Consider the following 144,179-nt stretch of genomic DNA (forward strand, 5'->3'; position numbering starts at 1 on the left):
TCAGGTATTGATTCAAACCAAAACCCGGTGTGCTTCTTGCGCACCGCCTGGTGAAGCACGATTCTAAAACGCTACTCTTCTTCCAGAAATAATAATCATATTTGCCCACAGTGGACATTTGGCTGTGATTCTAGATCTCCTTTTAGCCAGTCATGAGATCTGTGGTGTTTTAACCCCAGTAGTTATCAAATATCAAAGTAAAAAGGGAAGGCATCCTGTTGCCTTCTTGAATTTGGCTGGAAAGGATTGTGAAGAAAAGGAGGTACCTTTTGAGTTATTTTTTAAAAAATTAGCCAAAGGTTGTTTTTAGGAAGGACTCTCAAGCTTCAACAAAATTGAAAAGAGTTCCCCTTAGATATAAGTGTTGTTGTTTGAGGATATTTTACAAAAGATTTAATGTAGATTTGGCACATAAATGCCAACTTTGGGGTATTGCTTCTGGAGCTTTAAAAGGACCATTCTGCAACTTTGCTGGGAAATTTAGAGAAATGGGGCAGATATAATTTTCCTAATTACTAATTCAGACATTAAGATGTTGAAATTGCCATTTGTCAATTTGGCTCAGGTTCACACTTCTTGTAAAGCCAAAACCAACTAAAGCATATAGCTATATTAATATATAAACAGTATTTATTTATAAATAAAATTTATACAGCTGCCCATCTCACCTGAGGTGACTTTGGATGGCACAAAACATTCGTTCTTATTACCTTCAGGTCTCAAGATTTCCATTTGTGCTAGAATAAAACATTAGGTTCATCATTGATATATCAAACTCCATTTACATACCATTTTGTTTTCTAAAAATTCTCAGAATCTGACAGGAAACAGAAGCATTTTCGTAAATAAAGGTGAAGCTAGAGGGGTTTATGCCTTATTTTGCAATATATCTATTTCCCTCCTTGAAAAATTAAATCTGTGAAAGAGGGTTCCTGACAATCTGGTGGGTATCAAGGGATATGCTGCAAAATAAAGCAAAAATCTCCTGTAGCACTGCCATTTTCAAAAATGCAGTCACATGCAACAATTTGAACACTTGGCAACCAGCTGACATTTATGACTGTTTACAGCCCCGCAGAGTCATGGGATTACATTCTTTTATATATATATATATATTGCTATCTTCCTCCAAAAGAACCTATTGGATAAGATGGATTCAAACCTACAATCATATGACCATAATAACAGTAGTAGAATCTACTTGAGTTCATGATTCAATTTAAAACCATGACGACTTATAATCAGAATCCTGAGTTTGATCGTGTTTGTTTAGGGCAGTGTTTCCCAACCTTGGCAACTTGAAGATATCTGGACTTCAACTCCCAGAATTCCCCAGCCAGCATTCGCTGGCTGGGGAATTCTGGGAGTTGAAGTCCAGATATCTTCATGGTGCCAAGGTTGGGAAACACTGGTTTAGGGACTACTGTATTCCTTCCCATTTCCCCTACAATAATCCTGTGAGTTAAACTGGGATGAGAGTGACGGTCCAAAATTACCCAGCTGATTTTTCAGTTTTAAAGTGAGGGGAGAACTAGGTTAACACCTTAACCACTACAGTATCTCGGTTTGCTTCAGATGGCCATCATTAGTCTTAACTGTCATAACTGGACATTGGGGAAAACAGCTGGCAAAGCTACAATGAAGAAGCTATCCCAACCTTTCCGGCTTGGCAGACCGGCGGCAGGTGTGTGGGTGCACGCGAGGGGATAGTCCCATGTGAGTGGCAGGTGCATGCGCACATCCAAGTGGAACTGCACATGTGCATACACTCACCTATAGCTTGTGCGGCCTGGTAGCGGGGTTGGGGACCTCGAATTAAAGAAAATAACCTGTCCTAGAATATTTTGATAATTGTATGCTGGACTTAATCTGCTGCATGTTAGGAACAGATCAACATTATGTATCTTCAACCTTTGCACTGATCTAACACCCGGTCTAAAAATTGCATTTCATATTAATGTCTAAAGCTGCATACAACTCTAAAACCCAAACAAGACTCCTTGAACATTTTACACTCAGATAGGAACATGCATTTTAGTTTTCACTATATAAGCAGAACAAGAAATAGGCAATCTTTCTGTAGCATAAGTTTTAAAGCATTTCTTAATACATCAAATTCCAACCATTTTTAAATGCATTCTCATCCCAAACCTTATTTACATTAGTTTTGCAGACATCTAGGCATAATTAGAAAGATAACAGTTCTTCCAAAGATACTTATACATCCTAAACTGAGATTTAGCATTCAAACATTAAGCTGAAAAAAACTAAGCTACAGGTATTCCTCAACATAGAGCCATTCGTTTAATGACTGTTTGAAGTTATGAAGGCACTGAAAAAAGTGACTTACAACTGTTGCAGCACCCCCAAGATCATATCAAAATTTGGTTGCTTGGCAACAGGCATATAATTACAATTTCCCCAAGTCTGATAAGCAAAGTCAGAAGCCAGATTTGCTTTACAATTACATGATTCACTTAATGAACATGGCAAAAAGATAATAAAATCAGCATGACTCACTTTATAACCACATTGCTTAGTAACAGAAGTTCTGGCCCCAATTATGATCATAATTAAGGAGTACCTGTAAAATTGCTTAGAAGGAAACACCTGCATGGCAAATAATACAATGCATTTATTTTCAATCATACTTTACAGCAATACATTCTTTAAAGGTAAAGTATTAAACTACTCACTTCTTTAATAAAGACAGGTAGAATTCTTTGAAAGAGCTCTTCAAAAATCCTAAACTTCTATTATGAACAGCATTAGGTAAAGCAAGTTGAAGTGTGGTTATGGCATGGTACTGAGTTACACATATACTACTAGACAAATACTTTTAAAACAAGAACTTATTTATTCACAATTTAGATAAATTTTAGAAGACACAAAAGAAATACAAATGACAATAAACTGGAAAAAATATGTGATGTGAGTGTGCAGCCAGTATTCCAATCACAGCATATGTGAAATTGCAATCAATCCCAAATTATAAACTTCTAACACTATTCCCTTTGAAAACAAACAGGGAAAAGAAAAATCACTTCCTTCTTATGAACACATGAACAAAGTATCATTCAGTTTCTCCATCAAGCAATAATTCTATGATGTATTTCTGAAAGAGCAACTCGTTTCATTTTGTCCGAGCTTTGTTTAGAAGACAGTCAATATCAGTGCTCTTTGCTGTAACTCTGAAATTGTGCCATTCAGATTAAAAATGTCAGAGCAATGTTACACTTGCAGCTTGTAAATATCCTTGAAGAAACTGCAAAGCTTCGGCATTCAGGCTGGTGCTTAACATTGAGGGAACCTTAAAAGACATAAGCAATATATATTTAAAATACATTTAAATTACAAGTTGAAAACAAAAGTCTATTACTGTATTCCAAATAAGCATCCTAGGTTCCATCAATCCCTAAGTATTTATTTGTCTCTGCCCTTTGAATTATATGACCATAATATAATTCCAGTTATATTTTGCAAGTGTCAGGGCAGTAATAAGTTGTCCAAGCAACTGGTTCTTTTGGATCCAGATACAATGAGCACTAGTGACTAAAGAGTTTTCAATATTTTTATATTATATATTTATGTATTAATAACTCAAGCAAACAGATTTAAAAGTGTAACATAACAAGGATATATACCAAGCTAATACTGCTATCATTATTGCTAGGCTGCAATAATGATAGCAGAAATACAGTACCCAATGCTAGGTTCTGTGCAGAGGTTCCCAATTTAAAGTCCTGGGATATTATTAAAACCTGGCACCATCTCTTTCATAGGGGAACTGAAAGTCTGATCTTCAAAAATGAGAAAAGTTTTCCAACTGTGTGAAAATTCTCCTCGCCCCCATTGACATTCCCTCTTGTTTTTAGCACTGATGAAAAACAAGCAGGTTACTTGGAGATGAGCTCTAAAGTTTTAAATAGCTAATCATTGATTTATAGCAGATCATTCAGTGACTGTTTGAAATTACAACAGCACTGAAAAAAATGACTTCTCATTTTTAAGAGTCAAGGTGCCACAATGCAGTACTGCAGGCTACTTCTGCTCCTTCTCTGCTGCCTAAAGTTTGGCAGTTCGAATCTCACCAGGCTCAAAGTTAAGTCAGCCTTCCATCCTTCTGAGGTGGGTAAAATGAGGACCCAATATGCTGTAAAGCACTGTGAAGCGCTATATAAGTCTAGGTGCTATTGCTATTTTTCACATTTACAGCATCCCTGTAGTTGTGATCATAATTCGGCAATTGGTAACTAACTCATATTTATGACGGTTGCAGTGTTGTGTATGGGGGCGTGGGTGTCATGTAATCGCTTTTTGTGACCTCCTGACGAACAAAATAAGGGGGCAGCCAGATTCAATAACCATATCACTATTTATTTATTTATTTATTATTTTATTTTATTTATTTATTAGATTTGTATGCCGCCCCTCTCCGCAGACTCGGGGTGGCTAACAACAATAATAAAAACAGCATATAACAAATCTAATATTTAAAATAACTAAAAACCCCTTATTAAAAACCAAACAAGCACACACACAAACATACCATGTATAAATTGTATAGGCCTAGGGGGAAAGGATATCTCAGTTCCCCCATGCCTGATGACAGAGGTGGGTTTTAAGGAGCTTACGAAAGGCGAGGAGGGTGGGGGCAATTCTGATCTCTGGGAGGAGCTGGTTCCAGAGGGCCAGGGCCACCACAGAGAACGCTTTTCCCCTGGGTCCCGCCAATCGATATTGTTTTGTTGACGGGACCCGGAGAAGGCCAACTCTGTGGGACCTAACTGGTCGCTGGGATTCGTGTGGCAGAAGGCGGTCCCGGAGATATTCACTAACTTAACAACTGCAGTGATTCACTTAACAACTGTGGCAAGAAAGGTCATAAAATTGGGCAAAACCCGCTTAATAAATGTCTCACTTAGCAACAGAAATGTTGGGCTCAATTGCAGTCGTAAGGTGAGAGGTTTTCTAAATAGGAAGACATCAAAATATGTCACTAAACTCCTCGAAATACCCTGGAGTTCCGCACTGCCATAAATTATTGTATCAAACAATTGTATTTCATTTAAAGTTGCCTCCAGCAAAATGGGCAGCATGTAAGTGTTATAATAAAGAATATTTATAGTAAGGCTGTCCATATGGATGCTTTAGTTCAATGAGCATCCATTCAAAATTGCTTTGCAAAATAACCTGACATTGTACTTCAAGAGGAGTCATTGTGTTATTGCTTGTCCTATTTAGCAACACCTCCTCAAGGTCTTTGGCATTTGTGGCAGCCAGATTTTTTTTTTCCTTAAGGGGTATAGCTCTTCAGAAGCCTTCCAACTTCTAATTGAAGTTTGAAACTCTCAGATGTTTTAAAATTGGATAATGCAAGAATGAAGCTCTATTAAGGAAATTATCCTTGCAACACAATGGTATCCTAAGGTTTAACACTTTTGCAAATTCTGAGGAAGTATGTCAGGATGGCTCTCACATATGCATGTGAAGTGAGGAACAGTTTTATAATTTTGGCCACAAGGAGAGATTACAAAATATAAAATGCAGGTAGTTCTACATCAGTGATGGAGAGCCTTTTTTCCCTCAGGTGCCAAAAGCCGGTGCGCGCACATCATTTCACCTGCGCAAGGGCCCACATCCATAATTCAGTGCCTGGGGAGGGTGAAAATTGCCTCCCCTGCCCCCCTAGCCCTGAGTCTTTGGAGAGGGGCGGCATACAAATCTAATAAATAATAATAATAAATAATAATCTGGAGGCCAGAAACAGCCCATTTTCCAACTTCTGGTGGGCCTGTTGGCCCGCTATTTACCCTCCCCAGGCTCCAGAGGCTTCTCTGGAGCTTGGAAGGGCAAACACGCCCTCCCCCATCCCCCTGGAGGCCTTCTAGAAAATGCCCTCCCAGAACCTCCATGCGAGCTGAAAATCAGCTGACCAGTGTACACCCGCATGCTGGAGCTGAGCTAGGGTAACGGTTCACGTGCTGACACATATGCCACCTGTTGCACCCGTGCCATAGGTTCGCCATCACTGTTCTACATCAACAACCATTCCATGAGCTCTCTCTATATTCCCACATTAAAGTAACTTACTCTGCCTGGACATGCAGTAGATAATTTATGAAGAGACTGTGCAAGATGGATTTTGGGATTATTCACAATTTGGCCAACTGGATCATGCTCTTTTTTCCCAGCAAAGGCAAGTTGAGAAAATGCAGTCTGGTATCCTGGATTATCTTCTATATCAATGAAGTGTTCCTCATCAGGAAGGGTGTCATCTTCAGGCAATTCAAAAAGGCCAATAAGGGCCTGAAGGAGGGGTGTCCTGAAAAACCAGAAGATGCCTTTCATCAAATTGCTTGTTAGAAGAGATTCATTTATCATGGCTAGAGAAGGGATTGACAGTGATACAACTATGACAGTTAAAAATTTCGAAAAATATTTTTAAAAACTCTACCCAACAGCCTATCTTTCTAAAGACGCTCAAATAATTTTTCTAACTTGGTTTTATACACATTCACATCCATCCATCTCAAATTAATCATGTAACTCAAGTCTCTTTTTAAATTTCATTAAAATATACATTCTATTTTTTCTTCTTCCATTCAATTGTGTCCCACAACTGATGCTGCCTGGAAAGGTTCCTAGAATTTTCTTGGCAAGGTTTGTCAGAAGTGGTTTTCCACTTGCTTGCTCTTCCTAGGGATTTGTGTCTAAGGCAAAACTAGAACTAGAAAAGAACTCAGTCTCTTGATTACTAGCCAGGATGCCTTAACCACCACTCTGCATTTCTATTTTAGTAATGTTAAATATCATTGAAACTATTGGTGAAAATGGACCATTCGGTAAGGTGACAGCCCCTCAGTTCAGCTTTGCTTACACTATTTACTTTTACTGTTTTCTTACTGATTTCATTACTGCAGACTATAATTGTGTAGTTTCCCTTTATTAACACTACGTTGAATCCAGAGAATTTTTGATTTGACTAGGTTTAAAGGCTTTGGGAAATATAGTTAGTGATGTTGCCATGCAGGAAAAGGAATCGCTGCATAATCCTTAGCAGCAGAGTCTAAATTAAACACAGTATTATTTTGGAATGCAGAATTAATGACCAAGCTTAATTATCAAGGCAGTGACTGTACCTACCACAACTTTGTGTACTCTGTGTCCATCATTGGAGGACATTCTGTGAGTATTTTTGTGATGCCAATTGCGCAGATTTTCTTTTCTACTTGCCCAGATACTTTCTGTATTTCTGGTATTATGATTTTTTCCAAAACCATTCCAAACATCCTATTAAGTGCAAAAGAAATAAATGTATTTTTATTTTAGTAAGTACATGGAGTAAATCAAAACCCAATTATATTACATTTTAAATAAATTCATCAGCTGTCACCCATTTCATTTACTCTTCAATAAGTGAGGTATGTTACTTCCAACATAATTTTAAGAGGGCTCATCATTCCTTTACAATAAGTAGGTCTCCCAAAATGTTCAACTATTTAAATTCATAGAACAGATTATTTTTTATCTTTTGCTTCTTTGCTAAAATAAAAAATTAGGTTCATTCAATATACTCAGGAGTATCTATACTTTCCCAATGTTCCAATGTTTTTTCTTTTATTCTGTATGACAATGTGTTTCCATCACTCTTATTTTTGTTTGTGATCATTTTTTCTTTGTTATTAATTAAAAAGCAATACAGTAAATAAATAAATCTTCCACACACATTTACTTATTAAGGGAAAAAACCTGACAGTAGTAACAAACAGGAATCTTCTCCGCATCTTCTCTGAAATTCTATTATCAAATTACTGATACTGTATTAACACTTATATTTAGCCTTAAGAATAAACAGTTAGAAATCCTCAGTATAAAATATATTGTATTTTTAAAAACATACTAACTTTGGTTGTATGCTGTCAAATATTTCCTGAAGTGCTATTGCTCCATATTTTATGCAGTACAAGTTGATAAAGACTAAGAAACCTATTAAAAAAAAAAAGTTGTAAAAGACAGGACTAACAAAATAAGCATTTGGTACAATCTCTTTTATAAGAAGTTCTCTTGGACAAATTAAGATTACAACAAAGTGTTATGAGAGGATAAGGGAGAAAATCCTGGTTTTATATAATTATATCCCAACATCTCATGGAAGCATATTTATGTCATGGTGTGTGTTTCATCATTTCGCTCCCAATGTTCCTAGCTTTTAGGATTCTCCTTAAAAAAAACCAGACTCCACCACAATTCTCCGAATCCTTTTTTACTTGCCACAAGTTTTAAGCTTTATATGGGATAATATGCTACTCTGGAATCCCAATACAGTACTACGACCAATGCTACTTTCATAATTTTGTCTGAAATGGTACAGGGCAGTGATGGCGAACCTATGGCATGGGTGCCACAGGTGGCACACAGAACCATGTCTGCTGGCACGTGAGCCGTTGCCCTAGCTCAGCTCCAACGTACATGCTGACCAGCTGATTTTTGGCTCACAGAGGCTCTGAAAAGGCGTTTTTGACTTCCAGAGAGCCTCTGGGGGGATGGGGGAGGGTGTCATTACCCTCCCCCTGCTCCAGGGAAACCTTTGGAGCCTGGGGAGGGCGAAACACGAGCCTACTGGGCCTACCAGAAGTTGGGAAACAGGCCATTTCCGGCCTCCAGAGGGGCCGGGGAAGCTGTTTTTGCCCTCCCCAGGCTTTGAATTGTGATTATGGGCACTCGCGCATGCGCAATAGTGTATGCCCACGCTCTTTCGGCACCCGAGGAAAGAAAGGTTCGCCATCACTGGTATAGGGCTTCCTGCCTGAGCAGTGGGTTGGACTAGAACACCTCCAAGGTCTCTTCCAACACTGTTATTTCAGAAATCAAACTGAAAGTGAAGGTTAAAAAACATGTTAATTGTTATCAAGCCATCCTCAATATGATTTACCAAACCATAAATGCCACTTATATAAAACTTACTTTTAATAAATTTTGTTGTTTTGGAATTTTGAAGTCTTTGGAAAAGCAGAATGTAAATTTGCTTCCTGTACTGATCAATGGATTCACTAAAAAATAAAAAAGAACACAGGAATCTGATTACTCTATGTGGTTTAAATAACGCCAAAATAATCATTCACACCCATTACAAAAATCAGGATGTGGATGTCCATACTTACGGGGGCATATGCTCTATAATGCTATTCAGAAGGTAGAACCCCTGATGATCATTAAGTTTAGAAGCAATAAGCTTCTGGAATACTCCTAGTAGTCCAGGCTATAAATTAAAATAGAAAGCAAAACAATCTCAGTTACTGGTAATTGAAAGCACAATGAAGGAGCCTCTTAATTACAAAACTGTATCTAATTCAAATTTTGCAACAGAGATAGCTCAAATACAATAATCAAAGATACCTAAAATCTATTTACGTAACTCTGGCATGATAAAGCTAAAAATTGGAGTATGCTGTGTGTTCTACAGCATTTATTTAATCAAATTTGTACGATGTCATGATAACATTCATGATGATTAAAAATATACAAAAATTATTTAGATATTCATGAACTGGGAGAGACCATGTTAACAAGGTTAGCCAATGAATAGGCATAGCAACTAAGTCAGCCAATGAGAGCTAAAACCGTCTGAGTCTGTGCAGAGAATTGAAACTGAAGATTAAGGCTGGGTGTGGCTCCAGTCCACTCTGTACTCTCCTCTCTGTATTCTTCCACCCTGGACTCTCTGCCCACTCTATACTCTTCTGTGCTTGTCCGCTTTGCTGAAACGAAACTAACTCTCCTGCTTGTGTTTACTTGAAGAAATAATCTGCTAATGATTCATCTGAAATAATCTGCTGAAAATTCATCTGTTATTGTTTATAATGAAGTTTTTGAATCCAGCTGAATCGGTCATCTACGTGTGCTTCTGAAAATAGATTTTTCTGCAACAAACTTAAAAAAACCCCCAATAAAATATACCATGAAAAATTAGTTTTGAGTTGACCCAAACAGAATTCAAGGCATCAGATCTCAAACCTCTCCAGAAAAGATCTGTCTTTAGCACATGATGACCCGCCTAAAGGCAGGCAGGATTTATAACCATTATTCCAGGCTCAATTACAGTTGTATTGTCAGACAGTAGCTCTTCTAACTAGCCCTGTTCCCAAATACATACAAATCTAAAAATGTCATTCTCATTTGAGTTTATACGTACAATTTTGTCACCTGCAACACTTGCTATCGTATTGGCTCCTCTCTCCAAATAGGCCTGAAGAAGTCTCACCAGAGGAGGGATGTTTCCTGACCTTTCCCACAAGACTGGCTGAAGCAGATGCGGAAATAAGGCCATATAGGATGATGGAATATCATTTTTATGAATCTCCAGCAATAGAGACATCACTTGAAATACATACGGAATAAATTCTGAAAAAGGAGGAAATAGTTAATAGCCTGGACTAGTAATGCCATAAAGTACAGTACAGAAATGCCATTAAGTACAGTACAGAAATGCTTCAGGAATTTTGTAGCATGACAGTATAGTGGTACCTCTGCTTACAAACTTCATTCATTCCATGACCACGCTACCTCTACCTACGAACGCCTCTATTTACAAACTTTTCTAGATAAGAACTGGGTGTACAAGATTTTTTTACCTCTTCTCAAGAACCGTTTTCCACTTACAAGCCTCAGCCTCTGAAACTGTAACCGGAAAAGGCAGGGAGAAAACTCCTTGGGGCCTCTCTAGGAATCTCCTGGGAGGTAACAGGGCCGGAAAAGGTGGGGAGAAGCCTCCATGGGGCTTCTCTAGAATCTCCTGGGAGGAAACAGGGCCTCCACCCTCCCTGTGGTTTTCCCAATCGCACACATTATTTGCTTTTACATTGATTCCGATGGGAAAAATTGCAAAATTACAAACTTTTCTACTTAAGAAGCTGGTCATGGAACGAATGAAGTTTGTAAGCAGAGGTACCACTATACTATCATGCTACAAAATTCCTGTAGCATTTCTAAGAAACTGCCTTGTATAGTGACACTGTAGGTCCATCCAGTTCATCTTCTATGGATGCCATAATGTTAGCAAATTTCAAGTCCTAATGGCTTGAGCCAGTATGGTTCATGATATAGGATATAGGTGTTTAACAGCATCTACAGGATTAGAGATTGCTAAGCCCAGGTTACATCAGGGGCACAAAATTTATGCTTTCTCAGATCACTAATCTGTTGTTGTTGATATCCAATTAAGATTAATCTTAATTAAAAGACTTTATGATATACCCGGGTTGGGGGTCCGGGGGCTGCTAGGAAGCCCCCCATGCCGGCGGCGACGTTTTAAAACAGCCGCGCGGCTTCCCAACTGAGTCCTGAAGCCAAACGCGGAAGTTAGCCTTGGCTTCGGGACTCAGTTGGGAAGCTGCGCGGCTGTTTTAAAACGTTGCCGCTGGCATGGGGGGCTTCCTAGCAGCCCCCCAAACCCGGGTTGGGGGTCCGGGGGCTGCTAGGAAGCCCCCCATGCTGGCGGCGACGTTTTAAAACAGCCGCGCGGCTTCCCAACTGAGTCCTGAAGCCAAACGCGGAAGTTAGCCTTGGCTTCGGGACTCAGTTGGGAAGCTGCGCGGCTGTTTTAAAACGTTGCCGCCGGCATGGGGGGCTTCCTAGCAGCCCCCCAAACCCGGGTTGGGGGTCCGGGGGCTGCTAGGAAGCCCCCCATGCCGGCGGTGACGTTTTAAAACAGCCGCGCGGCTTCCCAACTGAGTCCCGAAGCCAAACGTCAAAGGCGAACTTCCGGAAGTTCGCTTCAGGACTCAGCTGGGAAGCGGCGTGAGCGAACGGCGTGGGCGGGCGAAGGGCAGGCGCGCGGGCAGGCAGGCGGCGGACAAGCGGCGGGCGGACAAGCGGCGGGCGCAGCAGCAGCGAGGAGTTTGCGTGGGCGGCGGGGAAACCCCAATCTTCGGCTCTTCGCTGCTGCGGCGGAAGTAAAAACACCATCTGCGCATGCGCAGATGGTGTTTTTACTTCCGCAGCGCTACTTTGCGAAAAACCGATCATTGCGAGGGGTCCTGGAACGGAACCCTCGCAATAATCGGGGGACCACTGTATTATAGTGGGAGGGAACAGCTACAGAAAGGAAATCCAGTTCTCAATGTAGAAGATTGGACTTTCCTTTCTACAAAACTCATATGTGTCCCCGAGTTTGGTTCTTCTGGAACGCTGACACACATACAAAATCCAAATGTTATGCTGAACACCCACAGTACATTCCTGAGTTGAAATACATGCCAAGCCTGAATAAAACATGGGCTTTAAATCATAGTAAATACAGCTATGTTTTAATCAACTCTTGCAAACAGTATAAAGACAAAAAGATTTGGCTATAGATAAGATTAAAAATGGACCATTTAAAATGAGCAATCCATCGGTTCACTTAACAGCTTATTTGTACCTTGAACATCATTCTGTAGAATCTCCGTGAATACCATGAACAGAGCATCTTCAAAACTTCCAACAGCTGCGGGGTTTGCTCTGCAAGTTATTCGTATTGACAAGCAGATTGATTCAAACATATAATGGTTAAAGTGAGGCTTGCTTGGATTCTAAAACCAAGATGTGAACAGAACAAAATACATCAAATAAAAATGGGAAAACGTCTACCACTGTGTATAATGCCCTCATGACTTCACAGACTATGAGAACTTTACTCAACTTATAACAGTTATCACTGATATACCCATTATAAATATATTAATCGCTTCAGGTGGCAATACTTAGTTCGCATCTCACTAGAATTCCCGTGATTCATCAGAGAAAAGTATCAATATAATAATAATAATAATTTATAATAATTTATTAGATTTGTATGCCGCCCCTCTCCGAGGACTTGGAGTGGCTCACAACAGGACAATACACAATATATAAATCTAATAGTTAAAAAACAATTTAAAAAACCCTTATAAAAATAATCAAACAAACCATACATAAATTATAATAGCTAAGGGGTATATTAATTTCCCCATGCCTGGTGACATAGATGAATTTTCAGGAGTTTACGAAAGGCAAGGGGGTGGGCAATCCTAATCTCCCCGGGAGGGGGGAGTTGGTTCCAGAAGGCTGGGGCCGCCACAGAGAAGGCTCTTTTCCTGGGCCCCGCCAGACAACATTGTTTAGTCGACGGGATCTGGAGAAGGCCAACTCTGTGGGACCTAATCGGTTGCTGGGATTTGTGTGGCAGAAGGCGGTCCTGGAGGTATTCTGATCCAATGCCATGTAGGGCTTTATAGGTCATAACCAACACTTTGAATTGTGACCGGAAACTGATCGGCAGCCAATGCAAGCCGCAGAGTGTTGACGAGACATGGTCTTTGATCACTGAGATATTTTATATCAGGGGTCTTCAACCAGTGGGCCGTGACCCATGGCCTATTTGGAACTAGGTCATGTGAGTGGTGGACCAATCTGTGCATGCAGCTTGATTTCCATGAGCAGCAGCTGGGCGCACATGCACATAACTGTATGTGCGCAGCTAAACTCATGCAAGTCAAGCTACGCACACTACAGACCAGACCAGCACTTGCGGGGCCCAGTTCCCCTCTCTTATAGAATCTTCTACGCACTACAACTGTTTTTTCAGAAAATCATATGGAATAAAGAGCAAAGAGCTTTAGAAGCAACGATTTCTGGCCATTGCTATAGCTTATATTTAACAAAAATAAATTTATGTAATCAAAACCATATTATATTTTAAAACTTTTACTTGGAACTGAAATAAAATGGGACAAAGCTGCAAGATCTGATCTGAATCCTGCAGCTTTTAATTTGGAACCAGAGTTTTTATCTTCTGAGTTTTCGGCTAGTATTGGAGCTCATTCTCAGGCAACTCCACTGTATGAAGATAGGTTCTCCCTCTGTGTGAAGTTCCCTCAGAATGGGCTCCAGTAGAAGTCCAAAAGATTGGAAGACTAAGTTTCTGGTCCCAGTGACTGATCCAGATTGGATTCTTCAACATTATCCTGGGACACGTATATTCTCCTTCAATTGTGAGAGAAAGTTTCATAAAATGACCAAAATCACAATATACAGGAGTTCTGCTCATCCAGTAGGATTTTTGAACAGATCTCCTCCCTAACATTTCTGAAATTTGTTTGCCCATTTATAAAACAGAAAAGTTGGATGCGCAAGATTTCTATCTTCACAGCTACTCTCTTTCGCAGCACAAGAACGGAAACTGTTACAAATCTGTCAAATAATGCCTTTTAAGAGAAGGCATTTAAGGCTACCTATACCTGAGCAAACCTTTGGGGGTTTTGGCTAAGAGGTGTATATTTTTACGGGAGCAATTGTTAGAATGGGCAATATACCTAATGTTAAGATAAATTAAATAATTAGAACAATTGTATATATTAAAAGTTCCATCATATTAAGAAATATTGTAGATCTAATAAAGGGGAATTCACCTTTCCTTTTACTCCTTGCCTGCTCCTCCCTGTTTTGCTACTTTGCATCCAGCCTCTGGGACATGTACTATATAACCAATGCCCTATAGCAATCCTAAATACTTAAATTACTTTAGCAGATTTTTAGATTCTAGCAAATCTGACTATTTTCCTTTCTTCCATAGGAAGACAATCTAAAATGTAGCTGCTATTTTAACTGGTCATCAAGAGTATGAAAACATGTGGCAATCAATGCTATCATTTTTATAAAAGAGAAAATGCAAGATATGGTACAACTAGAAATAATTTTTTTCCTTACCTTACTAACAGCAAGCAATTTCTCTGTAAGTTGAGTGATTAGTGAAGGGATATATGGAATTATGGCTTCCTGAAGAAGAGAAAAACTCCGCATGATAGCTGAAAATTCAGAAATTTATATTAAAATGAAGGCAGGAAAAAACTGTAAAAAATTTTAACCTAATTTTATAAACTGCATAAAAGTGCTACATCACAACTGTATCAAGATAAACTAAACATCATATTTGATAAGTTTCAAATAAGCATGTAATTCAGGTTTTAGAATTTTTAAGCTAAGAAAAATTATTCAGCCAGGAAGTTGCAGTTTTTGTGCTCATTTCCACTCTGGGGAAATGATAAACATAACAATCTTATATTATCAAGATATTCACTACATTTTAGAGGACATTACTTAGAGGGATGATTATCTCTGTTGGGTGCAGCATGCCACTAAATATCAACAGCAGGAAAACAACAAAAGGAGAGGGCTATTTTCTCCATCTCCTGCTTGCAAATATCGGACCACTATTTATTATCGAAGGAAACAAAAATCTAGATAAAAATGGGTCTTGGCCTGATTCAGCAGTATATTTGTAAGTTTTTGAATTTTACACTTATTCTACCATTTTACAGGATCCTACCTTTCATAATGTACTCATTTTCAGATGACCCTGGAAGTGTCAGAGCTTTGAAAAGATTTGTTAGCAGCATTTCAACAAATGGAGCCATCTCTGAAGCTGAAATTCTGTAGAAGATGATAATATTTTAATATCCTCAATAATCTTTTGATTACTTATCAATACCCTGAGGCAATGTACCCTCTAATTATTTTTCGGTGTGGGCGGAAAGTTATAGTGTCTGAGCGATAGTCCCTTTGGGACTGGGCGGCATAGAAGAATAAATAAATAAATAAATAAGAAAAAAATCCCTTCTTTTTTATTAAAAGAAATTAATAATTAAAAAAACCCAAAATCCATTACTATTAAAACTAAATCAACCAGCAAAACCAAAAACATAACTATTAATAAAACCAGGTGAGGGTTGAGTTTTTTCTCTGTTATTATTTAAGTGCTTTTACCATATGCTTTAAATCAAGAGTCACTTCTCTCTCTGTTTCTCTCTCTTTCCTTTCATTCTCTGCCTCAATCATTTTCTCATTTCTCTTTTCTCCCCTTTTTTCTATCATTTCTCTCTATCTCTTCCTTCCACTCTTCTCTCTCTCTCTCTTTCTCTCTCTCTCTCTCTTGCTTTCTTCCTCTCTCTCACTCTCTACCTTCCTCTCTCATCTCTCTTGCTTTCTCTCTCTTTCTCTCTCCCCCTTTCTCTCTTTTCCTCACTTTCTCTCTCTTGTTTTCTTTCTCTCTCTCTCACTCTTTCTCTCGTTTTCTTTCTCACACTCTTTCTCTCTCTTCTCTCTCTCTTGCTATCTCTTTCTCTCCCCCCTTTCTCTCTCTCTTTCTCATTTTCTCTCTATCTTGCCGTCTGTTGCTCTCACTCACTCTCGTTCTCTCTCCGTTCTTCTCAGCGGAGGCTGGTGAAGGTGATATTCAATGTTGGGGGCGCGTGGGCGGTTGCGCGTGCTCCCTATCCCCCTGCTAGCCTGCTCGGAATATTCAAAATAAGAAAAGCCTTCGCTGGCGAAGGTTTTTCTTATTTTGAATATTCCGAGCGGGCTAGCAGGGGGATAGGGAGCGTGCGCAACCGTCCGTACGCCCCCGACATTGAATATCACCTTCGCCGGCCTCCGCTGAGAGAACGCCTGCCCCGCCTCTCCTGCAACCCCCTTGCTGAGAGCCTGGGACGAAAGTGCTCTCAGCAAAGGTGAGACGGGCAGGGCGTGCGTTCCGGGTGCAGGAGGAGCTGCGCCGAAAGACAGGAAGCAGCGGAGGAGCAGAGGGGGCAGATCGGGCGGGCGGGGAGCAGCGCCGAAAGGCCGAGGGGGCCGGAGGCACCATGGGGAGGCAGGGGAGGCAGGGGCGGCCGCGGCTCCCTTCCCTTCTGCTGCCGTTGCCTCCCCGCCCCCACCCCACGGGCTGACAGGGGGATGGGGAGCGGCGCCCGTGAAAAAGGGTGTGCGCGGGGGTATTTTGGGGTGGGCGCGTGCACACGCGCGCAGCTTTCAGGGAACAGTGCCCTGAGGAGACAAATATTCTGACTTTCTCTTAAACAGAAAGCAGGAAGCATTAGAGAATTGACAAAAAATGCAAGAAACTCGTGCTATGTTTATATTCCTCTAAAACTGAAGTTCAATGAATTTTTAGAAATGTAAATGAATTTTTAGAAATGTAAAAATTAGCATTACATATAAATGTGGATAATTTTAGAAAATAGTATTCCAAAGACTGAGAATGTTAAAAATCAAGGGTTTTTTCCCAACCTGAGCAATAAGAAAGCAAGAAATACATGTATATGTAGTACTTTTATAACCAGTCTAAAACTTACAATGTAGTATTGTTAACTCCTTTCATTGTAAATAATCTTTCAAGAGCATGGGCTGCGTATGTATGAACTACAATACTTTCTGCTTGAAGGTAATTGATTAGAAGAGGAATAGACACCAAGAGCTGTTCTTTAGGTACCTGCAAAATAAAATACATACAGATAAAATATTTCAGAAACAGTACTAACTCATCTGATAGAAGTACAGGTGAAAGATTTCACTGTTCGCCACTAAAATTTGTCTTATTTTAAAAATGTGCAGAGTACCGTATTTTTTGGAATATAAAATACATTGAAGTAGAAGACGCACCTTACTTTTGGGGAAGGAAAATAGGGAAAAATAATTTACCTACCAGGTATTCATCTCTAGCTAGTGTCCTTAGTCTGTTCATCTTCAGCACATTATTTTATCCCCTGGTTAAGGCTGAAAAAGCCTTTTTCAGAGGGAGTAGGAATAAAAATAAGCCTGCAAAGACTTAGGGCAGGAAAAACTGCTTCAGAGGGAGTAGGAATAAAAATAAATGCTGCAAGCCAGGAAGAGCATTAGCACTGTGTTAGGGCTGAAAAAGCCTTTTTCAAAGGGAGTAGGAATGAAAAGAAGCCTGCAGAGACTTAGGGCTGGGAAAACAGCTTCTTTGGAGGGAGTAGGAAGCCAGGAAGATCATTAGCACCTAGTTAAGGCTGAAAAAAAAGCTTTGAAATAGCTACATTCAGAGTATAAGACACACCCAAATTTTCAGCCTCTTTTAGAGAGGAAAAGGCTGCATCTTATACTCCAAAAATATGGTACATAAGTTTTAGCCACAACTGTATGAAGCTTTTCAAATTTATATAAAGAATTAAGAGTCATGAAGCAAGTAAAAGTATATTTAGATGGTCTTCCTTTAATAAGTAGACCATCTAAATATACTATTTAAAAACCTATTTGGAAAAAAATACAATCAGCAAGATTCTTAAGACATTCCGCATTTCAGATTCTATGTTTTTCCAAAGTTCAACTCAACATTCAGAAGTAAGATTAGCAATGTCAATATTGTCAAGATGGAAATATTTCATGTTCCATGTTTACACAGTGGTTCTTTTTTGTTTTGACTACTGCCTTCATCTTCCTGGGTTTAGTCTTTATAATACATAAGAAAACAGGGGCTCTGAGACCTACTATACTGAACGTAAGGATCTTTAAGAATTAAGGGAGCAGCCTTCTATTTAAATGAAGATCAAGCACTTCCTGCATATTGCCTTCCATGAGTTCCCAGGTTATATCATAAGAATGATGGATTTTAAGACAGAAAAAAGCAATAGAATCAGTGAGAGATGGCAACATATAAACCTAATAAATATTTTAAAAAACTTACTTGGTTTCTGAAAATCATGATGTATTTGATGCCATCAGCTTTAAGCACTGGAAATTCATTTACTGTAAAATTAAATAGGTTCTATAAATAAATAAATATATGCATGCACAAACACACACACACACACACACAATGTACACACAGAGAGAGAGAGAGAGAGAGAGAGAAATACTCCCCAATTTGCAGAAGCAGCAATATTTCCACTAATATTAATAATGAGTTATTAGGTAAATTAAGCAAATAGCAATGTTATAATATTCTCATCTAGTTATACTATGTATGTCTAGTTTAATGAAAAAAAGGACTAAGGGAGACATGATAGCAGTGTTCCAATATCTCAGGGGTTGCCACAAAGAAGAGGGAGTCAGGCTATTCACCAAAGCACCTGACGGTAGGACAAGAAGCAATGAGTGGAAATTAAACAAGGAGAGAAGCAACTAAGGAGAAATTTCCTGACAGACTTACCATTAGGAGACTTTAAATCTGGTAAAATATGATTCATAAAAAATTCTGTCAAATTCACTAGTTCGTTGGCTTGGGTTATTCCATGCTGTAGAGGAAAACAGAAAATCACTTTTTAAGTCTATATTAATTTATACTTTAATTTAAATATGAATTGCTGAAATATGATGTGAATGGTTCCTAGCAGTTTCTGTAGGTTATCTGTCTTATTCTGGTTCAAAGTTTAAACAGTAGAATAGAAATAACCCTCTAGTCTGAACGAAATATTATTATACTTGTGTCAGCATAAAGTACATTAAGCGTGGTACTTTAGCAATACCATATCCTGAGTTTCATAAACAATCCAGCAAATAGTAGGCCCACTTAATCCAATTTATTCACAAGAATGAATGAACATTGGGATTTTGAAAGATATGCATGACCATGACAAATTTTATTGTACAAATCTTCTGTATCTTTCCAATGAATGAACTGATCAACCCAACTCTACTGCTGAAAAGAAATGAAATCAACTGAAAACTAGGAATATATCTGTCTTCATTTCACCAAAGTTTTATTCATTCCGGCTCTACAAGATAATGCAGAGGACCTATCATAACTATATGTTTCACCTTACACATTTCCAGCACAGCTCATTTTGCTGAATCCAAGACACTGTTATTCAGATCCCAACACTGGTGAACAAGTATCTTCTTTGCTGAGCACTGGGGAACAGCTCCTTCAGGCATGGGCGGATCTGAGCAATGTTCATATAGGCAATCTGAGCAATGTTCATATAGGCAATCTCTAAGGGTAAGTATTCTATGCGTGCTTTTTAGACTTAAAAGACTGCAACTTAATTATATCAAGGGGCTAACGCCTTTAAGAGGTTTGCTAAAGTTTAAAATAGGGCAATATGACGGAAATCAAAGTATGAACTGATATTATTACTTCTTTCCCATAAGGATCTAAACATTTTTAAGTAAATCTGTCTGAAGTAGTGTTTCCTGCCTAAGCAGGGGGTTGGACTAGAAGACCTCCAAGGTCCCTTTCAACTCTTTTGTTCTTTGTTGTTGTTATTATTACTATTTCCTTTAATTTTTAATAAAAACCAAGTACCTTTTGTGTCTGAGCTTTTGATGCCAAAGATGTTACAAGGTAAATAGCAGCATCCTTATGCTTCCAATTGATAGATGGATTTTTTGCATATTCTTGTAGCATAGAATTTACATAACCGGAAAAGATCCCCGTTACAGGTCCTTCAAAAAACTTGCATAATCCTCTTACTAGATCACAGGCCGCTCTGCGTCTGGTGTCAATATCTATACCAGAAAAAGATAAAAATCAAATGTATGGCAGGTTATACTTAAATAGCATCATTGTCTTTTGATTTGGATACATGCTTTGAATATTACTGAGCAAGATTTATCATACTGTGCAGATTAAATAAATACAGGTACAGGCTGACAACAACAACAAAAGGAACATATATACACTGTATATTTATCCACTACTACTGTTTATCCACTATCAAAACAATTACCTGATCCTTCCAAATCCCTTCTAATATATTCTTCAGAATTATCTTCAAAAGCTTCTTCATCAGCAGCTAGATAACATAACATTGTAAAGATTAAACACTTGGTTAAAACTAATTTGTTTTTAATAGTGCATATTCCTGATAATTTATTCAATCAACCATATGCATGATTTGTGAAGTAATTTTGTATAATCACTAGATGTAAAAATAAACCAGACTTACCGGTACTCACCATTCAAATGAAAGTATAAAAAAGCTAAGAAACAAAAAGTCCAGAACAAATCCTCTCCAGCAGTCAAGTTAGATAAGCAGGGATTAACAATGACAAATGATCAAGCAGAAAACAACACCATAATCACAGAACTATTAAGAAGATAACCACATCTATCCCACTAATGGGAGGACAAGCTACTGTATATAAACAGGAAGCAAACCCTAAACTCACTGCCACTCATAATGTTATCTAGTTGAGCAATAAACAAACAAACAAATATGCTCAGGAAGCATCAAGGACACCACAATTTATTTAATAATGTTTTTCCTTTTTTGAGCTAAACTTCTGGAAGTCATTTGGTTGTACATAAATTTAATTTGGTTGTATAAAAATATTAAAAAATAAATAAATGTACCTCTAAATTCCATATTGGGAACAATAACTTTTTCGCAAATACTTGTCAATGTGTTCTGATCTTCAAACAGGTGCTTGTAATGAGGTCTCTCACAAACGGAAGCTAGGAACTGGATTGCGTTACTTACCAGCTACAAGAGAAAGACATGAACAAACATTATTTGAAAAAGTACAATATTTATTTCAAACACAGTGAAAGAAAGCCAGGCACTTACACTTACCAGATCGTACTTAACTTCTTGACCAGTTGTGACCAATAAATTCCAAATTGCAGTAACAAAACGGGGCAAGTAAGGCTGAAATTCTTCATCATATTTTTGTGCATACAGAGCAGCATTATCACAAATTTGGGATTTCAAAAGTTCTAGAAGTCCAGCCTCTTCTTCATCCTAGCATTGCCATCAACAAAAATAATCATCAATCACGTCCCTCTTAACTTATTTTATTCACATTTCAATGTGCCTTACCACTTAAAGGATCCACATAAATTTTGCTACCAATTAACATATAGTCATAATACTATTTTTACTATTGAGTATAAATATCATTTCAGAGAAACGTAAGACAATGTTTATCACGTTACTTACATCTGTTTGTAGGAGTTTATTATCCAATGTTAAAAGGTTATGGAAGTTCATCATCCATGTTTCCATGTTATCTTCAAAAAATTCAGGAAGGTCCTACAGAGTTCAGATACAATTTGTTATTTTTAATCATTTTTATGATAAATAATTTATGGCAGGACCTGCTCAAAGAAAAACTTTCAAAAGAGCTATAAAAATCAAACTTATGAAATCCAAAGCATATATTTTAATACTTAGTATTTTTATCTTTTCATTTCTTGATTAGTATAACTGACCAACTTTTTTGAATCAATGAACATATGAAAACGTATCATTAGAACTTTAGGAAAATGTCTGTGACGATGGGGAGGATGCTTTTACAAGCATTGTAGAAATAAATTCAAAATTGCAGGAACAAAATGGGGCAAGTAAGGCTGTGATTTACCAGAAAGTGAAAGAAAGGAGCTGCATTCTGGTATCCTATCTAATCATTCAGGACACTTATTAACTTAACAGATATAAACACAGTGGTACCTTGGTATTTATCGTTAATAGTTCTGAGAGGCAAGTATGAAAAGAACACTAAAAATGACAAGTATGAAACAAACCATGTGACTTAACACAAAATCCTTGTTTCAGCCGGAAAGGAAAGAAAGTCACGGGGCAGCTGACAATGACAACTTAGAGGTTGTGCATCAAGTAACTAACAAACAAACAACAAGCTTTGGGACAAAGTTTTGGGTCAAAATGCGTAGTTTTGCATAGGAATTCACAAGTTTTAAAGCAGTTGAGTACCAAGGTATAACTGTACAACACTAACTATTGTTTTTTTTATACTATAGGTTTTTTTAATATGATTTGGTGAAATTCAAGGTTTCTCAGAAATACAAATGGAATGGTTGTGCATTCTTTTCTTCCATTATTATCAGTTCCAGTACAGTATGAATCAGAAATGTACTTTAACAAATCATTTTTGTTCAAAAGTCACCCCTCCTCCCCAATTTAAGGGCAATGAGCATGAAATTATGCAAACTCAGAAAGTAGTGGCCTTTGTCTTGACTTCATTATAGATGAATATATGAATAGTTCATCTACTATTTCTAAATTTGATACCCTGACTGTTAACATCCATTATAATTCTTCTCTTTGCTCCTCTGACACAAATTCTGATCAGGCTTGTTCTTACTAAAATGAAACAGTCTGCAAACTAAATGTAAAAAGGCAATCTTATTATATTAAAATGTGATATGAACACTATTTTTCATCTGAATAAGAAAGACTTTGTTCATGTAATTTATATAGCCAGCATTCATATTTATTCAGGTTGTTTTAAAACATTTCATTATCTCAAAAACCAGTGAAGACTTTTTAAAATTAGCATCACCCAAATATTTCATCAACTGTAGCTGCTTGAATTCTATGCCAAGTTGTATGGACCACTATTATTAACGAGAAAATATAAAGGTGGCTTACTTGAAAATTTAAACTGTAGAACAACTTAGCAATAAGAATCAGAGAGGAGAACAGAACTTTCAAAGCACTGGCATCGTTTGCATGAGTACTGCAAAGTTCAATGGTGGCCTAGAAAAGGAAATATAAATAATAACTTTAAACAACATTTTTGCTTCCTTTCTATTAAAATGCAAAATAAGATATTTAAAAAATAAGCAAAGCAATTACAGGCACTGCCGTCAAAAGTCTGAATATTAACAGGGCTACTTTTAAAAAAAGTAATGATTTCATAGTACTTTTTCTTATCTTAATTTTCCTAGGAATTTAACCTTCAAAGTAGTAATGCGGAAATGACAACCTCATGGTACTCAATGACTGTTTAAAGTGTGTTCAGAAGATGAAAGTGTTTTTGCGGAGATTCACATGTCAAAACAAAACTGTACCTTAAAGAGATTGGTCAGGGGTAGCGCAAATGCATCAAGGACAAGTTTAATTTCTGTCCACAGTTCGTTTGATTTAAACTCATGACGGTACCTAACGAAGAAAGGAAAATTCAAGTAATTTTCAAAAGAAGTTGGTAGACAATCAAAACCTAATTACTGCACAAGAGAGCAATTTTATTTGCAAACATAAATAGGAGAGCCAGAGCCCTGTCCCATACCTTTTGAATAGAGAGTGTGCGGTACGAAGAACTCCATTAATAACATGGAAGTCACCACTCTGAAAGCGATTTACCATTTCTGTTAGCAGGTCAGGCCATTTCTGAGGAAAGTCTTCTCTACCGATTATGCTAATAGCATCACTTAACTACAAAAAGAGAATAAATAAAGATATCTGAAAAGGGGTAAATAGCTGCTTTAATTAAATGGAGTGCAGAATCTTTTTAGAATAAGGAACATGTGTCTGACTACCTCACTTTTTCTTCAAAAATATTAAAACTGTTATTCTAATATAATCAGCATCTTTTTTTCTCAATGGCTTGCTAGATCTAAGCCATAGAATATGACACTTATTGATGTAGGCTTTGTATTAGTCATTATCAACTATCCATAGAATGCTTCAAAACAGGTTAGATGAGCCAATGTTATCACAATTTTTAAACACAGCAGATTAACACTACTAATTTTTACATTTGACTTAAATACATTTAATTCATATACAACTGCTCTTAAATATTCTTGGTCTTTACATATTTGAGCTAGATGTCCTTTGATACCTCTAGTATTCCTTAAAATCTTTATGTAACAGTCAATCTCCCTGCAAAACAATACATAGAACTGCACTTTTAGTTGCCTTACCTGTTTCTGAATTTGTTCTGGGCTGCTGAGCATTAGGTGTACGATGTTGGCTTTAATTGCTATCCGATCAGTTTCACATATTTTGTCTGGTTCATCTTCAATCTACAAACAAAGTATTGATTAATTTAAGGCCATGCCTTTTCTAGACACTGCTTGTTTGATTCATAAGGAGGATAAATAGGAAACAAATTAATACCCCAATTAATTAATCATGTCAGGATATATATAATTTTGAATTAATGTTAGTTGTTGCAAGTTATAAAATTAGAGTTAAATCCTAATTATATAATACAGTGATCCCTCGATTAGCACGGTCTCGATTAGTGCGAAACGCTGCAACGCGGTTTTTCAAAAAATATTAATTAAAAAATACTCCACGGTTTTTTTGCTATACCACGGTTTTTCCCACCCGATGACGTCATACGTCATCACCAAGAGTCACTTCTCTGTCTCTTTCTTTCCTGTCACTATGCTTCAATCATTTTCTCATTTCTCTTTTTTCTCCCCTTTTTTCTATCATTTCTCTCTCTCTTTCTTCCTCTCTCACACTCTCTTCCTCCCTTCTCTCTCCCCCCCTCCACTTGCCCACGAGAAGAAAAAAAGCAACCTCTGCCGGGCAGCTCCCCTTGTGCCCCCGCTTTGTGCCTGCCTCTTTTGGGGATTTTTTTTTCTTTTCTTTTTTGCGCTGGCGGCGGGAGCTGTTGGGGAGGGCTCTGCCGGGAAGGCCTCTCAGCTGCAGAGCCGAATGGGGGCGGAGGCAACAGCGGAGCCCAGCGCTGGGGTCATGCGAGGCTGTTCATCCAGGGGGGCGTGGACTGGCAAGTCGCCCTCCTTTCTCTCTCTTTCTCAAGATCGCTTGCCGCTTGCCTATTGCAGCGAAGGAGGCGAAGCAAGGCTCCAAGCTGCAAAGCGGCAAGCGATCTTGGGGTTTCCCCTTTGCCTGGGCGGCGGGAAAACCAAGGGAAGGTTCCTTCAGCCGCCCAACACCTGATCCGCTCCGCAGCGCGGCAGCAGCGAGGAGCCGAAGATGGGGTTTCCCCTTTGCCTTTACCCCATCTTCGGCTCCTCGCTGCTTCCGCGCTGCGGAGCAGATCAGCTGTTGGGCGGCTGAAGGAACCTTCCCTTGGTCTTCCCCGCCGCCCACACGCAAACTCCACCATCTGCGCATGTGCGGCCATGAAAAAAATGGCGCACATGCGCAGATGGTGGTTTTTACTTCCGCATCCAGTATAACGCGGAAATCGGTTAGCGCGGGAGGTCTTGGAACGTAACCCCCGCGCTAACCGAGAGATCACTGTACCCTCCAAATCAAAGTTGCAAATCTGTGGTCCACATTCCTTATCTACTGGCAGCTTCTCTACTTTTTTGAAAACTTAAAATTATAAGAGTGAAAGTATTAGTCCTTTCTAATAGTTTTGCTCTAATTAGTTTTCTCCTTTCTAAAGTGGGAAAAGAGCTAGACCAGGGATGTCAAACTCATGTTGTTGTGGCGGTGTCACATGACATATTGAGAGTTTTTCACCCTCTCCTAAATTGGGTGTGGACATGGCCAGTGTGTGATGCATCCAGCCCATGGGCCGGGAGTTTTAAAGCCCTAGGCTAGACAATTTTTTTTTGCCACTTATGGTTGTGCTTCCTGCTAAGTGAAGGGTTCTGCATTAGCCATGGGACCTGAGAACTGAAGCAAATTTTGAATGCATGATCATATAATCAATGTGCATAAGAGAGATATTTATGTATTGTTCTCAGATGCAGGTATAAAACTGATTCTACTATCAACAGTGTGCAAAACAAAACCTACTGGATTTCCTATAAGTCCTTTACAGAATCCTAACAATCAATATGGGATATAATAAACATGTATGTTTAACATATTAATATGTAATATATAATAACATTTTATTAGTTAAAAAATACGTACAATTCTCCAGTTTCTTTTAATATAATTCTTGAATGTGACAGAAGCACAAACTTTTATAACATTATCTTGTGATTTTTCCAATAATGTTAAGAGCAGCAGTGGATAATTCTGACTCCCTTCAACAGATTCAAGGAATTTTTCCGCTGTTAAGAAAAATATAAATATAGTGTAATTCTGGGTAAGGATAACAAATTGAAATCAGTACTGTATTTCATATTGACTGTACAGTTATCATCTTGCTAGTATTAAATGTTTCCAAATGTACAGTAGGTGTGAAGCACAGATCAAGATAGTGTTCTTAGATATTATTCTCCAAACATTATATTTTGAAAAGACATATCTTATGCCCTACTTTCTTATAGTGCTCAAAATCACTGAATACGAATAAAATAAGATTAACTACCATCAATTCAATTCAATTCAATTTATTGGATTTATATGCCGCCCCTCTCCGAAAACTCGGGGCGGCGAACAACAGTCATGAACAATATACATGAACAATATACAGTAAAAAATCCAATACTAAAAACTAACTTAAAACCCCTAAATGTATAAAACCAACATACGTACAAACATACCATACATACAGTTATATCGGCCTAGGGGGGGGGGGAAGAAGTCTTAATTCCCCCATGCCTGGCGGCAGAGGTGGGTTTTGAGTAGCTTACGAAAGGCAAGGAGGGTAGGGGCAGTTCTAATCTCTGGGGGGAGTTGGTTCCAGAGGGCCGGGGCCGCCACAGAGAAGGCTCTTCTCCTGGCATTGTTTCGTTGACGGGACCCGGAGAAGACCCACTCTGTGGGACAGTTAAAAATCACTGTTTTTTAATTGTATGCCAAAGTTCACAGAAGTGTCGTCATATGTAAATAAGCTATATGCCTTTGAAGAAATTATATCTATATAATAGTTTAAAATATCTGAATAAAATTATGAGTAAGAAACAAAAGTAATACAGATTGTGAGTTTTATTATAGGGAATGTACTGAAGCAGAGAACAGCGCCTTTCTGAACTCAATAAACTCAATTTTACAAGAAGGAATGTGAGAATTCTACTACTCAGCTAATATTGTGCTCTAAACCAGCGTTTCCCAACCGGTGTGCCGCGGCACACTAGTGTGCCGCGAGACACGGGCAGGTGTGCCGCAAAGCTTCTAGGGAAGCTCCAGCTGGGCGGGGCGCTGCCGGCGCAAACCTGCTGGGCCCCAAAGAAGGAAGGCAGGAAAAAGGAGAGCTTAATTCTTCCGTTCCGCGTAAGGAGCTGGGCGTTGGAGTTTGGGGTGGGGAGCAATGAAAGTGCGGAGGCCGGCTCCGCGGCTGCCCCCACCCCCCAGTGCCTCCGCTCCCCTCGCGCCCCTGGCTTCTCACTGCTGACGCCCGCCCGATCTGCCCCTTTCTCCAGCTCCTCCCGCAGTGGTGGCTGCAACGGCGGCGAGCGCTCGGAGAAAACCTTCTCACAGCGGAGGTCGGAGAAGGTTCTTTGGAACATCGGGGGTGCGTGCGTGCGCACGCCCTATCCCCCAGCCAGCCTACCCGGAAAAAGCTTTGCCGGCCTCCGCAGAGAAGAAAGGAAGAGAGAGAACAAGAGAGATAAAGAAAGGAAGAGAGAGAAAGAGATAGCAAGAGAGACAGAATGAGAGAGAGAGAGAGGAGAAAGAAAGAGACAGCAAGAGGGGGGAAGGAGGGAGAGAGAAAGAGCAAAAGACAGGAAGGAAGGAAGAGAGAAAGAAAGAGATAGCAAGAGAGACAGAATGAGAGAGAGATAGAAAGAGAAAGAAAGAGAGACAGCAAGAGGGGGAAAGGAGGGAGAGAGAAAGAGAGCAAAGAGAGAGGAAGGAAGGGAGAAAGAATGAGAGAGAGAAAGAGACAGCAAGAGAGACAGAATGAGAGAGAGAAGAGAAAGAAAGAAAGAGACAGCAAGAGGGGGGAAGGAGGGAGAGAGAAAGAGAGCAAAGAGAGAGGAAGGAAGGGAGAAAGAATGAGATAGCAAGAGAGACAGAATGAGAGAGAGAGAAAGAAAGAAAGAAAGAGACAGCAAGAGGGGGGAAGGAGGGAGAAAGAGCAAAAGACAGGAAGGAAGGAAGAGAGAAAGAAAGAGATAGCAAGAGAGACAGAATGAGAGAGAGAGAGAGAAAGAGAAAGAAAGAGAGACAGCAAGAGGGGGGAAAGGAGGGAGAGAGAAAGAGAGCAAAGAGAGAGGAAGGAAGGGAGAAAGAATGAGAGAGAGAAAGAGACAGCAAGAGAGACAGAATGAGAGAGAGAGAAAGAGAAAGAAAGAGAGACAGCAAGAGGGGGGAAGGAGGGAGAGAGAAAGACCAAAAGAGAGAGGAAGGAAGAGAGAAAGAAAGGGATGGAGAGAGAAAGAGGAAGGGAGGGAAAGAGGGAGGGAGAGAGAAATAGAGCGAAAGGGAGGAAGAGAGATTTTTTTGTCCAAACATTTTTGCGGGCCCCCCCCGCTCAATGTTCCACAGGATTTTGAAAATGTGAATAATGCGCCGCGGCTCAATAAAGGTTGGGAAACACTGCTCTAAACTATCCCAGGCTGCCATTTAATGTCTCAAGTTTTTTATTTACATTCTTAATGTTTAAATGGTTTACCAGGGCGCCTTATGGCAGGATCAGGATCTAGTGTCTTCTTTAAGTATTCTGTTAAAGTCTGCAAATTGGCATCACTCAGCTCCATAACCAAACCTAAAAGTTAACAAAATAGTTTTCAGTAATTGTTAATGCTGTATACTGTATTAAGAAAAATAAAGACCAACCTTATTCTCAACAAAACAAACACTACAACATGTATTATATAAAATATATCATTTTGGCAACAGAGCAAACATTGATTGAAATTCATATCAGTCTTCTTTTTGCTCTCAATTAGTATAATCCCATTGTTAAACTGAAAAATATCCTGTCAGTAAAAACACACATACACACAATTCATTGTATGGTTTCCTAGCCAATAGTAAACACAACCTATAATTATAAATAAAAAAACATATACAAAAATAGTACAATAGATTTCTTCACATATAAATTATAATTTTCATGATCTGATATCATGTGGATTAAGATTTCAATAATATCCAATATTATAGACGAGAGTTCAGGTTCCTGATGCTGTAGTTACCCCATCGTCTATTCATTGTGCCTCATATGTGCTTGGAAAATGCCCCTAATTCTCTGGAAGAAAAATGAAAAGTGCATATTGTGGTGAAATTAAAGGTGCATAAGCAAAAGCCTTGCTTAACCGAATTCAATCTTGTCTATATGGGGTTGGAAAGTATCTCAAAACAATACCAGATATAATAAATTCTGCATTCTTCCTACATCCTTTTCAATGTTTCTTCCAAGACAATAACACAATTTAGTAAGTCTAGTAGATAATGATGCACTTTGTTTTGAAACTGATGTAAAATACAGTAGCGAAAAACTCTTAACATGCTTTCAAGATTCTATCATTATATCCTATAATAAAGGTATACCTGAAATTCCTGCTGTTCCTATTTCCTGACTTTGCTTATGTTGAAGGACTGAGATGCATCATGACCTTTAAACACACACATTGGTTGTTTTTTCAGTTCAAGCGGTTTCAATTTTTCCATGATTTTAATGGTACACAAAACTACACTGAATCACACTTAAGCTGTATTTTAAAAAAACATGTTCTAGTTCCTATCTGTTTATTTTTTATTGCGTTAGGTTATCTATTTCTGACTATAATGAAAGGTTGGAAGGAAGCATTTGGGCTATCCTTCCCAGACCTCCAGACAAAAATAACAACAACAAGAAGAAGTTGGAAGGTACCTTAAAGCAGGGGTCCCCAACCACCGGGCCGCGGACCAGTACCGGGCCGCGGAGCATGTTGCACCGGTCCGTGGAGTCAGCAGCTGCCGGCCGTCATGCCGCCACCCCCTCCCTCCAGCGCTTCGCCTCCCGCCGGGCAAGAGGCCTTGGGAGGCAGGTTCTGCCGGCCACAGGACGATGGATGGGACAGAGGGGCGGGAAGGACCGAGAGGCTCAAGCCTCTTTTGGCTTCTGCCGCGGGCCGCTTTTGCATTTTTGGCTGGGGGGAGGCAGGAGGGCCAGCCTGACCCCCTCTCTCCAGCGCTTAGCTCCCGCTGGGCAAGAGGGCTTGGGAGGCAGGTTCTGCCGGCCACAGGACGATGGCGGGAAAGAGGGGCGGGGAGGACCAGCACCCCCATGCTTAATCCCGCCCCCAACCACGCCCCTTTCCACACCCACTGGGCCATAGAAAAATTGTCTTGCTGAAACTGGTCCCTGGTGGAAAAAACGTTGGGGACCACTGCCTTAAAGGTCTTCTACTCCAACCCCCTGCTTAGGCAGAAAATCAATGTCTCTCTAGAATCTGCTTGAACATGGAAGAAAAATCTATAATCTTTCCTGTTATTGTATTTTTTGGAGTATAATATGCACCTTCCCACTCCAAAAAAAGAGGGTGGAAATATCAATTGCATCTTACACACCGAATACAGCCATTTCGCTGTCCTGAAGCCCTGCCCATGCATCCAATTTTTGCAAAAACGGGGGCATTTTTGCCATCCCCCAGCAACCAGGAGCTCTCCTGGTTGCTGGGGGATGGCAAAAATGCCCCCGTTTTTGCAAAAATTGGAATTTTTTTTGCCCTGGGGTTTTTTTTTGTTTTTTTTGTTTTGCAAAAATGGGGTAGGCAAAAGTCTGGGAAGCCTGCAGAGAGCTCCTGGGGTTAGGGGGAAGACAAAACGCCCCCGTTCTTGTGGAAAAAAATGGGCAAAAATGGTCCTCCAGCATCCAGGAATTTTCTGCAGGCTTCCCAGCCCTTTTTTGCGAAAAAATGAGAGAGAAACAGTCTGTTTTTCGCCTTCTAATTACCCCATCTAGCATGACTGGAGGAAGAATTCTGGAAGTTGAAGTCCACTAGTCTTAAAGCTGTCAAGTTTAAAGACCCCGTGGTTAGGGATTAGGGGTGCAAGGGTCTTCAAACTTGCAAGTTTAAGACTTGTGGACTTCAACTCCCATTCTTGAGCTAGCATGACTGGAGGAGGAATTCTGGGAGTTGATGTCCACAAGTCCTAAAGCTGTCAAGTTTGATGTTTGTAAAAAGTGTACCTGGTTGTAAAAAGTATTCTGCTACACTGGTATTTTATTAAATAATATATTACTACACCATTTGGTTCAGAATATCTTTTTCCTTTTTTTTTCACCTCTGAAATCTAGGTGTGTCTTATACTCCGGTGCATCTTATACTCTGAAAAATATGGTAATTGCTCTGTGAAGAAGCTGATATCTGCATATTGTAATTTAGATCTATTATTTAGGTCTACAACAATACAAAACAGGACATGATTTTCAATGTGGCATCTTTTACACTGCTCAAAAAAAAAGGGAACACTTAAACAACAGAATATAACTCCAAATAAATCAAACCTCTGTGAAATCAAACTGTCTACTTAGGAAGCAACACTGATTGACAATCAATTTCTTATGCTGTTGTGCACATTCAACTTTGTACAGAACAAAGTATTCAATAAGAATATTTCATTCATTCAGATCTAGGATGTGTTGAGTGTTCCCTTTTTTGAGAAGTATACATATATGAAGAGCGCTATGGCATCTTTACAGGTGTCTTTTTTCAAAGCTAAAGATACTTAGTTCCTTCTGAACATTTTCAACCCTCTAAAGATTTATGTTGATCTTCTTGTAACCTATTTTCAGTTTCTTTTTTGACAGAACTGTTTATAGGACTTTAAGTGAGGTTTGAGGAATCAGGAATAAAGTAGTTACTTCTCATGATTTAAAAAATATATGTTGATGCAGTACAAAATTATCCTTGCCTTTCTTTGCAGCTTTTATTCTACTGGCTCATATTCAATTTGTAACCAACTATTACTGTACCTGTTGTATTTATTGTAAAATTAAGCTATTTCTCAAACCTACTAATATTATTTTGTATTTTTATTTCTTCTTGTTTAACTACACAAATTTGGGCATCTGTAAATTGGTTAAATATTTCTTCCATCTCTGCATTTAACTTTTTAAAATGGTCAGAAGATTATAGGATCCAGGAGAGATTCTTGTGCCATTCCACTTAATACATCTTCCCGATTTGATCATAGACCATCAATAAGAATTCTTGGCCTAGTTCAAGTGATCTATTTACTTAAATGTCATGTCACCCAATTTATACTTCTCATTGCTAATTAAACTTGTCATGGAATACACATTTATTCCTTGTATTCCATGATTCCAGGAAATGCTGTTGACGTATCTTAACTTCACTGAATGCTTTTGATACACAGAGATCCAGCATAGAATGTCTGTTGAGGCAGAGATCATGATTTTTAGAAATGCTTTTCAAGTACACCATGGTTTCTCAGCTCTTCCATGGAACGAATGTTGAAGATCCACGCCCCCGTTTCCCACAACTCTTCCTTTATATTGCCTGGAAGTGACATCACACCTCAAAGAGCTAAGGCTATGAATTAATACCTTTTACTCTGGAGCTCCTCTCGCCTTCTAGTCATTCTTCTATAGCATGGGTTGGTCCAACCATTTTCCCCTAATGTCTTCCCCACTGTCTGGCAGAGACCAATCTCCCATTGTCACATCAGCCCCCCTCTTTAAATGAATTGGTGCTCTTTGGGGAAGTGGGTTGAACTATAGAGAAATTACAGTTAGCTTTCAAAAACAGTTAATAGGCCTATCACTAATAATGGGTTAAAATAGGGAGATATTTTATGCATAAGCTTTAAATTGATTTATATATTCCTCCTTCATAAAAAGAACAAGAATGGTGTGCCTAATAATGAGAAAAGGTCTGATTAATAGTAACAGCATGGCATATGCCATATAAAGATTGTTTTTAAAAATTAATGTTAAAATAATACATTAAAATGCAGTGATTAGAGAATAGAGATATTAAATAGCTATCAACCAAGCATTCAAGGTATTGCCAAGTTATACCTGAGGAAGTCATATACTTTTTTTTTAAAAAAACTTGGGGGAAAGATCAAAAGCAACATGAGAAAATATTATTTTACTGAAAGAGTAGTAGATCCTTGGAACAAACTTCCAGCAGACGTGGTTGGTAAATCCACAGTAACTGAATTTAAACATGCCTGGGATAAACATATATCCATCCTAAAATAAAATACAGAAAATAGTATAAGGGCAGATTAGATGGACCATGAGGTCTTTTTCTGCCATCAATCTTCTATGTTTCTAAACGTTGGCAAAGGAGCTTTAATCCTCCATATTAGCACCAAACAAAATAGCTTCTGCCCAGTGCAGGGTATTTCTTTTCTTCAATGACTACCAACAGGATTTTGCTGGGGGGTTTTACCCGAGAAGGAACCAACAGAGCATCTTTCCTTTTTGGGAGGTGGGGGAAAAAGGATAAGGCTGGCATCCTTCTACGTTGGTGCCTCAGGAAATGAAAAAACACACACACCAGATTTCGCCTATAACGGGACGAGGAATATCTCCGCCCTTGAAAGTGGGGTGAGGAAAGGCTCGACGATAAAAGGGGGGGGGGGCAATGGAGAGAGACAGACAGTGATCGTGGTGCTCGGTTCACGCTATCTCGTTTTCCCGAGCGAGTGACAGGCGAGGCTAGCCAATCAACAGGCTGTTTCTGCCGCGGGCGAGGCTGAGGAGCCAACCACGGCATGCGCAGGCCAAAGGAGGCAGGCCCAAGAGAGACGCCGCAGGTTCAGAGGCACCTCCCTCTGCTGGGCCGTGGGCCCGCAAATCGCCACCTTCTCCCTAATACTCCTAGGTTTGCCTCGGCCGCCCCTCCTCTCTCGCGCGGCTTTCTCTTCCGGAGCCTGAGAGGCCCAGTCGCACGCCAACGGACGGCGGATCGCGCTCAACGGCTTGAGCCTTACCTGACGGGTCGCCTGACAGCGCGATCGAGCAAGCAATTCCTCCTAGGGCTCAGCTTCACATTCAAACCTCGATGAGGCGGCGCGGCGACGACGTGATGACGGCATCAACGCGAGAGGCGGAGCCTGTTTCCCCCCCGCCCTCCCATCGCTGCCAATCCACAAGCAACGCTTCCAAACCGGCAGCCAATCACGAGCGGGATACATCCAGATGACCAAGAGCCCTTCAGTGCAGGAACGTCCCAGGTGGTTTTTGCGGAGTGACGAAAACTGGGAAGAATCTTCCGTGGTCCCCGAAGGGACGGAGAAAACGCGCGTTTCCTCTCCCGCCCGACGAGCCTTCAGGGTCCTCTGAAGGGATGGGTGTGGGCTACACGCCGGTCTTTAAATAAGCAACCGCAGTTTAGCTTGACTTTTTAGGAACTCAGTCCCGTAACAAGGTTATGGCTTGTTAAGACCACGGGGAACGATGGATAAACAGGGCACGCTAACACAGCCTGGTGTAGAAAAAGTCTTGGTTCTCCTCACACCCCAGAGAAATACAGATAGTCCTCGACTTACAATAATTAAGCTAGTGACTGAGGACCATTTTTTTATACTTATGAACATTGCAGCATTCCCCATTGGCAGATCACTGGGGAACAGCCATTTCGTTGTCTTAAATCTGTGACTTGTTTTCAACTAACTTTTGGCCTCGGGACCCAAAAATAACCACAGGTTTTGTCTATCACGTCAACTTTTTCAGCTACCCTCAAAAGTCGTACAAAGGTACAAATTTAAGGGGCATATATAAGTGCATTAGTGCAGTGTTTCCCAACCTTGGCAATATGAAGATATTTGGACTTCAACTCCCAGAATTCCCCAGCTAGCGAATGCTGCCTGGGGAATTCTGGGAGTTGAAGTCCAGATAACTTTTAAGTTGCCAAGGTTGGGAAACACTGCATTAGTGTGCCTTCCATCCCGTCCTATTGTCTCTCCTATATCTTCTCTTCTATTCCCATATCTTTTCTTCTATTCTCTCATTGATATATTTTATTCCTATATTTTCTCTTCTATTCTTTCTTCAAATCTTGGTGGAATTCTCACTTGACGGTCCAACAATAGTCAGTCATCATATGTAAATCCCATGTACTTTGATACTGTACCTCCATGACCTTCAAATCTTGGTGGAATTCTCACTTGACGCTCCAACAATAGTCAGCCATCATATGTAAATCCCATGTACTTTGATACTGTACCTCCATGACCTTCAAATCTTGGTGGAATTCTCACTTGACGCTCCAACAATAGTCAGCCATCATATGTAAATCCCATGTACTTTGATACTGTACCTCCATGACCTTCAAATCTTGGTGGAATTGCTCACCCTGCTCATCACTGACTGCACCAAGATTTTCCGGGAAGTTGGCAAGGTGGCTATGTAAAAAATGCAATTTGATGCTCATGTTGCCTAATTAACTATGGTATATATATAAGGTGTAGAGAAAAATCTTGACGTGGTAGAAGAAAACTATCTACAGTTTTGAAACCAGTATGCCTAATTAACTATAAAAAGCTAAAAAATCAAACTCAACAGAAATTGTGTTACAAATGACAAATGGGATTATGGGATCTTATTTTGTGACTTCCTGATGAACAAAGTCAATAGGTAAGCCAGGTTCACTTAACAATTATGAGACTGATTTAACTGCAATGATTCACTTAACAGCATCAAGAAAAATTGTAAAATAAGGCAACATGCCTCATAAAAAAGGTCTCATTTAGCAACATAAATGTTGGGCTCAGTTGTGATTGTAAGTGAAGGACTTACCACATTATTTTCCTTCACACTAGAGTGATTAATGGAAAATGGAAAAAAAAATCTTACAAAGTGTCTTAATAAAGGGACCCTTAGGGGAAGAATGTAATTGAAGAAAGCTCATTTAACATTACACCATTTTGGAAAAAGAGATACAAAGAGAGGTTCACTTTTTTAGTTCCTAAGCCTAAAGAATCACTGATTCATAACATCAGTCTTATCAGAATTCAGATTTGATGGCTTTCATCCAACCCAGAACTGCCTGCAAGCAATTGTAAAATAGTCTGGTAGCTGTATTTTGTATTGGTTGCAGCTTTTAGGTCTTTTCCAAAGGATGCCCATAATTCATGTTGCTATATAGTCCAAGGGGTTATCAAGTCACCCATATTGAACTAAAAAAAAATTGCTTTAGAATTGTAAATGGGGTCACCAGCCAAAGCTTACTTAGCTCTAAGTACTTACTTGCTATTTAAGCAGGATATCTCTAAGCCATGAGCCATCTCCTTTGGGAGGTCAGTGCCCTAGAAATCTAACCAAATGAAAAAGATCCAGATTAATATGCTTCCCCTAGGACTCTGTAACGGATTCCCTATCACTTTCTCAATATCTTTCCTTAAAAAGAAAAGGTTGGATACTGGGTGAAAATTATCAAACATATCTGGTACTTGTCTATAGAGAATCTCAATCATCCAGGTCATGGTTGTCCCAAAGATGCTTTTCCAAAAGGCAACTGGATTTTCTTGGTATTTTCCTTGTAATCTGTCCTGGATCCTTATAATCCTAGAAACTGCTTGATGCTGGTGCTTCTGTTTTCATATTTCCATGAATCTGTCAACTCTGGGTTATTAATTAAATAAAGCAATTAATGCTTTAGTAAAGTAAAATGACTTCCTGTCTCCAGTCCCTCAAAACTAATTGCTGACTTAGAAGAATTACAAAATCACTATTGATTGGTGTGACCAAACAATGATTGGTCCCATTCAAGACAACGATGAAACCGCATACAAACGGGAAGTTGAACAACTAGCCTTGTGGTATGACAGGAACAATCTGGAACTGAACATACTCCAAACTATTAGAAATGTTGGTAGACTTTAGGAGAAACCCTCCCATTCTACCACCTTTTACAATACTAGACAACACAGTATCAGCAGTGGAGACCTTCAAATTTCTATGTTCTATCATATCTCAGAACTTTAAATGGTCATCTAACATCAAAAACATCATCAAAAAAGCACAACAAAGAATGTTTTTTCTGCACCAACTCAGGAAGCTCAAACTGCCCAAGGAACTGCTCATATACTGAGTCTGACATCAGCACCTCTATAACCGGTTTGGTTCTGCAACTCAAAAAGTCAGATACAGACAAGAGGGTAATTAGAGCTGCAGAAAAAATTATTGCCAGCCTTCCCTTCCATTGAGGATCTGTATACTGCACGAGTCAAAGAGGGTGGTGAAAATATTTAATGATCCCTCATATCCTGGGCATAAATTGTTTCAACTTCTACCCTCAAAAGGATGCTACAGAGCACTGCACACCAGAACAACTAGACACAAGAACAGTTTTCCCCCCCAACCTCATCTCACTGCTAAACAAATAATTCCCTCACCACTGTCAAACTATTCACTAAGGTTGCATTACTATTACTATTGGTCTTCTCATTGTTCCTATCACCTATCTCCCCCCACTTATGGGTATATGACTGTAACAGTGTAACTTGTTGCTTGTATCCTTACAACTTATATTAATAGTTTCCTGATTGCTTATGTGTACCCTATGACAATCATTAATTGTTGTACTTCATGATTCTTGACAAATGTATATTTTCTTTTATATACACTGAAAGCATATGTACCAATGACAAATTCCTTGTGTGTTCAATCACACTTGGCCAATAAATAATTCTCTTCTATTCCATTCAATTCTATGAGTTGTACTAAGCCAAGTATGTATCTCATAGGTATGATAAAGGAGTAGATTCCAAACTTCAGATTTTTATCTGCATTATCAGCAATTTTGGAGGTTCCATAGATTATAAGAGTGATCTTCTAGTATACTGTGCTGCATAAAAACTGGGGAATGTTTTGAATTTTCAATAATTCTGCATGAACATAACCTAAAGTGTGATGTTTTTCATACAAGTCCTAAAACTAGATAGACTCAAATGAATCCAAAACATTTATTTATTGAGGAAAATGATCTAAAATTACATATTTGTGTGTGGCAAATGTGAACCTTTGCTTTCAGTAACTAGTGTGCCCCTCACATTCCGGCCAGTGTAGGTATCCCTTGCATACTGTTGGGTGCAAAGTGTGACATTATGACCTGATCAGAGTTCCTTCTTCATTGTTTCTTGCCCATATACAGGAATCTCAACAGACCGATTTGCATTGCCTTAGGAACAGCCAGGGATTCTGGGGGAAGCCAGGTCTGCAATTACTTTCTGCTGTGCAATATTTCTAAGCCAGCCAGTCTCTTCATATTTCTCCCTCCAACTCTAGGTGGAGATTCCGCTACACTTACTGACAGTAATTGGGACTAAAAACTATTGCTAAATGATGCAGTCATAAAAGGCAATGTGACATGACTGAGTAAATTTACAATGGCAGTAATCCAGGATGGTTGCAATGTCAGGGGATCACCATTTGCAGCTTCCTGCCAGCTTTCCCTTTTTCTTTGATTGTGAGAAATCATCAGTGAAGGTCAAAAATGGCAATCTCGTGACCGTCAGATATTGCAACACTGTAATTGTAAACCGGTTACCAAACATCCAAATTGCCATGGGGACACCATGACAACAGCAACTATGAGAACCAATCATAAGTCCCTCTCATTCAGCGGTATTATAACTTTGCACAGTAATAGATCAAGTGATCTCAAAATGAGAACTAACTGTAACTGCAACTAAAACTTTCCAATAATTTTTGATTAGTCTTGTGCATCAGTTTAGAGGAGTTTTAGTCCATTTCTCCTTACAGAATAGTTTCAAGTCAGAAATATTGTGTGGAGGACAGGTCATATTTTAGGTCATAGACCTTTTCCTCTTATTGACTGGTCAGAAACTATGCCTGTTCAAGGAGGTTCTGATTACTGAGTAGTACGGTAATTACTGTTCTATAGCCTTTATCATTACTCCCTAATAAGGTGACAAAAATTAGTAGAAATACGTTTTTAATCACAAGGTCAAAAAAAGTCTGTTTGATGTTAAACTTTATTTACCACCTGATTAAAGCATGGAATACAACATTCTTCATAATATTTTATATAAAAACTTTACATAACTTTGTATTACAGTATATAATTATGCTATTCTCTCAAAAAGTATACATCCATCGGGCAAGGAATGCTTTTCATTAACTTAATGATATTAAATGTACTTCATAATAGAAGGTCTCTTAAGAAAAAAAATAGCTTATAACTAATTTTAAGCATTATATAGATAAAACATACATTTTGCACAAAGTATATTTTATTTAAAGTTGCAAAGAGATATTCTGGACAAAAATATCAAGACATTTAAAGAACTGCACCTCTCACAAATAAAAAATTTCTGTTGCTTTGCTTCAAGCCAAGAATCACATCACACCATCTGATTGAACCGTAACGTATTTATTAATAGGGACAAATTTCACTGGCAATTTATACCGGCTTATGTTAACCTCAGTGGGAGTATAACAGTGGTGAATTATTCTTTAAAAATGCAATGCACCAAGCATTTAAGAAATTTTTTTGAATATTGTTTGTTTTTAAAAGGCCTTTATGTGCAAATTGGCAAATTTTAAATGTGGGTTTTCAACCTCATTCTCAATTAGGGGAATGGGAAATTTTGTACTAGGATTGGTATTTTAGTATATGTAATAGTAACACTTTTTAAACTCTTAAACGATATAAACATAAAACAATGTTTTATGGTTTGCTCCACCTGATAACCTAGAGAGCAATAACTTTAGAAGTCACTTAGATGCTGATGCTGGGCTTCTTTCTAGCCCATTTACTATAAAATATTTCCTCCAAATATTTCAAGTATTAGATTACATACAACCATTACACTTTTTTGCACAGTATATTCAATGCTTTCAGTGTGACTTCACCAGAACTATTTCAGAATATAAGAGTACATATAAGATCAAGTGTTGAATGACCAAAGTGAGGCAGGGTCCTACATTCTTACCTCTTTTTTTTACTACTATTTCTGTATTCCTGTTCTTCTTTGGCTGAAAAGATTAGATTAATATTTTATCTGCTATCAGCTGGGGCCATAATTAATAGTAATCAAAATTATTATTTTAAATTAGTGTTGCAAACCTGGTAGAATCAGTGCTGCAAATTTGATTCAGAAGGAATCTATTTCATGTTTATCACAATTGCTGCTACTGAAGGTATAAAATCAAAGTAAAGTTAATGCTGACAAAAGAAGGGGAGATTCATATCAGAGAGGGAAGAGGCTACTATCATCTGACATGCAAGTTTAAGCTTTACTACAATTGATTGCTAAGAGATCAACAACTGTCTGTACACTGGAATTGTGTGTCACACAGTTCATCTTGCACTGGATTCATGATACAGAATTCTGTTAGGCGGCCAGCTCAAACAAAATTTTATGAGTGTTTAAAGAAATGATACAAGAAACATTGGTTTACCCTGCAGAACCTGTTCAATTATCTGATCTCAAATCAATTGCCATAGAAAAATGTAGAGAATATTCCTAACATTATTACGATTGTCCATGGAAGTTGGTATTGCCAAGTCCAAGCAGTATTGATGCCCACAGTCATTATATAAACACATTCAAATACAGTAATACATGTACCATTATTACCATTCTTCACAATCTTCAGGAATATCACAAAGAAAGGCTATTATGGAACATCTCCAAACACATACAAACACGCACACAGATACTCACGTGCTACCCTTCATGATAATTACATGGTTATTAGATTGCCACCTATGTTTTTAATTAAAGTCTTAGCCATTTGAAAATGTAGCTGTTGGCTGCTAAATAAAGTTTTCCTAAGAAAATGAATAATTTAATACTACCGACTAGGCTTTAAGTTTTATGATCAGACTATTCTGTGTATAAGTAAAGATCACACAAAAGAAACTTCTTCGCAGTGCCTTTACATTGCAAAATTTTGGAAGATAACTATTTTAAACTCTATGCATATTGCACTTTTTATTCAGGTTCTAAACATTACTTGCAGTGTTGCCATGCTTCTTTAAAGAAGTCAAAGAGGTGCACATCTGAACAGAAAACATCTAACTGAGGGAGAGAGAGGGGGGGGAGAGAGATGAAGACCACCCTGTATTTGCAGAGCATAATGACACCAGAATTATAGAAATGAGGAAAAGAAGTCCAATTAAAGAATAATTCTGGTCAATACAAGGATTAAAATAACAAGATATAAAAATAAATAACTTTTTTCCCCGCACACAGTGAAAGCCCTCTTTTCACTGCAAACATAAATAACTAAATAAGTACGCTAATGTTTGATCACAATCCTAATGAACTGTTTATATGTTTTTCAACATATTTCACAGAAAACAATAATTTTCACTTGCTATGTACAAAAGTCTTTGGTAGAGAAATTAAAACATCAGAAACTTTTTATGTCCATGAATTCCCCCCTTCCCAAAAAGGAAAACTTGTACCGCTTTATTACTGAAACTCTTTGAGATAACCCATTAGTGTTTAAAAGAAAATCCTGCCATAGCTCTTCCCTAATTGTAACGTTGATAACAATGTTAGTAGCCAGACTCAATTTACAGAGCTAGAAGTTTCACTTTCTTCATTACACTTGTCACCTTGGATCGAACCTTTTCAGGACTTCTCCTTAGGGCTGCAGTCACCGACCTACCAATGTCTCCCTGCTACCCACTTCACTAACACCTTACAGTTCACACTTGTCAATAAGAAGAAAAAGTATATGTAATACTTTTGCATTTTTAATACGTTTATACAGAAATTACCACCTCCCTGCCCTCTTGTAGAAACCATTACATTATTACAACTATACAGAATTTGCCTGCCATATCTTATAAAACTATTTGTTATTGGGCCAAGAATAGTAAGATTTATACTTATAATAATTATAATACTAAAATCCCTCCTTGGACCCAAATTCAGAAGAGCCAATAGTAAAGAAAGGTGACTTTGCTTCCTATGGGCCCCAGAAAGCCGGCTTCCTTTACAAGTACATGTGCACTTATATCAATAAATCAAGTGGGTTCCAATAGGAACCAGACTCCTCTGTCTTATACAACTTATAATAATAAAGCATTAACCAAGCCATTAAAACAACCATAACTCACAGTTTGGCAGCAAAAATAGAAATATCTGAAAACACATTGAAGATTTCTACCCAAATGTTAATCTATACATTACTCCAAAAGGGAAATAAGAGTATAAATTTTGATTTATTCAATGTGCACTTCAAAATTAATCAAAGAATTTGAGTTTTTCAATTGCTTAATATTTAATAATTATTAGAGATTAAGAATCAGAAGCATTTTTCAAAGCGTTCAAACTTCTTAAACATTCAAGTCATGAGAGATAAAATAATTGAATTAAAAGGCAATGTGAATTGGTTTTCTCCTACAGTTTCTGGGGAGAGTGTTTCCTTCATAAAACATTTTGCAGATTGCTTTATTGACAGTAACCCAGTAACAAGGGAATTTTCATATGATGAAAAATTATCAGCCCTAAAGAAGATACAGTGCTGCTCTGAAAATGATTTACCATTTACATTCTGCAAGGTATGGCAGAATTAGCAGTAAGGGAGATGGAGATAAAAGACTGCTTTGGATTTTAACTGGGTGACTACATATATTACTGCCTAGTCACCATCTTACTACAGATATACACAATAGACAGCACCAAATCATTCAAATCTGTATTGAAAGAAGAGACAGCACCAAGTCATTTTCAACTGTATGCATTCTTGGTGGAGAAACCCTCCAGCCAATTTTCAAATAAATTTTCATCTTCTCAAATATTTATTAATACATTTGCTAGCATCACAAACTTATATAAAGGATCTTCATTCATTGTTTCCAACAGCTTATGAATAAACAGTTGGAAGGTATTAAGCGGGAACTACTGCAAAATCAATTTCAGCAGACAATCTGAATGCTAAGAATGACTTGACATTTACTGCAATAAATTGTCAAATGTGAACTGCTATTCCTATAGGACAGCCAGAATTATAGTAGTAATGAAAGAGCCTTCAGAAATACCAGATTGACCAATATAACCCTGCTGTTCACATTATCATAGTTTCTTTTTCTTTGGAGACCTATCAGTTTTTCTTTGCTTTGTTTATGCTTTGATTCAGTGAACTAAGCATTATTCAAGCTTTGGTAAACAGCAGTCACAGAACTACCATGCAAGGGGTTGAGTCCCTGTTGTTCGCAAATGTTCTTCAGGAATCCAGACTCTGAACACTACACCAATGCGCAGGAAAAACTTCCTCAGCACAGCTCGGAGTTCTGGGATCAGATCAAACTGCATTATTTCACATAAGTAGGGATAATATGTTGATGCATGTGCTTTAAACTTGGGAGGAAGAAAGAGGAGAGAAAAAGTAAGCAATTATACAAGTCTGTTTCTCCAAGCAGTACGGTTCAATTGAAGGTACAATTCCCACGGTCAGGGAATGGCACTGCAATATTCATATTTTAAAAATGTGCTTCTGTAAAACCTATTCCACATCTTCAACTGGTCTTGACCCAAATATTTCACTAGCAATTTTTCAAAATTCTATCGACTTCAATCTATTTCCTATTACACCTTCACCTTGCCACTAGAACAGGGGTGTCAAATTGGCTGCCTGCAGTCCAAATGCATCACATGCAGGCCACTCCCACCCCAGCTCCGTAAAGCGAAAAAATGTTGCAATACATCATGTGATTGCAACATGACACAGCGAGTTTGACATCCGTGCACTAGAATATCCTTGCATTAATTCTTTATCACTCTGACAGCGAACAGTGAATTGTCCCCCATCAGGTAGGGCTTGAGTCCTGGCCATCCTACATGCTTTGCTTCTCACACAATCTACACTTGAAGGGGGCTACAGCAGCCTGTAAAAGTTCCATGTTTTCTTCTGAAACTGAAGTAAACATCTCTTACCTTTTCATCACTGACTTTCAGTGTTTTTGTTAAAAGTAACAACAAGAGATTGGTCCAGGCCTCTCGGTGGCTTTCAGAATTCACAGTGATAAAATAGGCCAAAGCTTCGCTGCACACACTAGAGAAAAAAACATGTGAATATTCAGAACCATAGAACAGAAAACGGCAATCAATTCAGTGAAATAGGTTCTGCTAGTTCTGCACAAATCAAAAAGAGGTTTTAGGTGCATGTCTGAAGAAGGAAGAATACAGTAAAGGTTTCCTTTCTTTTCAAAAGCAATTAACGTCTACTTAACGAAAACTTGTAGTAGAAAAAAATAAATATTTATTAAAAAGATATGGACAAAATTCTCAGAACATTCCAACTCAGACATAGCATTTTGTCAGGGCAGCACTTTTCAGGATTAGGAAATTTCATGGCACCTCTAATAAATAATTCATTTTTTAAAAAAATCATGGGATACCTACATTCAGATTGTTTTCACATAACAATTTCCCAGTTGCTTTTAATGAAGGATTGAATCTGAATGAGTTTTCCTTTGCATGTTTTGTTTAAGCATCCCAATTTAAAATGATTCAACAGAAAAAGTGTATGTCATCTCTGAAATCCTAAAAAAATTCTGTTGGAATTGTCATCTCAATATTACTTTGAAAACTTACTTCAGGAGCCTCTCTTGTATAGCTTCCCAGGAATCTCTGCGGTTTTCATCAACATACATTCGGAAGAGAATTCTTAGACAACAAGCCAAACTGCTGGTTTCTTGTTTTAGAAGGTTGGGCTTTGATTTGCCCTTGAACCCTGAAAATTAAAAACATACTGCTTAGCACCTTTGAAACGGAAACTTGAAATAATCTGTACGTCTGAACATTAAATAAGTTCTACTCTCATGTATGTTACATAGTATGATAATATTATACAATTAATAATTCCATGTCAGTAATTACTTTAGATTGCAGTATAATTGTTATAATAATAATTTTCTATTATAATTTTTGATTCTATAATTTTCTAAAATCTTCCACCCTATTTTATGTTTACCTGCCCTCCATAGGACGGTCCTTTGTTCATAATTTGAGTTGAAAGCTTTTGAAAATGAATGGGACTCTTGCAAACAATCCAGTAACTTGAACAGATGTTGGGAAGACATGAATTTGTACATTCCCTGGTCTTCAGTATCAATGTGTATATCTGTATCTAGTGTGTCCCTCTAAAGATAGGATAGGAAATATTATTTAAGAACGCAGGTTACAAGGGTTTAAACTTTAAAGGGCATTAAATAATTTCCAGAAAAGTTTCAACAGAGTAGACCCTAGTTTTGATCTTAATTCAAATAGATTTAAATCAATCAATATTTTGATCACTGAATCCCAGATCTACACAATGAGAGCAAAGAGTGCTCTGTCAATCAAAGAAGCAGATATCTTACCTGAGCAGCAGCCAAATGTTCAGCATCTTCTTTCTTACTTGTTGCTGGGTAAAATACTATATTGTCAATTGTCTGAATCAATTCCAGCTGGACCACACATTTTATGAGAAGGCTGGCAAAGAGTTTCTGGTCTGAAATATAAATATATCATATTTAGATTTTACTCTAAAACAATAATTTTTGTACTGTACTTCAAAGACTCAATTCCTTTTAACAAAATGTCCAAATTAGATCACTCTATTCATTAGTTTTTACGAGATTCAGGCACACGTGAGTTTCTTCTACTACAGTGTTGTTGGTGAAAATGATTATTATCTCTAAATAGTTTCCTTGCTATTTTTTAAAATATATCTTAAAAATAAACCCATGATAGAATTATATCACCTGTACATGCAAAAAACCCCAATTTGGTTATTATCCTATGGCCTTTTAAACTTACGCATTAATTTTAGAAAAACTGTTCCAAAAATTGGTTCAACCAATGCGATTTAGAGAATACCTTTCTTATTTATTTCATTACTGAATGAAACTATCTTCATACCACACTAACTCTGAGCAGTTAACACTAAAGCATAAAATCATCCAAAGTAAAACTGAGCCCTCCAACCAACACAATGTGGATAAAATCATGCACAACCATGATCTTGGATCAAATGTTTACTTTAAAAGACTTTTCAGAGCCAATTATTTCTCAAGATAAGACACTTCAAGATTTTGAGGTTTGCCACAGAGAAGCCCTACATATTGCACTAACAGGCCTTAAGCAAGTGCTTCCTCAAAGCCCTTATAAGGCAGGCAGAATCAAGGTGAATAAAACAATTTGTGGTAAATTGCCATAATTGTTTCTCTGATCCTTGTAATACTATAAAATCAAATATGAAACAGCAGTATCTTAATGCACCAAAAATTGGATGTAGCTGTTGCTGCAAATGTAGTAATGTTAAGATATTCATGAACTGGGAGAGCCATGTTAACAAGGTCAGTCAATGAACAGGCATAACAATTAAGTCAGCCAATGGGAGCTAAACACTTCTGAGTCTGTGCAGAGAATTGGAACTGATACTTTAAGCTTAAGGCTGGGCATGGCTCAGTCCACTCTTCTCCCTGTTAACTCTGTACTGCTTGTCTACTCTGCTGAAATGAAACTAACTCCAGCTTGTGTTTACTTGGAGAAATAATCTGCTTGTGGTATTGTATTTATATTACTATGTGTATAAAGAAGTCATCTGTGTTTGCTTCTGGTTTTGATTTTTATGCAACAAACTCTGATTAGTTGCACTTCTTAATTTGTGTTGGGGATTTACTTCCCAAAGGGCTGCAGTAAAAAGGTATGCAACAATGTTAGATGCAAACTTACTTGAATAAGGACCTCCTTTCCAGCTGTCATCTGTGGGATTTGAAAACTGGCTCTGCCCTCTTTCTGAAGCATTTTTACTACTTAAAGATTGGCGATCCAGGTCTATCTCCTAATAGAAAATATATCTATGTTAACTTCTTTTACATCTTAGTCACAAATTTCAGTTTCAAGACAGTTTAAATTTTTCAGTTGTTTCACAACAAAGGTATACTATAGCTTCTCCTTAACATTATTTTTCCCTTGTTTATATATTAATACCTTGAAATACCGATTCTCAGAAACAGGAAAACAAATTGTCTTGTAATCTTTATTTCCATGTTAAATATCAATAAACATGAAGCTGTCACATATATCTTTAGTAGGTAAAAACCTGAAGCACGTACCATGTGTTTTTCAGATGAATCATCTTCCATTCCTGCTGGTCTCCATGTCAGCAAACTTCAAAAAAGAATTGCTTAAATCAGATAATAGTGCTGGATCTAAAACACTGGCATAATTTACATTAAAGAAATATTGTACACTCACACATGAGGAATGGTAGTTTTGAAGATCTCTAGCATACAATTGCAGGTTTGGTCCCAAACTTCAGGACTGAATTTTTGCCCATTTAATATTACCAGACTTTCTAAGCAATTCGTACCTGATCGAGCCAACTGTTCATTGTCTACAGAAAAATTAAATCACAAATGAAAGCAAGAACATTTATCATAACATCAGAGCCTCATACAGTTTGAATTGACAACTATTTGTGCTGTAAGTTGGTTCCTAATGGTGAATGATAAGTCTATTGCACAACTGAAAATAAGCTGATAGTACATTAGTGAGAGATTGACGCTGATGTTTCTCTCCTCCAAAACAGTTCCCAACCATTTGATTATCCGGCATTCTATATATAGTTATAGTTATACTAATACAAAATTATGGTGTTCACTAATCATTCAATCCAAAATCCATTTCAAAATTTACTTTCCATTGAAATCAATAGAACAAACTATTTACAGATTTCAATGGTTTCAAAGTGTGGGTACCTTTTTAAGGAACCCAAATAAGAATCAAGATTGGTTGCTTAAATGTATTCCACACATATCCCTAAACCCCAACACTATAAATATAAAAGAAGAAAACCATGGCTAATGTTAAGAAGCAAGAGGATAAACTTTTTTAAGGAACAGAAGAAGAAAAAAGTATACTATTCCAAATCTGATAATATTCCAAATCTTTATAGGATGCTACTATGGTCCTTGCACCAAAATATGTTTGCACTCCAGTAATGTTGTGATATAGAAAATCTACAGCAAAAGATGCAAGTATTTCTTGGTGTGAGACTATGACTGCCATTGGGTCACATTGAACACGTGAGAAGGGGCAAAAATATATACTCATATTTTTTCTTTAAAGGGGAAAATGGAATGTAATAGAACTGCAAAAGCCATTCTTTGTCTTTTTCTGGCAAGAAACAGGTTTGTTCTTTTTAAAATCTGCAAAACTTGTTATTTGAACATGGCTTTAAAGTATATATAAAGTGGTTAGGAGTTCATTTTTCAAGTAAGAACTTACTTCTGCAGTTTGATTGCAAAAAAAAATGTTGATTATTATGACATTTGTAAAAATTATTTTAAAAAACATGTACAATATCTAACAAGTAACATAGCATTTAAGACCATCTTCAAGATTACTGAAAGAACATGCTATGTAATAAATGATTTGTTAAAGAAGCAATACGGAAGAGATATTGTTATCAGTACAATATCACATTAGCAAAACAGAAAACTTATACTATTCGTTTTTCATTGTAATTTGTCTTTTTCAAAAAATAACGAGGTTTTTTTCAGACTCATCCTTTTTAGAAATGAATGGAAGTATAGAGGAAAAAGAGAAAGATTAATTCCACACACAGCTACTTCCAAAATATTCATTCAGAATAAATTGACACATATGTAAATAAGCTACCTTGTTTTACACACCAGTGTAACTGTGTAAATATGTCAGCAAGAAGAATTTCATTCAGAGCTTCATAGAACTGGGTAAATACATCACAGATTGCATAAAGTGCATGATTACAGGTAGTAGTCATCCATTCAGACTTCTATGGAGACAAGAATCAAGGGTTGTATGTTTCTGATTGCTAACATGGAAGGATTCTGATTATATCATAATCACTTTAATAAAAATATTCAGTTCACCCTTGTTTACAGACAGCAATAGCACTTAGCAATAGCACTTCACAGTGCTTTACATCTCTCACTAAATGGTTTACAGCATCACTATATTTCCCCAACAATCTGGGTCCTCATTTTACCCACCTCGGAAGGATGGAAGGCTGAGTCAACCTTGAGCCTGTTGAGTTTCAAACTATCAAATTACAGTCAGCCAGCAGTCAGCAAAAGTAGCCTGCAGTACTGTCATTCTCTCCACTAGAAAAACCTTATAACTTAGCTTATTCCAACCAGTTGCCTTGTTCCAACTCCCCTAATTTATAATGTTAGAACTGGGGATTGTGGCAATTAAACCTTTAACTTACAGGGAAAATACTAGACTGAACATTTTAATTTTAAAACCTTTCTTTTCTCAAACAAACCATCAGAAACATATTATTATATTTGGCTTATATTCTTGTTTTGTGTAACTTTTTAAAGCATTTTAAATGAATTAAATCAAAGGTCTTCAAACTTGGCAACTTTAAGACATGGACTTCAATATAGCTGGCTGGAGAATTCTGGGAGTTGAAGTCCACAAGTCTTAAAGTTGCCAAATTTGTGGGGCCCTGAATTAGATAATATATAATGTTGCTTTCAATACCTCTGTCTGCAGCTCTGGAAGCTTCATGTTGTCAAATATTCTAAATACAATTCGAAACAGATCTTGCCACCAGTGCTTTTCAAAAGTTTGGCCATAGCTCTTCATGATTTCAAACATGACTGTTAGACCCCTGCAACGTGCGAAAAACACCCATCAGAAATTTATCTTTTGGGGGAAAAATGAAGATAAAATATGTTTTACTAGTAATGACAACCACAGCACTTACCTTGTCCGCACATCTAGCTTGCACCGATTGATGATACAAGAAAGTTCGAACAAAATAGGAAACCATCCTCTAACCCAAACCCTGTCTCCAGGTGCTACATTCATGTCATCACTTGTATATTCTCTTAAAACCTGTGAACAGATGAGAATTGATAAATCAGTATAAATACAGTACCATTTAATCAGATCTGGTTGCAAAAAATTAAACAAAATGAGAAACAAAAAAAGTAAACAAAATTAGAAAATGTTTTAAGAAGACTTTAAACACATGTAAATCTACACTTTACAAGAAATTCATGTCTCCTGGAAACACAAAATTTAAACAGAAACTTTTTTGAATTAGTTAGGATAGGAGATGTAAACCTTTTAAAATTATATTTGAAAATATATTCATTTACTAAAAGCATAGGTTGGTAAATCATACTGGGTATGATTTGTACAATTCATACTGGGTATGAATTGTAAACAAATTTAAAGTCAATAATGGCAAGTTTTAGTTTTAAAAGGAAAAGCCAGTAAGCGCTTGTCCTAAAAATTGCTGGAGTTTTAAAGAGGAAAGAAGCAATGTGAAAATTTCTAATAGCTTTTTTGAAATATTAATTTGGAGTTTAAAAATTGAAAGGATTTAAATGAAAGAAATACCTGTGGTCTTTCAGAAACATATTTTGCACAGTAACGAATAAGTCTAATTGCTTCCATACTGGTATCTGGAAAGGCAGCGTTGCAGGCAAACTCTGATAAACATTTGACAGCATCCTGGAATGAATCTATGGCTGCAGGAAAATGTTGTTGAAAGATAGTAGCTGTAGAAGAAAATAAAAGGAAAAACAAGCCATTAAAATTACATTACTATTGGATATCTTGGGTAGCAGATACTCAAGGAAACCATATGAATTAGAAGGAAACATTTGATCTTCGATATAATATTAAAAGGCAAAGAATCACAGTATTGAAAGCTGACCAGCTACATCAAGCCTATATTTCTTACAAGTTGTATTCAATTGTATTTACATGGCCCAGCAAGTAGACAGTGGCAATCAACTAACAGTTTCATGCAAATGTAATCATTGTCAGTGAATGTCCTTGTAATCTGAACAGCCTGAAGAGAACTGACACCCAATCCAAACTCATTTTTATCTTGCAAAGAGAAATGAGAAATACATATGTAGCATAACCTAGCAAACAGAATATTTCAGATTTTATTACCGTATTTTTTGCACTGAAAGATTCAAAAAATGACTGTGCATCTTATAAAGCAAATATTGCAATGGGGAGGAGGGGGGTTGGTGCAGCACCAGCATTCGCCACCTGTCAATGCTGCCGCCAACTGAGACTTCTGCCGCCACTCGCCACCACTGGGGAACAATGGAACCTTCGCTGCCAAGCAGCTGATCGGCCTCCCAGAATACCGGTTCACTACCGCAGATTGGCAACAGCAGCAATAGGCTGCAGAAGCAATGGCGATCGGCAGTGATTGGTGGAAGTAATATCTGCCACGTAGAACACCAGAACAGGCAGTATTTCGGAAGGTTGATTCAATCGCCAATCAGCTCCTTGGCACCGAAGGCTCCAGTGTTCCTCGCTGCTAACGGCAAGTCAGCTCAGTTGACCGATGGTGGGGGCAAGGAGCGGAGCTCTGACGAGCCGCATGCTGGGGCTGTGATAACATGCTGAAGCTGACCAGGACTCTAGCCAGATGAATAGCCAGATGGATGCTGGGAGGTAGTGGCAGATTTTTTTTTCTTGTTTTCCTCCTTTAAAGCTAATATGCAATGGGGAGGAGGGGGTTTGATCTGGTACATCTTACAGTGTGAAAAAGACGGTATTTCTATTATATAATGATGGTAATCTTTTACTTCTTTGGGGGTTATTATTTTTCATAACATTTACTTACTAACTATATGTGCGGCTGTCTGGAATGCCAACTCCACAATATTCCCATCATGATCAGATGCTGCTTGATGAAACACTGCAAAGATATTTTTCCACCCTGAGCGAATATTAGCAGCTTGAGAGTTCACCATCTGAGTAATACAGCGTATTACCATATCCCGAATAGTTGGGGATCTAAAGAGAAAATACTACTTTATTACAGAACTTTTTCTGCACATACTAAATAAGCAGAAGAAAAGATGTACATTTCAAGAAGCACAACAGACCTGTTTTTCTTCATTATATGCTCAAAAGGCCTCAAAAAGTCTTTCTGAAATCGGAAATTGGCTAACTCCCCCTTTTCAAGAAACTTCATGGACAGTTGCCTCAAAGAATCAACTGCAAAAATTGCCACATCTTCATTAGGATTGCAGCCAACCTATAAATGAGAAACATAGGAATTCCCTTAAAGAAGAATAATCCTAGATAGATTAGACTACTGAAATCCAATGCTTCAATCTGTTGTAACTGTCTTTGACTTTAGACAACAGACATAATCATAATAAATCCAGATCTGAAGCTCTCTAAAAAGGATCAACCCAATCTTAAACTTGTATTTTCACAGGAAATTCTGTTGACATAATTCTAATCAAGGTACAAGTATTTCAAAGCTAAGTATTCAAGCCTAAGTAATCTTAAAATATTAGTATCTTAAGGCAAATACACAAAGAATAAACAAACTATATAAATCTACCTATATAATATAGGCAAAAAACAGCAAGAAACAAAAAATTATATAAACCGATTAGAATGGTACTACGGTTAATATAATTACAGTACCATAACTATAATTATGGAAACATTTTTATGTCATGTATACTTTTACATGCAATAAAAGTGGTTTTTCCATATGTTTAAAAGCTTTTAGCACATCCAATACTTTCTTGCCCTACTTGTAAGGCAAACAGCTTCATAATAATTATTCATCACACTATGAAATCCGAAATTATGAATTACCTGATTGGGGTTGTTGCTGAAAGCAAATACATTTTATTTAACTGCATTTATATACAGCTTCCCATTTTTAAAATTGGAAGAATAAAATTACAGGAAACATTAGATATTTATACAAGGAATGTGTAATTTTGCCTATCTGCTCCATAAAGTCTCCAGGCTGAGAGATCGGAGTCACTGCCGATTGGCACCAAATTGACATTTTCTGTCACGATCCATGTATGAACTACATAGGGTACACTATGATGATTCCATGTCAAGATTTTATAATACAAATCAGTATTCCATCTGATACAAGAACTTGCCAAAAACTCTATGGGTCTTAAATTGAAACAAGTACATGCAAATTAATTTTCATATCTAAATTATATCAAAGACGTTTTGCTTTAAAGCTTTAAAATACCTTGTTAAAATGATCTCCAATTACATGCCATATCCTGGACCACTGCAGTCTAATTCTACTCATGTTATAATAGGAGATTTCAACTATTTTCTGCAAGCTGAACATCCGGGGATGGTGAGGGGAAGCCAACTCATCCATGGAAACCGCACATAACCATCGAACAAAATCAACTAAAAGATTAAGAAATAAGGCATGAAAAATATGATAAGGTCTGATAAAGTTATTTTTCATTTCAGCAGAAATTTTTCAACATACCTATAGCATTTCCATCTAGTCTAGTAGAACCAGTGAATATCCTATGAAAAGCAGAGAAGCAGTATTAATCTTCAATATACAAAATATTAAGTCCATGTTACAATACTGAATTTGATACTGCACTGAAGAAACAGAATTTCTACTGTATATAGCACAGGTAGTCCTCGATCTATGACTACAACTGAGCCCAAAATTTCTGTTGCTAACTAAGACAATGGTTAAGTTTTGCCCCATTTTATGACCTTTCTTGGCACAGTTGTTAAGTGAAACATTGCAGTTGTTAAGTTAGTAACATGTTAACCGAGTCTGGTTTCCCCATTGACTTTGCTTGTCAGAAAGTCGTAAAAGATTATCACATGATTCCAGGACATAGCAACCGTCATAAATGTGAGTCAGTTGCCAAGTATCTGAATGCTGATCATGTGATTATGGGGATGCTGTAACTGTTGTTTAATATAAAAATATGGCGGATTTTTCAATGGCATTGCTAGCTTTGAATAATCACTAAACAAACTGTTTTAAGTTGAGGACTACCTGTATTCAGATTTATTTATTTATTTATTTATTTATTTATTTATTTATTTATTTATTTATTTATTGATTGATTGATTGATTGGATTTGTATGCCGCCCCTCTCCGTAGACTCGGGGCGGCTAACAACAATAATAAAAAACAACATGTAAATCCAATACTAAAACAACTAAAAAACCCTTATTGTAAAACTAATCATACATACAAACAAACAAACATACCATGCATAAATTGTAAAGGCCTAGGGGGAAAGAGTATCTCAGTTCCCCCATGCCTGACGGCAGAGGTGGGTTTTAAGGAGCTTACGAAGTGGGTTTTAAGGAGCATTAGGACAACTATAAGTATTATTTGGCATTTTGTTGGAGAGTGGAAAGAATCAACAACTAGGTTTTCTCCAATGTTAATTTATATATTTTGACTGAAATATAATAATAATAATAATAATTATTATTATTATTATTATTATTATTTATTAGATTTGTATGCCGCCCCTCTCTGAAGACTCGTAAAAGACTCTTATGATACCATTTATTTAATTTATTTTAAAAGTATTCAAATAGTATGTGAATCACAAAATCATTTATCATATTTCATTCACAAACAATACCACACCTGTCCACTGCTACCACCACACTTTGAGAACTGGTTTCTCCCACAGATTCCTGAATGCTGGCTATTTGTCTTCTATCAACACTTCCACCAACAAAATTACCTAAAGAGACCAAAAATGAAGGTGTTATATATAAAAGTTAAGTCACTATTAGGATCCATTATAAGGCTATTTCACTGTAATTCAATATCACATAGGTCAGAATTTGGAAAAATAGCAGAAAATGTTGGAAGAATTACAAAACTGGCTGACTGAGGTGACCATTTTAAAATATTACATTTTATACTACTTGTAAAAATTACACATGATTCAGCAGCTACGGGAACTTCAGTTCTAGAGTTTCATAGAATGGCAACATGACTAATGTTAAGATGAAAAATGATTTATAGGGTATGTTCAATTTTTTATTTTTATTATCATAAATTACCTAAAACAGGCATTAGGTTAAAATAGCTAGATCCAGTATAAATTTTAAAAACCTGAGTGTTTAATGCACTGACAAAATGCTCTGACAGAAATAGTACAATTATAGGTGTAAGAAGGGAGTCAAACTCTCACCCAGTCCAAGTCCCATGAAATCTTCTCCTCCAGATGTGAAACCTTTGAGACTTCCTTCCCTTTCACGACCAGACCCAGATAGGTACCGTGTTTTAACTCCAGTTCCTATCAGTTGTGCTAACTCCAGCTGGCTGATGCATTTTAGAATCTAACAAAAGCAAATTCATTATTATTAAATCCAGTAAAAACAAACTTTCTAGATGAAAAACTTCCAAAATTTAGAGTAAACTCCATATAGGCAAATGTTTCCCATTTTGTTCCAATCTTCATTGAAAAATAGTCACACAAATAATATTTTAAGTGTATTATATGGTTTCAAAATTTGACTTGATCTTTCCTATTTTTGGTGTTATAACTTATGGTACCCGCTTTATCTCTTAAACCTTTTCCCCCACCTCCAAAAATAGGTAGAAGCATATTTGCCCATCAATTTTATGGACATAATGATATTGCTAGATATGTGAAATATAGTCCCTGGACCAAATGACTGTTGTTGTGGTTTTGTTGTTGTTGTGGACCAAATGACTGTTGTTGTGGTTTTGTTGTTGTTGTTGTTGTTATTATTATTATTATTATTATTATTATTATTATTATTAATTAAATATGTTGTTGTTGTTGTTGTTATTATTATTATTATTATTATTATTATTATTATTATTATTAACTAAATATCTTGCTGTGAGAAGACTCTGGGCAACTTACACCATTAAAAGCAATAAAAGCATAAAAATATACATACATACATGCATACATGCATACATACATGTTATGACTGACAAATGAGAAAGGCATGCACAGAATGTATGGGGGACGACGACGTGGAACTATCAACCATCTCCAGCATGGTATTTCCCTATTGGTCCCCAAGCCAGCTGGCAGCAGCAGATCTTTATTTATTTATTTATTTTATTTTTATTAGATTTGTATGCCGCCCCTCTCCGAACTCGGGGCGGCTCACAACAAGAATAAAAAACAATATTATAGCGAAACAAATCTAATATTAAAAAAGAAGCATATAAAACCCTATCATATTTAAAAACCATACAACACATATATACCAAACATAAAATATAAAGAGCCTGGGGGGAAAGGCTCAGGTCTTTACAGGAGTTTGGGATCATAGTAACAAATCTCATCTCAGGAGGCTATGGCAGAGGAGACACTTCTCCTGTACCCACCAGCTGAAATTCCACACTATGCCTCCTCTGCCAACTCCTCTGTTTTAGGTTGATAAACAGCATCTTACAGGTAATCCTTGACTTACAACTATAAATGAGCTTGGATTGGCAATCGTAAGGCATATCAATTGTTAAATCCTGCAATAATGCAACCCACCTCTGCTGCCAGGCATGGGGGAATTAAGATTCCCTTTCCCCCTAGGCCTTTACAATTTTATGCATGGTATGTTTGTATGTATGTTTGGTTTTTTATATTAAGGGGTTTTTAATCATTTTTAGTATTGGATTATTATTGTACGCTGTTTTATGATTGCTGTTAGCCGCCCCGAGTCTTCGGAGAGGGGCGGCATATAAATCCAATAAATAAATAAACAAACAAACAAACAAACAAATAAATAAACTGGGCCTGATTTTTTTGCAGCTGTTGCTAAACAAATGTGGTGGTCATTAAGCAAATCATTTTCCTCAGTGGAAATTATTTTTGCCAAGAACTGGACATAAATGTGTGAAACGAGCAAAAAAACCACCCCATTGCAAATGATGGTTATTTACCTCATGCCAGGAATTTCCCAGATAATTGCCATCAGTGTGGGCCACTGTAATAAGTGTTTTAATTGTATCTATGTTCTTCTGCTTCATTTCTGTGATGCTGGAGCTGGCAGTCAACAAGGAAAAGCGAGCAAGTGCCTGAACATAAGCATCTCGCTCAAGCTAAAATATAAAAAAACGTAGTTGAAATAAGTCATTGCAATAAAAAGTTTCCTCAAAAGAGGTAATATGGGCTGACAAAGTTATATACAGCTAACTAAGCATTGAAGCCTGATATGCACATGTGAATGGAAGAATATGAAATATAGGAATAAGTATTTGAATTAAGAGAATTAAAAAGGAAACTGCCATAAATCATATCCAGTGTCAGGTAATAACTCTACAAAGCTCCAGAGAGGAGTTTTTCTACCCTCTGAGAAGCCAAGGACTTAACTTAGGATTTGGCGTATCAGGCACATTCTCTAACTCAGTGTTTCCCAACCGTGGCAACTTGAAGATATTTGGACTTCAACTCCCAGAATCCCTCAGCCAGCGAATGCTGGCTGGGGAATTCTGGGAGTTGAAGTCCAGATACCTTCAGGTTGCCAAGGTTGGGAAACACTGCTCTAACTGATAGATTTTTTACAAAACTTTAGACCAGACTAAGAAATATCCTTTTGGTAATTTCACAATGCTGAAACTCTGTGTTTAACATTGTATACAATATGTACCGCATGAGACAACAGCATACCAACCTGCATGCCAAAAATGCAAGCTATTCGGATAGCACATCGTATTCCTTCTAAGCACAATGAGGCCACTTCAGTGTCATCACAGTTCTGAAGACCAACACTATAAGCAGCAAGTAATGGAGTCCATACAAGCTATGGTTGAAAGGGTAGAGAAAAAAGAAATAGTTTTAAATTTATTATCAGGTAAATGCCTCTTGCACCAAAGAGCTATCTAGTATAAAGATGAAAGTGACTGCTTCTCCTAATATTAAATCAGGAAATGTAAACATTGTAATAAAAAAACCTCGCGAGTTCAATCAAACTTCTCAAACTTGCGAGGCTTTTTTTATTTCAATGTTTTCCCCTGGACACAATGCCAAGGAATGCCCAATCCTTCACTAAGGCGTATTTTCGGGGGAGGGCATATATTTATGCCCACCCCAAAAAAATCAGCCTTGGCCTTATTTTCAAGACATGTCCTATTTTCAGGGAAACATGGTAAATGTCCTCTTATTAAACAGACACTTTGCAGATATAATTTCAGTTATACATTTGGCATACAGTGATACCTTGTCTTACAAACTTAATTGGTTCCGGAATGAGGTTCTTAAGGTGAAACGTTTGTAAGACGAAACAATGTTTCCCATAGGAATCAATGGAAAAGCGATTAATGCGTGCAAGCCCAAAATTCACCCCTTTTGCCATACGAAGCACCCGTTTTTGCACTGCTGGGATTCCCCTGAGGCTCCCCTCCATGGGAAACCCCACCTCCGGACTTCTGTGTTTTTGCAATGCTGTAGGGGAATCTCAGCAGGGGAATCCCAGCATCGCAAATATGAGCGCTTCGCTGGCAATGGAAGTCCAGAGGTGGGGTTTCCCAGTGAAGGGAGCATCAGTGAAATCGCAGCATCGGAAAAACACCGAAGTCCTCAAAACCCCACCTCCGGACCTCTGTGTTTTTGCGATGCTGCGATTTCACTGAGGCTCTCCTTGCTGGGAGGGGAAAAACGGGTGCTTCGCTGGCAACGGAAGTCCAGAGACGGGGCATCCCAGCGGTGGCGGTGGGTTTGTAAGGTAAAAATAGTTTGTAAGAAGAGGCAAAAAAATCTTAAACCCCGGGTTTGTATCTCGAAAGGTTTGTATGACGAGGCGTTTGTAACATGAGGCATCACTGTATTTGAAAACTGTATTAAATACCTTTAAGTTTAATTGCATACTTACTTTGAACATAGGTCTGACATGATCCAGATGGGTTGCACTAGTAAAGGGTGCCTTTGCATGGCTTACTGCCTCCATCAGGGCTTTAGCAGTCTTTGCCATTTGTTCCATTTCTAGGTTGTATAACAACCTTCGCTGCTTCTCATTGGATACACCTGAAAAATATTTTGTTACCCAAATGTGTTTTTAAATACTCTCACACAGACAATTGTAAACAAGGCAGTACGTAAAAAGATAATGGTTCTCCTCACACATATGTGCTAGCTGTTCCTGATTCTAGATGATGCTCATCTCCATTTCAAAGCCAAAGAGCTAGCGCTGTCTGAAGACATCTCCGTGGTCATGTGGCCGGCATGACTAAACACCAAAGGTGCATGTAACACTGTTAGCTTCCCACCAAAAGTGGTCCCTATTTTTCCACTTGTATTTTTTATATGATTTCAAACTGCTAGGTTGGCACATGCTGGGATAAGTAACGGGAGCTCATTTGATCGACAAGCTCAGCATCTTAGTCACTGAGCCACCCGCATTATATAAAAATGTACTTTTACATTCCCAGAGAAACACAACTTAGAATATTAGTCCTCGACTTACAACAGTTCGTTTAATGCCCATAGTTACAATGGTAGTGAAAAAAGTGAGGTATTAGAATTTTTCACACGTACGACCACTGCAGCATCAACATGGTCATATGATCAAAATTCAGATGTTTGAAAACTGACTCAAAATTTATGACAATTGCAATGTCCTGGGATAACCTTTTGCAACCTTCTGACAAGTCAAGACAACGGAGAAGCCAGGTTCACTTAAGAACTGTGTTCAGGGTGTCCATGAGGAAAGCATTTTGAAATTCCCTGATATTTCCCTGACATTTCCCTGTAACCTGCGGAGAAGGGTGGCATACAAATCTAATAAATAATAATAATAATAATAATAATAATAATGAGGAGGAGGAGGAGGAGGAGGAGGGGAGGAGGAGGATGATGATGATGATGATGATGATGCACGGTCGTAGATGATGTCATACCAAATGGCTAAGCTGTGGAGAAATATCGGTAGCTGAGAAAGCAAGTTGTTGCCACAGTTATGCTCATTTTTGCTTCACTCTGCCAGGCAGCGCGATTCGTTGTGTTTTTTTACATGATTTTTCCCTGACTTTCAAACATTTTAATACAGTTTGGGATTTTTCCTTGATTTATTCCATTTTTTTCATGAATTCCCTGATATTTCCCGAACCGCCAATTTCCCTGATAATTTCCTGATTTCCCTGTTTTCCAGATTTGCTGGGAGCCCTGTGGAATAAAACAGACCCAAGGTCTAGCCATCTGTTAGAATTCACCCCTATTCCCCTGCCTATTCCCTTTCCTAGCCTGAAGTTCAACTATCCAGGTTAGAAGAGGTGGCAGGCAGTGTTCCCTCTAATTTTTTTTTTTTTGGGGGGGGGGGCGGAAAAGTATAGTGTCTGAGCGGCAGTCCCTTCGGGACTGGGCAGCACAGAAATAATAAATAAATAAACAAACAAACAAAAAAAAAAATAAAAAACCCACCCTGTTTTGCCTCAGAGAATTTCAAAATAAAATACTGTACTGTGTGTCTATAACAGTGAGCTCATAATAGGGCAACTCTATCAATATCAAAATGCCACTTAAATAGTTGATCTAGTTTCAAACTAGATTTTGATTTTCTTTCTCTCTTCCTTACTCCCATTCTTTTTCTTTCTCTTTTCCTTCCTCTCTTTTTTCTATCTGTTTCTCTCTCTTCCTCTCTTCCTCTCTCTCTCCTTCCCTCTCACTCTTTCCCTCTCGGCTTCTGGGCAGGTTTGGAAAACTCTGAGTTGATGATGATTTTTAAGTGAGCGATTGCTCACTGCTCAGCTTAGAGGGAACTATGGTGGCAGGTAGAAGTGGAGGGAGTCTCCAAGATGACTCCCAAGCAATGCCAGGAGATCAGGTAAAAAAAGAGGCTACTGTTGCACACCCATGGCCAGATTAGATTCAAATTCTTAAATGCATGATTCTAAATACTGTAAACATTCTTCATCCAAGAAGTTTTAGCAGATATTTAGTTTACATTACCAGTTAAGGAGATAACAGTGGCTACACATTATGCTGGCCTAGTGTAACAAGTGGAGATTTGGCTAGCTCACAACAATTTAATTTATTTATTTATTTTATTTATTGGATTTGTATGCCGCCCCTCTCCGTAGACTCGGGGCAGCTAACAACAGTAACAAAACAGTAAAATCCAATATTAAAAACAGTTAAAACCCATTATATAAAAACCAATCATACATACAGATATACCATGCATAAAATTGAAAAGGCCTAGGGGGAAAGAGTATCTCAGTTCCCCCATGCCCGGCGGCAGAGGTGGGTTTTGAGGAGCTTACGAAAGGCAAGGAGGGTGGGGGCAATTCTAATATCTGGGGGGAGTTGGTTCCAGAGGGCCGGGGCCGCCACAGAGAAGGCTCTTCTCCTGGGTCCTGCCAAGCAACATTGTTTGGTTGACGGGACCCGGACCCGGAGAAGATCCACTCTGTGGGACCTAACTGGTCGCTGGGATTCGTGCAGCAGAAGGCGGTCCCTGAGGTAATCTGGTCCAGTGCCATGAAGGGCTTTATAGGTCATAACCAACACTTTGAATTGTAACCGGAAACTGATCAGCAACCAATGCTTAATTCACACAGTAATGGTATACTAAGAAAAGCTAAGTATTTTTAGAGGAAAAAGTCATACTTGGTTTAGTAGATTTGGTTGTGATTGCATGTTCTTTTGTGTCCTTCATTGCAATCTTCTTTCCTTCTATTTCATCATAGATTGTAGACAGATATTCTTCTGGAAGATCTTTGCTGTCATTGATCCCACGGTTCATTTTAATGTATTGATCTTTTGTCATCTTATTCTTTACCTGTTAATTTCAAACATCAATAAAAAAAAGATTTCAAGTTCCTAGAAACTCAACCATACCTGTCTGGCAAAATCTTTCTTTACGTGTTTACCTGTGGGCTGTGCAGGTCTGTGGTCAGCATTATAATAGAATATGCTAAAACATAAGCAGTATCAGCACTGGCAAAGAGGGTTTGACTGGAAAGAAAAGAAAAAAAGCAAGATTTAGAATATTATAGCTCTGTCTCTGTTACTCCCCTCATATATACAAAATGATTCTTATTAAAAACACTCATTTTAAAAATGTCACTCATAAGGAAAAGTAGAAATTGTTTTTTCATCATCTGTAACTGGAGGTTTTTCCAGGTTTTCTACCAATTTCAGCCCACAAAAACAGTAATTTGATAATTGTGAATGTTTACTATCTCAGTAATTCACCGTATAAAACAACTACCACAAAATATAAACAGAAAACCTCTAGGGGAAAAAAAAGCATTTTCTATAATTTTGCTTGCATTCTGGAATAACATACTTTCAAAATATGTATCTAACTGAAAAAAATGTAGTCACAATTTTATTTTAAATAAATAAAACAAATTGTAACTTGAAACTTCCAATTGTCTTGAAAGTATATTAGCCAAGTTGGCTAAACATTTGAGAGCTGCTTATTTTTTAAAAAAAGGATTACTATATTCTGCTTTGTGAAACTAGGTAGCAAGACACTTGCCATATCTAATCATCTCCTCAGTTTTCTTTTAATACAAGCTTTTTTTAAAAATGCAATCGTTTTGCTTTATAACATTATGTATTTATTCATTAAATGCCCTGTCTTGTGACTGGTCTGAAGTAATCAAACAGCTTCTAGGTGTAGATTTGCATCTTGTCTCCCTGATCTCTTTCAGCACTTTAACTATTACAGAGTGTACACCATATATTTCAAGTTACCCTTGGTTGCATTCAATATATCTAGCAGCAAACTTTTCCATTAGTCTATCAATCTTCTGAGCTTCACCAGGTAACCGAAATCCTTCCAGAAATATGCGTAAAGCAGAGACAAAGTCCTTTCCACAGAAATCGAGCAGATCTACGTAGCTATACATCACCTCCTTGTTAAATTTGTTACTATCCCCCAGAAAATCTCCCACTTGGCTCTAACACGAGAAAAGAAAAACATAAACAATGGAACAATGATTATTATTAATGTTTCATTTTAAAAACTTTATAAACTTAGCTACTGTGGATTATTTTTATTCCTACTGGTAGGACATAAATAGAATACAAGAGTACCATATTTGATTAGTATTACTATAGAAGTCACCATCTGAAGGGCACATCATCATATTTTTGGGGGAGGGGGAGATCCACATCCAAGTATTATTAATTATACTGCTACTCAACACAGCTAAACAGAATAAGGGAAAATAATTTAGGTAAATCTGCCAAAGTATGGGATATCACCTCTCCTTTTTATGTATATATTATTTCTAAGTGATAGGTCACACCATTTCAAACTTACTTGGCATCTGATCAAAAAACCTATAAAGTCAGAACAAGACAGGTCATCAACAAACTCTATGAGGTCTTAGGTATGTGTCTTCTTTATGTTATTTATTGAATTTGTATGCCTGCCCATCAGGTGTGGGTTCTACTTACCCTCTCCACCGGTTCGCATTGCGACGGAAGTGCACTTTTGCATGCATGCGCCACTTCCCGGAAAGGACCCTCTGTACATGCACAGTACTATAAAAAAGCTTCTTTGCATGCAGTGCCTACAGCACCGCCAAGATAACTAGTTCTGGGGTGTGGCAGGCCTGGGTCACTGCCAGTTCCAGTGATCCAGGCCACCAAGTTACTACCGATTCTATAGAATTGGTCCGAACTGGGAAGAACCCACTTCTGCTGCCCATCTTAGCAAATGACTTTGTGATGAACACTTTTAAAACAAATTAAAACCAATTATAAGAAAAGATACAAAAATGAAAATACATAGGACCCAAGGAAGATACCCTTATTGTTAAAACAACCAGGAGATGGGACTTCCCACCCTTGGGACTACAGGTCCTGAAACAGAGTCAGCCCTACATCAAGGCCAGGATCTGACGTGGAGAGAATGAGAGCAATTTTTATGTAAAATTGTGTGTATTCCTCACAATGACCTTGTAAGTGAGTAGTTCTCAACCTGGAGATCGGGACATCTTTTGGGGGGTGGGTCAAATGACCGTTTCACAGGGGAGGCTTAAGACCATGGGAAAAGACAAATTTCCCATGGGTGTTAGGAACTAAAAGCCTCTATTCTAGCGTCTTGGAACGTATTTTTACAATCCGACCAATCAGGCATTTACAGTGGGGGCATCCCTCTAACCTTCCTGCCAATCACCTTAAAGCTCTGTTGGGAGAATTGGCGCTAGACTTATGGTTGGGGTTCACGATAACATGAGGAACTGTATTAAGGGGTCTTGGCATTAGAAAGGTTGAGAACCACTGCTGTAAGTGAATGCCAGAGTAACAACCTTCAAAGGGGATAGGGGTGAGCTTGTTGCCATATTGGACATCAATGTTCTTTGGCTCTGGTAAGAGGAAGCATCTATATAAAAATAGTAAATATTTAATCTAATATTTAGATTCCCTAATAATCATAAAAAACAAAATCCTGCAAGAATCAGGTGAAATTGTAAGGTGCAATTCAAAGAAACCCAGAGTTTTGTTAATGTAAGATTTAGCCTTACAGAACACAGGCGCTCTTCTTGATGAAAAAACTGTGCTATGTCTTCGGCAGTTTCTCCAAGCATTCCCTGCTCTTGCAAATATTGTAGTCCTCTCTTGGATTTCTTGTTAAATCTATTTGATGGAGGTAAGACAGAGACAGCAGAGGAAAAAGTGTAAACTATGACTCTTGTACTCTTAGTGCAAAACTGGCTTCATGAAACAAGCTTAACAGAAGTAGGGAAATTACATATGTGCAACGTATTTAACTTATTTTTTGTGCCTTTGTTGACATACCATGGAAATCCAGACTAACATAGCTGAATTTATGACTCAACTTGTTGAGTGAAGTTAGAAAATGAATTGTTTATTACATAACCCATCCTAAAGTGGCACAGAAACACTCTTTAACTCTAAAAATGTTCTACAAACAGCACAAATACTATGAAAGCATTTCTTCACACCACTTTCCTCAGCTGATCCCTTTTCAGAATGCACTGTGTAATTAAAAATACTGTAGAATATCAAGTCTCCATCAAACTAAGCTCAATTATTGGGGACTTTATCTATACATCCACAGAGTTTCTCAGTGGCAGAGAAACAGAGGAAGCTTGCTTTTCCAAATCTATCAGGAAAAGACTGATTGGAAACTACTCCAGCATTAATTTCAACTCACAGTTGAATCCCATGTTCAATTATCTCCTTTTGCTGCTTGATGACCTCAAATTGTTCTGGATCATCAACAAAAGCAGACTGGATTCCAACACTCCCAATTCCTGAGGATACAGTTGAATCTAAAGAACTTGCACTGCTTCTTCGCCCTCCAATTTCCAAACATCTTCCTTCACCTATTTCTTGATCTGAAGATTTATCTGGGCCTGCACACAAAAAAAGACATACTCAAAACCTACATACAACTGAGAGAAATGTATTTAAATGACTGCACAAATTTAAATCAGAACTATAAAAATCAAGATTTCCAATCTCTAAATTTCTCAACCGCTCACAAACCTAATAGAATAAGATGAGATGTACTGAATTTTCATATGTGGGAACTCTAGGAGAAAAATACTTTGTTGTCATTTTAAATACAGTACTGTATTCTTATGTTTATTTGTAAAATTTATGGACCACCCATCTTACCACAGGATAACTCTGTTAGAGTTCCCAGCTGAGAAATTCAAAAAGTTGCTACTTAATTGAAACTAGAATCCTGCTATCTCATAAAAGTACATTTTGGCTTCTCTACAACAGTGACCCCCCAGACATGTTGAATTTCAATTGTATAATGTTTTTCAATATTTCTCACAAATAGAAAAAAACCCAGAAAAACTATCATATCCTCCAAGCAGCACTATAAAAATTAGCATAGAAAATTCTAGTTTTGTGAAGCTCTATGATCAAGAAACTCAACTTAATTGATAAATGAAAAACAAGAAAAATATGTAAATATGTTTTTAGATTTCTTACCAAGGCTGGCCTGATGATTTGGATTTACATATAGGTCTTTGCTCCATTCAACCATGCACTTTAAAATAGAGACCAAACATTCAAGACCCTTCTTTCTTAGACTTAGTTCCTATATGCAAAAGAATAGGGAACAATCACCTATACTGAAAATGGTCATTAGCTTTACTTTAAAGGAAGAGTACTGCTGATTCACTAAAAATACCATCAATTGGTGCAAAATAAACCCAATCATAATTTAAGAATGCATAGATTATCTCTTCTATCACTATCAATTACTCAATCCCGGATCCGTCTCCAAGGTAAATATGCTCCTAAAAGAATAGAATAATTGGAATACACTAATGCAAAGAAGCAAAAATGCAAACACCATATACCATACAAACATACAAACAATACAAAAATTAAATGTCTATGCTTATTTATTTAGGAGGTAGTGTTACTGATTGTGGTGAATAGTTTTAGAATAAAACAACAAGATCCTACCTGCAGTGGTGTCATGCCTAACTCATGTCCACTACGTCCTTGTGCAATTTTAGATAAATCATTCACAAGACGTTCAAAGATATTAGCAGCATTCAAATCACAGTCATAGTTAACATATATGTCCACTACACATTGGGCATCTAAAACGGAAATATAGTTTATAAAATTCAGTTGACTGGCAATGATTTAGAGGGACAATATAATATCAAAAGGCATTTTCCATTGCAATCAAGAAAATATATTGGAAAAAAAGGAAAGATGATTGTTTGCATTATGATATCAGAACTGGAATGTTTTGTAACCTTATAAATGTCCTGGACCTGAGTTTTGCAAAGGGAGGAAATGTTGCATGCAAATCCAGATACTCCCTTTTGTTCCCTTGTTTATCCTTCATATCCAAAGCACCTTTAGTAAGACTGCTTCTAAATGGTAATTTAGATTTAGTGCTATGCAGCTATGTGTGAAGGCTGACTTTAATAAACCCCTAAACAGATGTAAAAAATAGATGTAAACATGCATCAGAAAATAGGATGCAAGAAACATAGCAAAGAGGGTTGGTCTGAAACTTTCAGCCTGCTTTAGAGGGGAAAAAATTAATTTGGTTTTTTAAAAAAAACTAAAGGTATTTTTAAAAAATGTGCTGCTGACTTTTTCATTTTGCAAGTAAAATTTGCCAATGGGATTTAGGGGGATCTAACCCCCCAGAGGCCACAAATATTGGTTTGGATAGTTATCTATAACCTACCTATCCTTATCAGGAGTTTAAATAGTGCAAATATATTCATTACAGCAAAATCCCACATATCAGCTACCTTTGTTTCTTCATGCAACTATTAATAGGAAAAGCTTAGACACAAACACCAGGACAAGATTACAAGAAATTCTGGGGGGGAGGGGGAATCTCCCCTATATGTCTACTTAAATGCATATATTCCTTTATATATTTTTTTAAAAAGCTGAAAAGGGTTATTAAGACATTAGCAAATTACCTGCAGAAATCCTAGTCAGAGTCTGAATAACCATCCACTTGTGCTCAAAAGAGCTGGTAGACGTTTCTAAAATGTTCAGGAAGATCTCTTTGAAAAACACCTGTTGAACACACATGTAAAAAGCAGCAATATATTTGTAGTATAAGCATAATTCCAAATCTGTATATACTTTCTTTATGAAACTCATTCAATATTTTTAAAAAATTGCTGAAATTATACACATACATTTTGAAACACATTATATCCATCTGAGACATAAAACATATACAATCCCAGTGATGTTTAGTACAAAGTTAAACAAAAGAGAATATAAATCCCTTAATATAAAGGAAAAAAGCAAAACATTCTTACCTCAATTTGCATTTTTAAGTGAATCTTAAAATTTGAAAGAAGGGTGAGGAAGATTGCAAGAGACAGCTCAAACACGTCAGGAACAGAAGACACTCCATTTTTAGACAATGCTACACAGAGGTATTGCTTGATTGCATTTATAAACATTTCGTGTGTCCTGAAGACTGGACCAGCATTTTGCAAAACTGAAAGCAGCAGCTGAAGTGATACTATTTTAGAGCGCAATTCATGAGATCTTAAACATAAAAAAAGAGAAAAGAACATTCTCTTTTTTGCTAAAATACTTGTGGAATGTTATTCTGAAATATGACTGATTCTGAAATCTCAAAAACTTTGATCACGTCCACACTTTTGTGAATATTTAAAAATGGATAAATTCTAATTCACTTCACCATAGATATCAAGAGAAATAACATTCAACTTTTCTTTTCTTTTTGTGATATGCTATTGAGAACAGCTCTGCAGCATTGAATGGTTGCAATGCATGAAGATTATTTTACTAAAGGCACTAAAACTTACAAGACTCCATTTTAGTTTTAACTAAACTACGTGCCTTTTCATGTACTCTGCTACTTCTATTATTGTCTTTTCTTCTTTGCACATACACACATCTTCTATTCTAGCAGCAATACTAATATAACTCAATAACTAATCCACATATTATTGTCTTTTCAGACACTTGAGAAAAAAAACATGTAAGTCTATAGTCCATAAGCAACTGTTTGGCCCACTGGATATTTGCAAGAACCTAAACTCGGTGCTTGGATAGTCTCGGATTGGCCCTTAAAGTTCACTTTAGAAAAGCAAGGTGTGCAAGTTTCATCTCCGTGGATGATTATACAGTATATACAATCTTAGTACTACATGTCATTGGGAAAACAGAAAGTAAATTAAATTATTAAGAGAATGTTTCTTCTTTTTATTAAAATACTTTAGGATTTCTACATAAGCAGTTATGAATTGGTAACATCAAATTGTAAGTGATTAATTTTGTTCTCGGATATCTGAATTAGCAGATGGAGAGGATACAAATCAGAAATTTTCTTTTAATTTTTACTTGGGATCTGGAGGCCCATCACCAAGTGGTTTCATTGAAAGTTTGCACAATGACCGGAATACAAGAAAGGCATCTTTCTGAAGGATATGGGAGAACTTGGCAGCTGTCTGAGGTCCAGGAACATCAGTTTCCTAAACATCAAAGCCACAGAAGAATTAGTTAGGATGGCTAAAAGTTGACAGATATTTGATTCTTTAGTGATGATCATATTCTTAACATTAAAAGGCAGAACAACCTCAAGCAAGAATGAACTTGTAACTCTACAGTAAGTGTTTGTGTGTCCTCAGATTCCTGAAGTTTGAATAATAGCCCATTTCCCATTTTTTCCAACAAAATACCAGTTAAAAACACAGGCACTCAATTTAATGAAGCATTTGAGCCTACGATCTATTTCAATCAGATCCTAAATAAAGATATATAAGATACTACTACTGTTGAATCTAACATTCATTTATTATTAAGTAATTAATTAATGTATAAGCTCAACGAAGATGTTCATAATTTTTCCATCAGCTCTCAAACCTTTTCTTAATGCCAACTATAGTAGATAAATATTATTTCAACTCCCGATGAACTTTTAAATTGTATTTAAATTGTTTTGTTATGTGAATTGTTTTAAGACTAGGAACCAAGCACTTGAATTGAAATATTTTTATATCTAACCATGGGTTAAAAATGCATTATAAAAAAAGCAGCACATTCATATACGCTTACCTATGACTCTGCAATATGTATTGCATTTATCATTACAGTAACTAAATCTTCACAGTATAAGAATATAGGAAATCTTATGCAATGTTATCTTAGTAAAACAAAGAACAACTATTTTGGGGGGATGTATTAATAAATCATAGCTACAGCTAATTAATAGGTGGACCAAAACCAGGCAAAACCTGTGAGTTCTATCCAGCCTTATGCATGAAACCCAGTGGATGACTTTGAGCCAGTCACTTACTCACAGCCCTACCCAGAATTATTGTGGGAAAACAGGAGGAGGAAAGAGTATTAGGCATATGTGCCACCCTGAGTTGTTTATAAAAGTAATTAAGATTGAATTAAAATAAAATAAAATCATAGTAGTAAAAACCAACCCAAGCAGATAAATTGGTAATAAAATCTATAGGTTTGGACCTTTTGTTTGTTTTGTCCATGAATTTCCCTTTCAAATATTTTAGAGCTTCTTCCAACCCTAGCCCCAGATACCTACAAACAATCCCCCTTCTCCCAAAAGCTAGGAGTTTTATATTCAAATCATTTATATAATGAAGACCCCTACCAGATTATCTGTGGAGGAGACAGACTGTCTATCATCTGAAATTCCATTTGCTTGCTGATTTTCATGACTGCCACCTGGAGAGCCAAGAACTGCAGTTTCCAGCTCAGACAAAATCCTACTTGATTCAGGCAGACATTGCTTCCGAAGTTCTTCGTCTAAAGAGGCTGAAGAATTATGTTTGTCACAGTTACATACCAAGCATTTTGTAAAGAATTTAATTCAAAGAGTCACTAGAAAGCATTAAGAGAATAGAAATTTGCTGAAGGACTGAGTCAGTTTTTCTCTAATAATATGGGAATTGTTAGAGGCTGATACAGAAACTTTAATGTGAAAAGGCAATTAGTTTTAACTTATTCTCACCAAGAAGTGTTATCCCAAAGAAGAAAATTAAGAATGAGGATGTTCTTTTTAAAAAGGCAAGAAGACAGAGACCTAGCCAAATAACGTTTACCTCTAACCGCTGAAGTGACCACATCCTCCAAGATTTCTTTAACAATTTCTTTGCCTCCATCAGTTTCTTTTTCTGATAAAATATATATTAAGAAGTTATTGGGGAAAAAGTTGCATCTGATCTCTTTTTTAAAAAAAAGCACTTTTCCATGTATTGTTTTGTAAATCCATAAAGCCTAGTTAGGAAAAACTGACCATTCATGTCCAATTTGCACAGAAGACTAATAAACTTCCTCAATGTGGCAGCCCCAACTACCAGCTTGGACAGCTGTTGCAATACTCATGAAATAAGGCTCTCCACAGAAAGTAATTACAATTATCAGAAGCTTCCTGGAGATTTCTCAATGTGCGTGTTTATCAAGGCACCTGTATACATTCTTCAAAAGCAAAATAGATGCTACATAGCTGTGCCATAGGTGGCAGGCAGAGTCCTCTCTGCGAGCATTCCAACTCCACCATGCATGTGCATGCACCAGCTGTGGTCTTCGGGTATCTGCTGCACATGCGCAGGGGGCGGGACGCAGGTGGTGATGCAAGTATGCATGCATGCATGGGGGATATGCATGAGGAGGCGCTTGCACTGCATTTTATGATGTGGCATATTTTGGGCCTGGAAGGCCTCTTGCATCAACCTGGAAGCCAAAATGGGGTGCTGTGTGAGGCCCTCCCCCATGCCCCATTTTGGGCCTGAAAAGCTGCATGCAACAACCTGGAAGCCAAAAATGTGGGGTGTGTGGGATGAATGCATGGGGGGGGGGGGCATGTGCAGGGGGCGCTCGCATTGTATTCACACGGACACACACGCATTCACTCCCTCGCGCATGGACTTTGGGACTCAGTGCCAAAAAGATTAACCATCACTTCTATATAGTTTGAGAATATTACAATGTCACATAATTGTAACACATATGGTATCTTGAACTGCATCTTATGGATAGATCTTGCTCAGTGCTGAGATATTAAAAATCACTGAGAATCAATAGCTGTGTTAAGATAGAACCCATCTGAAAAATTATATTGATAATCATATCTTATATCCCTTATAAATAAAACAATGGTAGAAGAGAAATGACAAAATTATAAAGTTGCTACATACTCTATTTTAATATACTGCTAAGTTTATTGCCTGTAGACAACTATTTTTTAAAAACAATACTTTATGTATTAGAGTTTTTAAAATGGGCAAAAGAAGAAAAATGATGGAATGTTAAAATAAATTCATCAAAATGTACAAATATACTCTCTTAAGAAAGAGATATAAATCAAGATTGCCCTTCCAGATTAATCATTTTTCTTTACTTTGATTATGTTAAGAATTATGTAACTATGAGTTATGCAGCTATACCAGTGCAATGGCATTACATTCCACCACCACCCCTTCCCAAATCATGCTTTGGCTTGGATGCAACAGTTCTGATTTGTATTAAGCTACAATTCCCCATTATATCTAAATTAGGGTTCTTTGACTTAATGTTGAACGCTGGTAGCTTTATAAGATACATCAGACTAGAAAACCAATGCCATATAGATCTAAAATCACTTTTATTAAAACAGCTACAGTAACAGTATAAATTTAATAAATTAAATTAAATTAAATTAAACAGAATCTTGCAAATCTGAACCTGCTTCCCCTTCCACCTGGGTGGAGTTGGGCAATCTGGGTCATTTGCTCAAATTAATTCCTTGGATCATTCAAGCCATGCTGGCCTGATCATTGCCTTAGTAGCAGCTCTTTATTTTGTCCCTCAAAGCCATCATCAGACTAAGCAGTTTCATAATTTTATTGTTTAGATGTAGAGGAGAATTTTGTAAAATTTAAACCATGACCTTTATAATGAAGTTAGCATGTGACAGGCAAAGTGGGTGGAATGCTGTTCTGGCCCTGAACCGGTGTTTCATAAAGCTTTAAGCCACATATGCTAGAGTTTTATTTACCAAGTACTGCAGAAGTGGAATCATCTTCTGGTTTGTCGTCTCCATTTTCTTTTTTTTCAGGCTCTCCATTAGTCAAGTCTGCTTTCACTGGAGTTGAAGGTTTGCTTTCTTGTTGACTATATTTCAGTCGGCCAAATTTAGGAGACCCTGACACGCTATGAATCATAGGAGACTGGGATTTTTGTTGATTTGATTTTTCTAGTTCTCTTGTCTCTTGTATCTTAAAAAGATGAAAGTGTTTACACAATATACATCAAACATGTTACCCAAAATATTTAACAAAAAGAAATGTTAACTACCTAAATACTCTAAAGTTGTTCCAAATGTTTCTGTCTTGCACATATTTAAATGCCTTGTTTAATGTTCCAGGACCACAGTATGAAGTGGTGTGTGCGTGTTTGTGTGTGTGTGTGAGAGAGAGAGAGGGGGAGGGAGAAAGGGAGAAGGAGAAGGGGGAGAGGAAGAAAGAGACTCAGCGCTGGGGTTTGGTTTCATTTATTATTTTCATTATTTTTTTAGCCCAGGCTATCATGGAGTTGTCTATGTAATTAAGCAGTTAAATTTAAATAATATTTCATATGTAATATTTTCCTGTATAATGTTATCTAAACATTTTTAAAAATGAAAACTTATGCAACCTAAGAGAAATATGCAAACTAATAGAAATAGGAGATGAAAGGAAAAGAAAAAAGAGATCCAAGAGAAAGCATTTTCTCAATTTAAGGAAAACACAGATTGATTTTTATTATGCCCTTTTGATCTGATCATAACCTCATCCCCACTTGTCTTTACAAAGGTGGAGGAGATTCTAACACAGCGGGAAGCTAATTCCCCTGAACTATGGACTGCACTACTATTAATCTTCTTGTCCTTCCCATCTCCTCCCACAAATGACTGTAAGACTGCAATTTTGTTGCTTGTATCCTTACCATATATATTGACTGGTTCCTAATATGATTTGTTTGCTTATTTGTACCTGGAGTATCATTAAATTTGTGCCTTATGATTCTTGACAAACTTATATTTTAAGTACACTGAGAGCATCTGCACCAAGACAAATTCCTTGTGTGTCCAATCACACTTGGCCAATAAAATTCTAATTCTATTTCTATTTTTATTATTTCTATTTCTATTCCAGAAGCATGTAAGTTAAAATAGGGACTGTCTTAAGTTTTACAAGCTTTTGATATAGTGAAGGCTGAAATGATCAAGACAACATTGAATATGGTTGTATCATAGATATAGAGCTAATCATTTATTTTCTTAGAATTGTATGCCGCCCCTTTCCGCAGACTCGTATTCCTATTGCTATTCCATCTCATCCTATTCCTATTCCCATTCCACTCCATCCTATTCCCATTCCCACTCCATCCTATTGCTATTCCATCCCATCCTGCTCCACTGTCTTCCCCCCCTCCAACCCTCCCACCGTTTGCCCTTCCTGCCTCCCTCTCCAGGGGCAGAGACAGCCATCCTCCTTCAGGGGCAGGCAGCCTCCCTGGCCACTGCCCTGGAGCTGCTGAGCAGGAGAAGGATGGGCTGGCCGGCAGTGGCGGGGCGGATGGGTGGGTGAAGGCGGCAGGGCAGCTGTTGCGGCACCTGCTCCCTAGCTCGCTTGTGTCTTACTAATCCCACTTCTCCATGAGCCACCAAGCTCTCCTTGCAAGTGAAGGGCTGCGCCTTTTGCCGGCCAAAGAAAGACCTCAAAGATTTGCCACCATCGCTCTGCCAGTGTGGGGATGGAGAAGCTGAAGGGTCCAAATGGGAGAAGTTTTGCCTGCTGTGCAATCAAGCATCCTTTTAAGAGCTGCGCTTAGTGCCAGGGTGGTGCTCTCCATTGAGGGCGCTTGCTCATCCTCCTTCCCCACCTTGGACCCTGCACCCAGCCCATGACCGGGGGATCTACTGCTTCTGGGCTAGTCTGGCTGGCATGGGATAGCACCATGCTGGGGGGTGGCATCTACTCAGATCTCCCGCCCCTCTCTGCTTCTGCTCTGCTTTGCCTAGAAACATGGAAACATAGAAGTCTGACGGCAGAAAAAGACCTCATGGTCCATCTAGTCTGCCCTTATACTATTTTCTGTATTTTATCTTAGGATGGATATATGTTTATCCCAGGCATGTTTAAATTCAGTTACTGTGGATTTATCTACCACGTCTGCTGGAAGTTTGTTCCAAGGATCTACTACTCTTTCAGTAAAATAATATTTTCTCACGTTGCTTTTGATCTTTCCCCCAACTAAGTTTAGATTGTGTCCCCTTGTTCTTGTGTTCACTTTCCTATTAAAAACACTTCCCTCCTGAACCTTGTTTAACCCTTTAACATATTTAAATGTTTCGATCATGTCCCCCCTTTTCCTTCTGTCCTGCAGACTATACAGATTGAGTTCATTACGTCTTTCCTGATACGTTTTATGCTTAAGACCTTCCACCATTCTTGTAGCCCGTCTTTGGACCCGTTCAATTTTGTCAATATCGTTTTGTAGGTGAGGTCTCCAGAACTGGGATGAATGGAAAGCATGCAGGTACCTGGCACTAAGCGCAACTCTTGGAAGTGATCCATAATTACGCAGCAGATGCAGCCTCTCCCGTTGGGACACTTCAGTTTCACCCACCCAGCGGAGCGATGGTGGACTGAAGTCCCTGGCAAATCCTCCATTTCTTTCCTTGGCTGGCAAAAGGTGCAGCCTGTTTTTGGCCTCTCTTTTCCCCCCAAAAGCATTCTGCCACCATCAATGTCTCCCAGGGCCTCCACCTGTCTCTTTTTTGGCCTTCCCCTCCCCCCAGAAGCACTCTACCACCATCAATGTCTCCCAGGGCCTCCACCTGTCTCTTTTTTGGCCTTCCCCTCCCCCCAGAAGCACTCTACCACCATCAATGTCTCCCAGGGCCTCCACCTGTCTCTTTTTTGGCCTTCCCCTCCCCCCAGAAGCACTCTGCCGGCCAAAAACATTGGCCTTACCTTCCAGTTCTAGCCTCGCAAAGGTAAATCCTGCATTCTGCCAAAGAGTGGGGACCGGCAGGTGGGCAGGGTGATGTGAACGGGGCACCCTCATGATCCCATCTGGCCAGATTAATGTCTTTGGTGGGCTGTATCTGTCCTGCAGGCCATAACTTGAGAATGCCTGTCCTAAATCCTAAAACTTTCAATTCCTAAGTTCCATTTTTGCCGTCCTTGAAATCCTTTCTAATTAGGATTATTATTGATAGTACAATATCCTACCATTATGAGGAAAACAGATGACAACTGTGTTGCAAGTTCTAAAATAAACAGATTGCAAATAAAACGCCCCCCCAAAACTCTCTCAATTGAGTAATAATGCACAACATTAATATGAAAAAAGAAAAACAATATATCAGTACTCAAAGATGTGTATGAGAGAGAGAGAGAGAGAAAAACATTTGTTACATACAGCCTGGTTTTCCATCCGTGTGAAAATGACATTCAGCATTTGAGTGAGAGTAGCCTTGGCAGTTGTTTGATTAATGAGATTTTTACTGGCCAGGTAGATGTTATAACAAGTTCTAACAGTCTGAAGGATGGTTCCTTCATGAATTTCTATATACGGAGATGTGACAGCAGTGAGAAGAGCCTAGAGAAAAGAAGGCACATACATTATAATAATGAAAATAGGCAAAAAATATTTTTTAAATATGTATTACTCAGCACTTTTAAACAGTTTTTGAAATAAGGGCTAAAAAAGAGACAATACCCGTGTTTTCCCGAAAATAAGACTTATTTTTGGAAGGGGTCTTATTTTTTTCCATGTACATGAGGCCCACTTCTTCTGCTTGCTTCTAGTGCCACTGCTGTGAGGCAGGGAGTGGAGCTGCCCCCTACGCCCCAAACTGGCTTACCTTAGGGCTCCCGCAGCCAGACTACCCATGCGCTGATACCTGCCTCACCTTGCAGCAGTGGTTCAAACAGCCCCATCTAGTGTGGCCATTGGCCCACTTCTTTTGCTTGTTCATGGCCACAATGTAGGAAGTCGAGTGATGGGCAGGTGACTGCCCCACCTGTCCCACACTGGTTTATCTCAAGATCATCCATGCCCTGACACCTGTCTCACCTCAGTCTCCTGCAAGCAAGAAGTGGGCCGGCGGACACGTGAGCTCTTGCTGCACATGACTGCCAGTGCTGCTGTCATGACCCAGGTTTCTGGGCATGGATGGCCTGGCTGCAGAAGCCCTGAGTTGAGCCAGTGCGGGGTGTGTGGAGCAGCTCCATCACCACCTCGCCTCATGGCCACAGCACCACAATCAGGAATGGGTGGGACAGATTCTTAAGTAGGGTTTATTTTGGGGATAGGGCTTATTTATTTATTTATTTATTATTTAGATTTGTATGCCGCCCCTCTCCGCGAACTCGGGGCGGCTCACAAATATATTAATTATATTAAGCGCATGCGTAAAAAACATGCTAGAGCTTATTTTGGGGGGAAAAGGGTATCCTGAATCCTTCTTTTTCAGAAGGCGGGAAGTAGACCCCAAAGGTAGAAGCAAGTTCTTGCTTTGGAAAATGCCACCTCATCTATAGCAACTATTTTATGCCAGATTTTCTTCAAATAAATCATACTGCTCTTTTACCTTATGTCTAAAAGACTTATAAATATAAGAAGACAATCCTTGCATGTTTATAGCTTGCATTTTCTTTTTCTTAGACTCATATAGTACTGCTTTCATATTAATAGTGGATAAGTAAATGTCCAAGAACTGTATATCTAGGAACTTGTACTCTCGTATGTTTCTAACATGCTACTATTATAATCTTATCTACTTAACGAGAATTTAATGTTACATTCTTACAGATCTTTGGCTTTATCCTCAAATCATCTACTACTAGGGGGTTGGGACCCCTTTGGGGGTCGAATGACTGTTTCACAGGAGTCACCTAAGACCATGGTAAAAGACAAATTTCCCATGGTGTTAGGAACTAAAATTTCTATTCTGGCGCCTTGGAACATATCTGACCAATCAGGCGTGTACAACGGGGGTGTCCCTCTGATCTTCTTGCCAATCAGCTTAAAGCTCTGTTGGCAGAATTGGCGCTTGTGGGGGCCACCACAACATGAGGAAATGTATTAAGCGGTCACGGCATTAGAAAGGTTGAGAACCATTGCAGTGAGATTTGATTATGAAGAGGCATTTTGAGTGAACTGCCATTCTGATGAATAAAGCAGGTAAATTAGAGTTCATATGAATTAGCACCCATAAACTTTGGCCTGTTCAACAATTTCATTGGGAACTTAACTTTCCAGCTCATGGTATATAGGACTATATTTTAAGTTTGAGATTTTCTCCCTATTCCCAATTCCTTCCTTCTCAATACTTCCCATTACCAATTTGTTTTTGTTTACATACAGAAAAATAACATTTTTGATATGTGTAACTCAAATTCAATTTTAAGCCCTTAAAAGAGAACATTGCTGAAACATACATACACATATTTTAAAACATTGAGAAAGATGCTGAAATATATGGAATATTTTCAAGAACTATTCATCTATTATATTGATAAAATCAAGGCAAATGAGATCGTTCACAGCAATAGTTTTTAATTTGAAAAGATTAAAGTTTTAAAACAGTGGTGGCACTGATGCAACCATTAGTCACTTAAAAATAGGCAGCAGTAAATGAGATGCCAAATGAGAAACACAGGGAATTGAATAAGATGAAAGTGAATGCACAGAGTGCAACATCAATTAGAAAAATAACTGAGGAGGCAGAAAGTATTAAAATTGCTTTATTACATTCCCTAAGGAACTTACTTCTTAAATAAGGTATAGTCATAAATACAAAGAGATACATCAGTGTTGTTGAATATAAAACAAAAATTATTTATAAATAAATATAAGGGTTTTCTTGAAATAACAGAAGACTGAGACTAACAAAATATTCAGTTTTCTAAAAGGTACAATAAGACATTACCTTTATTATTTGTAATTGTACTCCTTCATCAGTCTGAGGACCCTGAAAGCAGTTGCATACTGTTTCAACTATGCGGTCAATCAGGCGCTTTCCAGGAGCTCTGTCTGGAGCATTGCCAGTGATATGTCCATAAGCAATGAGTTTCTAGGCAAGAAATAGATATATGCCCACAATATTAGGCTCATTTTCAGGCACTCAATGCTTTAGATCTCTTAATGTATTCAAAATACCAGAACATCTTCATGAATAAATCAGGGAAAGGAAGGGAACTTTACAATTATTAAAGTTCTGCTAGAGGGAAATAGGGGATTTGGGGTGGGGGGTGGGGGGGAACAATCTGCTTCTATTCCCCCCCCCCAAAAAACCCCTACATCACACATAAATGGCATTAAAAATAATATTTTAAGCATGATGTGTGGGGAAATAAAGCACTTAAAAAACTAAACCCACAGATATCAAACAGGAATGTTTAAAACATTGCTCAAAGGAAAAGATAATCAAGTTTTAATTCCTCCTACAGCACAATAACCTACATATTAACACACACACACACACACACACACACAATAGTACAACATAAACTCAGCAGTAAAACTGATTTATCTCAAGGGAATGACAGATTGAATAAATAAAAAATACCTGTAAACAATCCAAAGAGGTGCTGACAATCCGTGGAGATTTTGATTGACAGGCCAACTCAAATGGGAGAAAATATTTATCAGCCTCAATGAAGTTTGCTTTTGGTATGGTTTCGCTGCCTTGGCTAATTAGAACAATTCAATGAAAATTATGTTGATGTGATAAATTGATCCATTATTTTGACATCAGAGTTAGGACTATATGTTAAATATATCTAACTGGCTCAATACTTTCATCAATTATTATTTACCGCAATTGTTTTTACTGGGAATAAGAAGGCTTACCCTTTTTCATATCTGCTTGGAATTAAGTATGTCAGCAGGCAACTGAAATACTGAAGCCTAGGGCTATAATCTTCAACATCCATGCTTATTAAAACCCAGCACAAAGGCGAGAAGGACTCCCTGTGTCTTCTTATAACATCAAGTTCCCTTTTGCAAGATGACAATTTAACTCCACCCCAAATACAAACAATTGGAGTTATTCTCTGATGAAAATTTGTGTACAGTCATTCTTGGAAGACAGTAATTTGTAGCTGCACAGAATAAACACTTGTCTCAAGAAGACAAACAAGATTTCAATGTGTGCTTTCATTTATCAAGTATGTTATGGTAATGAAATATACTTTTGCTGTGCAAACCAATTGACAGTGTTTCTTCACTGTTGTATTTAACTTAGAAGTTCAAGTACTTTAACTGATAGTTACAAAATCATTAGGTTTTGGGTGAGAAAATGTCAAACAGATATTACTACTGCTAAAATAGTCTTTTAAACTAATATTAAACATCACTTCTGTACCTAAAATTTCTTTTTTTTTAAAGGGACTGATTCTCACATCATACAAGCAGATAAAGTAAAAAAAATGTCAACCTCAAAATTACAAATTAAGAATCTGAAAGTCATGTTTATGTAATATTATTACAATATTATTTTTTCATATAATTATGGAGTTTAAGGTGATAAAAAACCACTAACAAAAATCCAGTGTGGATAATGATCAAGTAAAATATAAAACTATTTTAAAAAATCATTAGGACCCTTTCTTCCTAAAATCATTGATTTATATTAATGACAAGCAAAACATATCATTAGGCAAATCAATGATTAGGCAAAATAAACAGAATCTAGCTGTGTCCATGCTATTTATATATCTAAATTATAGCTGATATAAAAAATGATGAAAAGGAATAGCACAAAATAGATAAATTATAAGTAAGGAAAGAAATTCCAGTTGAAAAGAAAGGAAGTGGTATGCATTATCTTTCAGAAGTGTGGAAGTCGTTGCTAGTAACTGAAATAGAATGACAGTTTTAAGTAGACCATACATAGCCACAAGAATTGCATAAACATGTATCCCTTCCTCAAATCCTTCACTTTTCTAAATAGTTGCAAATAAGTTTCGGAAACTCTGAAAGTTTCTTCACATCCCAAATTATTTTTCTCTACCTGATCCTTCGTCTTGATGTAAATGGGAAACATCTACCTCTAGAAGGAAACATATCACTAACAAAAGGAATCATCAAAGTTTTATCTTTATATAGCTTATCCAAACAACAAAATAACATGTTGGTGTATGCCAAGTGCCAATCTATTTGTAATGGTACAAATACCTCAAATGAGATGGTCAATATTGTCTTGTCAGAGAATTTGCTTACCTTTGTTCTTCTAATTCTGCTTTTATTTCATCTAGGAAAAAAAGAAATATATGCTCTATATGTTGAAAGTTTAAGATACTCATGAAATAACTTTGAGTTTTTAAGGTAAATGGTACCAACAAAGACTTTTCTACATAGCAGTCAGCTAATTTTATCAGGGTTTTTTAAATTAACACTTTTCTAGTAACTGCAAAATATAATAGCTCTCAGATTTGTTATGGTGTTGTATGACAACTAAGACTCCTCATACGCTTCCAGACTTTCTTGAACGTGTCAACTGGCAACGTAGAAACCGTATCTAGCCCATTTGTTTGCATACTGAGACCACTGGAGTTGGTGATGGCTATAATATTCAATGTGTACAAGATACGATATACAGGATGAAAATCTCAACTTATTTTCATAGCTATACGCTTTCTTCAATGTTACAAGGGGTGTTTTAAAGGTAGCTTCTGAATGGCTAATTGTTACTTTAGTAAGATTCCTAGCTATATGTTGAAGATTGTGGGGAAAGCAAGTTGGCCTAGATTTCTCAAAACAAACAATTTAAGTAATACACACAATAACAAAGCAAACAATCTACAATTCAGTATCACAACTGTGGAAAAACATTCAGATTTATATTTAGTGTTTTGCAGTGAAAGCAGGAAAGTCTTCTCAAAACTTTAAGAATAATAAATCTAATATGAATAAATGCATACATCATATGCAGAGGTGGGTTGCTGCCAGAACGGCTAATTGCATGCAGCTCCGTGGCTCTGGAACATGAGAGTGGGATCGAGCATAATTAGCAGCCCACCACTGATCATATGCCTTGCCTACATTATATTGCATGTGTTTGATTAGCAGTCTGTGACCCCCTCCAGAAGTTTATAAGATAATAAATGTAATATTTAAAGTGCCACAAGTACCTCTGTTGATTTAATACTACTACTACTACTACTACTACTACTACTACTACTACTAATAATAATAATAATAATAATAATAATAATAATATAGTAGGCCATAATATGTATTTGAAGATTTGAGCCACCTTATTTCACCATAAACCTTTTTTTATCATGTAATTTACTTAATAAGGACACTTCTAAATTTATTTATTTATTTATTATTAATTGGACCTGTATGCCGCCCCTCTCCATGAACTCGGAGCGGCTCACAACATATCAATAACCAAACAGCATACAATAATACAGCTAGACCTACGGTAATTAATAGAAATAGTTAATTTAAAACATTATAAAAAGCTAAACATTAAAATCATTCATACAATCAAAAGCATTCATACAAATGAAATCATTCATACAAAAATTACCAGCCTCTTTGTCCGCTAATTCTTCTGTAGCTAGTGTAAAATGTATCTGATATTGAGCAAGGATATTTTTATGCATTTACTAATTTGCAAAGAACTATGAGGTAATCAAGTTCATGGATCACTTCACCTGAAAGATTAAAGAATTAATAGGAAGCTCACTTTCTAACCTGAAATTGCCTTATGGGCTTCCATAGAGCTGTGCCTAAACACATATATCTTTTTCTCCTTTTTACTAACAAAAAAATAAAATAGGCGTTGATTGCTTACCTGAACGCCTCTTCTCGTACGGTGAGTGGGTACAGCAGTCACATGGGTTGCTCCTGTCCAATCCGTTGGAACTGAGCCTAGTATTAAAAAAGACTGCTGGATCCGCCCCTTCCCCAGAATTCGCGAATCCGTAGACTAGGCTCAGTAGTGAAGCTCTTTAATGTTCAACTCTCATGTGTTATAAGAAATTAGAATAGAAGGTAAAGAAGACCACACAAGGGAGGGAAGTGACTGCTGTACCCACTCACCATACGAGAAGAGGCGTTCAGGTAAGCAATCAACGCCTATTCTCCGTACTGAAGGAGTGGGTCCAGCAGTCACATGGGACATACCCAAGAGATAGGTCCCTAGGGTGGGAGTACATTGCTATCGTGAGAGATAACGGATTGGAGTACTCTTCTTCCGAAGGCAGCGTCTGCTGATGCGTACGAATCAATCTTGTAGTGTTTTATAAAGGAATTTGGCGAGGCCCAAGTGGCTGCTTTGCAGACTTCTTCCAACGGAGCCTGAGTCGCCCAAGCGGCAGATGTGGCAGCACTTCTGGTGGAATGCGCTGTAATATTCCTTGGAATGGAGAGGGAAGCTGTCTCGTAGGCCTTTGAGATGGCCCCTCTGATCCAACGACCTATTACTGTGGAAGACACTCTGGATCCCAAGGATCTGGGATGGTAGGCTATGAAGAGTGCTTCAGATCTCCGGATGGATCTTGTGCGTTGGATATAAATCTTTAGCGCTCTAGTGAGATCTAGAGTGTGCCATCTAATCGCCAGGGGATGCTCTCGTTGGAGGCAGAAAGAAGGTAAAACGATATCCTGAGATCTGTGGAACATGGAACTGACCTTGGGTAGAAAGGTGGGGTCCAGCCGCAGAACCACCTTATCCTGATGAAACTGACAGAGGTCCTGTCTGATAGAAAGGGCTGCCAACTCAGATATGCGTCGGGCGGAAGTAATCGCCACCAGGAATGCTACCTTGAAGGATAGGTACCTGAGGGACGCAGAGTTCAGGGGTTCGTAAGGTGCTTGAGTAAGAGAGTGGAGAACCCGTGGCAAGTCCCAGGTTGGATATCTGTGGATTTTAGAAGGCCTGAGATTGGCCACTCCTCTTAGAAATTCTTGGATTTCTGGAAAGGAGCGTAGGGGCTGCCTGCGAGGCCCCGCCAAGACGGAAGAGATAGCGGCCAGATGGCGGCGGATGGTGCTGGTAGAGAGACCTTGGTGGAAACCTTTCATAAGGAAGGCGATTATCCTGTGTATGGGAAGACACAGGGGGGATAAGCCCTCCTGCGAGCACCACTGATGAAATTTGGACCAAGTATGGTCGTATATCCGATTGGTAGACCCCCTTCTAGATTTCAGAATGATTTCCACTGTGTCTGGGTCATACCCTCGCAGGTCTAAGTCCCTCCGGATAACAGCCAGGCGGTGAGGTGGAACCACTCTGGATCCGGATGGAAGGAGGCCCCCTGCCGCAACATATCCTCCGAAGCGGGGAGTCGCCAGGGGTCCTGGACGGACAGTTGTTGAAGGTCCGCGAACCAGGGCCTGCGAGGCCAGTGAGGGGCAATCAGGATTACACGTGCTTTCTCCAGGAGGATTTTGTTGATCACGTCTGGCAGAATTGGAATTGGAGGGAAGGCATACAGTAGGCCTGGAGGCCAAGGACTCCTGAGGGCATTGACTGCCTCCGCTCCCGGAGACGGGAACCTGGAGATGAAGCGGGGAAGCTGGGTATTGTCTCTGGTCGCGAATAGATCCAACACTGGATGGCCGAACCTGAGGCAGATTTGGTGGAACAGTGACTGATGGAGATTCCACTCGCCTGGATCTATGGTGGCTCGTGAGAGCCAGTCCGCTTGGACGTTGAGGCTCCCCGAGATGTGATCGGCTAGAAGCGATTGGAGATTTTTCTCTGCCCAAAGACCCAACTTCAGGGCCTCCCTCATGAGGGCCTTGGATCTTGTGCCTCCCTGTCTGCAAATATGGCTTTTGGTGGCTATATTGTCGGTGAGAATCAGCACATGTTGGTTGGATATGTGAGGTTGGAATTGCTTTAGAGCTAGAGACACGGCTCTTAATTCTAGCCAATTGATGGGCTTGGAAGCCTCCTCCGGTGACCATGTGCCCTGAGCTAAAAGACCTTGGGCGTGGGCTCCCCAGCCCGAGAGGCTGGCATCTGTGGTGACTACAAACTGGTCGGGACACCGGAAGAGGGATCCCTTGTCTAGGGCTGGAGAAGTCCACCACTTGAGGGATCTGCGAACCGTCGGTGGGATGGTGATGCGTCGGTTCGAGTTGCTGTGGCCTGATCTCTGAAATGGTAATAGTAGCCATTGAAGTTCCCTGGCGTGAAGGCGGGCCCAGGGAACAATACCAATACATGACACCATCTTACCCAAAAGGGAGGATAGGGTGACAATGGAGGCCGATTGCTGGGGCAGGATGCGAGCAATGAGATCCAAAATGCTGCGTTTTCTCTCATTGGAGAGAAAAACCTGGGATATTTCGGAATTAATGATAGTCCCCAGATGCAGGATGGAAGTGGATGGATCAAGATGACTCTTGTTAAGGTTTATGGAAAAACCATGGTTCTGTAGAACCGACATGGTAGAGGAGAGGTCTGCAGCTACACCAGCTCTGGAATTACCATGAATTAAAATGTCATCTAAATAACATAAAATATGAATGGGAGAGGCCCGGATATGAGCCGCCAAGGATCCCAAGAGTTTAGTGAAAACCCTGGGAGCTGAGGAGAGCCCAAAAGGCATAGCCCTATACTGAAAATGCCTGCCTTGAAAGGCAAAGCGCAGAAATCTCCTATGGACCTTGGCAATGGGGATATGGAGGTAGGCCTCAGTGAGATCTAGAGACACCATAAAGTCTCCTCGATGAAGAGCTGATAAAATGGAAGATAGGGAGTGCATTTTGAATTTTCTATATTTAATGAAGCGGTTTAATTTCTTTAGGTCCAAGATGGCTCTCCAGCCTCCAGAAGTCTTAGGGACCATGAAGAGGATGGAATAGAAGCCTAAACCTCTCTGGAGAGAGGGGACCGGTTGAATAGCTCTAATAGTCAACAAATGAGAAATAGCCTCCTCCATTCGAATACGAGATGGAGAGGAACTGGGAGAGGGACAAGAAATAAAACGGTTAGGGGGAGAAGAAATAAACTCTAACCTTAGGCCCCTTTCCACTGTGTCAATGACCCAGGGGTCCTTACAAGAGCGGTGCCAGGCGGAAGAGAACCAGGCTAGGCGACCGCCTATAGGCAGGTGAGAAAACTTACCATCTGGTTCTTTGGAAGTTCTGGTAGTAGAGGATCCTCTCTGATAGCGGGACCCTCTGCCCCTGGTGGTTCTAGCTTGGGATCGAAAGCGAGGGGGAATACTGACCTGGGCTCTTGTGAAATGCGAAGCTTTGATCCTGCTGACGCCCGGTGCGCCGAAAGGACTGCGGTTTCGGGGCCTTCTTGGTGGTAGGTCCCAAGACCTTTTTCTTGTCTGCGTTTTCCGTAAGGAGAGGGTCCAGAAGATCTCCGAAGAGGAGGTTACGTTTCAGTGGACCCATAGCTAACTGCCATTTCTGTCTTACCCCCGCCTGCCAAGGGCGGAGCCATAGAAGCCTTCTGGCCGTTGTGGAGGCTGCTACCGACCTGGCTGCAAATCTGGAAGATTGGAGAGTAGCATCTGCTATATATTGGGCAGCTGCGAAGATTTTGTTGAAATCCTGTTGGCCCCGTAAGTCATCTGGAGGCAGGTGTAGTTGGAGCTGACGAAGCCATAAGAGCATAGCTCTGGAAAAGAAGGATGCCGCTGCAGCACTCTTAATGGCCCATGAGTCTGCAAGGAGACTTCTTTTGAGCATTTGTTCAAGTCGTTTGTCCTCTGGCCGGAGGACCTCCTCTGCCTCGCCAGGCATGGCAGCCGTTGAGTGGAGCGTCTTCACTGGTTCATCTGGCCTGGGACATGTTAGGAGTTCCTCATAGGAGGGGGAAAGCTTGTAGAGCTTCTTGTCCTTGGGAGTGGGAGTGAAGCCTATGGTTGGGTGGTCCCACTGTTTAAGCAAGGCATCCTTAAACAACTTGGGCATAGGAATTACCTCATTGTCTTCCTGTTCCTCCATGAAGTAAGGAAGATTTTCCTCTGGGGGGTCTGTGGAAGGAGTAGCTTGCTTCTCTTGCCCGGCTAGCCCCGTAGATACTCTAGCTTTTAGCAGGAGAGATTTGAAAAGCTGCGAAGGGAAAATAGCAGCTGGGGCTGGAATCTTAATCTGAGATTCCTCATCCTCCGACAGACGCTGAAAGGGGTCATCATCCTCTTCTGCATCCACGTCCTCATCCTCTTCCTGAGAGGAGTCAGAGACCTCCATGACTGGGGCTCTGTAGGAAGGAGAAGAACTCACGGGACGGGAGGAGCGAGGGGGAGGATGAGACAGAGGAGGTACATTTAAAGATGAGAGTCTAGCATCAATAGTGTTAGTCAGAATAGTCAAGATAGACTGAAACTCCGGTGGCAAGGAAGAAATATCAGCCGGAAAAGCCTGAGGATCCCTGAGGCCCTGAACAGGTTCTGGCTGGGGGAAATCCTCGGTAATATCTGGCTCCTCTGGACCTAAACCCCATAGGTTAGGTTGGGGTGGATTTAGGTTTGGCTCATCCAGGGATAGCACAGGTACCCCAGAGGGAGGCAGGTTAGAGGCCTCCGGGGGGGTAGGGTTGATATGCACTTGGGCCTGCACCTTAAAACGTTTGGCTGATTTATCATGTATTTTTTGTAAGGCTAGGTCCCTTCTCTTCTCAGCCCTGGTGGGCTTGGCTAAAGACTGAGAGCCTGAGGAAGAGGAGGAAGAGGCCTGGGGAAGCTCAGAAGGATTACCAGTAGGCCTAACCTCTTTGGAACCTTTGGTAGTGCCTCTCTTGGGAAGGAAAGCCATAGTCTGAGCAATTACAGAAGACAAGGCTTGAGCCAAAAAATAGGGGAGAGAAGAATTATTTTGTGGAATTCCCAAGAGGATAGGTGACCCTGCTCCTAGGCCCAGGAGCAGCTGCGCCTTAAGAGGCAATCCTGGGCGAAACCAAGAGTTCTTGTCCTTAAGTGCAGCGTGGCAGGCCTCACTAACTTAACTTTAAGAAAAACCAAGGCACACTGGTTGGAGGCCACTTCCTTGGAGAATAGGCCCGAGGGAACTCAAAGCGACGACTCCAGGGTCAGGCGGCGGGCTGTAGGCACTAATGGCCGACCCCTTAGGGCAGAACCGAAAGTGCAACTTACTGGGCGTCAGAGCCTTGGCGCCAAAATAACTGCTCCGTTATTTGCAATAGGAGCGACTAAGCCCGGGAGACAAAACAAGTCCCACACCGCGGGAGGTAAATAGCCCTTAATTAGTTGAAAAAAATAAAGCTTGCTCACGGCAGGACCTCCAAGGCCGGAATTAACAAACCGGCCGCGGCTACAGCACGAAGGGAAAAACCGCAAATGGCTGAGCCGCTAACTTCTCCCCCAACTCAAAGCCCTGTAGGGCTGAGAAAAAAAAAAAAAAAAACTGCCGGCAAGCTGAGTAATGGAAAAATCTTACTTGCTATTGAAGAGAGATCGAAGGGAAGGTGTTTTATCGAGAGGAACGAGCATTCACACACATCCGAGGATGCGAACTGAGCGAATTCTGGGGAAGGGGCGGATCCAGCAGTCTTTTTTAATACTAGGCTCAGTTCCAACGGATTGGACAGGAGCAACCCATGTGACTGCTGGACCCACTCCTTCAGTACGGAGAATTAACTTTTAGTACTTTTTCCACATTTCTGAGCTTGCCACAATGGCAGGTTTCAATTGCCTTCCAAAATCTTAATGCTGGTACTTTGGCAATTCTGCATTTTGACTCCTTACCTAATCAGGCCAGTATGCAACTAGCACAGAATCCTTAGAAGTGGAAGGTAGGATAAGCCAACAACTTGCTTGCCTCTTGAAGAGAAGCACTAAGATGTTGCTGCCAAACAGCTTTTGCTGCCTTGAAATGGCATTGTCCCATCTACACATACAATGCCAGCAATACAGGAATATATTGAAATTTGCAATAGTGGCAAATATCTGTAGCTTGGGTGTAGGATGCAGGGTGAAGGTTTGCTCTCCAAGCTTGTGGGTTGGTTTCTGAACGTTTCGTTACCAGGCGAGGTAACATCTTCAGTAGAGATTAACATCTTAGCTGAACATGTTACCTAGCCTGGTAATGAGAGAACCTTCACCCTCATATACTGAAATTGCTCACAATCGCAAGTCCACAGTTTTATCATTCGATTAAAAAGGCAGAATCTTATCTCATATGATATACCAGGGTTAGGCCTAATTTGGAAGACTTCTAATTTTTTTCAGATAAAACAACAGGAAACTAAAATTTAGAAACTATTAATTCAGTCTTATGGTCACACATTAAATCATATGTCTTAATTTTAAGACAAGTGTCTTACAGTGAAGACAGCATGTACCCATCCAGAATACATTTTAAAAGAATGTCCTGAACTTCTAATGCAAGTTATCTAAAATCAATGTCCCTTCAATTACCAATTCTTTACTATCGAATTTTTCAGAGTATAAGACGCATCAGAATATAATACACACCTTAGTTTTTGGGGAGGAAAAAAGGGGGGAAATCTGTTTACCAGATACTCATCTGACTAGAATACTTAGTCTGGTCAACTTCAGCACATTATTTTATCCCCTGGTTAAGGCTTTAAAAAAAAATTATTTGTAGAGAGTAACAATGAAAGAGCTTGCAAGCCAGTAAGAACTGGTAAAATAGCACCTGGTTCGGGCTGGAAAGAAACTTATTTTGAGCAAGTTAGAGCAATGAAAACACCCTGCAAAGACTTAGGGCTTGGAAAACATTCTTTGCAGAGAATAACAATGAAAGAACCTGCAAGGTAAGAGCTGGGAAGATCATTAGCACCTAGTTGGGGCTGGAAAAAATGCTTCGAAAAAAGCTACATACAGAGTATAAGACACACCTGAATTTTAAGCCTCTTTTAGGGAGGAAAAATATACTCTGAAAAATATGGTATTTCCTAAAATGAGGTGAGTCACCACTTTATTGGCTTTGTAAGCTAGTTAAGAATGTTTTGGTACTCAGTATAATTATAAGTAGATTATCTTCCTGTACAAATTTTAATTTTAAACAATATGACCCATTATGTCTGCCCAACCCGGTTTTCTTATCCAACTTCTGTGGCAGTTTAACTACATATAATATCAAGATTTTAACTTTGCTACTGCATGGTAGTTTAAAATATCTGTTTCCGTTAGACTTTTAAATGACATCTGCTTTGAGAAGCCAGCAACTAATATGCGGTTACTTTAATATTATAATATTCATTTTAAAACTTTCAGATATATATTCTGCATATTACTATACTTTATGATATGATGATGTGGCACTGAACTTTCATACCATTTCACTGATGCCTTTACTTGGAAGGTTTTAAAAAAAAAAATCTAAACTGGCTACTTTCCAAAACAGATTTGTTAAGATTACAGAATGGCAATTTGATTAGGAAAAATAGTATCGTATTTGCCAGAAGGCATTGCGCAATACTTTCTAACCTAACGTTGGTGGTTTTTTTCCTTCACCTACCACATTCTTCCTTACAGAAACACACACATACACACAAACTGTACACATGCAAAGACATTTCACCTCTGTTAGACTAGATATGATATTTTGAAAAATGAGAGAATCAGGTGAGATTTTTTTTTTTGCTTATTTGACTCAGAAGTCCAAATTTTAAACTAAATCTTGCAGAAAACCTACGAGAAACTAAGTTATTTAAATGTATGTCTCCCTTCTATTTAATTTTAGGATTTTAATAATAAAGGCTTTCTAACTGCAGTATCATCAGCTTTTCCACTTTTCTGCTTCCACATACCTATACAGGTGAAACTTGTAAAATTAGAATATTGTGCAAAATTTCATTTCCAAAAGACCTGGAATTAAGGGGCATAGATGTTTCACCCTTGTCATGGTCAGATCATTTTCTGCTGAGTCTGAACTTTAAGGCACCACTCTTCCATTGCAGGGAGGCTAAGCTGATTAATTAGTTCTGCTCCGCCCCAGATGCCTAGTGGGCCCTCAAGGGTTCCAGAGAGAGCTTGGGGAAATACTGGACTCCCTTGTCCACAATCCGGCTGACTCCCTGGTCGTTGCCTGGAACAAGGCAACATCAGGGGCACTATATCAGATTGAGCCTTTGCGACCTCTCCGTGGCGGTGAATCCAGGACAGCTCCTTGGTTTACCAAGGATCTCCGGGAGATAAAGAGCTAGAAGAGACATCTAGAGGGACGCTGGAGAGCCAATAACTCTGAATCTGACCGAACACTATTAAACGCCTTTATTAGGACTTACCTAGTGGCGATAAGGACGGCAAAATGTACACATTTTTCCACACTTAATGCGTCCATGGATTTGCGCTCAGTGTCCTTTTTGGGCTGACCCTAAAATGTGGAGGGAGTGGAGGAGCCCTTGGAAGGTAGAGCTGAGGAATCTGTTCAGTTTCTGGCGGAGAAAGTCACCTAGATTCAGATGGACCTAGACTCTGATTGGGCAATTCCGACTGAGATGACAGGGGTAGGTCTTAGTCCTGTTGTGGGAAGAATTTGATCCGGTGGCTCCTGAGGATGTGGACAAGGCTATGGGAGCAATAAGCTCCTCCACTTATTTATTGGAGTCCTCCTGGTTGGATTTGGCGAGCAGGGAGGTAACACGAGGCTGGCTCCAGGCTTTGGTAGATGCCTTCTTGATGAAGGGGTCCTTCCTGCAACCATTAAAGGAAGCGGTTGTGAGGCCCCTTCTCAAGGAGCCTTCCCTGGATCCAGCTGAACTGAATAACTTTCATCCAATCTCCAACCTACCCTAAATAACCAGGCTCTACATCATGTAGGGCAGGGGTGTCAAACTCACAGCCCATGAGCCAGATGCATCACATGCTGGCCAGGCCCACTCCATTATAGCAAAGGGGGGGGGGGGGAAACATGATACATCACATGACAACATGAGTTTGACATCCTCGATGTCAGGCTTTATATGTGGCAAACAATACCCTTTAATCATGTCCAGAAGCAAATGGGCCACCAGTGCAGGTCGCATAGGTGTTACTGAGGCATGTCCATTTTTGTCTACATTGTTGCATTCTGGACCATCTCTTCAAGGGCAGTCCTATGTAGAATATACAGTGTTACCTCAATTTTGGCGGGTTCGAACTTTGCGAAAAGTCTATACCACGGTTTTCAAAAATATTAATTAAAAAATACTTTGCGGTTCCCCCCCCTATACCACGGTTTTTCCCGCCCGATGATGTCATATGTCATCACCAAACTTTCATCCGCCTTTAATAAATATTTTTTTAATAAACTTTAATAAATAAACATGGTGAGTAATAATCTAAATGGTTGCTAAGGGAATGGGAAATTGCAGTTTAGGGGTTTAAAGTGTTAATGGAAGGCTTGTGATACTGTTCATAGCCAAAAATAGTGTATTTACTTCCACATCTCTAATTCACGGAAATTCGACTTTTGCGGGCGGTCTCGGAACGCATTCCCCGTGAAAATCGAGGGAACACTGTATTGCAATAGTCCAGCTGTGAGGTGATCAGGGCATGAATGACTGTCTGAGGGCCCCTGTTCTAAGAACTGACACAACTGGCTCAACTGGCACATTAGATGAAATTGTGTAAAACTCTTCCTGTCCAGAGCTGCCACCTACTCACTGGGCAGGAGCTGTGTATCTGGGAAAAAACCCTGTCCCAAATTGTGCAATATATTTCAATGGGGAAGTTGGAATATTCCTAGACCTGAGTGGTCTAAATGCACAGTCACCTTGTTTTCAAAGAGCAGCTTATTTTAATATAGTAAAAGTAAGAAATTTATCATAAATTAACACACACTTTAAAAATTATATAAAAATTGGTATAACTTACATATGATAGATGAATAGCTACAGAAATTATGTTCAGTCAAAAGAATATGATATGCATAAAACAAAAATAATGACTACTAAAAATGGTGATAATTCATAAAGGTGGTTCTGACAAGCTGTGTAATGGAATGTAAGCCTATTTTCATAGCCATAAATAATATAAGTTACTACTGAGGTTATTAATTCCACATAGTTTCTATTATGCAATTTTAAACATCATAATAGAGTTCATTTTAATTTGTGGACAAGAATAGGAATGGAAACGAAAGTCAACAAGATTCACTTGTATGTAAGAACAGAACCCTCCATTTCTAATTCTAAATGCTGTTCTGTGAAAAGAATGAACAACTGTATTTTAACAACTCTCACTTGGCAATATTAGAACAATGATTTCTAAATTAGATTAAAACTTCATGTTCCTCGTGATACAAAAATCAGATGCACCTAACTAATTCAGGAATTGAAAACACATGGTGATTGTTTCCAGATTGAAATACTGTATATTAGGATATAATTTGGTGTGTGTGTTTTGGGAAAAAACATTACATTCACCATTAAAAAGCTATAGATACTTTATATTAAATCTTGGATAAACAATGTAGTCAGTACAAAAGGAACACGTACATTCAGTATGTGGTTTCTACCAGAAAAAAATTCAAAGAAATCTTCTATCATGTTTCCTTTCTTCCTGTATCTGCAGAATTGCAGATAAGAACAGTTTTAGTGACCAATGGCAGTTGAAGCCACCAGTTTAAGTTGAGTGCTGTCAGCAGCAGTAAGATTCTTACCATGGTTTCAACTAGTTTCATAGTTGTTTTGGAAGTTATTCATTGTGTTTTCTGAACTTCAGGCAGTTAAGTGAAATATGCAAATAGTGTTATTTGCTACAGAATACAAAAACAATGTTGGCAGTCAAAACAAGTTTTTTGAATTAAAGAATGAATGGCTTTCACAGAATATTTCAATAATATAGTTATCATCCATTACTAAGGAATATTTTTCAGCTTAATAAAATCATATTGCAGCTGTAACCTTTCAGTTTACAAAGATAGTGATTTGTATAGCCCTTGGTACTTCTACAGCAAATTGATCAATACTGTACTTACACACATTTGTTTTAAAAGGAGTTATTTTATTTTACTCACTCACTCACTCACTTATTTATTTATTTGATTTGTATGCTGCCCCTCTCCGTGGACTCGGGACAGCTAACAACAGTGATAAAACAACATGTGACAATCCAATAGTAAAACAATTAAAAACCCTTATTATAAAAACCAAACATACATACAAAACCTACCATGCATAAATTGTAAAGGCCTAAGGGGGAACGAATCTCAATTCCCCCATGCCTGATGGCAGAGGTGGGTTTTAAGAAGCTTACGAAAGGCAAGGAGGGTGGGAGCAATTCTAATCTCTGGGGGGAGTTGGTTCCAGAGGGCTGGGACCGCCACAGAGAAGGCTCTTCCCCTGGGTCCCGCCAAACGACATTGTTTAGTTGACGGGACCTGGAGAAGGCCCACTCTGTGGGACCTAACTGGTCGCTGGGATTCATGCAGCAGAAGGTGGTCCCTGAGATAATCTGGTCCGGTGCCATGAAGGGCTTTATAACCAACACTTTGAATTGTGACCGGAAACTAATCGGCAACCAATGCAGACTGCGGAGTGTTGATGAGACATGGGCATATTTAATATTTATATAATTTATACACCACCCATCTCACTATCTAAAGCAAGAGTGTCAAAATGGTGGCACGCGGGCTGGGTCGTCACACACGGATCACACCCACCTCAGCTCTGCGAAGGGGGAAAATGTCACAAAATGTCACAATGGCAATGTGATGGTTTGACACCCTTGATTTAAAATAATTATATAAAGCACTCTCAAATAATCTTCAAATAAGACAAGTATTACAGGTTTTTTTAAATCTACCTTGAAATCTGTGAGCAATGGTTTGAGCTTCAAAATTGCATGCAAAACTGATTGGCAAGATGGTTGGGCATGCAAATCAAATAATAAATAAAATAGTACCATTAATGAACTAGATTCATTATAGGTGCCTTGATTCACTGAAAAGCATAATTGTGTCTTGCTAATTCTACATGGAATCTTCATTCAACATAATTCTTAGCATAACCTATAACCCATTTGAGCTTTCTAACAACTTTCTTTTCATAGGATAGACCAGTTATTCATTTCATTAAAATAAGATTTAAGTCTTTTAACATATTAAATCATCTCCATATGTTAACATTTCTAACTTCTACCTCCTACTGTTCTGGGTTCAGATCTGTTAATACATTAGTCTTAGTTCTGTAAATATCTAAAATCACCTCAGAACCTGAGGATCCAAGTTCAGGGATCAATGTAGAAGTAGGTCCAAACTTGATTCTTCAGAAGAAAATAATAACTAGCCTTACCCAATAGAAAATGAATTCTTAGTGTTCAATCTGATTTCTGATACTGTATATCTAATATCAATCATGACTATGACTAAATTAAGATTTTCTGATTTACTTTCCTCCAATCTATTGCATAGTTTTCAACTTTTTAACTTGTAGAGTTGTGTTTATCAGGGAGATGGGTAGCATATAAATTGATAATTATTATTGTTATTATTGTAACTTGCCCAGAGTCCATTTGGAATTGCGTGGCATATAAATGCTACAAACAAAGAAACAATTTAATAAATTTAAACAGTCAAACATTAATTCAGAAATCAAACTGGGTGAAGGGAGAGGGAGATTTGGATATCATTAACATACTCTTGATATAATCTCTCCCCCCCCAAAAAATAATTCGACAGTTTCTACTAACAATTTCACATTTTTGCAGAATTGCACATAGGATAAGATAAAATGTAAAATATGAGAACCATGAATAAGATATATTGCCCCACAACTATTATGAGTTATCCTTCCAAAAATGAATGAGTCGATGCAAAACAATACAATCAAGTTTTAGAAATTTGCAAACAGGTTTGCAAAATCAAGAATGGCATATCAAAATACCCCTTGCCAATATTCATATCATTAATTCAGTCACTATCTCATAAACAGTCTTGAACCCAGTTTGAAATATATAGTCACTACAGCTGTAAATGTACCATATCAGTAATTACCAGATCTGAACTGCAGAAAAGATAAAGAATACTATGTATGCAAAATGGAAACAGCCAAAGTACCCTGCACTCTGATATAATCATTTTAATACAAATTTTTATTAGTATCTTCAGTCTCTATGATAGTGATCGCTCTCCTTCTCATTCAGTCATATAATTATAATACATAGTATTTATATAATAATCAAAGCACTGCATAAATGCAATATGAACAGGCCAATATTCTAATTGAATAACAGATTGACAGCTTTTTAATAAGTAGCTGAAAGGACAGTAATATACAAACAAGTGAGCATACAATATAAATTTAACATACCGTAATCTATTTTTATGCAAAAGATAAAACTGTAGTGCAAGATGAATTATAATTGATCAGTTAAGCAAGCAAATTGCTTAGCAATACACTGCTCCATTCTCATGTAATAGTTTATTGAAAGCAGAAATTGAATTCAGACAATTATATTTGGTCATGGCTAAACCTGCACATTTATAAACTCTGCACTAAGTTATGTTTTCTTGATTGCAAACATAAGCAATATGATTCATAGTTAAAAATGAGTGCAATATGACAACAAATTAGCAAGTTTAGTGGACTTATTCCTAAATATATGTGCAAAAAATGCAGTTTAAATCAATCTCAAGGCTAAGTTGAACATTACCCACAGGGTTGTGCAATTTTTATAAAGACAGACTCTTAAAAACAGTGTTGACATATTTTTCAGGAAAACAATATCTCAATGATCACTTTGTTGAAAACATGTACTTATTAAATTCAACTGTCATTCAAAATGTGTCAGATTGTCTTTTATATTTGGTTTGAAAACATCCAGAAATAGCGACCATACAATAATATAATGCATAGTAACTGTGATTTTTTTTAAAAAAGTCTCACCGAATAACTCCAAATGATTATTTGAAATATTTTTTTAAAAAAACAGTCTGAATTTATTTTATCCTTCATTGCCCCCAATTTTCTTTTAGAAAATCCATTATTTTTGTAATAAGAAATTTTGTCCAATCAGAATTCCAAAAAATATTACTGGGATCATAAAAATTGTAAAAACAAAAAAACCCACAGCCCATCCATCCATTTGATCAGAAAATGAAAAAAAAAGTCTTTGCTTAGCCCCAGGAAATTCAAAGCAGGCAGTACCACATGCTACAGTTAAGATAAGCAAAGCAAACCTTGCTTTCATTTCCTGAATCAAAGAGAAATCTTTTCTCTGTACAAATTTAACCTGGTCAGAGAACAGGTTTACACTTCCTGCCAGGAAATAGTCAGCTGTTTACAAACCAGGGAAGCTCCAACGTGGCAGATTAATTTACAAGGGCAGGTTCTGACGACAAGTCCCGACTCTACCAACTGCATTAATTTGTTGACATTATTACGCAGCAACTAGGGAACGAAGAAAATTGTGCATGCCGGTATCTATCTATGAATCCCCAGATATTTGACAGAGAGTTCCTGGAAATATAAAGATCCTCACCACGGGGTCACAGTAGTAAAGAACATATCCATTCAATTAGATTTGAATATTATATCTTTACAGACCTCCAATATGTACTTGACAAAAATTAGATTTCTCCTTTCACTGACCCTGAGGAATGAATGAATCTAGAACCCTGAGAGGTTGTTATTACAGACTCCTTAGAAGCAAATCTGCAAATCTCCCTAGAAGCAAATCTGCGTACATAAGTGCACCAGAGTGCCTACCGTTCCCTGTCCTATTGTCTCTCCTATATCTCCTATATCTTCTCTTCTATCCCTATATATTTTTCTGCTATTCTCTCAATTATATTTTACTCCTTTATTTTCTCCTCTATTCTCCCTTTAATACCTTCTACCTGATTATATCCTCTATAACCCTCATTGTGTATTATCATTGTGTATTCTCCGGGTCCTGTTGACGAAACAATGTCGTCTGGCGGGACCAAGGGGAAGAACCTTCTCTGTGGCAGCCCCGACCCTCTGAAATCAACTCCCCCCGGAGATTAGGATTGCCCCCACCCTCCTTGCCTTTCGCAAACTCCTTAAAACCCACCTCTGTCGTCAGGCATGGGAAAATTGATTCCCCTGGACCGCTCCGTTTTATGTATGGTTTGTATGAGATGTATGATTGCTTTTTATATTAAGGGTTTAAAATTGTTTTTAATCATTGGATTTGTACTGTTTATTGTTGTGAGCCGCTCCGAGTCTCCAGAGAGGGGCGGCATACAAATCTAATAAATAATAATAATAATTATTATTATTATTAGTAGTAGTATTAGTATTATTATTGTGTATTGGACAAAACAAGTAAATAAATAAAACATTCACACCCAAAGATGTGTTAACTTTTACAGAAGCTGACAGCCGACTGAGCTGTCAGGAATCCCACCAAAGGGGCAAGAAATGTATGAGGATGCTTTGAGGAGGAGGAGGAGAGCCGCCTTTCATAACCGGTGACAGGTAACCGGTGACAGGAGTTTAGAGTTTCATATCTGGCTCATTTAAAAGTGAGGTTTTAGACGGCCTGGGAGTTGATAATGCAGAAAAGCTTCCTCAGGCTCCACTAGCGCCCTTTGGCCGCTGCCTTTTTGACGGCCTTCCGAGGGGGGAGGAAGTCGCTGGGCTAAGGAGGACGACTCGGGAATATAAGCGCCAATTTTTGTCAGCTGCGCTTCCCACCTCTGACAGGCTCCGGGCAGCCCCGCGAAGGCAGCGGGCGGGAGCGGCTGTGGAGCAACCGAACTTAATCCCCCCTCGTTTGCGGTCCCCGGGCCGATCTCCACCCGCTCTTTTCCAACTTACCGAGCGCCACTTGGCAAGCTCTCCTCAGCTGCCCGTGAGGGGGCCGCCTCACCTCCTTCTCGGCGAGGATTTTCTCGAGGGCCCGGGAGACGAACATACTCTTGGTGCGAGTGTTCTCCTCGCGGGCCGGGAACTGCATGGCCTCCTCGCACTCCTAAGACCTCCGTCCCCGGCCTGCCTTTTTTTTTTAACTGGAGCGGGATTTGGCGCTCAAAGGTTCCGGCCGCGGAGCAACTCCATGAGCCGGAAGGAACGCGATTCCCTCAGAGGTGGAGGTCTTGAGGCTAGACAGCAACACGGCGCCGCCATATTGAAACCATCACGTGACCTCCCTCATCGGGAGCCACCTTGTCAGAACGCCTCGCTCGCCCGGTCGAGTTAGTGACATCAGAAGGCGGGGCTTGGCATGGCGGGGGGGAGGAGGGAGAGAGACCAGGGAGGAGCCATGGGCGGGGCTTACGCGCTCCAGGCCCGTTCTTCCTGGCGAAGTAGGGTACGCGGGGAAAAGAAGTGGAGGGGGAGGGTTTGCTGTACAGAAAGAGTTAAAAGGTCTAATCATACTCATTATCCTTTTCTTTTTGAGTGCTCAAAATAAATGGTTGTACATTGGTACCTCTGACCAGGTTTTTAAGTAGAAACGTTCTTAAGTAGAAGCAATTTTTCCCACAGGAATCAATGTAAAAATAAATAATGTGTGCAAACCGCAAAGAAGGTGCGGTGAGGGGAATAAAAAAAGGCCAAAACTTTAGACTTTAAAAAAAAAGAGGGACCCTGAGGTGGCAAGCCTCCAATACACCCAGCGTGAGGCTGCCTGTCATACATTGGCGGCAGCTGCTGCTATCTGCTGCCTCTTCCTTCCCATGCTGAAGGGCTGCCCTCTCCTCTTGCTTGCTACCTTTGCAGCCTGGGTCTTTCTTTCGCTGTGGTGACTCTTCAGCTGCCCAGAGCGAAAGGGGCGTTTCTTTTCTCTGGATGCTGGCAGAGGTTTATTCCCCCTCCAAGCACCCAGAGAAAGGGAAATGCTTTGTTCGCTCTGCACTGCCAAAGCCTTCTTAAGTGCCACCAGAAGGCTCCTCTGGCAGCCCAGGGAAGCCCGAGATGGACGGGATTAAAGGGGAAATGGCAGGAAACTGGCCATGCCTTCATGCCACTCTCAAATGTATTTATTTTATTTATTTATTTTATTTATTCATTTGTCCAATACACAAATACATAGGAAGAAAAATAGACATGTAGTAATATATATAAGGGTAAAGTGAACTTAGAGGAGAGGATATATGAAAGAAAGAAAATATATATGATAAGTGAGAGAAAAGAAAGACAATTGGACAGGGGACGAAAGGCACACCAGTGCACTTATGTACGCCCCTTACTGGCCTCTTAGGAACCTGGAGAGGTCAATCGTGGAGAGTCTAAGGGAGAAATGTTGGGGGTTAGGGGTTGACACAATTGAGTCCGGCAATGAGTTCCACGCTTCGATATCTCGATAGGGAATCTTTTCCGGGCTCGGGTTCTTAAGTAGAAAATGGTTCTTGAGTAGAGGCAAAAAAATCTTGAACACCTGGTTCTTATCTAGAAAAGTTCTTAAGTAGAGATACCACTGTTATTTGTTATGTGGTTCTGGTTCCTGTGTTTTCTCCATAATCTGAGTGCTGGCTTCTCTCCAAATGCAGAAATGCAGAAGAATTACAGAACAGCATCCCAAAATGCCCCGTACCGCTAATGAAGAACTTTTCAGCAGCCTCCTTGGGTTCTCTACTCTCTCTCTCTCTCTCTCTGTATGTATCACATCATCATCATCATCACATCATCATCATCATGTTTTTTTTAGCAGATGTAGTTCAGATTTACCAATAGCAATAGCATTTAGACTTATATACCACTTCACAGTGCTTTACAGCCCTCTCTAAGTGGCTTACAGAGAGTAAGCATATTGCCCCCAACAATCTGGGTCCTCATTTTACCGACCTTGGAAGGCTGAGTCAACCTTGAGCCTACTGAGATTTGATCTGCCAAACTGCTGGCAGCTGATGATCAGCCGAAGTCGCTTGTAGTACTGCACATTAATCACTGCACCACTGAGGCTCTATATTTCCAGATAGATGTACAATTATTAACAGATGTCTATGGAGATTCTCAATCATCCAGGTGATGGAGTGCGAGATCAACCACAATTTTGCTTCCTGCACCGCATGTGGGGAAGCAGAGAAATACGCATGCACATGCACCCCTGTTCGAGATTTTGCTACCTGCATAGGCGCACATAGCAAAATTGCACTCGATCCCGCACTCACGGGCCAGAGCTGCAGAGCTGCACGCAATTAGCTGTACCTGCAGCAGCCCACCACTGAATGGTTGTCCCTAAGGTGCTTTTTATTTCAGCGAGAACTGGAGAAGCTTCTTGGATGAGAAGCAAAACGTTTTCTAAAGTAAAAACAACAACAAGAAGAAAGCCCGGCTTTCTTTTGGGGGGGGGGGGTAAAAAAAGAACCTTTGGGACAATAGAGGCAGAATGAGAGCTAGTTTGACACAACATAAAAGTTGTGATGGTTAATTTAAAAACATTAACTGTCTTATCTTCCATGTTGCCCTAGGAAAGAATAACCTTGCCTAAGCGTTTGCCTTGCATACATTATACAGTGGTACCTCTACTTAAGAAATTAATTCATTCCGTGACCAGGTTCTCAAATAGAAAAGTTTGTAAGTAGAAGCAATTTTTCCCATAGGAATCAATGTAAAAGAAAATAATGAGTGCAAACCCGTTAGGAAAGAAATAAAAGTTTGAAATTTGGGTGGGAGGAGGAGAAGGAAGAAGAGGAGGAGGACAGTTGCTGCAGAAGGAAGAAGAGGGGAATAAAAAAAATCCAAAATTTTAAGGGTTAAAAAGGGGGGTCTCTGAGACACCTGGCGCCTTCGTGCCACTCTCAAATTTCCTGGGAAATTTTTCCGGGCTCGGGTTCTTAAGTAGAAAATGGTTCTTAAGAGGCAAAAAAATCTTGAACACTCGGTTCTTATCTAGAAAAGTTTTTAAGCAGAGGCGTTCTTGGGTAGAGGTACCCTGTTTCCCCGATAGTAAGACACCCCCGATTGTAAGACGTATCGGGGGTTTCAGGGGGTCGGCTAATATAAGCCGTACTCCGAAAGTAAGACATATGTCTTACTTTCGGGGAAACACGGGGGTATTGCCGGGGGGGGGGGGGAGCCCGATGACGTCGCTTCCAAGCTCCCCCGCGCCCCTTGCCTTCGCCTCGCCGCGGCGCCACCGCCTCTTCGCCGGCTTGGCAAAGCGAAGGACGGCGCTGGTCCGAAGCGAGCCGAGCGGGCGGCGGCTTGCAGCGAAGGCGCTCGTCCCAGCAACCGAGTCCTGCCGAGGCTCGGCTGCAAGCGGCCTGTGAGGCCGACCGGCTCCGAGGCGAGCTTTCAGGGAAACACGGGGGTATTGCCGGGGGAGGGAGCCCGATGACGTCGCTTCCAAGCTCCCCGCGCGCCCCTCGCCTTCGCCTCGCCGCGGCGCCACCGCCTCTTCCCCGGCTTGGCAAAGCGAAGGACGGCGCTGGTCCAAAGCGAGCCGAGCGGGCGGTGGCTTGCAGCGAAGGCGCTCGTCCCAGCAACCGAGTCCTGCCGAGGCTCGGCTGCAAGCGGCCTGCGAGGCCGACCGGCTCCGAGGCGAGCTTTCGGGGAAACACGGGGGTATTGCCGGGGGGGGGAGCCCGATGACGTCGCTTCCAAGCTCCCCGCGCGCCCCTCGCCTTCGCCTCGCCGCGGCGCCACCGCCTCTTCCCCGGCTTGGCAAAGCGAAGGACGGCGCTGGTCCAAAGCGAGCCGAGCGGGCGGCGGCTTGCAGCGAAGGCGCTCGTCCCAGCAACCGAGTCCTGCCGAGGCTCGGCTGCAAGCGGCCAGCGAGGCCGACCGGCTCCGAGGCGGGTGGCCGGAGCTGCGCCCTCCTTCGCCCGCCTCCTTTCCGGCCGGCAGGTGGGGCTGCCCAACTGCGCAGAGCGGCTCCTCCCCTCCAGACACACACTTCCCCGACAGGCGTCTGCGGCTCCACGCGTGCACGCCGCTTGGAGCCCTGAGGTTGAACTTGCAAAAGGGCTCACGAGGCTCCTGTCCCGCGGCTGCCCTTCTGGACTCTGGGGAGATGCCTTCGGGAACGCGACCCTTTCAATTTTTTTCCAATGTAAGACATACCCCGAAAGTAAGACGTAGTGGGGCTTTTGGGGGTAAAAAGAAAGTAAGACACTGTATTACTTTCGGGGAAACACGGTACCACTGTACCGTTGGCTATAGAAATGTTTTAAACAAGCAAACAAGGCAAATGGACCACAGGGCAAACAGATGTTTTTCTACTTTCTTTACATGTCAACGATGGTAGGAAAGTATATTAAACAGCAATAGAGAAGAGTTCTTAGAATCAACATCTCCATAAGGAAAAAATACTGTTTATCAAACAGTAAGAGATTTTATTTGTAAAAATGGGTAAGGAAAAAATGTGGGTTCTTTCCTTTTAAAATAATCTGTTGGAGAGAGGCCAGAAAACAAGCGAGGTATGTCATGGAGTCAAACAGACTATGATAAACAGCCAGAATATCTAGGAATCTAGGGGAAGCCCGGGTATTTTGGGGAAAAAACCCTACAGGAAATATCTGTTTAATTAGTCTTTTATTTCTGTAGAAATAAGTCAGGTGAGGAATTTATGTTACGATTCTGATTTGTTTTTATAGTGTTTATATTTATTTTAAAATTATTTAAAACTTTATTAAGAAAGTGAGTTTTTAATGCCAATGGTAATTCATATTTCAATCCTGATGATATTTTTTAAAACTCTAATGCCTGCTGGTGATAATAATATTTAATAATTTAATAATTTATTAGATTTGTATGCCGCCCCTCTCTGAAGACTTTGGGTGGCTGTAATGTAATATTTGGGGTTCTCCCATCTTTTTACTGGGACTTTTTTCTTTTGTTTTTTAGTCTCCACATTGTTCCATGTATAACTAATGTCTCTTTATGTGGGGAAAGAACTTTTAAGTTTTATATTTCAGTTTAATGCACTGTCGCAAATATTAAAGTGTGTCACTGCATTTTTTAAAATGCGAACTGGTTTGAGGAAGGGTATCAAAAGAAACGAAAGAAGGAAAAAGGTAAAATCAGGAATAAAGCAATAGAAATCAAGATAGGTACTAGAAATACCCACTCTGGTTCTGAACTGTGACAAGATATCCTGGGTTAATGGATCTAATTGATTACATAATCAATTAGATCCATTGTTTTTTCAGGCAACAATTTTTTTATTTTTCACTCCAATCACATATGCAAAATAACATACCATCAATCTGAAAATACATTACAACAATTATTACTTTTAACTTTGGTATTCGACCCGACCCTCTGGAACCAGCTCCCCCCAGATATCAGAGTTGCCCCCTCCTTGCCTTTCGCAAGCTCCTTAAAACCCACCTCTGTCGTCAGGCATGGGGGAATTGAAAATTCCCTTCCCCCTAGGCTTATAAAATTTATACATGGTATGCTTGTATGTATGAGTGGTTCTTTAAATTGGGTTTTTTAAGATTATTTTTAATATAAGATTTGTTTACATTGTCTTCGGAGAGGGGCTGCATACAAATCTAATCTAATAAATACAAATACTTTGGGACAGAGAAATCCCATTTGTAACATACTAGCACCATCTTGTGGTCTTTTCAGAATATCCAATTATCTGTTGTGTTTTGTTATTTTTTAAAATTCCAGCCATTAATCCCTGAAAAGTGCTTGAATCCTTTATAGTACAAAATAGTTTCATTTTAATATTTAAAGTTAAAATATATTTTTACAGGTTTCTCTTTTTCTTAAAAGAAAGTAAAGTTTGATTTTTGCCAACTGACTCTTCAGGAAGTGGGATATCCTGGAGGTGGGAAGAAGTGTTTCCCCCCCCCCCCTTCTAATCCTATTTTATTTATGTTTTATTTATTTGTTTGCTTATATCCCACATTTTTATTTATAGAAATAACTCAAAATCCAACATACCTTCTTTCTCCTATTTTCCCCACAACAACAACTCTTTGAGATGAATTTGGCTGATAGAAAATGACTGTCCCAGGGCAGTGTTTCCCAACCATGGCAACTTGAATGTGTATGTATGTGCTGGTGCCTGGAGGCTGTTGGGGCCTGGATGGGTGTCAACAAACTCAAACTCAACCCAGACAAGACGGAGTGGCTGTGGGTCTTGCCTCCCAAGGTCAATTCCATCTGTCTGTCCATTACCCTGGGGGGGGGGCAAACTACTGACCCCCTCAGAGAGGGTTCGCAACTTGGGCATCCTCCTCGATCCACAGCTGACATTGGAACATCATCTTTCGGCTGTGGCGAGGAGGGCGTTTGCCCAGGTTCGCCTGGTGCACCAGTTGTGGCCCTATTTGGACAGGGAGTCATTGCTCACAGTCGCTCATGCCCTCATCACCTCAAGGTTCGATTACTGCAATGCTCTCTACATGGGGCTACCTTTGAAAAGTGTTCGGAAACTTCAGATCATGCAGAACTCAGCCGCGAGAGCCATTGTGGGGCTTCCAAGATTTGCGCACGTTTCTACAACACTCCGTGGCTTGCATTGGCTGCAAATCAGTTTCCGGTCACAATTCCAAGTGTTGGTTATGACCTTTAAAGCCCACTTGGCACTGGACCAGAGTACCTCTGGAACCGCCTGCTACCGCACGAATCCCAGCAACCGATAAGGTCCCACAGAGTTGGCCTTCTCCGGGTCCCGTCGACTAAACAATGTCATTTGGCGGGCCCCAGGGGAAGAGCCTTCTCTGTGGTGGCCCCGACCCTCTGGAATCAACTCCCCCCGGAGATTAGAACTGCCCCTACCCACCCTGTCTTTCGTAAACTATTCAAGACTCACTTATACCGCCAGGCATGGGGGAGTTGAGACACCTTTCCCCCAGGCTCCTTTATATTTTGTTTTATGTTTGATATGAATGTGTTGTTTGGTTTTTTAAATATGATAGGGTTTTATATGTTTTTAATATTAGATTTGTTCTACTATAATATTGTTTTTATTATTGTTGTGAGCCGCCCCGAGTCTTTGGAGAGGGGCGGTATACAAATCTAATAAATTATTATTAATTATTATTGAAGATATCTGGACTTAAACTCCCAGAATTTCCCAGCCAGCATTCACCGGCTGGGGAATTCTGGGAGTTGAAGTCCAAATATATTCAAGTTGCCAAGGTTGGGAAACACTGTCCCAGGATCATCCAGATGCCTTTCGTGTCCAAGGAGGGGCTTCAACTGCCATGTTTATAGTGGCACTATAAATTATTACACCAGGATCAGGTGCAGAAAGAAAGTAATAGAAGTGGGCTCTGCCAAGCCACTATCCCAAATCAAGAAGTAGGGCTAAACTCTGAAAATCCATAAAGTTTGTGAGAGAGGGCATTGAAACGTTCAGTCTTCTGTCTAATGTATGTTATTCATGTATATACCTTATATATATGTCAGTTGTTCCACTACACAAGATAATATAGAATAGAATATAGATATAGGAGAAAAATAGGAGGAGGGAAGAACTACAGTAAGAAAAATAGAATGGATTATTCCTTAAGGAGTTACTACCATATATTTGAGCTGCAAAAAATTTGGATGACTAATGGATGGCAGTATAATAGTCATAGATCACTTCTGTATGATTGCCAAGAAAAAAATACAAATGCATTTATGTACACATCAGCAGCAGATCTCAATTCAAGAAAATGTTTACTTTCAAAATAAATGAAATGAAACGGATGGAACCATTGCTTCAACCTCACACACTTCATTTTGGGTGTGTATTATCTCTGGGGAAAAAAATGAAATAACAGCAAAAAATTAATTATTCTGCAATTTAGCTGAAATGGGATATGCATATTTATTGAAACACTTCTAAACTAAAATGTAAATCACTTGAAAGACTCTGAAGCTTGGGGAAACAGAAAAATGGGCATGCCATCACATGCTGGGAGCGGGTCAAGGGAGTCATGCGTGCATGCACAAAGGGGGCATGGAATTATGGGTGTTTGGCAAGTGCGTGCATGACCCCCCCAGCTCTCTCCTCCTTTTGGCATGCGGACCAAAAAAGGTTTGCCATCACTCTGCTAGGGGGCCAGCTTAGTATCATCTACAAATTTGGTAAGTTCTCCTATTCCCTCATTTAGAAACATAGAAACATAGAAGTCTGACAGCAGAAAAAGACCTCATGGTCCATCTAGTCTGCCCTTATACTATTTCTTGTATTTTATCTTACAATGGATATATGTTTATCCCAGGCATGTTTAAATTCAGTTACTGTGGATTTATCTACCACGTCTGCTGGAAGTTTGTTCCAAGGATCTACTACTCTTGCAGTAACATAATATTTTCTCATGTTGCTTTTGATCTTTCCCCCAACTAACTTCAGATTGTGTCCCCTTGTTCTTGTGTTCACTTTCCTATTAAAAACACTTCCCTCCTGGACCTTATTTAACCCTTTAACATATTTAAATGTTTTGATCATGTCCCCCCTTTCCCTTCTGTCCTCCAGACTATACAGATTGAGTTCATTAAGTTTTCCTGATACGTTTTATGCTTAAGACCTTCCACCATTTTTGTAGCCCGTCTTTGAACCCGTTCAATTTTGTCAATATCTTTTTGTAGGTGAGGTCTCCAGAACTGAACACAGTACTCCAAATGTGGTCTCACCAGCACTCTATATAGCAGGATCATAATCTCCCTCTTCCTGCTTTAAGTCATTTATGAAGATATTGAGTCTAAAACGGAACTTTATGACACTCCACTGCTTACTTCTCTCCATGTAGACTTTGACTCATTAAGGACTGCTTGTTGAACTCAGTTTGTCAGCCAGCTGTGAATCCATCTATTGGTGAAGCTGTCTATCCCATTTTTTCCTAGCTTACAAACGCGTAGGTTGTGGTCTTCTTTGTTGAATGCCTTGCTAAAGTCTAAGTATATTATGTCCACAGTTTTTCACTGGTCTACTAATTTAGTCACTGTGTTGAAGAATGAAATGAGACTGGTTTAGCTGCATGATCTGTTTTTAACAAACCCGTGTATAATATAAATCATACCCACTCTTTGCAGCTTATAATAACAAGGGGTAGCATACCCTCCCTTGCTGAAACTGGCCAATCTCTACTACTGATATCATTGGAACCCTGTCATTATCCAGTCTCAACCTTTCTAACAATGTGACCTTTAATTACAGTTTCTCATGTTGTGGTGACCCCCAATCATAAGTCCAGCGCCAATTCTCCCAACAGAGCTTTAAGCTGATTGGCAGGAAGGTCAGAGGGAAACCCCCACTGTAAATGCCTGATTGGTCGGATTGTAAAAATATGTTCCAGAAGCTTTAGTTCCTAATACCATGGGGAATTTGTATTTTCCCATGGTCTTAGGCGACCCCTGTGAAACGTTCATTCGACTCCCAAAGGGGTCCTGACCCCTAGGTTAAGAACCACTGTTAGTTGTTAATAAAACATCATACATCATGCTAAGGTGTGTTGGGAGAAGATGGAAAACCACTTCCACATCAGTTCAGAAACCCCAAAGTTAGCTGGCTTTGCCTGTGATCTGGGGACGAAAGGAAGGATGTGTCTTGAAAGAGAGATTAGTGAAGCATTTTTCAGCTGAAGTTAGAGGTTATGTGAGGATGTGCTCTTAGAGTCTCAGGTGTTTTCACAGAAATCATAATGGCTTTTTCCCCCTGAAAAAGAGTTCCACTAAATCAGGCTCACACCCTAGCCCTATATTTCAGCAATTGATTTTATTCTGTCATGGTCTCATGACATTGCCTTCATGCTTTTTTTTAAAAAATCCCAAATTTTAACATTATTCAGAAACACAATACTGTATCAAACAATTTCCAGTATTTCTATTTTTTTTCCATATGAGGGCGCCATTGAACTGGTTAAACAATTTACGGTGGCCAGCTTTGTCCTGCAACTTCTTCATTCATATACAGTAGTTCCACTAATTTCAACAGTTGCAAAAGCTGCTTGCCAATTCAACAATAAAGGCTATGATAGGCCACCAACAGACTAGGATTCTATTTGAAGAAAAACATGATTTTAATTTCTGCCTTAAAGTAGAGACACATGACTACAACTACAAGCATAGATGCACATCAAAAATGACCTCAGTGTGAGCAATAAACTTATTATTATTATTATTATTATTAGTAGTAGTAGTAGTAGTAGTAGTAGTAGTAGTAGAAGAAGAAGAAGTAGTAAAATAATAATAAAAACAATAAAACAAAGAAATATATGTGTGCAAAAGATGGAAGAAATAGTTTTGGACTGTTCTGTCTCATTTGCAAAAATAACTTCATTGACCTTAATTTCGATGCAAGAAAAATTGATGTCCTATACAATTTAGTGGTAAGATATTATAATTCCACTATAAAAAAAAACCCTCCTCTGGAAACAAAGTCCATGATCTAACATTTAGAGCTAAACATTACCAAAGAGTACTATGTTTAGAACAGTCCAAAACTATTTCTTCCATCTTTTGCACACATATATTTCTTTGTTTTATTGTTTTTATTATTATTTTACTACTTCTTCTTCTTCTACTACTACTACTACTACTACTACTACTACTACTAATAATAATAATAATAATAATATGTTTTTCAGATTTGGCAACTCCTTATAACTGTTCCATTAGTAAACATTAAAACAAAAAACAAAAAAAATCAACCCAGCTCATAAGTAACTTCTCTTCCTGCTTTGTCAGAGTAGCTTAAAGTGGGAGGAAGTGCGTTTTATTTCTGCTTTGTAAAAATGAGTCTGTTCTGTTTTTCAACTTCCTCCAGCTGCTTATGTCTTAATCCAAAGCACTGGAAAGTTAATTCTTTTTCATATACTCTACACTTTTTTTCAAAGGCCACTTCTTCCTTGCTAGTAATTTCCCTTCACACTCTGATGACGTGTATCAAAGGTATTGTTGAAGACGAACTATGGAGTAATTTAATTTTCTCTTACATAAAATAATCTTCCATTTTTAAAATTTCCAAACTAAATGTTTTACAAATTAAAACAATTAGATTGATTGTGGTTGACTGCAAGATTAGCAGCAAATACTTGTTAAGTCATGAAAGGGCTACTAATGAAACAATTTATTTGAGCTTCTAATGCTCAATTTTTATTCCAAATTAAGGAAACGGAACACTAATACTAAGACCTAATTGCTATTAGGCTGATGATGATGTCATTTTAAGGTTTATTATTCAGATAAGTTCACTGGAGATTTTAAAAAGAGGTTGGACTACCATTTGTCTGTAAATTATAGGGTTTTCTGTTTGAGCAGGGGGTTGGATTAGAAAACCTCCAAGGTCCCTTTCCAAGTCTGTTATTCTGACTTTAAAAACAATGCACTATTGCTGAAAATAAACCTTGCTAAATGAAAATATCTTCAATTTTGCAATGCACCATTTCTAAGAAATATTTAAAAAATCTTCAATATTTGCTTGCTTTCAACTTTGCTTCCTAGCATATGCACCAAGACAAATTCCTTGTGTGTCCAATCACACTTGGCCAATAAAAATTCTATTCTATTCTAACTATTTAGAAGTGCCCTACCATAGTGTGGAGGGTGGGGGAATAAAACACTGCTTTTCTGTTTTATAAAATATCTGTGACTTAACAATCTTCTTTATCAAACTGATTACTGCAAATCTTAACTATCCTGATACTGCTATATCAAGACAGTGATATGTGGTCAAACCCAAAGTCTTTTGACAAGCATGTAAAAAAATAGGGAGAGGGGAGAATTATCATAGCGGTGGCCACCATATTGGCTTTTTAAAAACTTCCCTGTGGGTGACTTTGTTGAATAGCTTTGCTTTGAGCAGTTTGGCAGTGGAATAGCTTTGAATAGCTTTGCTTTGAGAGGTTTGGCAGTGGAAACCTAAGGCAGCAAATAACTGAGGGCAGAGGGCAATGGAACCTGTTCTATCTTTCAGCTGAAAGAAATGGCTGAATACTTCATGAGGAGTCACGCTACCATTGCTACTCACTGCCGGAATCTGCCACCTAAGATTATAATAGTCCCTCTGATGGTTCCGTAACCCTTGAAAGCAAAGTACTTTATAGTCAAGGTAAAATTAGGTCTCACAGAGTTGGCCTTCTCCGGATCCCGTCGACTAAGCACTGCATCTGGCAGGACCCAGGGGAAGAGCCTTCTCTGTGGTGGCCCCGGCCCTCTGGAATCAACTCCCCCCCCCGGAGATTAAAACTGCCCCCACCCTCCTCGCCTTTCACAAGTTGTTGAAAATCCACCTATGTTGCCAGGCATGGGGAAATTGATATACCCCCTAGCTTCTACGATTTATGTATGGTTTGTGTAGGGTTGTGTGACTATTTTAATTGCAAGGCTTTTTAATTGTTTTTAAGTATTGGATTTGTACACTGTTTATTGTCATTGTGAGCTGCTCTGAGTCTCCGGAGAGGGGCAGCATACAAATCTAAATTATTAATTATTAATTATTATTATTAAAATTATTCTGGGTATAGAAGAAAGTGCCTAGTCTTGCTTGGTTTTGTTTATTTATTTGTTTATTTATTTATTGGATTTGTATGCCGCCCCTCTCCGCAGACTCGGGGCGGCTAACAACAGCAATAAAACAGTATATAACAAAATCCAATACTAAAAACAGTTAAAAACCCATTATATAAAAAGCAATCATACATACAGACATACCATGCATAAAATTGTAAAGGCCTAGGGGGAAAGAGTATCTCAATTTCCCCATGCCTGGCGGCAGAGGTGGGTTTTAAGCAGCTTTCAAAAGGCAAGGAGGGTGGGGGCAATTCTAATCTCTGGGGGGAGTTGGTTCCAGAGGGCCGGGGCCGCCACAGAGAAGGCTCTTTGTCTGGGTCCCGCCAAGCGACATTGTTTGGTTGACGGGACCCGGAGAAGACCCACTGTGTGGGACCTAACTGGTCGCTGAGATTCGTGCAGCAGAAGGCGGTCCCTGAGATAATCTGGTCCAGTGCCATGAAGGGCTTTATAGATCATAACCAACACTTTGAATTGTGACCGGAAACTGATCGGCAATCAATGCAGACTGCGGAGTGTTGGTGTAACATGGGCATATTTGGGAAAGCCCATGATTGCTCTCGCAGCTGCATTCTGCTCGATCTGAAGTTTCCGAACACTTTTCAAAGGTAGCCCCATGTAGAGAGCGTTACAGTAGTCGAGCCTCAAGGTGATGAGGGCATGAGTGACTGTGAGCAGTGAGTCCCGGTCCAAATAGGGTCGCAACTGGTGCACCAGACGAACCTGGGCAAATGCCCCCCTCGCCACAGCTGAAAGATGTTTCTCTAATGTTTGTTATAGTCAACAGCGTTTGTGACATTGATATCATTTCTGTGACTTGAGCTGCTGGCCCAAGAATATTTCCAGTATTGCAAGAGTAGCAGATACTGGGCAATTACACAAAAGAGGAAATTCTTCCTACAATGCCAAGAAGTGCTCTCACTGCAGCACTTCCCACTGCTACTCTTTCCCCATCATCAGCAATCTGCTTCTTTTTAAAAACCAAGAAGTGCTCATCTTTTCAGTTTTGCATATTTGGCTTATACTGAATGAAATTTCCCTGCTTACTGTATGTGCTTCTTTCAGAAAGAAAGAAAGAAATTGTTAACCCAAAGTAGATCTGTATTAAGTAGGAAACAGACTAGAGAAATTTCTCCCAAATATGGGTAAATTATCCAACTTACAACCACAATGGAGCCTGGAATTTTGGTTGTAAGTTATTGTGCTTTTAAGTTGAGACACCGCCTGACTGCACTCAATTTTAGGATTGTTTTTATGATGGCTGTAAAGCGAGAAACGAGGGTTGTTAGATGATCATGTGGTCATTAAGTGAACCATGTAGTGATTAAGCAAATCCAGCATATCCAAACACCCAAAAATATCACAGATTGTGGTCACATGATTGGAATGCTGCATCCTGTCATAAAGGAGAATTGATTGCCAATGGCCCCAAATGTCACCCCATGATTATGGAGGAAGACAAGCAGGCATCACATAGAGGACTGGTTGTAAGCTTTTAAAAGCCTATCTTATTTTGAATGTACATTAAATGACCAGCTGTAAGTCAAGGGCTATATGTAAAAGTGGTTTTTCTTTGGGTAACCACATACAAATCCATTAATACTGTAGTTTTGCAGAGCAAAAGTACCAGCTAAGGTCAAGCAAGTGGTCAATGCAAAAGGTTATTTTGCATTGACTGATGGTTATTTTGAAGAAGTCTTCAAATAAACAATTCTTTCTTTGAAGTCTTCCTAGTAAACAATTCACAGTGACCAATGTGTGGAATGGAAATATTTCCTAGGATTTCAGATTGATCAAAGCAGTGAATGCAATCCAGAAATTAAATGTTGAACAGTGTTGGTCACACAGCAATGATGAGCATTAATTGAACAGGGAAAAGCAAAGATATCAGTCTGGCAACCAAAATGAAGGTTTGTCTGCATTATCATGTGTCCCATAACTACCAACAGTCATGAAAGTTAAACCACGAAAAAACTGGACAAGAGAAAAATCAACTTATTTGAGTTGTGATGTTGGAAAGGAATCCTGTGTATTCATTGGACAGCAAAGATGACAAATAAATAAGCCTTTATTTGGTATAAAACCAGGGACAGCAATAGCATTTAGACTTATATACTGCTTTACAGTGCTTTTACAGCCCTCTCTAAGTGGTTTACAGAATCAGCATATTGCCCCCAATAATCTGGGTCCTCATTTTACCCACCTTGGAAGGATGGAAGGCTGAGTCAACCTTGAGCCGGGGGTGAGATTTGGACTGCTGAACTACAGCTAGCAGTTAGCGGACGTAGCCTGCAGTGCTACACTCTCTAACCACTGCGCCATCCCGACTCTAATCGCTGGATATCTCTGGATATCGCTGGAAGGCAAAAATCACAAAATTCTGCTTTAGTCATTTCAGGATCAAATGCTCTAGAAAATGCAGTTATTATTATTTTATTATTATTATTATTTATTAGATTTGTATGCTGCCCCTCTCCATCATTATTATGATGGAATGGTCAATGGTAAAAGGAAATGACACCATAACACACAGGCTTCATCAAAGCTAATACAATCCAAAGATTAAAATAACCAAAAGATGCTATGCAAGATCAGATCATGGACAGAGAGCTGGTCCATAGAATCACACAGTATTGGACACAATTGAACAGATAACATCATCAACATGCTGTAACAGCCGGGGATATTATAATACAATTATTGTCATTTCCAAGCACTAACATGAGTGAAATAGGATTTTAACCTCTTGCTTTCAAAAAGAGGACAAAATAAAAGTGTTTGTTAAAGCCTGAAAATGGTTTTGGGTGACAAAGGAAAAAGTATGGGAAGCACTGGACTGGAGACTAGAAGTAGGAAAGGTTGTAATTGAGGTCATATTAAATGCATTTTTCTAGCGATCACCCTCTCAAACGTTAGGAACAGGGTTAAGTTCTCCTTAGTCCTTGAATCAAGTCAAAACTCATGGAGTGACTTAATCCTGGTTCAGATAAGCTAATCATTATCTGAAGATTTCCAGGAAAGTTGGAATTTCAGCTTCGGTATTTATTTGTTTGTTTGTTTGTTTGTTTGTTTGTTTGTTTGTTTGTTTGTTTGTTCGTTCGTTCGTTCATTCATTCATTCATTCATTCATTCATTCATTCATTCATTCATTCATTTATTAGATTTGTATGCCACCACTCTCCGAAGACTCGGGGCGGTTAACAACAATAATGAAACAACATATAACAAATCTAATATTTAAAATAATTAAAAGACCCTTATTAAAAACCGAACATACACACAAACATACCATGCATAAATTGTATAGGCCTAGGGGGAAGGAATATCTCAATTCCCCTATGCCTGACGACAGAGGTGGGTTTTAAGCAGCTTACGAAAGGCGAGGAGGGTGGGGGCAATTCTGATCTCTTGGGGGAGCTGGTTCCAGAGGGCCGGGGCTGCCATAGAGAAGGCTCTTCCCCTGGGTCCTGCCAAACGACATTGTTTAGTCGACGGGACCTGGAGAAGACCCACTCTGTGGGACATAACTGGTCGCTGGGATTCGTGCGGCAGAAGGCGGTCCCAGAGATATTCTGGTCCGATGCCATGCTTTATAGGTCATAGCCAACACTTTGAATTGTGACCGGAAACTGATCAGCAACCAATGCAGACTGCGGAGTGTTGGTGTAACATGGGCATATTTAGGGAAGCCCATGATTGCTCTCGCAGCTGCATTCTGCACGATCTGAAGTTTCTGAACATTTTTCAAAGGTAGCCCCATGTAGAGAGCATTACAGTAGTCGAGCCTCGAGGTGATGAGGGCATGAGTGACTGTGAGCAGTGACTCCCGGTCCAAATAGAGCTGCAACTGGTGCACCAGGCGAACCTGGGCAAACGCCCCCCTTGCCACAGCTGAAAGATGTTTCTCTAATGTGAGCTGTGGATCGAGGAGGACGGCCAAGTTGCGGACCCTCTCTGAGGGGGGGTCAATGATTCCCCCCCCAGGTGATGGATGGACAGATAGAATTGTTCCTGGGAGGCAAAACCCACAGCCACTCTGTCTTATCAGGGTTGAGTTTATGTGACACATGCATTGTTTTCTACGAAAAAAATCTAAACAGCAAATTCTTGTAGATAAATATGTACACATTTTCAGTGTAAATCCAGTGCTGTATACTAAAAATGGGCAAGCTTTATAAGCATGTGCATTTGTTCTCGAAAGATTGTTAAAATGACAGCAGGGAAAGCACTCACGAGAAGGCCAAAGTTGCTCACATAAACCCCAATACTCCAAGTCACTTTTACTACCTCTTTTTTTTTTTTACTCCTTTGTTGGGGGGAAGTTGGACACATGGAAAACACTAAACTTGAACTGTCCATCCTTTTATTTTCTAAATGTAATATTGATAAGATTATTAGATCTGGGTTGAAAAAACCTGATGTCCACTAGATGGCAGAGAAGAGGTATGTAAATAAATCTGACTGTTGCTGCTCCCTAGTGATTGCCTGAGATTTTGCAGCCCAGTTCTTCTACACTATCTTCTGAGGCTTCATGAGGCCAATAGGCATTGCTGAAAACTTGTATTTCTAAACATTATTATTATTATTATTATTATTATTATTATTATTATTATTATTTATTAGATTTGTATGCCGCCCCTCTCTGCAGACTCGGGGTGGCTCACAACAATAATACGAACAATATATCACAAATCTAATATTAAAAAGTCTCTAAAAACCTCTTATTTAAAAAACAGACATACACACAAACATACCATGCATAAATTATATAGGCCAGGGGGAGATGTCTCAGTTCCTCCATGCTTGACGGCAGAGGTGGGCTTTAAGAAGTTTACGAAAGGCAAGGAGGGTGGGAGCAATCCTAATCTTTGGGGGGAGCTGGTTCCAGAGGGTTGGGGCCGCCACAGAGAAGGCTCTTCCCCCACCAGACGACATTGTTTAGTCGACGGGACCCGGAGAAGGCCAACTCTGTGGGACCTAACTGGTCGCTGGGATTCGTGCAGCAGAAGGCGGTCCCGGAGATATTCTGGTCCGATAGATTGCTACATAACCTGTAAATTTCCATCAGCTGGGTGTTGATATAGTGAAAAGTATCTTTTTTTCACAAAGCCAGACATGACTTGGAACAGTATAGTATTAAACTGTTGTAATTTTTTCTTTTGTCAGATAACTCAATATGGTTTTGTCTAGTTGGATGGATTTACTCCCTAATATGCATGCAGTGAATCTAGGCTTACTTCCATTATGCATCTTTTAAAAAAAATTATTAAATTTATGGTCTTTCTATCCAAGAGGCTCGAGGCTGCTATAAATAGTAAAATGTGAAATATAAATCAGGTAAGATAAAACATCAATAAAACCAGTCCACCTTTATACGAATTACACAATTAAGATGGGCATAATAAATCAGTTTACGATGCCAGAAGCTTTTCTAAATAACTCTGACTTTTTCCAGGGTTCATACTAAATCAAATGATTGGTTCTGTGAAGCCAGATCAGTTCTGCACCCTGAATTTTCAAAATGTTGTTCGGCACCCCTCAGGATATCTATTCCACCCCTATTTGTTTTGGGGTGGGCTGGAATTACAGGAAGCAGTTCAGAGCAAATCTGTAATCATAGACAAGCAGAGCAGATACGTTATCTGCTTGTTCTATCTATAATATAATATGAAGGTGGCACTCATATCATATATTACTGAACATTGAACAACCACCAATGCCTTCTTCAGAATGAAATTAGAAAGCTACTCTGAATTAAAATACTTTATGTTATTTAGCTCAGGCAGAAATCCTAGACAGGTTGGGCGCAATACTTCCATTCATTTAGTATTTTTGCTCTTAGACCAGAAAACAGGAAACACCTTTTATTTAAAGTGTCCAGGAAGTTAAAGAAGAAGGGTATCCCTTCCATCATTTCCCTATAAGGCCTCTTTAGCAAAAACCTTTTATTGTCTTATTCTATTTCTTATTATAGCCATGAGCAGACATCTGGGGCAGCATCTCCTCTAGGAACTAACTATAGTTCGCAAGTAAAAGTAATAGCAATGAAGGACAAAACAAAAAAACAAAAAAACCCAAGTGAGACATCATCAAAAGGAAGCTCCCCCCTGCCCTCAAACAATTATTATAGGAAGGATGGAGCAACCCACCATTCTGCACGTATCTTTGAGGAGGAAGTGAAACTTATCAGATTCATACGATCAAATGCAACTAAAAAGATACTAACCTTCAGCTAATGATCCAAATCCAAGAATCAAAAGGGGCGCCCCAGTAATTTTATTTATTTATTTTTATTCGATTTTTATGCCGACCTTCTCCTTAGACTCGGGGCGGCTCAAAACATGTTAGCAATAGCACTTTTTAACAGAGCCAGCATATTTTTGCCCCACAATCCGGGTTCTCATTTTAGCCACCTCAGAAGGATGGAAAGTTGAGTCAACCTTGAGCCAGTAATGAAATTTGAACCACTGACCTACAGATCTACAGTCAGCTTCAGTGGCCTGCAGTACCGCACTCTACCTGCTGTGCCACCCCTGCTCTTTCCCACACTAAAAGTGATGTCAGGCTCCAAAGGCCAAGAAACTAAGCAGGAGTTACTTCTAAGCAGTTTCTTTTATTGTTCCTTGCCAATAGGCATAAATCTTGCCAAACTAAAGCTACTACTTGCCTGATTAAAGATATACTCTGAGAACTTCTAGGGAGGAGCTCTCTTGAGCCAATTCCTCCCAATTTAACTATATAAACTTTGCTGCCTCTTGTTCTTCTGTAATATGGGCCCTCCCTCCTGGGAATCCAGACTACATTCCACTACTTGTGGTGGATTATTCCCTTGATGGGAGAGAAATAAAGGTAAGATGGGTTCCACTCGATACAATGAATTACACATTCAATCTCACTGCTGAAATAAATTCTGTTACTCAATTGTTTTCCCTATGGGTTCTATGGGCGTGGCTTGGTGCTCATGTGACTGGGTGGGTGGGCATGGCTGGGTCGACATCACTTCTTTGCCCTGATGACTTACAAAAAAAAGATATACCAATGATTATACAGAAAACAATAAAAGAGGTACACAAATATAAGAGCAATAAGATACCTTCAAATTTCTAGGTTCTATCATATCTCAAGACCTAAAATGGTCACCTAACATCAAAAACATCATCAAAAAAGCACAACAAAGAATGTTCTTTCTGCGCCAGCTCAGGAAGCTCAACTGCCCAAGGAGCTGCTGATACAGTTCTACAGAGGAATCATTGAGGCTGTCATCTGCACCTCTATAACTGACTGGTTTGGTGCTGCAACCCAACAGGACCAACACAGACTTCAGAGGATAATCAGAACTGCAGAAAAAGCAATTGCTGCCAACCTGCCTTCCATTGAGGACCTGTATACTGCACGAGTCAAAAAGAGGGCGGGGAAAATATTTACTGACCCCTCACATCCTGGACACAAACTGTTTCAACTCCTACCCTCAAAACGTCGCTACAGAGCACTGCACACCAAGACAACTAGACACAAGAACAGTTTTTTCCCGAACGCCATCACTCTACTAAACAAATAATTCCCTCAACACTGTCAGACTTTCTACTAAATCTGCACTTCTATTCTACTAGTTTTTCTCATCATTCCTATCACCCATTTCCTCCCATGTTGACTGTATGACTGTAACTTGTTGCGTATATCCTAAGATTTTTATTAATATTGCTTCTTCATTGCTTATTTGACCCCTATGACAATCATTAAGTGTCGTACCACATGATTCTTGACAAATGTATATTTTATTTTATGTACGCTGAGAGCATATGCACCAAGACAAATTCCTTGTGTGTCCAATCACACTTGGCCAATAAAAATTCTATTCTATTCTATTCTATTCTATACGACTTATTCTAACCTATATATCTAATAGAGATTCTGGGATATGGCTATATCCCGAACCTCTTCCTCTCTGCCCCATTGAGGTTGGGATTGTGCAATCTCTTATTTTGGGCCTCTTTATAGAATGTGTTTCTTTCTCTTTGGGAAAGCACAGTTTTGCCAAGACTCCCCTTCTCCAAACATTTCTCTTTTACTAGTATCATGTATATAAATATTATTTTATTTTTGTATGCCACCAATATGTACTTGACAAAACAAACAAACAAATAAATAAATAAAAATGGACATTTCATCACAGTCTCATTTCTTTGATATTGGCATGTTGTTGATCTACTGTATGTTCACCAGAGATACTGATTTTTCTTCTATTGTTTGCCACCTTTCTCTAGACATTCCATCAATTCTTGTAGTCTTACGAATTGGTAATAATCAGAAAGTTGATCTAATTTTATATTTTAGCATTCGACGTTCTTGTAAGTACCATATATATTCGAGTATAAGGTGACCAGATTATAAGCTGGGGCATCTACTTTTGCCACAAAAACTGGGAAAACCTATTGACTCGAGTATAAGCCTAGGGTGGAAAATGCATATCTTATTTGCTTGCTTTGTTGATTTCGGTTTGAACTTGACCCTAAAGCCTGTTGATCTCATCTTCTCAATCAGTGGTTGGAACATAAATTTGGATAACCGTCATATTAAAGGATTATCTACAAAGTCTAATTGATATTGTTCTGTCATTCACTACTTGTGTGCAGATGTTGTATCCAGTGTCTTTGCTCTATCCTTCCTGCCCGTGAAAGCAGCGCTATTCCTTTTTTGTTTTTCTATGTTGTGAATAGTATACAGTACAGGTAGTCTAAAACTTACAGCCACAATTGAGCCCAAAATTTATGTTGCTGGATGAACCACTTGTTAAGTGAGTTCTGTCCTATTTGACAATTTTTGTTGGCAGTTGATAAGTTAGTAGTAATAATAATAATAATAGCAATTTATTAGATTTGTATGCCTCCCCTCTCTGAAGACTCAGGGCGGCTCACAACAATGGTAACCTGGTTGTTAAGTGAATCTGGCATCAATACAATCAACACAATACAATCAACACAATTGCACAGTTCGGGTCCGTGCCGAACATTGCAGTGTTCGGCATACTGAACCCGAACCCTTTTTAAAAAGTCTGTGTTCAGGTTTGGCGTTCGCTCGAACACTGGGGTGGGTGGGAGGGGGAGGCAGGGAGGGCTCTGACTCAGCGAAGCTGGCTGAGGAATTCTGGGAGTTGAAGTCCATAAATCTTAAAAGTTGCCAAGGTTGGACTAAATAAATAAGGAAGTTAAGGCTCTTTCTCCTCCTCTTCTCAGAAGATGACAGCTGGGCTGCGGCGCGGAGGCTGGGGGGGGGGGAGGTGTCAGGCTCCATCAAATGAGCGATGGCTGGGAGCTGGGGCTTCCACCCTCCTTGAAAGTTTTTTGGGGCGGCAGCAGGCAGAGGGGAATCGAGGTGGGGAAATTTTGGGCTCAGAGGTGGCGCGGCTCTCCCCCACTGTTGCGTCCATTGCCCAGGGCAGCCCGTGGCCACCTGTCTCCTTTTATTTCTTACAGAAAAGGTGCAGCTGCGGCATCCGAGCCTTTTCCGTAAGAAATAAAAGGAGACAGGCAGCCACGGGCTGCTTTGGCAGAAGACGGGAGGGCAGGGCCAGAAGTGTTGGGGTTCGGGTTCGGCGAACTTACCCAAACTCTGCCGCCAAGTTCGTCCGAACCCGCCGAACCTGAACTTCGTTGGGTTCGCCCAACACTAAACACAATGAATACAATCACTACTTTCTGTAGCTTCAGTTTATATTTATATCCCTTTGCTCCTAAACCTCCCAATGCCTATTTGTGTGTGTGTGTGTGTGCAGAGATAAAACGTTGCAGAATTCCAGTAAAGAAATAGGAGGCCACAAGAAGCTTAACAGGCTTGGCCTGACCCTCAACTATTAATTTTCATTCCATGAGGCAGAAAAAGAGGAGCAGGGCTACTGTAAGGAAGCCTGGACAGCAAGTCAAATTTTAAAGGCGAAATTTTATCTGGTATCTTTTCCTAAGTTTGTGTGTCAGTTGCAAAGGGCATCTACTGAGCACAGGAAAAGACCACCTGCTTAAGGTATTCACATCCAGCCCGCTCCAGAATTGGGGTCCCTCTTCCCAAGCAACATTTTGCCTTTTGAATTTGGGCCTTTGAATCATATCATGGAGCCGGGGTGGCGCAGCAGGTAGAGTGCTGTACTGCAGGCCACTGAAGCGGACTGTAGATCTGAAGGTCAGCGGTTCAAATCTCATCACCGGCTCAAGGTTGACTCAACCTTCCATCCTTCCGAGGTGGGTAAAATGAGGACCCGGATTGTGGGGGCAATAGGCTGGCTCTGTTTAAAAGTGCTATTGCTAACATGTTGTAAGCCGCCCTGAGTCTAGGGAGAAGGGCGGCATAAAAATTGAATCAATCAATAAATAAATATCTCTTCCTTCACAGAGAGAGAAGCAATTTTGGGATCCTGGCCTTTTGAATAGATTTCCATTTTGGAAGTCTGTCATCCTAAGTATAAAATTACCGTACACATTCATTCAGCTGGTGTTTCAACTTTCCTGCACCAGGCCAAGGTGATATTCTTATCTCTCTTTTCACATTTTTTTCTCCAAACTAAAACAATTCTGTGAAGTGACATCACGTGGCATAAAATAATGGCAGGATAAAACTTCCATAATTAAAGGAAGTAGGAGAATTTGAGCTTGGGATCCTCATTCCTAGTCCAATATCTTAACCATTTCCCCAGGCTGACTGTGCCTGATGACTGCCAAAGAAGGGGTGTCACGCTGAATATTGACAGCCCCAGAGACATTCTAAGTCATTCAGTAATAAAATAGTTAACAGTGTGTATTGTATAAGCTCCACCTCATTATGATGTAAAATCCTGCCATGTCATACATGCATCATTTCCTCCTTCTCCAAAATCTCCATCTTTCTCTTTTGTCTTCAACGATGTAGCACGCATAGAAGATGCCTCTGAGAGGCATTAGCTATATTTTCTTATTTTCATAATAAAAGTAACTTCGTTTGAAAACTGATTGTCTACTTTAATCCATCGACTCTCAGATTTGATTTATTGTAGTCCACGCAGGCTATAATTATAGATTGAACTCAATCTGTATAGTCTGGAGGACAGAAGGAAAAGGGGGGACATGATCGAAACATTTAAATATATTAAAGGGTTAAATAAGGTTCAGGAGGGAAGTGTTTTTAAATATATTAAAGGGTTAAATAAGGTTCAGGAGGGAAGTGTTTTTAAATATATTAAAGGGTTAAATAAGGTTCAGGAGGGAAGTGTTTTTAATAGGAAAGTGAACACAAGAACAAGGGGACATAATCTGAAGTTAGTTGGGGGAAAGATCAAAAGCAACATGAGAAAATATTGTTTTACTGAAAGAGTAGTAGATCCTTGGAACAAACTTCCAGCAGACGTGGTAGATAAATCCACAGTAACTGAATTTAAACATGCCTGGGATAAACATATATCCATCCTAAGATAAAATACAGAAAATAGTATAAGGGCAGACTAGATGGACCAGGAGGTCTTTTTCTGACGTCAGACTTCTATGTTTCTATGTTTCTATTATCTACTAAATCTGTCAGACTCAACGTGTGAATTTAGCAATAGCAATAGCATTTAGATTTATATATGTACTGCATTACAGTGCTTTACAGCCCTCTTTAGGCAGTTTACAGAGAGTCAGCATACTGCCCCCAACAATCTGAGTCCTCATTTTACCAACCTTGGAAGAATGGAAGGCTGAATCAACCTTGAGCCTACTGAGATTCGATCTGTCAAACTGCTGACAGCCAATGATCAGCAGAAGTAGCTTGCAGTACTGCACTCTAACCACTGCACCACCGACACTCATACAATTTGTCTGTTTGCTTGTGTATCAAACTTTTATTTTATTTATTTATTTATTTTGTCCAATACTAATTGAAAATTAAGGAGAATAAAAACGTGTAGTAGTAAATATCAGGGAAGGGATAGAAGAAGAGATATGAGAATAGAATGCATCAATGAAGAGTAGAGGAAGGATATATGGATGGGAGAAAAGATATATAAAATATAGGAGAGACAATTGGACAGGGGACGGAAGGCACACTAGTGCACTTATGCTCACCCCTTACTGACCTCTAAGGAATCTGGAGAAGTCAACCATGGAAAGTCTAAGGGAAAAATGTTGGGGGTTGGGGGTTGACACCACGGAGTCTGGTAATGAGTTCCACGCTTCAACAACTCGATTGCTAAAGTCATATTTTTTACAGTCCAGTTTGGAACGGTTGATATTAAGTTTGAACCTGTTGCGTGCTCTTGTGTTATTGCGGTTGAAGCTGAAGTAGTTGTTGACAGGCAGGATATTGCAGCATATGATCTTGTGGGCAATACTTAGATCATGTTTAAGGCGTCGTAGTTCTAAGCTTTCTAGACCCAGGATTATAACTTGGAAACTGTTTGTCTCTCTCAGAGCAACTGTCCCCTCAATCTTCTTCATCCCTACTCTCTCCCTTTTCATTATTTTAGATTGCAACTTGTTTATTCTGATTATTGATCCTTATAAACAGCTTTTGGATTCCTTCCACTTTTCCCCCCTCTTTGGCTGAAACACAGGATTTTAAAAATTCTCTAGATTTAAGAAATAAATGTAAGCTCAGGTTCCGAAGACTAGGCATGCTTTAAGCTCCAGAATGCCAACTGGTAACTACATTACAATACATTTCCATCCTTATTGTCAATACTAAAGCAATCCATGGTAAATATTAAAGTGCATTTAAATCTTATAAAAGCTTGGGTTTCAATGTCATTCAAATTAACGAGAAACCCAGAAGTGGAACATTTTTACTCTGAAGCATGATGTCAGTTAGAAAATTCTGTACTATTGAGACAAATAATAACGCTAGTTATTTGCAGAAGGCTGTAAGGATTAAAAGCATAGTAAAGGTCTTCACTTATTTGATTTAATAATTTCTCATATCTTTTGCTATTCTGCAGAAATGCATATGCTTCATACTGTGGCAGGCTGTTTTATGTATTACCTGAGATTTATCTTGTTAAAGCGTATGTGATGTTTCAAAATATGATTTGCTTTGATAAAGCTTTGTCATGTTTTGACTGATAAGATAAATTTAATACGTGGATTCCATTTTTTTCCAGGGAAATGTCTATGGGAGGGAAAGTGAAAGCGGATTAATAGTATAAAATAATAAAATTAGATTTATTTTCATGAGATTACTGAATTCTTCCTTGCAGATGCTTCCTTGGGGTAAGGCATTCTGTGCTTAATGTAACATTTTAATTTAATACCCTAATTTATTCAAAATGAAATTGCAGATACTCTTCCATTTTAGAACGCCCTGGAGATATGCTCATTTCTTCAGAAAGTTAAATTTAAAACAATTGAAAAACTTTGCACTTGAATAGTGAGGAGTTATAGGGAACTCTTCTTGCTAATATGATGCCAGCTGAACTACAGATGTGTATTTATATTTCCTGCCTGAGATCATCTTGTGAGTGTTGGTGACATCATAAAAATGATGTTGGTTTTTTTTTTAATGGAGCCCCCTTCTCCTCTTTTCCAGTCTTCTATATTACTTTTAAAAACTGCAACTCCTTGACCCAACACATAATAACATACAAACTTGGAGGACAAAATTAAGGTTTTTAGGATTTTCAGGTCACATATCAGAACTATACTGAGTTTTCCATAAAGATACCTTTAAAATGTAATTTTCTTGTTGTTTAATGTTAATTGTTGTTAATACATTATGTATTTTTAAAAATCTCTTATTTTTAGGTTATTTTTTTAAAATTGTGACTTTAAAACATTTATTTGGCATTGTTTTATTTTGAAGGGGGCTTTTCTAGAGCAGTTCATCCACTTGGTGTAACAAAATAAACTGTGGAGTTCTTGGTTGTTTTTATGCAGGCTTTTCATTAACAAACCAAGTAACATCCTCAGTGCTCAAAGCTAGTGGATTTTTCTCCCATTTTATATACTATTTATATATCAGTGATGGTGAACCTTTTTCCCCATGGTTGCTAAACATATGTGTGCCCACACACATAATTCAATGCTCCCCATGTGCCCCTTCTGTCTGTGCGCACGACCCCATGCTCCACTGCCCCCTGCATATATGTGAGCCACTCACCTCCCACACTGCCCCATTTCCCAACTTCCGGTGGGCTTGGTAGGCTAGGTAGGCTCGTTTTTTACCTTCCCCAGGCTCCGGAGGCTTTCTTGGAGCTTGGGGAGAGTGAAAACACTGTATCCCTTCCCAGAGGCCTCCCGGAGGCTGAAAACACCCTCCCAGGACCTCTGCGTGAGCCAAAAACCAGCTGGCTAGTGCGCACATGTGCGCTGTAGCCAGCAGTGGGCTACAAGCTGGAACGCTAAATTGTGCTTGCCGCGGCGGCTCATAAGTACTTGCGAGACCAGTGCAATTTTACTTTTGCACCTGTGGAGGTAGCAAAATCGCGCACGAAGCTGCAGGTGTGCCCATGTTTCGGCAAGGTTTTTTTGCTTCCGCCATGCCAAAACATGGGTGCACCTGCGGCTCTGTGTGTGATTTTGTTACCTCCACAGGTGCAGAAGCAAAATCGCGCTGGCCCCGCAAGAACCTACGAGCCGCGGCGGCGAGCGCAATTTAGCGTTCTGGCTTGTAGCCCATCGCTGGCTGTAGCTGAGCTAGGGCAACGGCTCACGTGCTGGTAGATATGTCTCTGCATGCTACCTATGGCACATGTGCCATAGATTCGCCATCACGTTTCTATATAGTAGCTTAGTATCTAAAATAAGAACAAAGCCCACTCCATTCAGCACTAGTACTGATGATGTTATCTAGTTTGGTAATGAAATTTCTTTAAAAAAATAGCCAAGGACCTCTCATATTTCTCCCCTTTTGCTCTTAAGCTGAAATCCAGTGACTGAAAACAGATGTAGCATACAGAGGACCTAAGCATCTATCTCTATCACCAGATATTTGGGAAAAAATACCTGGCTATCTTGTATTCCTGCTTTAAGTCCGGATGGAAAATATACAATAAATGGGCCAGTTATTTGACTCCACACGTATTTCCAGCTGTAGCTTGAACAGAAAAGCCTTATTCATCAAAATGTATCCAGATAGCAATTGTGGCATGATATAAGCATATCTTATTTGTAACTATCCTGTGGGTTGCTCCCACTCCTAATTTTAACTCAATAGATAGAGGAAAAACATACATCCACTGAAGTATAGAATCTGACTCAAAATTATGTGAAGTATTAGTACCAATTTATAAATCCTTAATAGGACACACCTGGAATACTGCTTCCAGTTTTGGTCACCACATTACAAAAATGATGTTGAGACTTTGGAAAAAGTGCAGAGAAGGGCAAACAAGATTATTAAAGGCCTGGAGACAAAAACATATGAAGAACAGTTGCAGGATTTGAGTTTGGCTAGCCTAGAGATAAGAAGGAGTAGAGAGGACATATCAGTGATGGGCTACCATAATTTTTACTACCACACTGTGGGAGTGGCTTATGCATTTTGTTTCAACATCTTTCAGTGTAAATTGGGTGTTCTTGGGTGGAGCTCCAAATTTTGCTACTGGAACTGCATTCCTGACCGTTCCCGTAGGAGTCCATCACTTCTTGTGCGCCAAAAGGGCTTGTGCATACCCATGTTCATAGTGCAATGCTCTCCCCCCCTTGCATGTGTTCAGGCCTAACTAAAGCCTCTGGATTTCCAGTAGGCCCACTGGGCTGTTTTTCGCCCTCCCCAGGCTTTAGGAAAGCCGCCAGAGCTTGTGGATGGTGAAATGGAGCTATTAGAAGTTCGTTTCTGAACTTCCAGTAGACACAGTGGGTCCGTTTTTCACCATCCACAGGCTCCAGAGGCTTTCCTGAAGCTGGGGAACTGACATAGGGCAACACCTTGCGTGCCCTCACATATGGCTCCATGTGCCACCTGGTGCACGGGTGTCAAAGGTTTGCCATCACAAATATAGGGTCTCTTGCTTGAGCAGAAGGTTGGACTGGAAAATTCCAAGGTCCCTTCTGTAATGTCTGGGTGACTGCTAGGGGGCAGCAAAGAGTGTGTTAGAGCGTCTATTCCTATTGGTGGAACGCCTTGGAGACTGTGTTCTATTGGTCACCTGTCAAAAGGGTCGTTTTACCTCAGGATTTTGCAAGGGTTGTTTCCCTTCTTCAATAAACAGTTGCAGTGTCAGTTATCATGGTGGCCTCTGAATACACAACACTCTATTCTGATTTTTTTTTAAAAAACCATTGGAATGGGCGGACAGGAAACCCACGAAGATTTCCAACATCATGCAAAACAAATATTTTTTGAAACAAAAGTGAAAGGAACAGAGCTTATTTCATCTAAAGCAAAAAAAACACCAAAAACATACACCCCCCAAACCCTGATAAGAGATATGATAATATTCTTCAGTTCCTGAATAGATGAAATAGAGAAATGAGCAAAGCTTTTTGTTTGCTGCCCCAAAGGGCAAAATTAGACTTTGCTAAATTGGACATTAAGCGCATGGGAATTAAGCTCTTGACAATAAGAGCAATTTGACAACAAAACTAATTAATTTCCTTGCTGGAGATCTTCTGCAAGAAACTGAATGGGTTTTAAAAAGCTAAGAAAATGATTACAGCTCCAGTTTCCATGGGTATTCCACACTGACGTTTCTCTGTAATTTAGATTTCATCTGTTTTAAAATAACCCATCTATGACTTTGGTGCCGATTGTTTTATGAAACTGCTGATACTGAAATACAAACACTGTACCGCAACTCAGAAAAAAGCATGCCTCACGGGGAAGAAATACACAATCTTACATGAAGTAGGCAGTGTAAACCACATTCTCCACTTATCTCAGATCAACTCCCTCTTGTAATGGAGTAGATGCATAGAGAGCCATACCCTGTGCTGACCTTCTGCAATCGGTAACAAAACTAGAATGGCTTCACTATGAAACTGAAGTAAGATTAAAAAAAAAAAGTTTTCCTGCTGGCTTTCCTGCTAGCTCAATCCGAGTAATAAAGATTAGGACAAAGATTTTGGATACTAGGATATTAATTGGTGCCTTGACTTCTTTTGCCAGTTCATCTGGGTTTCAGCAGCTCATGTGACTAGAGACAGGATGCATATGTTGTACAGAATTTCTGCTTTAAAGTGGCATCCTTCCTGGGAGGAACTGCTTTGGTTAGCTAAGTTACTATTTAGGCAGACTTTCAGTTACTAAAGTCGTTTTTTAAGCTGATTTATCGCCCTGCTTATCACTTTCCTCTAAATAATTTTTCACTCTTTAAATGAACCTGTCTCTTTGCAAAACAGTGCAAAATGAGATCTTTGGTCGACCAGATGTTCATGTATTTGCTTGCGTTTATGCCATTGTGTATTTCATTACCACTCTAAGTATGCTGTTAAGTTAAGAGGAAAACCAGGGAAATCACCGACTTCTCCTTTGGACTGCAAATGCACATGGCTCTTGCACGCAAACATTTAAAGGCACAGGATAGCAAGAGAGAAGGAAAGCAGATGCTGCCTGAAACCAGAAGTCTGGGAGCACCAGAAATCTGAGCCTATAGCACCACTTTATGTTATGCCGAGATCTGCTCTCATCTGCAAATACTGTAGCTAGTGTTTGTTGTGAGTGGTCCCCACCTAACCGTTCACCCAGCTTTCTACCCCCTTCCCTAATCAAACCCAGGCGCGGCCTGAAACATGGCCCGTGCCACGTGGATCCGTAGCGTTGGTGAACGTGAGTTCACTTAATCCCATCCAGGGGCAAAAAGGAAGAAGGCCGGGAGCAAAGGCCTATTTATAGGGCTCGCCCAGCCCGCCCCCTGCTCCAGGAAGCCCTGCGCAAAGCACCAGGGCTATTGGGCGATCTCGCGCTGTCTCATGAGATCACCCATAAACAAACCGACGAGCACGCTGGAGCCACATTCATCCAGTCCCGATGCAACTTTCAGACGGCTGTTGATTCGGCTGACCGTTTATTTGTGAGTGGTCCACATCTGGCTCAGCTGGTCATGGATTTCGAGGGCCAGGAGATGTAGAAATACTAGCATTGCAGGCCAGTGTTCTTGCCATATGAGTCTGAGAGTGAGAGTGAAGGGGAATTAGAGACTGGGGAACCCCCAGAGACTGTAGAGTCTCTGCTAGGGTTAGGGTATTGTCTGAGTCAGAGAACGATGGGGACTTTGAGGACCCTCTCTTAGAAGCGAGGGTCAGAAGGATGAAAGCCAGGCATGAATATCTCTCTAGAAGGGGTTTTAGACATTGCGTAGATCTATCGAACATTTAGCCATATCTTGCCTGTATATATAGCACAGGTTGATCGGAGAAGAGGTGTGGCAAGCGACGTTCATGATAAAGACTGTTATGTTCGTTTAAAGAAATGAAAAGAAATTCACTGATTGGTTAAGACGCGGCTAGCTTTAGGTTGCCGCCAAAAATAAACAGTTATCAGAAAAATTCCCGCATTTTAGAAAAAGTATAAATAGGGCAACGGACTACTCCAGTGCAGTTATTTTACAAAGATGTTGCCTCGAGCGACTGCTTCTAATTCCATGGATTTTGATTCCTGCTTTTGCAGAAACTGGTTAAGCCCTAAACAGTGAGTGAAGTGAAAAATACCAGAGACACCTCATTAGGGAAGATTTATGACTTTAGCTGGCTTGCATCCTGGACTGTTATCTATGCTCCTTAGGCAGGAACGCTATCAGCCTGAAATGCTTGAGAATTCACTTATTTCTTGCTAGACTTTGTGTAAATAATAATAATAATAATTATTATTATTGGATTTGTATGCCACCCCTCTCCGCAGACTCCATAATCCTTTTGTTTCAATCAATATTTCAAGCGTGTGTGGGTTTGCTTTTTAATAATTGATCCAGCTGGACAGAACAGTGTTCCCAATAATATTTTCGTGCTTCCAAGCAAACCTTTGGCATAATTGAAAAATTAGCAACTTTGGATAGGATAGGATCACCACAAGAACCATGGTGCTGCAGTGGTTAGAATGCAGTTGTACAGGTTATTTCTACTGACTGCTGATTGCCAGCAGTTTGGCAATTCAATTTTCACCCCTCAAGGTTGACGCATCCATCCTCCTGAGGTGGGTAAAATGAGGATCCAGATTTTGGGGGAGGGCAATATGTTGACTCTGTAAGCTACTTAAAGGGGACTGTAAGGCTCTGCGGAGTGGCATATAAGTCTAAGTTCTATTGCTAATTGCAATAGGGTAAGATAAAAATATACCTCTGCCAACAGGCTTGGGACCACCGAATTTTAACATCTATCCTGGCCTATGATTTAATTAATAATGTATGTTAGTACGAAACATGGTTGATTTCTTTTTTAAAATGAATTGGAGTTTTAGAATAAGACTCTTGTTAGATTTTCAATGTGATTTTAGATTGGATGTTTTTTAGCATTTAGTTAGATTTCTTGCATATTTTGTATTTGTTTTGTTGTAAGCCACCCTGAGTCTCAGAAGGGTGGCATAAAAAAATAAATAAATAATAAATAAATAAATAGAATAGGTAGGTAGGTAGGTAGGTAGGTAGATAGATAGATAGATAGATAGATAGATAGATAGATAGATAGATAGATAGATAGGGATGGGATGGGATGGGATGGGATAGAACTGGACAATTAAAACTGCAATGCAGGGGTGTCAAATTCAAGGCCTGGGGGTTGGATCAGGCCTGTAGGGTTCTTAGATCTGGCCCTTGGGGCTGCTCTGGAAGTAGCCAATGACTGGCCCGCAGTGCATCTACCAGTGAAAGCTCCGTTTTTACTGGCGGAGGGTTGCAGGAGGCCGTCTCAACCAAAAATGGAGCTCAGGACCTGTTTTCTCTGGCAGAGAGCTCGGGCCACTGCGAGCGCCTCCCAACATGAGTGACATCGAGCTGGCCATGCCCACTTTGGTCCCAAGGTCAAACACAACCTTGATGCAGTCCTAAATGAAATTGAGCTTGACACCCCTGCAGAAATGGCTTCTCAAGTTGCAGGCAATCCTAGAGGCTTCAGAGTGGACCATGAGAGCGAAAGAGATCCAGCTTTATGTCTGATCTTACTTTGCAGGTCCCCAGAAGGATTTGCCTTCTTGTTTCTTTTTGACCATTTGATACCGGCTTTGATACTCAAACTAACATATGCAAGCTAAGTCATGATGTGGCTTAATTCTGGTTTTGTATGATGAGTAAACTCCTTCTCTATGTTCTGCCGGCATGTTTCAACCGCCCGTAATTACAGGGTAATTAGTCCAGGAAGACACACACACCACACAATAAAAGGAAAACCCAAATGTTTTTATAAACAGAAAAACAGAAACAGCTCCCTTTTTAAATGTCAAAGGGATTTTCTGGTACACACAAGGCACAGGTTAAATGCAATCCAATTGCTCACCCAATAACTGGGAAATTGAGTCCAATTCTAAAGTCCAGAGAGTCTACACACAATCTTGAACAGCACACAAACCATGATCTTGACGAAACAATGAATCATAAACTGCCACAAGGCTAAACCAGCAAGCTGTTCTTTTTATATGTAGCACTAATTACAGCAGCCCCACCCAATCACAGGTGGTCTCATTTTCTCTTGTAATAATCCTTCAGTTGTTGTCTCCTATGCATCACTCTACGCATGCGTGGATGTGTCATTAATTCTTGTGCAGAATCCAAGGATGATACAGATGATTGATCTCCTCCCAGGCTGGATGCCAAACTCCCCTCTTCTCTGTCACTCACGCTTCCTTGGTCAGAGGAGGCTTCGTCGGCAGATTCCATCGGGAGCAAAACAGGCCTGCGGCATATGGATGTTTCCCCCACATCCACCTGCACATTCCTTGGGGCAGGAGCTGGGCCTGAGCTAACCACAACAGAAAGTAAATGATATATTACTTTCTATGACAATAGAAATTGATGACAATATATTCATATTGTCCTAACAACTATAGTGCCCCATAACACCAAAGCATCCAGATTAATCTCAATTTCTATTGTCATCTCAGAACCAAAGCTCACATCTGAAGACCAGTGGCTTAAAATCTTGAACATTGCTACTATCCTATTGCAATATGCTGTACATTCCTTGGGGCAGGAGCTGGGCCAGAGCTAACCACAACACTCTATGACATAATAAAGTTTGTTCACATGGCATTTCCAACTAAGACAACAAATCACGAGTGCCAAGATCCCCATACAATAAAGCGTGGTTAACAATAATGGGTGAGCGCAGTGAAGGGCTACCAAAATTTTTACTGTGGGCGTGGCTTATGCAGAATGCCCTGCCTTTTCTTTCAACATCTTTCAGTGCAAATTGGGTGCTCTGGGGTGGAGCTCCATTTTCGCTACCCCACTGCATTCCCATCCCCGTCCCAGCAGCGGCACACCCCTGGGTGAGTGTGATATGTGAACATCCACCCAATAGTCACAGTGCTTCAAATCAACAATAATATACCTGCCCCACCTTACTTTGCCATACAATCTAAGCATTTTGTGATAAGTCAGGCCTGAGCTATATTTATTTAGTAATATAATACTATAGAGATATTTGTTATCGTTTTACTAGAAAGGTGCCAGTACGTATGGAGAAACATATAATAACCTGTGAAAAGGTCTCCTGCCAAGATGGTCATGTGAATTGACCAGACACCTGCTTCTTCCATAATACTGTTTATAAATACATTTTCCATCCTACTCGGTTATGCAATTGTAGGTCAAATTGAAATAGATGCTTTGAATAATTGGATGCCGTAGCTCAGCCTGCCTACAATTTGCACAACATGGTTTCAAAATAGCTCCTTAATGTTGACTCATTAGTGTTTATTAAATAACATGCTGCATCAGTGACAGTTTTCCTAGGGGCAAGTTCACGTCAGTTACACAAATGTGCAAATGATTCTGCTCATACGGTTGGGATTATACAGAGAGTCCTTGACTCACACATTTGTTTAGTGACCGTTCGCTGATACAACGGCACTGAAAAAACCCACCGTATTTTTCAGAGTATAAGATGATCGGACAGGCAAGGGTTGCCACTCCCGTTGTTCTCGGTGCACTACACAGAAGCAAATCTCGCAAGGGGACGCATGCGCATGTGAGATTTCAGCGATTTTTTTTGCTTCTGCACATGCGCAAAAGCAAAAGATCGCCAAAATCTCTCACACGCGTCCCCTCACGAGAGTTTGCTTCCTGTGCATGCGCAGAAGCAAATTCTTGCTTGGACATGCAAGCTGGAAATGAAGAACTGTGCGCGCAGCTCCATTTTCACTACCAGTACGATGGCATCGACCGTGCTGGTAGGAACCCGTAACTGGATCCGGAGCATAAGATCCACATTATTTATTTATTTATTTATTTATTTATTTATTTATTTATTATATTCATTCATTCATTCATTCATTCATTCATTATTCATTCATTCATTCATTATTTGATTTTTTTTAAATGTCTCCCTTCTCCTTTGACTCAGGGCAGCTTACAACATGTTAGCAATATCACTTTTTAACAGAGCCAGCATATTGCCCCCACAATCCGGGTCCTCATTTTACCCACCTCGGAAGGATGGAAGGTTGAGTCAACCTTGAGCCGGTGATGAGATTTGAACCGCTGACCTACAGATCTAGCAGTCAGTTTCAGTGGCCTGCAGTACAGCACTCTACCTGCTGTGCCACCCCGGCTCTTTTTTGGGGGGGAGGAAAATAAGGGGAAAAAAATCTGCCTCTGCCAACCAGCATCCATGACTATTGTTTGGGAAGAAAGCTCCGTTTGGGAAGAGCTGCCTTTGCAGCCTCCAACAGCTCTGTTTTGGGGGTGATGGTCTGTGGCAATCCCCGCAGCCTGGAACAGATATAATACATGACGCACAGATGCTGAAGCGTGGACAGGATTACATTTGGTGCATAAGACACACCCAAATTTTCACCTTCAAGTTCAAGTTTCAAGTTTATTGGATTTATATGCCGCCCCTCTCCGAAAACTCGGGGCGGCTAACAACAATCATGAACAATATACAATAAAATCCAATACTTTTTTGGGGGAAAAAGTCAAGTCCTTATTTATTTATTTATTTATTTATTTATTCATTCATTCATTCATTCATTCATTTATTCATTCATTCATTCATTCATTCATTCATTCATTCATTCATTAATTATTTGGATTTGTATGCCGCCCCTCTCCAAAGACTCGGGGCGGCTCACAACAAGTGAAACAAATCATAATAATCCAATTAATTAAAATATTTAAAGATTTTTTTTTTAAAAAAACCCATATACTAACAGACACACACACAAGCATACCATGTATAAATTAAACGTGCCCGGGGGGAGATGTTTCAATTCCCCCATGCCTGATGGCAAAGATGGGTTTTAAGGAGTTTACGGAAGGCAGGAAGAGTAGGGGCAGTTCTAATCTCCAGGGGGAGTTGGTTCCAGAGAGACGGTGCCGCCACAGAGAAGGCTCTTCCCCTGGGGCCCGCCAACCGATACTGTTTAGTTGACAGGACCCGGAGAAGGCCCACTCTGTGGGACCTAATCGGTCGCTGGGATTCGTGCGGCAGGAGGCGGTCTCGGAGATATTCTGGTCCGATGCCATGAAGGGCTTTAAAGGTCATAACCAACACTTTGAATTGTGACCGGAAATTGATCGGCAGCCAATGCAGACTGCGGAGTGATGGTGAAACATGGGCATACCTAGGTAAGCCCATGACTGCTCTCGCAGCTGCATTCTGCACGATCTGAAGTTTCCGAACACTTTTCAAAGGTAGCCCCATGTAGAGAGCGTTACAGTAGTCGAACCTCGAGGTGATGAGGGCATGAGTGACTGTGAGCAATGAGTCCCGGTCCAGATAGGGCCACAACTGGTGCACCAGGCGAACCTGGGCAAACGCCCCCCTCGCCACAGCTGAGAGATGGTTTTCTAATGTGAGCTGTGGATCGAGGAGGACGCCCAAGTTGCGGACCCTCTCTGAGGGGGTCAGTAATTCCCCCCCAGGGGAATTACTTTGAAGATATCCGTCCCCTGTCCTATTGCTCTCCTATATCTCCTATACCTTTCTTTTATTCCTATACCTCTTCTTCTATTCTTTCATTGATATGTTCTATTACTATATCTTCTTTTCTATTATTTCTTAGATATATTTTACTATGAGTATCTCGTCTATAACCTTCATCATGTATTTTACTATATGTATATAGATATATACCCACTAAAACCCAATTGTGTATAGGACAAAATAAATGAATAAAATAAATAAATAAAATAAATTTATAGTTGAAATTGACTTGAACTGCACAGTCCTTCCCATTAGGAAGAGAAATCAAGAGTTCTTGATGTTCTCAGTTGTCAGGTAGACTGCAAAATGATCAAGCCACCCAAGTTGTTTAGACATAGTCTTTGCTACTACAGTATTTGTATTACAATTAGTCCTCAATGTATGACCACAATTGTGCCCAGACGTTATGCTGCTAAGTGAGACATTTGTTAAGTTTTTCACCGTGTTACAACTTTTCTTGCCACGTTTCATAAGTGAGTCACTGCAGTTGTTAAATTAGTAACATGGTTGTTAAGTGAACCTGGTTTCCCCATTGACTTTGCTTGTCAGAAGGTCACAAAAAAGTGACCACATGCTGCCAGGACAAGGCAACAATCATAACTATGAACCAGTTGTTAAGCATCCGAATTTATTACCGTAAACTCCTGAAAACCCACCTATGTCGCCGGCATGGGGAAATTGACTCCCCTGATTGTCCTGCTTTATGTATAGTTATGATTGTATGATTGTTTTTAAATAAGGGTTTTTATAACTGTTTGTTTTTAACGGTTAGATTTGTACACTGTATTGTTGTTGGAAACTGCTCCAAGTCTTCGGAGAGGGGCGGCATACAAATCTAATAAGTAAATAAATAAATAAATAATATTAATAATAATAATATTAATATTATTATTATTATTATTATTATTAATAATAATAATAATAATAATAATAATAATAATAATAATAATAATTGACATTAGAACAAATGCTGTCAAAGCCAGAATTGAAAAATCAACAGACGATCCAAAGTGCAGACTCTGTAAAGAAGCAGATGAAACAATCAATCACATACTCAGCTGCTGCAAAAAGATCGCACAGATTGACTACAAGCATAGACATGATGCTGTGGCACAGGTGATCCACTGGAACTTGTGCCGGAACTACCATTTACCAGTGGCAAAGAACTGGTGGGATCATAAGCCCGAAAAAGTGGTCGAAAATGAGCAAGCAAAACTACTGTGGGACTTCCGACTTCAGACTGACTGAATTCTGAAGCATAACACACCAGACATTGTGATCGTGGAGCAAAGAAAGTATGGATCATCGACATCGCAATCCCAGGAGACAGCAGAATTGAGGAGAAGCAGCTAGAGAAATTAGTGAAATACGAAGATTTTAAAATCGAGCTGCAACGACTCTGGCATAAGCCAGTGAAAGAGGTCCCAATCATCGTTGGCACACTGGGCGCAGTACCAAAGGATCTCAACGGACATTTGAAAACCCTCGGAATTGATAAAAACTCCATCTGTCAATTGCGAAAGGCCACTTTACTGGGATCGGCAAACATAATTCGCCGCTACATTACGCAGTCCTAGGTGCTTGGGAAGCACCCGACTGGTGATGAAATACGAAATCCAGCATAGTGATCTCGTTTTCTGTGTTGTACTGACATAATAATAATAATAATAATAATAATAATAATAATAATAATAATAATAATAATAATATTTATATATATATATATATATATTCATTCATTCATTCATTCATTCATTTCAATTTTTTATGCCTCCCTACTCCTTAGTCTCAGGGCGGCTTGCAACCTGTTAGCAATAGCACTTTTTAACAGAGCCAGCATATGAAAAGCCTGAATGAAAACCACATGACCATGGGGATGTTGCAGTGGTCCCAAAGTGTGAAAAATGGTCATAAGGCACTTTTTTAAAGTGATGATGTGACTTCGAAGAGTCACTAAATGAACTGTTGTAAGTTGAGGACCACCTGCATTCTAATAATAATATCCAGGCTGGGGTTGCTACTTACTGCCACTACCAATATGATGCGTGCGCAGCTCCAGGTTGCCAGTGTGTGGGCATGCATGCCCCAGCAATATTTTGCCTCTGCGCATACGAAGGAAGAAAAATCTTGTGGGAGGGCATGGGTGGGATTTCGGCAATTTTTTGCTTTTACGCATGCACAGAAGCAAAAAAATATCTTTCAAATCTTATGCACGAGCACATCGTTTTGTAAGATTTTGCTTCCTGCGCAGGTGCAGAAACAAAATCTCGCTGGGATATGTATGCACACACACCAGCAATGCAAAGCTGCATGTGCAATTCTATTTTTGCTACCAGTACGCCGTGTGGCCCGTACTGGCTAGCAACCCAATACTGATACTATCAATACATTAGTAGTAGAGATTCCATTTCATTCTGTTCCTAATATATTCGAATTGTTCCATTTCACTCTATTCCTAATATATTCAAATTGTATGCATATCTGGATTCTATCTTTTAGAATTCATCTCTTTTTAAGTGATGCATTCCTCTTCTTTGGCAGCCCATAAATACATTAAAATAAGCTACTTGCCTGGTCCCCCCCTGCAATAATCCTTTCCAAAGCTGTATTTTCAGTGGAAAAATATGTTTTGGCAACATTTTTCAAGAAGAATGAAGACCAGTACTGGAAAACTGAAACAAAAGTGAAAAACGAGAGGATAACATTTTTATTCTATTTTCTTTAATTTAAAAACTTGACAAAGGGCGTTTGTTTTAAAAAGGCTATACTTTATGGCTTTCAGTTTCTGCAAGTACAGTACTGTATTGCGCTATTAACAACCTACCTTATATGAAATAATCTTCAAAATGTTGATTTTAAAAGCAAGAGAATGAAAAGTACATTTTGTTTGTCTGTTGCCAGGCTCTGTGAACTTCAAAAGCTGAATAGATGCTGGCCGCCAATCTGGCTTTACAGCTGAAAACCTCATGCTGGCAAATTATAGAGTTTTCCCTTTTAATGTGAAAAACTTTTCACACGAAGTATACATTTTCTACAAGTTAAGTGCATCCTCAAACTGTACTGTGCTTAGGGAAAGGGTATCCTTTATAAAAGGAAGAAATTGAGTATGGATATTGAGATATTGAGTATGGGGGGAAAAAGAGCAAATGTTTTTGTTCAATCCAAATTAATATTAGATGCCTGTAAATCTTGATACACTGTAGCTGTTATCCTTGATGATGATGATGATACTACTACTACTACTACTACTATTACTACTACTACTACTACTAATAAAAAATTGAGAAGCACCCGACTGGTGATGAAATATGAAATCCAACATAGTGATCTCATTTGCTGTGTTGTATTGTAGAAATAATACTACTACTAATAATAGTAATAATAATAATAATAATAATAATAATAATAATAATAATAATAATACTGTTATAAATATTGTAAATATTATAATATAATATATTATAATAGTTACTATAATAATTAATAATAACAATTATTGATAGAGGTGAACAACAGGAAGCTTCTCAAGATGAAGCAAGCCAAGGACCATTACAGGAAAACTGTAACTCAATGTTGGATAGACAGCTGGCAGAACAAAGCCAGGTTGAATCTCTCTTTGGTTGCTTCCATCTATTATTCCCTGTCTGGCCTTCTGACTTTGTTCTGCCAGCTGTCAATCCAACATTGAGTTACAGTTTTCCTGTAATGGTCCTTGGCTTGCTTCATCTTGAGAAGCTTCCTGTTGTTGACCTCTATCAATAATAATTGGAAAACAGGACCTTCCTCCTCTCAGTGGCAGCCCCTCAAATATTGGAGCAGTGCTATCATGTTTCCCCTGGTCCTTCTCTAAACTGGCCGTGCCCAATTCCTGCAACCTCTCTTTGTAGAGGTATACAGTGATCCCCCGCTCGTTGCGAGGGTTCCGTTCCAGGAGCCCCCGCAACGAGCGGGTTTTCGCGAAGTAGCGATGCGGAAGTAAAAACACCATCTGCGCATGTGCAGATGGTGTTTTTACTCCCACAGCGCTAGCGAGGAGCCGAAGATTGGGGGCGGCGCGGCTGTTTGCCGCCGGCATGGGGGGCTTCCTAGCAGCCCCCCAAACCCGGGTTGGGGGTCCGGGGGGGCGCTGTCTCTCGGCGCTTTCGAGCTGAGTCCGGGAGCGAATTCGCTCCCGGACTCAGCTCGAAAGCGCCGAGAGACAGCGTGGACAGGCCCGTTCCTTGGCGCTGTCTCTCGGTGCTTTCGTGCTGAGTCCGGGAGCGAACTCGCTCCCCGACTCAGCTGGAAAGCGCCGAGAGACAGCGTGGACAGGCCCGTTCCTTGGCGCTGTCTCTCGGCGCTTTCGTGCTGAGTCCGGGAGCGAACTCGCTCCCCGACTCAGCTGGAAAGCGCCGAGAGACAGCGTGGACAGGCCCGTTCCTTGGCGCTGTCTCTCGGCGCTTTCGTGCTGAGTCCGGGAGCGAACTCGCTCCCCGACTCAGCTCGAAAGCGCCGAGAGACAGCGTGGACAGGCCCGTGCGGCGAGAATGAACGGCGTGGGCAGGCGAAGGGCGGGCGGCAGCGAGGAGTTTGCGTGGGCGGTGGGGAAACTCCTCGCTGACGCCAGCAAGAGGGGGAAGACTCAGGGAAGCCGCCCAGCAGCTGATCTCCCGGTTGCCATCTACGCATGCGTGCCCACGGGCACGCATGCGTAGATGGTATTTTGACTTCCGGGTTGAAAAATAGCGAAGTACCCTGTTCGCAATGGTTGGGGACGCAATAAACGGGGGATCACTGTATTATCGTTTCCAGTCTCCTAATCAAACAGTGGTTCTGTTCCTTCCTCAGTGGATGTTACCTGAAACCTTGACATCAGTTCCAATTGATGGGTGATGGAATGAGGAGAGCCTGAAGTTGAAGCTTCGTTATCAAGTATTTCAGGGATAAGCTCCTCCCTCCATTGAACATCTACCCGAAGCTATAGGAAGAGGTCATCCAATAATTTAGGGTTCAGAATCACCAATATATTTTATATGGCTTTATATGGCTACCCCAGTCTAGGCTGGTGATGTAATTGCAATTACGTCCCAGTGCACGGAGCAAAAAAATAGCAAGAAAAGGAATTTTATAGTGACCAATAGGGAAGATATCTGCCAGCTGCTACTTATTTTTTTTCATAAAAGATAATACAACTTTGGATAACTTCTCATGCAATTACTTTTTGCATCAGCTGAAGTTCTGGATATGTTTCATATGTTTCAGCCCCAGTGGACTGGATGTGTACGTTATATAAAACTATAACCAAACCAATGTTATTGCATAGTAGTAAACTTAGCCACAGATCATTAGTTGTGTGAATCCAGCTAACAACTCTGTGACTTGGTTTAACAGGCATCCTAAGTCATGAGAGGACAACTTGTCCTTGCTGGAGCATATTTAAAGCATCTCTGGAATAGGAGGATCTCAGAATGATACATATACTCCACCTCTTCTTTACTCACAGAGTAGTGAGATATACATTTTTATTATGTTCTGCCAACAATCTACAGTGGTACCTCTACTTAAGAACTTAATTCGTTCCATGACCAGGTTCTTAAGAAGAAACGTTCTTAAGTAGAAGCAATTTTTCCCATAGGAATCAATGTAAAAGCAAATAATGCGTGCAAACCCATTAGGAAAAAAATAAAAGCTTGGAATTTGGGTGGGAGGAGGATGAGGAAGAAGAGGAGGAGAGTCACTGCCGAAGGAAGAAGGTGAGGTGAGGTGAATCAAAAAAATCCAAAACTTTAAGGCTTAAAAAAAAAAAGAGGAACTCTGAGGCAGCGCCCAGAGAAAGGAAAACACCCCATTCGCTCTGGGCTGCTCAGAGTGAAGGGAACGTTTCTTTTCTCTGGGTGATGGCAGAGGTTTATTCTCTCTCCAAGTGCCCAGAGAAAGGAAAATGCTTCGTTCACTCTGGAGACCGGTAACCTTCTTTTGAGCCTGGGGAAGGCAAAAATGCTTCCCCATCCTCCCGGAGACTCTCTGGAAGCCGAAAATGCCCTCCCAGAGCCTCTGGGAGAACTGCAAATCATCTGGCCAGCGCACACATGCACATTGGAGCTGAGCTAGGGTAACAGCTTCTGTGCTAACAGATATGGCTCTGTGTGCCACCTGTGGCACCTGTGCCATGGGTTCGGCATCACTGCTATAGATCATATCCTGATATGTTAACTTCCTTTTGTGTGTGTATGTGGGGAGAGAGATCTGCTTTAAGGAGTTAAATTCATATTTTCAGTCTTGAATTCACTCCCTAAATAAGCCCTAAATCTAGCTAAGTTTCCCATTTTGTACAGGTCTTCAGGTGCAAAGTTAGTACTTTACTCCAGAAACACACGTCTTAGCTTTTAATTACTCTCAAATCTCTCCCAACTCTCTCTCTTCATATTGCATCACCCCCAGTCCTTTGAAGTGCATCACTTGATTTAAATGAAAAATTGATCCCTAAGTTGCAGCAAAATACTACATTCCACACCGTGCTATGTTTCCACTTATTGTTTATTGTGACGTGTGTGAGGTGTTGCTAAAATCTTATTGACACTGGCATTTCATCCCATGAAATACATCTCTGTTACTAGGGAGGGGTTGGATAGTTGTTTTTTTAAAAACCTGTGGCAAAGATGAAAGAGATATTATTTTAAGCGCTGCTGCAATATCTTGCAGTAAGGTGTTCAATGAAATCAAATCATTACATCAAGAGTCTAATCAGACCTGTTCTTCAAGGATCACTTATTTATTACCTCTTGGCTTAGAAGTGTACTTCAGCAGTTTTTTTTAACTCTGATTGACAAAGATGTAGATCAACGGAAGGAAGGAAGGGTAGGTAGGTAGGTAAGTAGATTCACACAGGTGCATAAGCAATGCTTTGAATCCTCAATCTTTACAGATGGTTAAGTGCAATCTTACAAGTGCTAGTGTAACACCAGATGAGGAAATACTATCAAAAGCCACTTTTGCCAGGGAGTGGGATAAATCTGCATCAGAAGATATGGCAGGGATCCAACCTAGAAATATACCACTCCCCACAGGGAGTGTATTTTTCCCGTGGTTTCAAAATTCAACACAGAGATTAACTGGAAGCACTTCAGGAGAGTCAAGTATAAAACAGGGGTCCTCAAACTTGGCAACTTTAAGATTTGTGAACTTTGCTCCTCTTACTGGCTGAAAAATTGTGGGAGTTGAAGTCCGCAAAGCTTAAAAGTTGCCAGGTTAGAAGACCTCTGGCGTAAAATGATGCACTTGAGATTGACTTTATTTTACTGAAAGAGTAGTAGATGTTTGGAACAAACTACCAGCAGACGTGGTTGGTAAATGCAGTGACTGAATTTAAACATGCCTGGGATAAACATATATCCATCCTAAGATAAAATACAAGAAATAGTATAAGGGCAGACTAGATGGACCATGATCTATCTATCTATCTATCTATCTATCTATCTATCTATCTATCTATCTATCTATCTATCTATCTATCTATCTATCTATCTATCTATCTATCTATCTATCTATCTATCTATCTATCTATCTATCTATCTATCTATCTATCTATCTATCTATCCCCAAGGACTCTGGGCGGCTAATGGGTATAACTTTGCCGACAACTTTGCTCCAAAGTGTGATGGGTGTGTGTTCGTGTGTATGGGTGGAGGATAGAGGCGGCCAAGACAAAGAATAAGCTGCACGACAAACCGACCGCGAACAACTTTTGCAAAGGCAACTCCCTCCTCGGGTCGGAAGGACAAAAAAAAAAAAGCACACCACCACAACAAAAAAAGCAGCATTTTTTTTGGTTTTGCATCGGATGGTTAAAAAAAAAATCCCCGCATCGTCTGCAGTCTTTTCCCCCCACCCAAGCTGCCCAACTTCTTTTGTTCCGGTCTGTCTAGTTCCTCTCCGGTCAGGCTTCTGTTTTGGGCTCGTCCCGCGCGGCCCGCCCACCCTCCTCTAAGCACCGCCCCCCTCTAAGCACCGCCCCTGCCCTGCAGGCCCGGAGCCCCCCTCCCAGCCCCGCTTGTCCAGTCACGCCCCCCTCGCGCGCTCCACTCCCCGCTCGCTTCTCTCCATTCAAGCGCTCTGGGTGCTCCGCTCCTCGTTCACCGCCGCCGCCTCCTCCTTCCTTCCTTCCTCGCTATGTCCCAGCGCGGCTGGTAAAGGCGAGCGTGCGCGCGTGCGAGCGTCTCCTTCTCGGCTTGGGTTGCGTTCGGGAGATGGAGGGCGCCTAAAAGCCCCGCCGCGGGAGCGAGGAGACGAAGCTGAGGCAGGCAAGGAGGAACCACCATGGAAGTGTCGCCGGGGTCTGGAAGTCCGTCTGCAGCGTCTTCGTCGGCGGCGACGGTGGCCGCCCCCGTGGCCGGCGCTCTCCCGTCGGAACCGGCGAAGGATACGGACCGCCAGCTGCGCCTCCGCCTCTGCGTCCTCAACGAGATCCTGGGCACCGAGCGGGACTACGTGGGCACCCTGCGCTTTTTGCAGTCGGTAAGCGGACGGACGTCGGGGAGGGGGAGAAAAAGGGGGTCGCGGGCGAAGAAGAGGAAGGAGGGCAGCCGGGGAGGTGCCAGCCCGGCGGGAGAGTCGCCGCCGCCGCCGCCTCCTCCAAAGGCGAAATGGGGCCGCGAAGTTTCTCCGCGCCAGACTTCCGAAGCGATGAGGAGCCCCCGCCGAAATCCGTAGCAGGTCCGTCGGGGCCTTGTTGGAGGCGACCTCCCTCGCCCCGTCGTGTGCCCCGGCCGCTTTCCGTTGTTCACCGGGAAGGAATCACCTGTGGGGGACCAACTTGGCCAAAATGGGCCAGCCGGGCGAACTGAGGCTTTGGTGGGGCAGCTTGAGGACGTCGCCTCGCTCGGTCCCCACGGCTGGTCTAAAGCGGGCTTTTTCTTTCCCTTTCTTTCTTTCTTTCTTTCTTTCTTTCTTTCTTTCTTTCTCTCTTTCTTTATTTCTCTCTCTTTCTTTCTATCTTTCTGTCTACCTACCCAACCCACCCATCAATCTTATCTATCTATCTATCTATCTATCTATCTATCTATCTATCTATCTATCTATCTATCTATCACATTTATATGCCGCTCACTCCAAGCAGACTAACGACAGGTATAAATACAATATAAGTAAAAAAAAACCAATTAAAAAAATCACTAAAATTACATGTATCATAAAACCATGTGGGTTTTATGTGGGCCCCGTCCTGGGTCATTTTGGCTTGATGGATTGATTGGCAAGCGGTGTGGATTGATTGGCAAGCCGGGATGTCAACAACAATTAGAATTATTAGAATTATTTCATTAGCCAAGTGTGATTGGACACCCCAAGGAGTTTGTCTGTGGTGCAGATGCTCTCAGTGTACATAAAAGAAAATATATATATTTGTCAAGAATCAGGTGGTACAACACTCAATGATTGTCATACGGGTCCAATAACCAATGAAGAAGCAATCAATATTAAT

The 144,179-nt window shown here is 39.7% G+C and overlaps 3 protein-coding genes across 5 annotated transcripts in view; 1 reads left to right on the forward strand and 2 right to left on the reverse strand.

The window, feature by feature from the left end:
• Positions 1 to 2,837: 2,837 nt before the first annotated feature.
• On the reverse strand, positions 2,838 to 34,305 carry CSE1L (chromosome segregation 1 like). Of its 2 annotated transcripts, none has more exons than XM_070744654.1 (25): positions 34,218 to 34,305; positions 28,936 to 29,028; positions 26,343 to 26,485; positions 24,422 to 24,523; positions 23,785 to 23,930; positions 23,567 to 23,657; positions 23,145 to 23,252; positions 21,696 to 21,788; positions 21,330 to 21,497; positions 21,110 to 21,239; positions 20,484 to 20,549; positions 20,060 to 20,262; positions 18,965 to 19,049; positions 18,500 to 18,561; positions 17,148 to 17,284; positions 15,347 to 15,450; positions 14,728 to 14,825; positions 12,422 to 12,572; positions 10,196 to 10,404; positions 9,165 to 9,262; positions 8,968 to 9,053; positions 7,908 to 7,989; positions 7,147 to 7,293; positions 6,094 to 6,325; positions 2,838 to 3,310 (listed from the first exon to the last, which is right to left on the reverse strand). In XM_070744654.1, exons 2-25 carry the CDS (start codon positions 29,018 to 29,020, stop codon positions 3,221 to 3,223), a joined length of 2,916 nt encoding a protein of 971 aa, XP_070600755.1. In that variant the 5' UTR covers positions 29,021 to 29,028; positions 34,218 to 34,305; the 3' UTR covers positions 2,838 to 3,220. The 2 variants fall into 2 exon arrangements, with proteins under 2 accessions (XP_070600755.1, XP_070600756.1); XM_070744655.1 differs by lacking the exon at positions 34,218 to 34,305 and adding an exon at positions 32,821 to 32,988.
• Positions 34,306 to 39,206: 4,901 nt separating this feature from the next.
• ARFGEF2 (ARF guanine nucleotide exchange factor 2) lies at positions 39,207 to 98,365 on the reverse strand. The gene is made up of 39 exons (XM_070744656.1): positions 98,127 to 98,365; positions 80,672 to 80,702; positions 79,017 to 79,140; positions 78,378 to 78,521; positions 75,863 to 76,042; positions 72,450 to 72,669; positions 70,516 to 70,587; positions 70,065 to 70,228; positions 68,789 to 68,919; positions 67,732 to 67,966; positions 67,381 to 67,480; positions 66,392 to 66,531; positions 65,909 to 66,017; positions 65,115 to 65,316; positions 64,462 to 64,573; positions 62,681 to 62,886; positions 61,849 to 61,933; positions 61,586 to 61,757; positions 58,854 to 59,005; positions 57,657 to 57,785; positions 56,926 to 57,084; positions 55,196 to 55,343; positions 54,640 to 54,739; positions 53,497 to 53,537; positions 53,242 to 53,411; positions 52,112 to 52,263; positions 51,847 to 52,019; positions 50,595 to 50,755; positions 49,954 to 50,084; positions 49,728 to 49,857; positions 48,879 to 49,014; positions 47,454 to 47,592; positions 47,312 to 47,366; positions 46,929 to 47,037; positions 45,572 to 45,702; positions 45,184 to 45,352; positions 44,805 to 44,943; positions 44,145 to 44,262; positions 39,207 to 43,568 (listed from the first exon to the last, which is right to left on the reverse strand). The coding sequence occupies exons 1-39, from the start codon at positions 98,263 to 98,265 to the stop codon at positions 43,392 to 43,394; spliced, it is 5,385 nt and encodes a 1,794-aa protein (XP_070600757.1). The 5' UTR covers positions 98,266 to 98,365; the 3' UTR covers positions 39,207 to 43,391.
• A 44,463-nt stretch (positions 98,366 to 142,828) lies between these two features.
• Positions 142,829 to 144,179, forward strand: part of PREX1 (phosphatidylinositol-3,4,5-trisphosphate dependent Rac exchange factor 1) — a 287,903-nt gene continuing 286,552 nt past the window's right edge. For both annotated transcript variants that reach the window (XM_070744658.1, XM_070744659.1), the window contains exon 1: positions 142,829 to 143,215. In XM_070744658.1, coding sequence (XP_070600759.1) covers positions 143,018 to 143,215 — 198 coding nt within the window. In that variant the 5' untranslated portion in view covers positions 142,829 to 143,017. The remainder of the gene's footprint in view (positions 143,216 to 144,179) is intronic.

The sequence above is a fragment of the Erythrolamprus reginae genome, chromosome 3 (genome assembly GCF_031021105.1).
Source record: "Erythrolamprus reginae isolate rEryReg1 chromosome 3, rEryReg1.hap1, whole genome shotgun sequence".
Classification (NCBI taxonomy): Eukaryota; Metazoa; Chordata; class Lepidosauria; order Squamata; family Dipsadidae; genus Erythrolamprus; species Erythrolamprus reginae.

Coding starts and splice junctions, on each gene's coding strand:
- CSE1L (XM_070744654.1), bottom strand. CDS start 29,020: ATGGAGCTGAGTGATGCCAATTTGCAGACTTTAACAGAATACTTAAAG. Junction 23,931..24,421: donor CAGAACAAATTCAGAAACAG/GTAAGGCAACTA, acceptor CTCTTTTTGTAG/TTAAGTGATGCTATTAGCAT. Junction 15,451..17,147: donor GGAGTTAACAATACTACATT/GTAAGTTTTAGA, acceptor CATCTTCTACAG/AATTTCAGCTTCAGAGATGG.
- ARFGEF2 (XM_070744656.1), bottom strand. CDS start 98,265: ATGCAGTTCCCGGCCCGCGAGGAGAACACTCGCACCAAGAGTATGTTC. Junction 70,229..70,515: donor GGTCACTTCAGCGGTTAGAG/GTAAACGTTATT, acceptor ATAATTCTTCAG/CCTCTTTAGACGAAGAACTT. Junction 61,758..61,848: donor CAGACCTGCACAGCCCACAG/GTAAACACGTAA, acceptor TGAAATTAACAG/GTAAAGAATAAGATGACAAA.